General features: G+C 39.0%; 8 protein-coding genes across 11 annotated transcripts; 3 read left to right on the forward strand and 5 right to left on the reverse strand.

Annotated features, from left to right (window-relative positions):
- Positions 1-1505: 1505 nt before the first annotated feature.
- Positions 1506-12058, reverse strand: LOC147231940 (uncharacterized). The gene is made up of 16 exons (XM_086151159.1): positions 11922-12058; positions 11484-11527; positions 10870-10934; positions 10642-10781; positions 10420-10480; positions 10125-10338; positions 9753-9833; positions 8886-9032; positions 8130-8770; positions 7245-7736; positions 6580-7006; positions 6366-6430; positions 5024-5173; positions 4231-4391; positions 4004-4094; positions 1506-3383 (listed from the first exon to the last, which is right to left on the reverse strand). Exons 1-16 carry the CDS (start codon positions 11943-11945, stop codon positions 3301-3303), a joined length of 2886 nt encoding a protein of 961 aa, XP_086007285.1. The 5' UTR covers positions 11946-12058; the 3' UTR covers positions 1506-3300.
- A 1455-nt stretch (positions 12059-13513) lies between these two features.
- LOC147231941 (uncharacterized) lies at positions 13514-15519 on the reverse strand. Its single transcript, XM_086151633.1, has 7 exons — positions 15420-15519; positions 15143-15287; positions 14935-15048; positions 14695-14839; positions 14034-14182; positions 13790-13929; positions 13514-13665 (listed from the first exon to the last, which is right to left on the reverse strand). The coding sequence occupies exons 1-7, from the start codon at positions 15517-15519 to the stop codon at positions 13514-13516; spliced, it is 945 nt and encodes a 314-aa protein (XP_086007759.1).
- A 2509-nt stretch (positions 15520-18028) lies between these two features.
- On the reverse strand, positions 18029-18436 carry LOC147231942 (nanos homolog 2-like). Its single transcript, XM_086151634.1, has one exon. The coding sequence runs from the start codon at positions 18434-18436 to the stop codon at positions 18029-18031; it is 408 nt and encodes a 135-aa protein (XP_086007760.1).
- A 9681-nt stretch (positions 18437-28117) lies between these two features.
- On the forward strand, positions 28118-36744 carry kpna1 (karyopherin alpha 1 (importin alpha 5)). 2 transcript variants are annotated; one of them, XM_086151160.1, is made up of 14 exons: positions 28118-28179; positions 29023-29156; positions 30319-30432; positions 30697-30796; positions 31028-31122; positions 31308-31439; positions 31678-31766; positions 31895-31994; positions 32175-32338; positions 32859-32937; positions 33033-33158; positions 33256-33383; positions 33732-33907; positions 34784-36744. In XM_086151160.1, the coding sequence occupies exons 2-14, from the start codon at positions 29031-29033 to the stop codon at positions 34969-34971; spliced, it is 1617 nt and encodes a 538-aa protein (XP_086007286.1). In that variant the 5' UTR covers positions 28118-28179; positions 29023-29030; the 3' UTR covers positions 34972-36744. The 2 variants fall into 2 exon arrangements, with proteins under 2 accessions (XP_086007286.1, XP_086007287.1); XM_086151161.1 differs by lacking the exon at positions 28118-28179 and adding an exon at positions 28861-28940.
- Positions 36745-37588: 844 nt separating this feature from the next.
- On the reverse strand, positions 37589-40480 carry fam162a (family with sequence similarity 162 member A). Its single transcript, XM_086151162.1, has 5 exons — positions 40324-40480; positions 39535-39627; positions 39191-39305; positions 38675-38783; positions 37589-38486 (listed from the first exon to the last, which is right to left on the reverse strand). The coding sequence occupies exons 1-5, from the start codon at positions 40364-40366 to the stop codon at positions 38370-38372; spliced, it is 477 nt and encodes a 158-aa protein (XP_086007288.1). The 5' UTR covers positions 40367-40480; the 3' UTR covers positions 37589-38369.
- Positions 40481-40851: 371 nt separating this feature from the next.
- On the forward strand, positions 40852-45676 carry mix23 (mitochondrial matrix import factor 23). Of its 2 annotated transcripts, none has more exons than XM_086151163.1 (5): positions 40852-40942; positions 42118-42243; positions 42612-42758; positions 43266-43325; positions 43401-45676. In XM_086151163.1, exons 1-5 carry the CDS (start codon positions 40892-40894, stop codon positions 43449-43451), a joined length of 435 nt encoding a protein of 144 aa, XP_086007289.1. In that variant the 5' UTR covers positions 40852-40891; the 3' UTR covers positions 43452-45676. The 2 variants fall into 2 exon arrangements, with proteins under 2 accessions (XP_086007289.1, XP_086007290.1); XM_086151164.1 differs by lacking the exon at positions 40852-40942 and adding an exon at positions 41629-41925.
- Positions 45677-46874: 1198 nt separating this feature from the next.
- Positions 46875-47840, reverse strand: LOC147231946 (cystatin-B-like). Its single transcript, XM_086151166.1, has 3 exons — positions 47679-47840; positions 47497-47598; positions 46875-47175 (listed from the first exon to the last, which is right to left on the reverse strand). Exons 1-3 carry the CDS (start codon positions 47742-47744, stop codon positions 47047-47049), a joined length of 297 nt encoding a protein of 98 aa, XP_086007292.1. The 5' UTR covers positions 47745-47840; the 3' UTR covers positions 46875-47046.
- A 250-nt stretch (positions 47841-48090) lies between these two features.
- drd3 (dopamine receptor D3) lies at positions 48091-80469 on the forward strand. Of its 2 annotated transcripts, XM_086151167.1 has the most exons (12): positions 48091-48514; positions 49438-51020; positions 52877-52996; positions 56268-56491; positions 57011-57178; positions 58786-59112; positions 63482-63594; positions 70553-70689; positions 72954-73147; positions 75566-75631; positions 77355-77745; positions 79329-80469. In XM_086151167.1, the coding sequence occupies exons 6-12, from the start codon at positions 58822-58824 to the stop codon at positions 79523-79525; spliced, it is 1389 nt and encodes a 462-aa protein (XP_086007293.1). In that variant the 5' UTR covers positions 48091-48514; positions 49438-51020; positions 52877-52996; positions 56268-56491; positions 57011-57178; positions 58786-58821; the 3' UTR covers positions 79526-80469. The 2 variants fall into 2 exon arrangements, with proteins under 2 accessions (XP_086007293.1, XP_086007294.1); XM_086151168.1 differs by lacking the exons at positions 48091-48514; positions 49438-51020; positions 52877-52996; positions 56268-56491 and adding an exon at positions 53166-53238.
- The last annotated feature ends 27148 nt before the right edge of the window (positions 80470-107617 follow it).

Genomic DNA, 107617 nt, shown 5'->3' on the forward strand with positions numbered 1-107617 from the left:
AAATTGTATCTTAAGATACAGATTGACATGAATCCAACATTTTGTGATGAATGGATGAATTGTTTATAAATGCCAGTGCAAGAGTCACTTTACTAACTGTGCCTTCAAAATTAAAACATGAATACATGCCACCCGTGTGTTATTTGACTAGCTTAGTATTTAATGCACAATAAGAAGGCATATTTGTATATTGCACTAAGCCCAGTTTGATATAATACCACAAATGTTTTATATCAGCTTGTGGATCTTTGGCCAGGAAAACACTAGAAGACCCCTGGTCTATATGTTTTTCCAACTGAAAACATATTTTTTTGGTGAATTCTTCTTGAAATCTTCTTGTCTGGCAACTCTGAACAGTGGAAGGGGGCCTCACACGCAACCGCTCACAAACACCATTCATAAACACCATACTGGGATTAATATCAAGATGGATTTGTACACACAGACTAGACCCATCTGCACCCTCCAAACATCCACCACCAAAATCAGCCCCCTGGTAACATCCACCTGAGCCGCAGTTCATGTGATCAAACAGACTTCAGTCCTTTGTTTTGCTTTACCGTTTTAAATTCCAATCCAGGCAATCTCTCTAAGTTGCTCTTTTGTCCCAACAAACGACACCCCCCATTAGTATAACAACGCTCCCTTACACCTACTTTGTGCAGATCAACTCTTCCATTTAAACAAGCCATGATAACCTTGACCCGGCCAAAAACCTGGCAGTTACATTGAGAAACTCCCCATAGGTCATTAGAACTTAAGAAGTCCCCTGGATGAAAGGTGAAATGTCTGCAAGTGAAAAAATTCAAGTCCAGTTGTCGAGACAAGATTTCAACAAGAATTCACCATGACCTGGATGACTGAGAACCTCCACAGATATTTTTTGGGTAATTTATCATTTTAATTCATATCATCCAAGATGGAATTTGTACATTTATTCACACCAAGATAATATTACCTATTAACACAGTCATTGTGACTGACTGGCAGTTAAGTACAATTACTGAATCAATAACAGGAAGTTCAGTGTTTTGATTTATAAAGGTATGTTTAAGGGCGTGACTGTTCACACTTGTTAAAAAATTCAATATTTTTGGCTGACTTACAGGAGATCTGTGGATATAGTCCATATTTACTCCAAATTTAGCTGTTTGCTCTGTAACATAAAACGTATGACCTTTTTATCTTAATAGATGGACTTGAGATTTTCTGGCCAGTTGTTAATGATGAATTACTTGTAAAGGAAAAAAGGGATGACTGTATCTAGAACAATACTTCCCAAATGTTGTGTTGATGTGTTAAAAATGAACAAGAATTAATTTGTTGACAATTATACTTTATGAGAGGTTATTGCTTACTTATTACGCCGCCAAAATATGATATACCTGGAGACTTTGGAAATCTATGAATCATTCACTCTATAAATCATTTAATGCCTGTTACATGTTGTCTGTTTAGCACCATTAACAAAAGCAAATTCGATGTATTTATAAAATTACCTGGTGAATAAAGCAATTCTGATTCTAATGCTACTCAGCACTGCAGAAGTTGTATTAAATCAACAAATAAGTAAGGGAAATTAAGTATATATGCACATACACATTTATTCAGAGTATATACATACAAACCCCAGAGATGGTGGCACAAGCGTTTAAGCCAAGGCATTGCGCAAACGCTGTGATAAAGGCAGCCTACTCAGTCATAGACCTGGTTTGTAATTAAAGACCTGGGAGGCCATTCCAGCATGTACTCTGGTTGATGCAGCATCTGCTTCTCTAAATGAGACCGTCCCCCAGGGTGAGTCAGGCTGCTCTTTCACAATCCACAACCATTCTTTGTATCACATCCAAGTCATAAATTGTGACTGGCTGAAACAACAGCATCCAATTTGTCTCTCACATAAAACAGAACCATTAATGAGGACTGCCTTGTACAATATTAACTAACAAAATCACAGCTAGGTGTCAAGGTTTACTCAACTATCAGCCAGAAACCCCATGGTTCTTGTTCAAGAAAACGTGTCATCAACTATTGAGAGAAAAGCTAACACCTTGCATGCAGACACATAATTCAGTTCTCATGAAGTAGGTCACTAAATGTTTCATGAAGGAACACAAGGTATGACTTCATGCCCACTGGAGAATGTGTGCCATCATCGGAGGGTTGCAGTTTTTGGTGACTGAACTTGGGTTTGCTTTATAAAATTCACCACAGTTGACACATTAGTACCACAATACTTAAGAAAATATCAGTGAGACGTTCAGACTGATATGCCTACACCGGCAATCATGTGAACAATGTTAACTGTGATTTAAAAGATAACAGATCATGATTGTGAAAGGCATACATTTATTTCAAGGGCTAACTCAAGCACATCATTCTTTTGTAAACACTTTCAGTATGGCGCTGTCAGCCTAGGGAGATGATTTATTGTCTATGTTGACTTCTCAGTAGCCCATGAATGCCCAGATCTCCAGCCATTCAGTCAACTCAAATAATTTCTGCTACAACTTGACTGCTAATGGAAAGCCTTAAGAGGCACCTTGGTACAAAATATACACATAAAATGATAAGTTAACTGTAATAAAACCTTTCTGGCATCAATTTCCCATCGTAACAAAAATCTCTAATTGTAAGTGCATCATTTAAAACTAATTCTGGATGATTGATTAATGTTAATTTCATACTATCGGAGATATTGCATTGAATTATTTAGGTTTCTGTTAGCTAATGTTGAATAAATACAGATATATTTCAATAGAACAATTGGCAATCAAAATATTCTTTTAAAAGTTTACAATCCTGTCTTAATGACCCCATTACATTTAAACAAATGGAAGAAAGTGTGTTACCTTGAACAGGTAATTACAGTAATTTACATACAGGTACAAAAGCATTTTATTGCATTGATCTAAGCAAATTCTGGAAAACATCCACAAAAATTTAGCAATTTTTTTCAAGTGAAATATATGATGGGGGCCTGGCAGGATTCCATCTAGAATGCGGGCATTTGTGTAGAACTGTGGTGAATGCACAAAGATATAATCAGTTTTCCACCTGTTTGCTGTGAATGACTTTAGAGAGAAAAAAATACAACAGTACATAGTACAAAAAAACAAAGACTGAATATAAAATAGATTTGTCACTAATGATTTTTTTGTTTTCGTTTTGGACAAACTATTACAAAAACAAGTTAGCTTTCTTGAAAAAAAATTAAGTCTTCTTATTCTAAAGCCTTGTTTTCAGAAAGGTCATGAGTTAAAAAAAATGGATCCTTCTGCCATCATAGAGGAGGAAAATTTAGTCCGGGCTTTCCGCTTGTATCCTGGTGAAGCACATCATGGAAGGCGTGACGGTCAGGTTTTGAACGCTGAAGGCTTGACCTGTACAAACACAAACACTCATATGAAACAACATGCTAACCATATATGAGGAAATGGCTGGGTATTCGACATCTTAACTAGAAAACAAATTAACCCTCATATTATGTTGAGGGTCAATTTGACCCATTTCACCCGATGGGTCAAATTGACCCTCAACATAATATGAGGGTTAAAGTTTTCTCAAAGACAAAAAAAAAAACTTTAAAATATGATTAAATGTCATTTTTATAAAAAGCAACAGCACAGGGCTTTTTGTGGCTACTGTCTATCATTTTAACATTTTAAGTTGAACAGCAAAAGGGCCTCCTTTATGTCTCATCCAAGCTCTATGACTGTTGCGGGTGTAAAACGACTGCAAGATCTGATAACTGAACACCTCATTAATTAATCCTGATGCTGCTTGTCGTTAAATTGACAAGTGATGATGATATCTGAATTAGTTCATAAGTACTAATATCCCATGAGCAAGCAGAACCACACAATAATAAACATATTATAGCTTATTCTTGGCAAAAAGACATAATTCATTTACTGATATGATTTCTGACAAATTTTTCAAACTGAATGACCAGAACACACCACTTTCTACTATAATACCCTAACTGACTGCATATTCTTACCACATGTCACGATGAAGGATTGGCCTGGACAGTAAATATATTCTTGCCCGTCGATCTTCGCCCTCACCGAGCTTGTTACTATGTTAAAAACCTGGAGGCACATAAATTATAATTAGCCTATCATGATGTACTTTACAATGAACACTGTAAAAAAACAACTTTGGTCTATGAGATATGTGTATTGGTATATAAATGTTCACAAAAACACGGGCAAACAAGACTCAAACCGTTGTCGCATTGTGATCCACCCAGAGAGGTTTCTTCATGTGGGAGCCCAGCAGTAACTTCCCATTAGAGATTGATCCACAGGAAAGGTCCTCCGTAATTCCAATCGCTCTGCCTTTGTAGAAGAACCATTCAAAAGTGTCCGCGGTGATCTCTGTTGCCTCTATAAGGAAATACAATTGATTGCCTCTTTTGTCTTTTACAATAGTCATGGAAAGAAAAAGTAGCCTATCAGCTCAGAGGAAATTCATTAGTTCATAAATGAAGCTGATTTTGTCCCACCTGCTTCAAAGAACAAATCAATAATTATAATAAATATATATAGAGACGCTTTTCATCAAAGGGCTATAGAAATGAGAAGTATGAGTAGGACATGACGAAATAAGTCCACCGTTCCTTCATGCAGTCTATTCTGCTATTATATAGACATGGGGGAGTTAGAGATTGTTATTAAGAAAAGTATTCCTTTAACAAAAGTATGGAAACTTTGCCTGACTTTTAAGAGCTAAGGCAACTTATGTAAACTAATAGAAAAACAGAAAATAGCAAAAGTAAAATATTCTTTCAGAAGCCTTCAAACAAGATGAGGTATAATGTGCTGAGGGTGAATTTTTTAAATTGTAAAGAAATCAGTCTGGCTTCCTCTAACTTCAATACAATGCCTGCCTGGCCAGTCACAAATAGATATATTGTTGAAGTCTGGTTTGGCTGCACCTCAACTTAAATAATCAAAGTACAAATACAGTGTGTGCTATTGACGCAGTATATATTTCCCCAAATATTATATAATCTTACTGGTTACACCGGTGGTCCAGAGCTGCTTGAGCCACTCAGTCATACTGGCCTTATCCTTCGGCTGTAGCCTCAGGGGTTTGAGAGGAGGACCACACAGATCTGATACACAGAGTTCACTGCCCATAACTGAGGACAGCGGTGGATCTGGAACTGAGGGAGATTTCACACTTCAGACATCATTGCATGAACACAATCAACAATCACATATCTGTGTTAGTGTATCAATTATCAAGTGTTTTTATGTAGTGTTTTACATTGCAAATGGATATACCATATCTATTTAGTTGTGATCATACAATTACATGAAAAGTGACTAAAGTGACTATCGATGAACACATTTTATCAATGTGCAGTTGTTTTTTTAAGTTATCATTCCTGTCTGATCCCTGGCTGCGGTGTATGTTTATTTGTGTGATTACATACGTCTCAGATAACTGTTTCTCCTTCTAAATGTCACAGATTAGTCATCCAATGACAAATACTACCCTTTCATTTGAATACACTCACACCTAAACTGAAAACAGGGTTCATCTACAAGAAATGACTACCTTATACATGGCAACATCTATCCAGTACTGTGATTGTATGGTTTTATTGAGCAAGCAATATCAAAGAGATGCTGGGAATGATAAACATAATGATCATTAAGCAATATAAGATCCTAGTGTCCAATTACAAACATGCTGCAGTATTTATAATTCCCATGAAACGTGAGGGGAGAGCAGTGTTAATATTTCAGTTTGGCTGCCCAGTTTTTGCAGGTATTTTGCACAACATCGGAGATTTAATATTGAAGAATGCCCTGAAAAATTTCACTACCCCGGCACCAATTAAGCGCCGATCACCTGGGTGAGGAAAATGGTTGAAAACATGTTCGTCTATATCTCTGACTAGGAAGAATATTAAATACACACAATTTCTTGAGGGGAAAAAAAACTATTTGCCACTAAGATTTAGTTTAAGTTAATTGAAAGCAACATAAAAATTGGATAAATGTATTGTAGGTTTTGAAACCACAAGGATGAGCTCTTACAATACATGCTGATTTCAGGCTGCTTCCCAAGTATACTTCGCAGCTAATTAAACTAGGGATATGCTATCGCACTGTGACTGTGAGTTATGCTTCGCATGAATTTTTTATCTATTTTTTAGGTACTCCACAAGTTTGTTTTGCTTTTGTATAGGGGGGTATTTCTCGAAACATGAAAATAATAGTAAATTTTTGATAATTCATACTGTTGAAAAAGCAAGACGGACATGGTCTAGATGCGACCTCATGTGAATTTTATTATTAACGTGCAAGGCAGATGAAGATAAAAAGCTATAAAAGAGGCAAACCTACCTATGTCTTCATCCAGTTCCATATCAATCATGGATGATGGCCCACTTTGGATGACAGTTACCTGCCTGAATACAAAATGAATAAGACAACAAAGATAAGTTGTGCAAAAATAAGAGAAAATGATAAGTATTCATTTCTTTACATGTTCTAAGAACTTGCAGTTGCACTTGAATTTGGATTAAGCATCCATTCAAATTTTATCTTGGTTGCTTACATATTTTTACTGTCTGCATCAGGGTCATGTGCAGAGTCCTCAGTGGGATGCAAAGGGAGGTCCCTAATGTCAAACTCAGCAGGACTTCCAGGGACTGAAGCAAAAATGTTCTTGAAAGCTGAAAGCTTAGAACAGATAGTTTTTACGCTATTCGGCGGTTTGCTTCTGATAGAAGGCACTGGAGCTCCCCCCACTGCTTGTAATGAGGGATCAGGGTTGTCTCTGTTGGAAGTCCTGTGTGGGTTTCTAGATGTGCGGCGTTTAGATTGGGTTTTTAATTCCACATGAGGTTGTTTTCTCCTGGGCCTTGGCTGTTGAGGGGGCACAGAGACAAACTTCGGCTCCCCAGACACGGTGTCATTTTTCTGTGATTCCCTGAATTTCCTCGATTTTTGTTGCTCTGGACCCAACTGTTGCACTGTGCATCCTTTGGAAGAAATAATCATGCTATAAAAAGGTTTTCTCATAGCCATAAAAACACAATTGTGAAATATAAAATCATTTCAAATCAGCATTGTGTAGTATCAACACATGCTGATGTGTAGTTTTGAAAAACTCATGGCTCTTTTGTTTGTTTTAAAGTATGAAATGAAAAACATCTTTAATGTTTTCTCATTTTATACTTTCATGCCACAGATTCCGTAATGAGAAACTCCTTCCCTTACCTGAGGTGTGGCTGTGGTCTCTCTGTGGTGACAATGAATGGCTGGACAGTACAGGATCTAGTTCTGGATCCTCAAGATCACGCCACTCTTCCTGATCCTCTGTTGGTTGTCCTACATTATCCTCCTGTTTTTCAACTCTTTTAGGCCTCTTCTTTGAGTTAGCTCTTCTGGTCGTTTCTTTTTTGGTCATGTTAGTTTTCTTTTCCTTGGCTATATTTGGATGACAGTTGCTCCTATTCCTTACCTTTAAACCTGCCTCAATGACCTTTGGGTGGTTTTGCTCTGACGTCTCAAGTACAGGCAGCTTCTGTCTTCCTGCTGTATTGTCTGTAATCACTGGGTTACACAGCCACCATTGCTGAGGTGGAAGTCTCTTCCTTTTCCCAGGCACCACACCATCATAAATCCACTCCTGGGGTTCTGACTGTCTTTTCTGTTTTGCCTTTGCCAAACTCTTAGCTAATGGCTTTTTGGTGTTCACATGATGTTCATCTGAGGAAATGCGAAAAAGGGGACTTTAGTCTCATAACATTTAATTTCAACCTTCATCATGAATGAAATAGGAATTCACATAAACTCTGTATGTTTGTAAGTATGTGAGTTTGTAAACCCTGTAAGTATGTTTTCTTGTGGATTCTCTCTAATACACAAGTGTTTGTATTGTCATTTGAGGTGTTCTAATGTGTGCCTTGACTGGTTTGGCATATTCTTCTTTCAGTGATTCCATGTGATTTGCTTAGACAGTGAAACCTGTAACTATTTTTTATTTGCTAGATCTAAAACCTTTCTTTTCTCTTCACAATTATACATGTTGGCAAAGACATGTAGAAAGTTGGCTAATACAGTGTCATATAAGAGATCATATCAACCATAATAACACATTACCTGGAAAAAAAACACTGTCTTCCACAGGGTCGCTCTGGACATACTCCTGTCTTTGTTCAGCCACAACTTTCACTGTGTCATCTTTCTGTTTTGGTTTACTTGTGAATTTTGTTGACTTAGCTTTGCTTGGCTTGGCATGTTCCTCACTGTGCTTTGCAGGTACAGACCCCTTCTTCTTAGATACCCTCTGGGTTTTTGTATTTTTTTGCGTTTCATCATCAGTCAAGTCACTCGATTTCAGATTTACCTTCTTGGGCTTTGTTTTTTTTGGCTGGGCCTGTTTGTCTTGTTGAACAGGAGGAAGGTCCCCAGATATGAATGTGTTTTCATCCAAGTAGTTTTCAGTCTGGACCACTTCATTCTGCATCTTTTTCTTTTTCATCTTCATTTTCTGCTCAACTGTCTGACTTTTTTCCTTGACACTTGCCGGATGCGCCCCTTGTGTTTTTTTGTGTGTCTCCAACAGGGGCTCTTCTATACCCTTATCTGTTGAGCTTTCTTTCTCACTGCTGGAAGATTTACTCGTCGCTCTTGAATTCTTTCTGGGGATAAATATACGAAAACTTGCATCGTCCTCAAGAATCTGAAAATTATCCTCTGGATCAGGCTGCGGAGAGCTAATTTTTACAGATGCTCTTTTTCTGAGTAAAGAAAAAATGTGAGAATAATCAGTTATTTCTTGTTTTATTGCTGTCATATTAGAGGTACAACATAAGGAAACATTAATGAAAACATTCGTTTTTGTCTTCAACTTACATAGCAGGCGTGACCGGGACAAAGTCCCTAATCTTCTTGATAGAACCTGTCAGATCCTTACACCCATCATTGGAGGGGTCCTTGAGTTGCTTTCTGACAACATTTTCAAGAGGCTGGTGTTGAGGATTGTTTTTTAAGAGCAAGCACCTTGACATGACAAAAAAAAAGAATGATATATTTGATTTCAGACATTCCTTCAAAAAAATTACGCCTGCTAAAATGTGGATTGTCTTGTATTGGACAACAAAAAATGTGGTTTAACATTTAATGAACTACGCAGATGTGGTTTAATTTCATGTGCTAGGAATATCTTGATCCTACTCATAGATTTCTGAATTATGTTCCAAACTCTCATCTTATTACTTATTCTTCCACAGGCTTGAAAATTGTTGGCTCCCATGTTGCTTTAAAATACATGAGATGGCCTTTCATAACAACCTCAATAAGATACCAAAGAAATAAGAAGAAAGTAGAACAATTACACAGATATATATGATGGTATGATGAGAGGGGGGTTGAGATTCTAAATGGCCCTGCTCAATTTGGTGTGCTGCATGTCAGGCAGAGAACAATATGACAGAAAGAAGCCAAATGGTATTAAGACACTTAACCAGAAGAGAAAGACATGATCACCCAACACCCACCCCTCAAGCAAAAAAGCCAGAGACCAGAGGGAGACAAGTGGGGCAGGACATTGAGGGAATACTTATACTGTTAAAGTTTCTTTATTGATTTATTGTTCTGTCACTGGGACAAAGACTGTATTTCCATCTTGTGTAATTGGCAGCATAAAAATGGCTAGCATCTGTAGTGGTGGTTCGAAAGTGATAACAATAAAAGAAAAAAATAAAAATGTGTTTTTCTTACCTTGGTGTCTGTTTTGGTTCCTCCAAACACCCCGTCTGAACTGTCTTGGGTGTGTTCTTAAAGTATGGAGTACTATCTTTCCTAATTGAGAGAAGAGACAGTAAAATAAATAAATAGACAAAATAAATGTTTGTAATGTGTAAAACTGAACCCATATCATGGGAAAGGCACATAAATGACAGTAAGGTGTGATGTAATTAAACAAGATAATGCAATAATGTAGATTTTCATTATACATTATCAACATGGGCGCGGTATCCATTCTCTTGCACATAAGTACTGAATCCGATAGTTTGGGTAAATAATACAGCTGTGAAAAACTAACAACGATAGACAAAGTATTTAGAAATTAAATGTAAAAAATATACATACTTCTTTGAAATGTGACCATTGCAGTTGAGTTTTTGGATGGGTGGACACTCTGGCTTTGCTTCTTCCACTTCTCTGTCTTCACAATCAAAGAGACTTTGAAACACCCCTGCTTCACTTTCAATGTCCCCTCTCTGTACATCACCTACATCCAACATCTTCTTTATAGGACTGGATGTCTTCACTGGTATGTCTTGGTATAAAGGAGCTATGAGGTCTGAGGCAACATGTACATGCAGGTACTTTAAAATTGCAAACAAATCATCAACTCAATATGCTGTCGGAGAAATGCTCTTACCAACATCCAATTTAGCAATGGGGGACATTGTTGAACATTGTAGAGTAATGTTTTTAGCAACCTTAAGGGGCAGAGGGAAATAGATTTATTTCAAACCAGGTCCAAATTACACAAAAAGATATAAAGGAAATATATGGGGTTGTATGTAAGCACCAACTGCAATGTGAAAAAAATCCTTTAGATCACTTTTGAGAATATTTTTGCCTATGAATGGTGGATTACCCTTTGGGATACTTGAATGTTTTCAGCGGGAGATCCTTTCAGTGGGACTGGTGAACCCTCATAATATCCCTGTTTTTTCTGCTGTGCAAGCACTGGGGGTGAGTTGCCTATATCGTCATTTGGTAATGAATCTGAAAAAACTGAAAAAGTACATACATTATAAAAATCTAATCATAAAAATATCCTGATCAAACTACTAAAACTTAGAAATTAATCAGATGCACTCACCCAAGTCATCAAACATCTTATCAACATCACCCAATGATAGGTCTTCTGCCTGATGCTTGGATATACTGTAAAAACAAACGTCAAACGGACAGAAGATATAAGTTTGTTTGTTTGTGTGTGCGTGTTTGTGTGTGCGTGTGTCAAATATTCTAATAACGATTTTGATAAGGATTAACAATGACCTGGGTGACTGACAACCACCACAGACATTTTAATATACATCATTCTCAGCCAAACAATGCGAACATCCCAAAAGGCTCTGCAGTACATTAATTGTAAACATTACTAGAATTACACCACAGAAAATTCACTAAGTGTACAAATAACCTATGGATGAAATAAATTGCAGTAGAAACATGACACTGCTCCTCCTCAATAAATTAGAGATAAAACATGATTGAAATCTATAGCAATAAATGCTTGCTTGTGACAATAAATAGGTCACTGTAAACAAGCACCTAAAAACATTGATATGCAACTTATGTTTAAGGTTGAGAACTGTATGTATGAAAGTTTAGTCATCGAAAAGAATCGGAAGTAAATAAGAGCACAATCAGCTTCAAACTTATAACTTTGTCCTCTTTATTTACTATGATTCTTTGAACGCCACTTACGTTTCCGTGTTTGAGGGGTAGCAGAGCTTCCTCTTCGGTCTCCTCTGTAAACAAACAAAAGCAAAATGACAAGCTGTTTGCGTCTCAAGACACTATTTTAACGTTGCGTTAATAGTTATCAAAATGAAAACACAAATAATTCCCTAACTTTTGTAAAAGATGTTAAATTCGACAAAATATTTTGTACGCCCAGTATGAAATGCAACGGTCCTCGGAATTTTGATGTTAGATAGTCGCACTCCGTGTTGCAATCTAATTCCTTGAAATTTACTTCTTAAGATAGATTGTACAAATTGAGACTAATATTTGTCGTATTTATTGTAGCCCGAATACGATAGCTGAAATGTTTCAAGAGTTAGAGGACGGTTCATTCATACCGATTGTATGTATGAACGAAGGGTGAGGAGGACACGTACATGCTCCAAAACATTGACTTACCAATGCTGGATAAAGGTTCTCCATTCTAATGGATGTGCTGGCTCTATCTCCTTTTTGCTGTAGCTGTTTATGTTTGAGCAGTATGTATATTAACCATAAGAAATATAGTAAACTGCCTTTTCCTCCAGCTGATACCGTTGAAGTTAGCAAAACAATGGTACATAACCCGCGCAATACTGGGGATATTTTGCCCTATATTTTGCCTCTTAGGAAGCAAAATTGCCGATTTTTAAGACTTTTAGACATAGTATTTGTTTTGAAAGTTAAATTAATCACTGATACATTATGTAAATATATTTTCTATCGATTTTAATAGTCTCTTAATTGCAATAAATACGTTTACTAATAGCTTTTGTTGCCTGAAAGACATTAAACGGGGTTAAATACTAAAAATATGGGAAACCGTTCTTCTTCTACGTTTCATTTTCCAGTAACCTTTTTTTAACCTCACACTGCTGCCCCCCACGGACGTCGTTTTCGTGATAAAAGTATTTCATGCTAAAGAAGATCACGCATACTTACATATATATATATACACATGTGTGTGTGTGTGTGTGTGTGTGTGTGTGTGTGTGTGTGTGTGTGTGTGTGTGTGTGTGTGTGTGTGTGTGTGTGTGTTAAAGACTTTGAGAAGGGAAGGAACACTATAGACTCAGTTGTGTCAGTAGGATTTTATTTGAAAAGAGTAATTCAACATAGACCGAGTGGTTTCATTGTAAATTTGTTGACCCTACTAACTAAGTAAAAATCATCTATAAAATGTTGGTAATATGATGATAATGCAGTCAGACATAAAAGAAGAGTTATAATTACATTATCTTGGGTGACTTCTATTATATACTTATATCACTGTGAATATCAATATAAGAAATGGCAAGAAAAAATATAGCTACATATCAAAGTAAAAAAGACAATTATGACCACCAAGTGATGTAAAGAACAGCCACAAATTTCATGTGTTACATTTTTATGTAAATATACTGCCATCTGTTGTTTTATGTAGGTTTATTATGGTATTACAGCAATCTTCCATGTTTTGTCTTTTAGAGTAGCTTTTAGAGTAGCTCTGCATATTTGCAATGTGCAGAGCAAGTGCATAATGCTGAAATGTACATAGTATAGTATAATATAGTATAGTATAATATATCTTCTTCTTTCGGCTTTTCCCTTCAGGGGTCGCCAAAGCGAATAAACTTTCACCATCTAACCCAATTCTCTGTATCCTCCTCTCTTACACCAACTACCTTCATACTATATACTATATACTACTATTGTCATATTGTTTGACAACAACTCAAACATATCACTTAAGGTAAAAAGTTGGGCCATTAAAGTGTCCTACAAGGTTTTTCAGTTTTCCTGGTTAATAATCAGGCTCTAACCAGAATGTTACAAAAGCATCATAAACAGTCCACAGTTCAGTCTGCCAAGGTTGAACACTTTTGTGGCTTTCAGAGTGTACATAATTTAGTTTTATTGTGCAATAACACTGACCATCATAGGAATGGATGACGACTGCATTAAATACCAGAAAAAAAACATTAATATGAAGTAACAAGTATAATCTGCAGTGTTGCTTCAAATGACAATGCTTAGAAGCGTACATTTTTTTGATTCTCTGTGATCTCCATCTGTTCCAATGAATGTATTTCCAAGCCCGTGTAGAGTGGCTGTCTGAAGTGTTTCCACACCACCAAAACAACTCTTGCTAAAAACACCATTGATGCTACACCCAACAGTGCAGCTAGGAGAAAAATGCTTTATTAGTGCTATATTTACTTCCAATTTCTCCTAATCTGGCATGTTTCAAGATACATTGGTCTGCTGAAAGGCCATCATAACAATGATTGAGTTTTCATGTGTCTTACCAATAAAGATGCCACTTCGGCTGGGTGATTCTACATCATAGTTTTTGTCCAGGTTTCCAGCCAATGCCCAGATCACAACAGGGTATGTGATGAGGACATACCTTACATATTTGTCAAGGACAGAGTTCTCCAAAATAAACCTGAAAAAGTTTACCATACATTACTTTAGATTTGAATTTAAAATGTATCTTGGCTTTTGCACACAATTTTCAAAAAATAGATTGCTAAGCAAATTTCACATTACCAGACAAAAAGCGCAACAGCTAAGGCAGAGTATGCAACAGTGGCCGCATCCGTCTGTGACATTTTTGCTTCATAACTCAGAACAATTGCCAGGTTGATTAGACAAGCAATGGTCGTCCATGTTGTGTAAATCATTATGCCATTTTGAACCTGCCAAAGCACAATAGTATTACTGTAAAGAGGGTCTTTGCACAAAACATTCATATTCATTTTAAAGCAGTTACAGCAATTACTTTGAACGTTTGTGCATTTAAAAGCCCCTTTGATGGGGCCTTTTGACTTCAGAAGTGAGGGCACTCATTTCTGAAATCAAAACTGTTGCTTTCACACCTCAACAGGTCAATGACCAGATTTTTTTCAAAACAGGAGGAGCAAAAAAACAGGCATGTTGAAATAAAAACAAATGGTATTAACAGACTAAATTCAGTCTTTCTACACTGTTAAAAGGGAAAACTCGGACATCTACCGTGGTGTGTGATGGGTAACAAGTTGTTTCTTCATGCTGAGAAGATTTTGGGTTGAAAATACTACCAAGCTGCATTATTTCAGAGCTTAAGTGGAGGCGGGTCAAAATTGACCCTTGAGACCACTGCTGTATGCAAGATGCTCAGACCGCGCAATGGTTAAACCTTACACGTAGAAATACAGCATTTTGTACTTACCATAACACGAAGGAGCCACAACTCCATCTTTTGGTATTTATTGAGCCACAGTCCATAAAAGTGGAGCCCATGGCAGATGAAGTATACCATAGAGTAGTTTGTGATGACGACCAAGATTAGAAAAACTAGTGCAGCAATCATCAGTCTTTATCAAAGGGAGAAAGAATGCAGAAAAAAATATCATACAGTTTAAGGTTTCTCAATGACAGAATGGTTACTAAAAACTGAGTCAGAATTTACCCTTTGTCCCAAACAAGCAGCCAGGCAATATTAAAACAAAGATTAAGGCACCAGAAAAAGAAGAATTCATAGGGTAAGACTGCAGGGCTGCAGTAAATATATCCATTGTCATTTCTGCAAGAATATAAAAAAATGTAATTTATTATGTCTGAAATTAGTTTAAAATGTTTTTAAAAAACAGTGCACTATACAATAAACTGGTCTGTACTTTCTGCAAAGAGTGGTGAGGATGTAGATGATCATTCCTGTCAGCCAGATGTAGATCACACTCCAGATGTTAAAGGTCCATCCTGAAGGTGTGATTTGGGTGTCAAATTCAGCGGATACGTTACCAGTTGTCGTATCATAAGGACCTATGACATAAAACATTCCAGTAATGAGAAGAGTGTCAAAAGCAATTCATATTTTTGTTTTCTTAATACTGCATTGCCCATTGACAATGCTATCTAATGTAATGTAATGTAACTAATGTGATTTTTACTCACCAAGTCCAACTACAGACAAGCCATTAAACACCAGACTTACTGCAAAGAAGACAACAGACAATACAATGGCAGCAAGTCGTCCGCCAGCATGGGCTCCCATTTTAGCCAGCTGAGAAAAAGTGACATGATCATTGAAATCAAGAATAGAAAATGCATCAGGCTCCTTTTGACATAAAACAAAATATATTTTGGTGGGGGACACTTATACACAAAATTCTCTTCAAAGAGATATATTGTTTATTTATTATTCAAGCAATATTTCAATTTCCTTCCACAGTGTACGTTATCACTTTTCAACACAATAGGTTTTTATTCAAAAAAGTAAACCACATAAAATCATTGTCATGAATTACCAAGTAACTCTTTTCCCAACCACTTGTGTAACAATGCATCTGGGACAGTGTAAAGAGAATTAAAACACATTGGAAGCTCACAAAAACACAATAACAGTGTCCATGTTATTAGACCTCAAAAAAGTCTTACCTTTCTACTCTCCCGACATAACCTGTGCCATGAATGCACAGAAGACAGTGAGCAAAAACAGAAACAAGGAGTGGTCTGTGATAATCATGTATTTTTTTGTGAGCGAGTTTTACAACCAGTCCACGCCTCACATGCACTTTTTATCTTAAATACTCCTAGCTGTGGCAAAGTCCACCATACATTGTATAGAATGTACAAACATTTGTTTTTCTTTAAATACATGAGGCTCATGATGTAATGCCATTGTGCATACAGCATTTAGTGGTAACTAACCTAGAACGAGTGACCTTGCTCTTCATTTGAATGCTAATCAGGACACACCAAATACATTTCTTAATAAAACATCTGATGCTCTTTTATTTCACGCTGTATTCATAACGAATTCATTAAAGCACAGCATTAAAGAGTCATCCAACATTAAGGTCCAGATTCATGATACAAGAGACAAACGAATTTCATGTGTCACACAAGAGGGGGATCCGACCAGATCCTGATTCCACATTAGAAATACTTGTAAATACATTTTGGCACGCACAGTTGAGATTATGGCATGGTGAAAGGACAACGTGCAGAGCTGTTGCTGAGATGGTGCTTCCTCATCAGTGAAAACAGCAGGTTGTGTAAGCTGCTGTTTATTACATGTCTGAGCGTGTATTTATATACACTGTGTGTTATCAACTTTTACAACCCACCTACACTGGCAAACAGAAATCCGCTGATATGATATAATATGTTTCTCAGCTTTAACTGGGGTCCATAATCTAAGAAAATAAACAATTAGATGAATACTTACACACAATCTCCATTAACACACATAATATCTGTGTGTGTGTGTGTGTGTGTGTGTGTGTGTGTGTGTGTGTGTGTGTGTGTGTGTGTGTGTGTGTGTGTCTATATGGCTCTATGGTCTCTGCAAACTCGTTCACTAGTTGAGTGTGGGCCCGGCACACAGAGCAGAGTTTAAAGTTGAAATTTTAGGTCTTCTGAGTTGTGCTCATTTGTAGATTAGACATTTTTTGGGTGAAGATTTGCATAATTTTAGTTTTGAAGGCATCACCTTTGTACACACACACTAAAGTTGGCTTCAGAAATTATAAAGGGAAAGAGTTGATGTTGTTGGATTCGGGTGAACTTGAATGACCCTAACTATATTTACAGCGTATTGTACCAAAATCACAAGGTGGAATAATATACTTCATTTTTATTTATCATATAACCATTCCATCTGTAAAACATACTTGTTAGTGTTGATGTTCAATTTTCAGATTTTTTTAGAGACCTGTAATTGTAATGCAGTTTCTATATAGCAATGATTTTTTTGAGTATTTCATAGCTTCATTGTGACTGCACCTGTTTTGATGAACCTACAATTTAAGGAGAACTCTTGGTATTTACTTTTAAAAACTGATCTCTTTTTGCTGCCAATCTTGAGACCCTTCTAGCATCTTACCGATGGCTCCTGTGACATTTGTTTATGGACCCTTTTAACCCTCTCAGGCTCAAATTAAGTTGTAGTTGCAGGAAAAATCTGATATTTGGCTGTCGCAAATCTGCAACATCTGCCTGGAGAAGGTTAACGAGGGCTAGCTTGCCAACTTACTGATGCACAACGTCTGATTTATTTTTGTATTGCATTGTATATATTGTGCACTCTTTGTTTACTTTTATCAATATCCATTTATATTCTTTATATTGTAGTCACGCATATTGCGGGTTATGTTGATGCTTGTATCTTATCTTATCTTATCTTATCTTATCTTATCTTATAACCCTCCGACTGAGTCAAAAGCAGGAATGAGACGCAGTCGTAAGTGACACACACGAACACACACACATTGTTACACGAGGAAATAAAATTACGCAATACGAAGACATTAATTTATCTTGTAAATCAACATACAAATATTTACTCGTGAAGAGCAGTTTTTATAAACAAAAAAGTGCAATAGGGTTTTTTTTCCCCTTTGTCATTCACGTCAGTGTTTCAAAACTTTTCGTGGTATGTTTGGCGATAAGTCGCCGAGTCCCTGACAGTTGTTTACAAATAACCATTAAGTAAATCACTAAAGCATCCCTCTGCCAATTCCTAAGTAGGGAAAACGGCGACAGCTGAACCTTTAGATCACTTAGGCGCGCCGGTTTTTATCCAGCGGGCAGTGCCGGCGTGTATGCGCGCGGTCCCCGGTGGCCTGGCAGAAGGAGCAGGTGTATCTCCTCAGGATGGGGCACAACACCTTCCCATCCTTCGTCTTCAGTCTGTGTGATCGGAATACTTCCGCGGACTCCCCGTTTCGCTTGCAGAGACCACAGTAGTTCGGGGACTTGCTGACGGGCGATCCGGTCCCCGCACGGTCCCTCTGCCGGAAGGAGGTGGAGAAGGGCGGGCGCACCAGCCGCTTGTCCCCAGGGGAGTGGCCGCGGACCGGGTCGGGGCGGCGGCACAGCTCCCGCAGGAGTTCGGCCAGACCCAGGTAGTCGCGCCACATGTCAAAAAAATCCCCCTCGGCGAAACAGTGTCTTTGCGCAAAGGCCATCGTTGGTGTTATGTTTCTCGGTTTGTGTACAAGAAGGGTCAGTATGCCAGTTGAGCGTGTATGTTCTTTAATGGCAAAAGCATTCACCAGGGGGTTGATACAGGTTAATAACAGTCAACGTAGTGTGCGTAAAGCATCACATGACATATGACCAATCATAGTGGAGAAAACGTATCCAAATAATGCAGATATTGTAGACATATTCCCACAGAATATTACATCCCCCTTCTTTTAAAAAAAAAGAAACAATATATCTTTTGTGGTAGAGCCAAATGATCAAATGTATGGGATCTGAATATAGTAGAATACAATAAATTGGACCTGTATACTGAACACTTTAAGATAAACATAAACATTGATCATTAACACTGACATGAAATATTATGCATAGGCATATGTTAGGGATCGAATGCAGACTCAGGGCGACATTGGCCCGTGTCTCCCCAAGCTGGCCTTGGGGGGGGCACAGAGCAGTGTCTCCCTGTGCCGGTCCCAAGCCCGGATAAATGCAGAGGGTTGCTTCAGGAAGGGCATCCGGCGTAAAACTTTTGACAAAACTGAACATGCAAGTCAATCATAACCATATCATACCAGATCGGTCGTGGACCGGATTAACAACGACCGCCATTGGTACTGATGGCCTACAGGGTACAAGCGGAAATTGGGCTACTGTGGGTCGAAAAACAAGAACAAGAAGAAGAGGAGTGCGTGTTCGGAAGCTGAAAGAGAGGAGGAAAGGAAGGAGCCTGGGACTGATAGTAGGGACTTTGACTATCGGGACTATGATAGGAAAAGGTAGAGAGTTGGTTGACATGATGCAGAGAAGGAAAGTGGATGTACTGTGTGTCCAGGAGACCAGGTGGAAAGGTAGTAAGGCTAGACGCTTGAGAGCATGCTTTAAGTTGTACTATTGTGGTACCGACAAGAAGAGAAATGGAGTAGGAGTTATCTTGAAGGAGGAGTTTGTTCGGAGCGTCCTAGAGGTGGAAAGAATGTCAGATAGACTTCTGAGTCTGAAACTGGAAATCGAAGGTGTGATGCTCAATGTTGTTACTGGCTATGCCCTGCAGGTGGGATATGAATTTGAAGAGAAGGAGAAGTTCTGGAATGAGTTAGATAAAGTGATGCAGAACATTCCCAGAAATGAGAGAGTGGTAATTGGTGCAGCCTTCAATGGACATGTAGGTGAAGGCAATAGAGGGGATGAAGAAGTGATGGAATGCAGAGGAACAGATGGTGGTAGATTTTGCCAAAAGGATGGAAATGGCTGTAGTGAACACCTTCTTCCAGAAAAAACAGGAGCATAGGGTAACTTCTGAGAGAGTGAGAAGACGCCTAAAGAATGGAGACAAAGTGTGATGGTGCCTATTTTTAAGAATAAAGGGAATGTGCAGAATTGCGGCAACTATAGAGGGATAAAGTTGATGAGCCATACAATGAAGTAATGGGAATATTTCAGGAATACCATGCCTTGCAAAGGATGCTTTGAGTTTGTGAATGATTGTTGATGAAGTGATGTTGCGCAATTTGTCTAACTCAAAGTACCTGCTGTAGTAATCAACTGTAACAATGTAGTTGTCATTGTTCTAGGTGAAAAGATCAACAGCCACTGTTTGCCATGGCCTTTTAGGGATTGTGTGGCTGATCATGGGCTCCTTGATGTTTGATGGTCTGTGCTCCAAACACACTGGGCATTTCGCAACCACGTCTTCTATTTGTATATTTATACTGGGCCCAAACAGTATGTCACGAGCTCTTTGCTTGCACTTTTCTGTACCCATGTGGCTCATGTGAATTTTGGACAACATTTCAGGGCGAAGTGACTCTGGCATTATTATTTTTTCCCCTTTAAAAAGAATGTTGTTAATTTGAGATAGTTTGTCACGATAGGGCACTGTTTCTTCTCCTCACACCATCGATCCTGAATTTTCCTTTTCAGAGGTGTAAGTTGAGGGTCTTATTCAGTTTCTGTTTGTATTTGTCTCAGTTTTGAGTTAATCCATTCAGTCGGTTCTGTGACTTTTGTTATGATTTCACGTTTTTCCATTTTCATGAGTTTATCTTTGAGGTGTTCACGCACAGCAATGGGAACACGCCTTGGTGGGTGAATTACTGGCATTGCATTAGGGTCAATATGGATGGTGCACTCACCAGGAAAAAGACCTATTCCTGTGAAAACGTCAGAAAACTCATCCAGTACTGACATGCTTGGCGAATCTGAAACAGATTGTATCAGTTTAATCAGCTTGAAATCAAGACATGCTTTTAGTCCCAACACCGGTGGCGCTGCTGTGTCAACAACATGGATTTTCAGTAGCCGTTTATTGTCTTTGTATTGGCATTCGACATTAACTTTGCCTTTCATAGATACCTGTTCACGTCCATAACCATAGAGAGGGCGGGACGACATTTGCAGTGTGTGATGTATTCCTAGCTTTCTGAAAGTGCGTGTAGGAATTACGTTAGCTGAGGCACCAGTGTCTAACTTGAATTTGACTCTGCTCTTATTTAGACCAACAAGGATGTCTGCAAAAACTTGTTAGTTGTCATTTTCCTGAGTCACCACATCAATGAACAAGTCGTCATCATCTGAGTATTTGTCAGGCTTTGTTTCAATTACTGTGTGCACTGCTTTTTTTCTGCTTTGAACGACATACTTTTGCAAAATGGTTCCATTTGTTACACAACTTGCACTGTTTGCCTTTTGCTGGACATGTATCTCTGGCTTGTGTGCTCGATTGCCACAGTATTCACATGAGTTGGGGAACTTTTTATCTCCATCCAACTTGAAGCTAGCTGCGCCGCCATGACTTCGTGAGTTGTGCTGTTTCCATGGCACTGCTTTTTTCGGTTGCCGGTATGCGCGGCTTGCCCACTGTTGCCGCTTGCGAACTCCTTCATTTGGCTCTGTGCTACTTCGTGAGAACGCATAATGTCTATTGCTTTGTCTAATGTCAAATCAGATCCGACACTGAGCAATTGTTCTCTTACTCTGGGCGAGTGGGTGCCGAAAACAACAAGGTCTCTTATTATTTCGTCGCTGTTAGCGTAGCTACAGTCTTTTGCTAGCAGTTTGAGATCCGTTACTTACTGTTCTAACGGCTCGCTCTGTCCCTGCACTTTTTCGTGGAATTTGTAGCGTGCAGAAATAATGTTTGTCTTTGACATAACACACTCTTCATAATGGTCGTAGCAAGCTCGTAATGTCTTACGTTCACCATCCGTCAGTGCCCATGTGTTGTAAATATCTCTGCCTTTTTCTCCGACCCAAAGAAGTAGATAGCTGCACTTTTCATTTTCCCGTTTTCTTCAACGGTCCAGACAACATGAGTTCGACGTGGAGCTTAAACTTACGCCATGCCTCTGGCAAGTTTGTAGCATCCCAGTCCATGTGGGGCGAGAGCACTCCAGACATATCCATTTCTTTGGAGTTTCCTTTTACTCTGACACCATGTTGTTTCTCGGTTTGAGAAATGTACGGTGTGTACAAGAACGGTCAGTATAACAGTCAAGCGTGTATGTGCTTTAATGACAGAAGCGTCTTCAGGCGGTTGATACAGGTGAACAGTTAACGTAGTGTGCGTAAAGCATCACATGACATATGACCAATCATAGTGGAGAAAACGTATCCAAATAATACAGATATTGTAGACATATTCCTACAAAATATTACAGTTGGGTAGGTTTGTGTCATCAGCCCCTTAGACGTCCCATTTTTAAAGATGTCCAAAGAGACGTTTTTCTATGCAACAGTGTCTGCAGGACAATCCGAGGTGTGTGTTCTTGGCAGACGGATGAAACAGATGAAAAGAAGAAAAAACTTTTTCAGTCGCCTAGATGTCTGCCCTTCATCTCAGAAGTGATGAACATGTTGTTTAGAGATGGAATTTCAGACAATTTTACAAGGGACACTTGGAGGGCATATGGGTTAGCGTGGCATCTGAATGCAGAACCAACATGTACTAATATATAAAATAAAAAATACAATTAAGAGGTAAAAAAATAAAGTAAAAATTAAATAAAAAATAAAGTGAAGAATAAGTTAAGTAAACTCATTGGTAAATAAACTGTACATCAGTGTAAATGGCTATACATCTATAAATAACTGTACATCTGCATCAAGAACAAAAGAAAATTGTACATGTGTGCGAGGTGTTCTGCATTTACATAATCAACATAACACACAGAGGGAGGGAGGGATGGTGGGTCTGAAGCTGCTGGGAGTTGAGGAGTTGGACGGCTTTGGGGATAAAGGTTGCCCTCCCCAGCAGCGAAGTCTACCACCTGAGGGGAGGCACTCAAAAGCCGGGGACGGGATTTGGGATGGATTCTTAACGGATGGCTGTCCTTGTGGATTTTTACATTGTGGATTTCCATCCATTCATCCTCTACCGCATATCGTGCCTTCAGGGTGAGATGCCCAGCGAGATAACTGCTGGATTGGTCACCAGTCAATTGCAGGGCCACATACAAAGACAGACATAATTTTCCCAATTAACACTTTGGGACTGTGGGAGGAAACCAGAGGACCTTGAGAATACCTATGCAGACACAGAATTTCTTGTCGGAATTGAACCAATTTTTTTGATACTTTGATGCCGAAGTACTAACTACTGCACCACCGTGCCGCCTGGTTGTGGATATAAACACATACATATCTGTTTCAATCCCATATGTGCTGTATTTTCTCCCAATGCAGGTAAATCAAATAAAAGCTCAGATTATGGGAGAAACAGCTTGCAAGTGGTGACACTGCCCATTTCTCCTCTCTGAGCAAACGCTGAAATGAGACCATACAAAGACAAGATTGTGGGATTGTTGTGGGAATTTGGGAGACAATTTCAGGTCATTACAAACTCGAGACAGAATTTGTGGTTTTTCAATCACCATTCACAGTCAACGCTTGACTGTAATGTGCCCGCCAACATGCTACTTGAAATTATTGATTTGCAGAGTGATTAAGAATTTAAGATCAAATTTACCGATCTTGGCTTGGAAACATTTTTTCAGTATCTCCTTCAAGGCTACCCTAAATTAACAGCACTCCCTGCAAAAATGTTGCATTTGGGACAACCTACCTTTGTGAGCAATTTTTTCAGTAATGAACATTAATAAAGCAAAGCTGCGCACAAAGATCACTTAAGCCGTTAACTGACAATCTGATATTGTCTGCTACTCAGGACATAATGCACTTGTAGAGAATAAAAGATGCCAAGTTTCAGGAGCAAATACAAAGAATTATTCCTGTAAAATGCTGCATAAACATTGTTTGCACTATGAAAAAAAACAGCATTAGCTCAATGAAAATATGCTGCAGTAAGTACTGTATAATTCTTTGTTAGTTAAAAGATTCACTACAGAAGAGTTTGTTTGAGTGGAACGCATTTTCTAATGCATGCCATCCATGTTGTGTATATCATGTTTTGTGTATATTTTTACATTCTATATATAAACAAGGCGAGTGAAAAGTTTACCTCTTAATTGTCTGTACAAAATAGCTGTTACTTAAGATTTAAAGGCGTGCAGAGTTCATTTAGGTTTTCGGAATAGCGTTCCAGATGCTGTCATTTTTTTTTCATATGAGTTTGATTTTTTTCCAGGACTATGTCTTGAAGTTACGCATACCTGTGACTAAATATTTTGTGCCATCATACAATCACTTAGATCAGTTGTAATGCATAATGCACAAAAATAAATGTTAAACTGAGGCAACTGAGTCATAGCGTTGAAATTGCATTAACCTTTCTTCATGAATCTCAGGTTGTTTGTGATGTTTTTTAAAGGAACAGTGCATTACTTATAAAGATTTTTTATAATTTACCTGTCATTCTTTATACTACAACAAAGGAAAAATTTGAACTTTGTGTTACTTCTAGATTATTATGCTATGATTTATTGGTTGAGCCCCCTTGACATCAAATTAGGCCGTCTGTGGCCCCTGGACCAAAATGATTTCAACACCCCTGGGTTAGATGGAGGAGTTTGATTCGCTGTGATGACCCCTAAAGGGAATTGCTGAAAGGAAAAGAAAATTACATCTTACACTCGACTTGCACTTTCAGACATCAAATGTGAATCAGAAGACACTCTTCACAGTTTTGTCAGTCAGAGCTGGCTTTTGTCGACTCACCCTGACATTCTCACGCTTGGTCTTTAGTTCACTTGGCAGCTGCAAACGGAAAACAAGGAGAGGAGAACAAGCCAGAGTGTAGAGACGCAGCAGACCTTAGATGACAGAAATGAATATGTGTGGGAAGCCATGGGAATAGTATACTATAGCAGGTTTCATCAGTAAGTGCATTGACACCATTGTACCTAAACCCCCCATCTGCACTTACCCAAATCAAACACAATAGATCAGACTATAGATTCGTACTAAACTTGAAAGTGTAAAGTCCTGCTTTCAACTCTTGGGACCTTTACACTTGCAGAGCAGCCAAATACAACCTCCGACAGTCCATCAGGCATGCAAAGGGGATCTACAGGGAAAAGGTGGAATCCTCATACCCCAGCCATGGCATGTGACATCTGGATTATGCTGCATCACAGCTGAATATGTTCTTTGCCTGTTTTGATGCAGACAACATTGCACAGCCACTGTGAATAGAGGACCCCATACTCACCCTAGTAATGGTCGTAGTGAGACAGACCTTCAAGAGAGTAACGTCCCACAAAGTACCAGAGCCTGATGGCATCCTAGGACAAGCTCTGACAGCATGTGCTGACCAACTTACTGGAGGATGTTTACAAAAAGTAAAGTGGTCCCTACCATTTTCAAGGCCCCCATCATTGTCCCAGCTCCAAAAACAGCAGCAGTCGCCTACCTTGGTGACTTTTGCCCTTTAGCACTGGCATCAGTTATCACAACGCCCTGCAGTATATCCAGCTAAAAACTTTTCTGCTCGCTTCCATCTGGCAGATGGTACCAAGACCTGACTGCATGCACCAAATGACTGAAAGACAGCTTTTATCATCAGACTGTCAGGCTCCTTAACTCGTCTTAAACTGTTTAAGAAACTGCACTAGCCTCATATTACCGCACAAAAATCCATGCACACACACTTTAAGACTGTAAATGTTTACATTGTCAGTTTTAGCTCATGACCTTGCATGTGTAACTAGACAAACTATTTTAATCTATCTGAATTTGAATATCTTTACTGTTTTTTGATTCTTGTATTTATTGTTATTCTGTGTTGTGAATAGGGATTTGAGTGGTTCTCAAAAATATTTAATGGTATGGTGGACTGCGTTATCCTGCATATGAAAAATAGAACCTGTAAACTAATTTATTCACATTTAGTCTTTATTCTGTTTCATTACCTTGTGTAAACTCAGATCAGCACTAATTGTTTAGATATGGACATCATAAGAACCATGCTAGTGGGAGACCAAAGGCTAAATAAATAATGGTGAAGTACCTTTATTTTCAGATTCAGTTATACATACTGCACAACATTAGTGAAATTTGACCGCTGCATTTAACCCATCGTGGATGAACCATGAATCAAGGGGGCCCACATTTTTCATCTTTACTAAGAAATTAATAAAACTATTCTATTTTTTTTCCACATCTATATCCATGGGTGGTTTTGCATACACATTAAACCCATCTTGTTCAATACACTGTGTTGTGTAAAAAATCCTGTAATAGATCAGCATTCTGTCAAGTCTTTTTTTATTATTAAGCTCAGTCACAACACAACAAATCAAACACAACTTTCAAATGGAGAGACATTGACTTTGATTCTGTAACGAAATAAGTGTTTGTCTACTGGCTGCACACCTGTTTATGCATGGAGATGCAGAATCAAAGCATTTTTTTCTGATTGTCAGCAACAACCTCAACAGGCCCTCATGTCTCACCTCAAATGTATCTTTTACACAAACACACACACACACACACACACACACACACACACACACACACACACACACACACACACACACACACACACACACACAAACTGCAATGTTTGCATAGAAGATCAAAGCTGAACCAAGTATTAGTCTATTGGCTCATTGGCTATTGGCCTGAGCGTGACCTGGTGCCAGACCGTCTGTTTCACTTCACATGTGTCACTAACAGTGATGGAATTCCGGCTCTTTTTAGAGAACCGGCTCTTTCGGCTCGGCTCACTAAAAAGAGCCGGCTATTACGGTTCCCAAACGGCTCTTCAGATTATTTTGTTGCTTTAATCAATATATTACCAATAATAATGTAACATTATACACAAAATTAATTAATAATTAATTTAAAAAAATGTATTATACTACTATATTATACAATTTCTATACTATTTTTCACTCTACAGTGAACTTTTAACTAATTAAACTTTTAACTTTTTATACCAGGCAACTTAAAAGTTAAGCAACACAGGATCCCTGAAAAAAACACGAAATATAAATCAAAATATTTACAGATCTACAAAAAATAAATTAATAAATCCAAATTTTTTTTTTAGCTTTTTATACACTCAACAAATTTAAAGTCAAACAACAACACAGAATCCCTGAAAAAAATGTGAAACAACGAAATACAAATTAAAAATATTAATTCGTCAGTGCTATAAATAAACTATAAGATACAAGAACTTTTAACTTATTACAATTCAACTTTTAACCAATTTAGACTGAAACAACACAGAACCCCTGAAAAAACACGCAAAAATATAAATTACAATGTGTAACACAAAAAGAAAAAGATGAGCAGTCTCTACTGAAGATTGGCATCTAGAAACACCAAGCGCTTCAGCTTTGAGGGACTGACGCCCCTCCCCCCTCTGCTCAGACCACTAAGCAGCGCAGACACGGAGACGATGCCACGCATATTGACCAATCACGTGCACCCTCAACAGAAAAAAAGCGAGCGAGAGAGAGAGAGAGAGAGAGAGAGAGAGAGAGAGAGAGAGAGAGAGAGAGAGAGAGAGAGAGAGAGAGAGAGAGAGAGAGAGAGAGAGAAAAAAAGCCGGCTCCTGATTGGTGGGGAACCGGCTCCCGTCGTTCGCTTCAGAGAGTCGGCTCATAGAACCGTTACGTTCGCGAACGACACATCACTAGTCTGTTAATTTATTTAAATCTTTGAACACACTTTTATTTGGTCTGTTCGTTTGTATTATGTAACAGTAAATATCATTTGCTTCGGTTCAGTCATGTACAGAGGGGGGATAGTGAATATATATGTAGACGGATGCTGAAATTAGAGCTGCCAGACAGGAGGTCTAGAGGAAGACCAAAGAGAAGATTTATGAACGCTGTGAGATAGGATATGAGGGTAGTTGGTGAGAGAGAGGAGAATACAGAGAATAGGGTTAGATGAAGGAGGTTGATTCGCTGTGGCGACCCCTGAAGAGAAAAGCCGAAAGGAAATGAAGAGTGATATTTCCTCTTCGTGTCAAACTGCACCATGAAAATTTCACTTATCCTTTACAACCAGTGCTACGGAACAGTAGCATAAACTTTCAAGTGTTTCCAACACTGTTTTGCAACACTGATTTAGTTGAAAAAATGTTTTATTATTGCAGCACAAAGTTTTATCAGTGTACAACATACCGTCTTGAATGGGTTTTGTTGCAGCGATCACCGGTTGCTTTCGATTACCCAGAAAAAAAAGTGTGGCGGGTGAGGTGGAGTGTAAATAACAAGAGGTGACATTTAACATCACGCATGCGCATTGTAATACCGGCGACGGCTGTAGGAACGGTGGCCTAACGAATAAGGGATTAGAGAGCCCGATTAAACAGGTTAGATCATATTTATTATTACAGTAAGGAACAGCTTTGTATTCTTTTTACTCTCAGAATGCTATTTCATCACCAGGGTCTAAAAAGTAGTTTTTCGCTTCGATGTTTTCCCGTGAGCTAGTGTTAACGTTGCGTTTCAGCGCTAACGTTAGCTTCTTAAGCTAGCAGCCTTTAGCGAGATAATAGCTGTCGATAGTAGATGGACTGAAATGACACTTGTAAACCGACTTTATAAACACTACAATTTGCTTTCCAGTGCTTTCATTCGATTTGGAATTAGTAATATGATTAAAGATGGCCATATGAAGGATACACTACCTCGTAGAGTCGATACAATTAAAGCTAACCCGCTAAGTTAGCTGCTATCCTGAGATGCCCTCATTAGTTGAACTGTGTTTTGTGAGAGAAATTTGCCCTATTCATCAATGTTAGCTTTAGATGAAGGCTCAGTTAATTAATATGCGGGTTTGTCCTGAACATTTGTTTAATGTTACATAAGCTGTGAATTGTTTTTTGGGTCCTTCTGGCAAACTGTTATATGCACCTATTAGCCAAGGCTGACAGCTTAAACGCAGCATACTATCAAGTTTAAAGCAACCGTCTTGATATGAATGCCCCCCGAATAAGGATTTCTACAAGTCTTACTCAATGTTTGAATAACGGCGATGTAATTTTTCGTTTATAAATATAAATGTATTACAGTGGTCATTTTGAGACCTGTAGTTTGTGATCCATGTAGTTTAGCTTGCAACCTTCTATAGGTACGTTTTCTCCAATCTATAATATATAGTCTTGTCAACACTGTGCAGGTTAATGTATATGCATACCTTTGCATCTTTCAAGGCTGCACAATGAGTCAGGGTAAGGACAATGCACGACTCAAGAGCTACAAGAACAAGTCCCTCAACACAGATGAAATGAGAAGACGGAGGGAAGAGGAGGGTCTACAGCTGCGCAAACAGAAGAAGGATGAACAGGTGAGACTGATGATATACTCAAAGGTAGAGATGGTATTATCATGGTTCTTTTGAAAGGAAAACTTGGGGTAAACTGATGGAATTTTTCATGACTCTGTAGATCACCTTTAGATGTAATCCCAGAATAATACTAATTTGGGGTGATCTCTATCTGTTTATAAATGCCAAGTGTCAGGGTATACCTTTGATAATGCTTAAGCTCTGATTCACAGCTTCCTTGCCTGTAAACAAGGTGAAGCTCAAGTGATACTTCAAATATCACATAGGTCTATATTTTTAAAGACATATTGTTTATGGGAAATAGCAATATATGTCTTAAGCGTCAACAGTAGATTTTAAATACTAGAGTTTTTAAGCATTCAGCTTATATTGGTTGTTTCTTTTACATTAATATTCATGGGGGGGCGTGAGAGACAAAAGACAAAAAAACTGTAATGTGAACTTTAAATTCATTGGCCGTTGCCACCTGACTGTATATTAACAAACATCAGTCTATAACTGATGGCACATCATTCAGAATCTCTGTATCTGATTTCTAAATAGATACCTTAAATTTAAAAATTTCATATTGCATGCCATATAACAGTGTTTGCAGATTAGAACTACAATACAGTCGGATGAAGCTGTCATTTTCTCTCAGAAATTTCAAATTTTAATTTGGGGAACTTTGGATAGAGTTTCCAATTCCCTTTTCCACAAATCAAGATCGTTAATATCTGTATCACAATTGCCAACACAAAAACAAATGTTCAGCGTGACAGCCAGACAATCTTAGTATTGATATGTTAATCGTTCCTATCATTAAAGAATATACGTGTTATTTTTACATGGCATATTAAGCGTTTCACAATGTTTTTTCTGATGAATCTAAGTATCTCTTGAATAATTCCGACAAGTTAAGACACTTGAAGAAGCAATAGTTATTGGATCAGGATCTTGACCATTGTCGTTTGAATATGATTCACATCTGATCAGGTTACTCTTTACTGGAATAGAAATATTAGTATATCTTCCCTGTAACTGCTGAATAAGAAGAACCTTCAGTGTTGTATAATGATTCTTCTTGATGGAAAATTCATGACATATCCATGAGATACAACTTAGCCGATATTTGAATTCATTAGTCAACATATCATTGTTTATTATCATGTTTGCATTGCAGCTGTTCAAGAGGAGGAATGTTGTTACAGTTGAGGATGATAGCATCTTGGAAGATGATGGAATGGCTGATAGTGGCTACCTGGAGTCCCAGGTGAACAACATGGACCCACTCATGGTGAGAAAAAATTGGTATTAAGATTCTGTTGCCTGCAGAGATACTTTGTCCATGTATCATATTGTTATGCAGAGTCAATCTTAGTCTATCTGTCTTTTCTATTTGATCTCCAGTTATCTTTTGAATAACTTGCGCGCAATGTTAATAAAATTTAAAATTTTTATTAGATTGATAACATTTATTATCTTTAGTACCTCACCTGGCCACATGCGACTTTGTGTCATATTGATTTTCAATTGTGGTACCTCTGTCTGTGCCTTGTAGGGTGGAGTGATCTCTGAAGACATGACTCAAATGATCTTCTCTAGTTCTCCTGAGCAGCAACTAATAGGCACCCAGCGCTTTAGGAAACTACTCTCGAAAGGTAAGCCAATTTTTGATGGGGATAAGGGGTTTACACACAGGCAGTTTTCATCCAGTCAAACAAATTCTTGCGACAGCTAATTTTTGCTGCCATTGAAAGTTGGATAATCTTTTTACTAGAAATTTAGATAACATCTTGTTATTGTGTTTTATTCATTTGACACATTTTTGAACAGTTCCCTTAAATGCAGTGTAGGTTATTAAGTATGGTTGTGTTCTGTGTCTGACACAGAACCCAACCCACCCATTGATGAAGTCATTGCCACTTCGGGAGTAGTGGAGCGCTTTGTTGAGTTCCTGAAGAGGAGAGAAAATTGTACATTGCAGGTACCTTTCCTGTTGCCATTAAGTGTGCTGAGTGTTCATGAAATTTGTCTTTGAGATTTTTTTTCTCGGTGCGTTTGTCTGTGATAGATGGTATATAATATAGCATATATTTAACATTTCAGAATTAATGTATAGTGCACATGACCAAATGAGCGGACAGATGAGTCATTTTTATTTTGTTGCAGTTTGAGGCTGCATGGGTGTTGACCAACATTGCATCAGGTACATCCCACCAGACACGAGTGGTCATCCAGGCTGGAGCCGTTCCTATTTTCATAGAGATGCTGAGCTCAGATTTTGAAGATGTGCAAGAGCAAGTAAGGAGGATGCAGCCTTTCCCTGTGTCATTTCTTATTTCTAAACTGCTTCATCTGCTTGTAAATAGCAGAACACATTTGGATCTAGTTTTCTGGAGATGGATTAAAATATTAATATGATTTACCATTTGCTTTTTGAGGAGGTGGAAATTATTTTGGTTGTTTGTTTTTAATTATTTTCAATTCATTGTACATTTGCAGAGTCTCTAATAAACATTCTACCTGCTTTGCCTTTTAGGCAGTGTGGGCACTGGGCAACATTGCAGGAGATAGCACAGAATGCAGAGACTTTGTCATAGACTGCAATATTCTCCCATCCCTGGTACAGTAAGTAGAAACACACTATTGGTTGTTGAAGACAGTAAGAATCAACATTACTTCTGTGAGTGCCCATACTGTACATGCTCCTTTTCAGCTTGTAGAGTAGAACTTTCATTATGAAACCAATCTTGCAGGTTATTGGCAAAACAGAATCGTCTCACAATGATGAGGAACGCAGTATGGGCTCTCTCAAACCTCTGCAGAGGAAAGAACCCTCCTCCTGACTTTGCAAAGGTAATTTGTCAAAATTAAACAAAACAGACCACATGATACAATTCAAACTGCTTCAATATATCAAATCTCACCTCCCAATGTAACTTCCTGTATAGAATTGTTTAATCTGAGAGACAAATTTGTCCCTCTCAAAACCACCCTTTCCTCTGACATCCGGCATCTCATTGTCTCATTGTGCAGGTGTCCCCATGTCTCAGTGTGCTTTCTTGGCTGCTGTTTGTCAATGACACAGACATCATGGCAGATGCATGCTGGGCACTGTCTTATCTATCTGATGGACCCAATGACAAAATCCAGGCTGTTATTGACTCAGGAGTCTGTCGCAGACTTGTGGAGTTACTGATGTAAGTCAACACAAAGGCATATTGGTTTATGAAACTTTATAGGCCCAGCTTTTACAAAGCAGAGTGAAGGTGCAGTCCACCAATAACAACCGTGATACCAATATTTCAAATTCTTCCTTCATGCTGTATCATTACACTGGGTGAATGCCCAGATGTTGGTTGGTGATGAATATTGTCTTGACATTGTGTTAGCATAATTGTTGTAACAGCTCTGTGTGAAATCTCATCTTCAGCAGCGATTGTAATCTCACATTTTAGACTCCTTTTAAAGCCTATCTGTTCAAGACTCATTTAGAGCCGAGTCAGGAGATGGAATATTACACTTCATGGGCCACATATAGTTTTGAAGTAATACCATTAAGTATCTAGCACAACAATTTTTTAAACATTTTTTTTTTTATTGAAACACCTTCAAGTGTGGAAACTTAATTCTTATCGTAGTTTGTCAAACAAATTAGTTGTTTAAAGCTTCTAGGAAAAAGTATGAGTGAATGTAAACCACTGGGGTGTTTTGTTTTAGGCACTCTGATTACAAGGTGGTGTCCCCTGCACTGCGGGCTGTTGGTAACATAGTCACAGGTGATGATTTACAGACCCAGGTAATGGAAACGTGCAAGTATCTATCATGTAATTTTACCTGTGCCAAATGTTATTAAATGTGTCTAAATATGGTGTAATTGGTGTTGTGGTGTAGGTGATTCTAAACTGTTCGGCCCTGCAGTCCCTTCTTCACCTCCTGAGCAGCCCCAAAGAGTCTATTAAAAAGGAGGCTTGCTGGACGATCTCCAACATCACTGCAGGGAATCGAGCACAAATTCAGGTGTGTGTGTTTTACCATGTATCATTAGTTGACCTAAAAATGTGTCAGGTTGACTTGCACTGTTCCTTCTTTAATCAGTATTTATCCCTCTTGGTAGATGGTGATGAATGCAGGTCTCCTGCCTCCGCTTATTACTATTCTGCAAGTAGCAGAGTTTCGCACAAGGAAAGAGGCTGCCTGGGCTATTACCAATGCCACCTCAGGGGGATCTGCTGAGCAGATCAGGTTAATACTATTTGATATCGTGTAAACGCAGATGTTTAGTTCAGGTTATACTCATCACACATTTAATAACTATTGCAGCCAAAGCATTTGAATCACTATATAGAATATATTTTGCAAAGACAGAAACAAATGTCTTTATTTTATCTGAAGTAATAAATCAATTTAGAGCTTTTAACCAAACAATTTAACCAAACCATATAATTTGGGCTGTATATTGAGAATGTTGTTTACCATTCAGAAAAGTTCAACAACATAAAACAATAACCTGATACTTACGCAGCTTATTTAGCCCCAGAAAATTGTTTGCAAAAATATTTGCATACTTAATTGTTTGTTGCCCCCCCACAGGCACCTCGTGGAACTTGGCTGCATAAAACCATTGTGTGACCTGCTCACCCTCATGGACTCAAAAATAGTACAGGTTGCTCTAAATGGCCTGGAAAACATCCTGCGACTTGGTGAACTGGAGGCCAAAAGGGGGGGTGGCATCAACCCCTATTGTGCACTCATAGAGGAGGCATATGGTAACTGCACACATTCTCAATCTTAAACCACTCAATTTAGTCCATAAACAAAATACATGGGAAAATGCATTCCCATGTTCTGAATGATCCATACATTCGTATTCATTAGATAGATCAAAACAGGCCATTGCTTGCTGATTAGTCATGGCTCTAAGTATAACTATGGCTGCAAACAATAGACTATACCTATATGGCAGTTGTTTGGAGGCTGATTCTGCCTGTTAAATGTTCTCCTGAGTTTCCCACATAGGGAATGCTGCCATCTTAAACCATGCCACACCCTGGCATGCACATTATGTTCCCATAGTATATTTCTATGGTAATGTGAACGTTTTCATGTGTAAAAACATTTTTCTGACAAGGGGAAAAAATCTGCGATTGGTGTATTGTTTGAATTCTCCGTCCACTGCAAAAATAACCAAAAAATAAATGAAAAGGAAAAGCAGTTGCAATAATTAATTGTGTGTTGCTGCATCACATTTAAATTCTAGGATGAGCCATTGAATTCCTGAATAAGTGTTACATTGTCATTGGGGTTTTGCTCAGTTGCTAAATACATTTTCAAGTAGGCCATTAAATGAATAAAGTGGATAAATAAAAACGTAATAGATTAGGGAATTTAACATCAAAAGTGACTGTAGGACAAACAAAAATGCTGTCATTTTTGTCTCTGAGTTTGAATTGTAACACATTCTTGACATTTTTTAACCACTTTTTTAATTATCAAAATATTATTGTGTAACTTATTACCTGTTTGCCATATTGAAGCCGTAGAGGACTCCGGATTCAAGATAAGCTTTGATAAAATTATAAATTCCTCTATGGACTAAAAGTTGGAGTATTATAAATCCCTAATGTCTACCATTTTCTTCTCAGGTCTGGACAAGCTTGAGTTCCTGCAAGGCCATGAGAACCAGGATATCTACCAGAAGGCTTATGACTTAATCGAGCGCTTCTTCAACACTGAGGACGAGGATCCATCTTTGGCTCCAGCTGTCGACCTGCAGCAGCAACAGTTCCTCTTCCAGCAGTGCGAGGCCCCAATGGAAGGCTTTCAACTATAATGCTAAATCCTGTGCTCCACCTTCATCCTCAGCTCTGCTCATTCTTCTCACTCTGCCAGCTGCCGTGATCAAGGGCGACAAACCCAGTGCCCAGACGTTCCTTTCTCATTGTCAGAGAGATCAATTCAATCATTATCATGATTATAATGTAAAATTACAGGAGCACGTGTGCATACATCCAGCGTGGGTCAGGTTTTACAGTCTTGTCAGCCAGTTTGTGAAGGTTTCACTCATCATTCTGTCTTGCGCTGAGCTCACCTCTGCGTTTCGATTCTCCTAGTTCCTGAATCTGTCACAGGCTCAATCCTCAGCAACTCTCTGCTCCCCAAAAGGTATCCAGCAGGTTGTACCTGTAATTTGCTCCACAGCATACGTTTTGGATTCCCCCTCAGCTCATCCCGAACAAGAAGCCTGCGTTTTCATAATCCTGCAATTGTGGGCCCCCAGCTCTCTAGGACAGCAGCACAGCTTGTGTGATTGAAGTGGTCCTGATTCACAAGACAGATTTTATTTTTCAACCTACCTTGCCCCACACACAAAGAATGATCTAACCTAAACGCTGGATGACGGTGAGACACAAACCATTTTGAAATGGTCATTGGACTGAACTGCCCACAGCAGGGCCATGCGGCCAGTCCCAACCCAAGGACTAAACTGACCTCTACGAATGGCACTTAAAACGACTCAAAAATGGAGGTGAGGTCCCTCGCCTGCTTGTCATTGGATGTGACTACAGATGGACAAATTAGGAACCTGACTGTCGCTCGGGGTGGAGCTTGTCAGATGACAAACCCAGCTGCTTTTGTTCCCTCCTGGATCTCATATCATGCATTCCTTTATCCAGTAATGGGACTTTCCACCTGCTCAGGCTCCATCCTGAAGCGTTTGACTGCCTCCTGCCTCTGGTGTGATGTGAATAATCCCGTAGGAAAATGGGAAATTGCAGTCTTCCCTCGCACTGAGACAATTGGACAGACTTGGACATGACAAAACAGACTATTTAACCCTGGAAACTGTCCAGCAGCAGACCAGTGGGGAATTTTTTTATTATCTTACCATAATTTCATTTCTTTGCAGCACTTTAGTTCAGGACTGATGCCTGCTTATTGAGAATATACAGTAGTTCTTACATTAACTATTTAACTGGTCTATAACATGGCTCTGCCCTTCTCAGGAAGTGAGGTGTAAAGAGGTGTGGTCTGTATCCTCTGACCCTTTTGGTATGACAAGGATTACAATGTACTTGAGATTACCCCTCCAACAACGGACTCAAGCATTTTATGGACTTCAAGCTGTTAGCACATTAATTAGAATCAGACCACACTGCCTCAGCAAAGCTACAAGAACTTTGACAGCTCGAACAATTGGCGATGTCGCTGTGAGCACTCAAACTCTGCTCTCCAACCTATTTTCAGGTAGTATTTTCTAATTTGAGCATGCCAAACATTTGACACAATCAGCTTTGGGTCCGAAGGGTTCTTTTGTTTTCTTTCGTTGTTTGGGTTTAGCATCTTTCGTGTTACTGATGGTGCCATAATCCTCACTCAACACCAATCCTTCCACATAATTTTAACCATAATCCAGATTAAACTTGAAAATACAGGTGATCACCTTAGTTAGCTAAACTGAATGTTTACCAAGTTATCTTTACATTGCTTACTTTTGTCAGAATCTCTTGAGATGGCCAGCTCTACATGTTCATTACTGTTTGTTGTATTGAGTTTGTGCAACTATCCCGTTATGCCATTTGCATAAAAGCCGTTTCATGAACCACGACATCAGTTTCCTTGTAGTTAACACTGGGTATTCACCAACACGCTAAAGAGGTAACTGGAGGATTTCTGTGCAATTCAACAACTCCTCATTTTGTAGGTAAATCAAATTCTTTGATAATTTTTTTTGTAAACACATGCTTATTAAAATTTTCAAGTCAGTGTCACTGACCGTACAAAAATCCAGTACATCAGAGGCCTCTACATTCAAAGTTCTTGCTTCTCGTGGAGTATAGAGAGGCCTTTATTTTTCAGACCAAGAAGCAAGTAATTTTCAATTCAGCATGTTGCTAAAAGACAAGTCAAACTTTTGTCTACCAATGGTGCTGATTGAATTCAATTATTTTGGTACAACTAATGTCTATCATTTTTACAAATGAATTCCCACTTACCCATGCTTTGAAGAGAAACCATGACTAAACATCCACTAAAAGTATAATACATTTTAAAATGTATGTATATGGAGTCTAGACTAACTTTGTTTTGAATGCAACTTTATTTTAGTAAATGAAGTAATGTGTTCGTTCCATCCCTTTTATTCCCCAAAATAATCTTAGTTGGCCCTCTAAAATCGGACAAACATAATGGGGGGAGGGGGGCTTTGTGTACCTGCTGTGACTAATTTTTTGTCCACTTCGGCTATGATGGCATCACACCATGTTCATAGTGGCCAGCTCGGACAATAAACAATACAGACTGAAGTTGACAGCAAACCTCAAGTGCATTTCAATTTCTTACATACAAACACCCCTATATAGAAAATATGAGGACCAATTCAGTTTTTTGAGACTTTAGTCTCCAATGGGCCAAATATGGAGACGCATGTCCAGATAAAAAAAAATGCCTTTTTTAGATTCCACTAATTGTCCTGTTTATTTTTTAATTTGTTTTTTTAACTGTATTAACTGTACATAGTTCATCACAATAGGATTACAGGAGAGGTTGAGCGTTATAGCAGACACAAACGGTTTTATTTAGGTCAGAGAACTACCATCAGTTAATTGAAACAATTACCCATTATTTATAGAAACGCTATATACAAACAAAGATGTCTGGTTGCTCAAAGATGTCTAATTACAAGAAAACAAGGACAATTGACCATTGTGATTTTTTAACAAACAAACAGTAAAAATCCTTGAGTGAAGTCTACTTTCGCTACAAATTCTCCGGGGAGGATCTACAAGACAGTTATGGTGGACGACTCGAACTCAAAGTACAGTAATTATTTCCTATTGGAAATCAAAACTTTACTGGAAGCCATAGTTTTGATGTCTGAAATTGAGACCTACATTTGGTTCGACTATGATGTGGGTTTTGGTGATAGTTTTTGCAACCAACAGATACTGCTGTGACAATAGTGTAACTCCTTGAAAAACATAGCTACTTTATAACCTTAATTTATAAAAAGGATAAAACACTGCTTTGGGTTTCAGTATTTACAGAACCTGTTGTTCAATTGTTAATATGAAACTGCTGGTTACCGACATGATGATGTGAACTGTTCCAAAATCTTTGTTTGTTCTACATTCTAGGCTGAGAAGAAATCTCTGACGTTAAGGGGAAAAAAAAGGACATAATGAGTCAGATGTTTTGGGGAATTTCATGATTGCATTTGAAGCAACAGTCCTAGGTTGCCTTGCCAGACAGGGAAAGAGCGGCTTCCCTTTCTTTTTGTAGTTCCTCTCTCCATTTAGCTTTCTTCTCCATGTTTTGACTTGTTAGGGACTCGTTCCTGCTAACAGCCTGCAACAAAAATGCAAAATCATGTTTTGGTTCAACCTTAAATGCAACAGTAAATAACATTTCTTTTCAGTTGGAACAACAATCTGTGGGGGACACAAACTGCTCTAGGTAAACAAATCAATGACTTCCCAAGCCCCACCAAAGAAGACAATGGAGGTAATGGAATAGACTGATCTATTGTCACCTACCCGTTTGCCCAGGATGACCATCAACAGACAGGCCCCTATTGTGGCAGCCATCATTACATAACAGGCTTTCACTCTGATTCTGTTTCTGGCAGCATCAATCATTTCAAACCTGAAGCATGTACAAAACACCAACATACACAGAACTTAGATAACTGCAGGCACTGTAAAAACAAGACATACGTATGAGCTAAATTAAAACTATTATTTCATATTGCAATTATACAGTTACATCTTTCATTAGTCAAGTATTCCGCATCACTGCATCAAATTAGAGATAACTGATTGTTGGTATCTGGTGATTGTTGTTCCTGGCTAAGGAGGTCTGCAGTTTGTTTCAGTGTCCGTGTGGGCCTTTATCAAAGTCAAGATCAGATGTGATCCCCACCCTGATGTTAGGAAGCACAGTAATTACCCTGTAAATCAGCTGTTTCTGGAAGGTTACTTAACTAAATCAAACAGGGGGCTGGTGAATCCGCAATGTGCCACAAAGCATATAAACAGGAAGGGGGTACTTACGACACAAGCTCTGGAATCTGGTCTGTATTTTTGAACCGTCCTGACCAGACCAAAACCTTCTTGTCCATGTTTGAGGGTCTGTAACCTGGTATTCTGAAACCACCGCGGGGAGATGCTGAATGGAAAAAATAGGGCAGTGATTAGGATAGAGAAGAGAAATCTTTGAGACCCCCCTCGCACTGCAACCTGATGTCCGGTATTACTTTTTTTCCTTTGGGTCTTGGTTGACAACTGACACACCTACTTAACGTTTAATTTACTGAAAAGGTTTGCAGCAGGTATAGAAAATGGTGTAATCGATGACAATTTGCATTATTTCCTTGTTTCACTATCGTCACAGTTACCCTGTTCCGGAAGAGGCTCTGCTTTAACTTCTTGTGGCTTATTACTCATCCCTCTGTGGCTCCATGTCTCACTGACGTGTCTGCCCCTCTGACCTGTGATGGTGTAAAAAAAGGTACAATGAAGTCCTAATTGGTGTATAAAGTGAGATTCTGTGGTGGCACATGTCCATTACTTCCATGAAAGGTTAGAGGTGATGATTTATCAAATCAGCTAGACTTCTTTTGAGGCTTAAAAAACTTACAGTTCCTGATTTTGAACAGCTGGATTTTAGACGAAATCCCTCCGTGCGTATGATTTAAACACAATATACTGATTCACATCGAGGTGGTGGAAGAAAATGTCTGACGCTGAAAATGACACGCTTATAAAACAATAACCGAAAACGATGAGATGATATCCGTGCCATAAAAAAATGATAGAATACAACAAGACTGTCATGAAACAGTTTCCCGGTCCAAAATAAAGTTATTTACAGAAGGTGTTTTATGAGCTGATTTGGTCCAGGCACACAAACCAAATGAAATTTCGACACACCCCTCAAGCTAAGCCTTAGTAGTCGATTAAGATGAAATAGATTTGAAAAAGGGGACATGTCGTCCCAATTAGCACAAAGAAATGCCAGTGAATGGGAAACTTTTAGAAGCTGCTCTTTTTGTAATGTTTCCCCTCTACATAGGACTGCTGTTGTTTTGACCATGCGTTTACGGTAATACTGGCGAGTGACGCAACAAGGCAACCAAATCATAGAAACCGAAAGAAACGTAGAAATTAAAGTAGTTAATACGCACCTAGGAAGTTGCCTATCGAGAGGCGCGATCTGAGGAAATTCATGCTTTATTGTCTTTCAGTAATTAAGGTATTCAATCGGTGAAATCATAGAAGAGCGAGGTTTCACTTCAGTTTCCGCCAGCTGTTGAAAGTCAACTAGCATAACGCTGGCAGGAACTCCTCTAAGAACCCCGCCTCCTCAGTACAGGGGTCTCCTCAGCGTGCCAGATTAAAAAGATAGGTACAGCGATCGCGCCTGTGTTTGTGTAAAAAAAAAAAATCGTGGTTATCGATAAAGGGAGGGTTTGGGTCGCGTTATGACGGGATTTTAGTTTGAAAAAAGGAAGATGTAAATTGAATAGTGCCGATGACAGCACAGTGGGTGACTTGATTCAATGATCACTAATTACATAATTTTTAAAATGACCTAGGGAGAACATATTTTGTTAGCTGTGTTTAATATCTAAAAACACATTTGTTTAAATTGATAATTGTCATTCTAAAATACAACAGAAGTTAGATTTTAACAAAGGCACTCTCTTGAACAGCTGCGTCCTCCGGTGGCTGCTGAGGTCCGTGCGATCCAGCATGGCGGCGCCCGATGGAACTTTAAACTGTGAGGACTTCTCAATGTTTCAGGTAATTTGGCCAGGGTTTTGGTAAATTAATTTCTGACCTTTAATTTCCTGGCAGCTGAGGCTGTCGAGGTATCGTTGTGCTTCATATGCAATGCCGTAAATGACCGATCCTCCTGTTACGTGCAGCGGGTTTCGGCTGAAACAAGTGGGGAAGAGATTGATCAGAAGGACTAAGTCCTTAACGGCGTGTCACGAGTCTTCAGTTTTTCCTCTGTAGCAACTTAAACAATTGTTCACATCCATCCAAAGACAACGTGAGATGACACTTTCAATGCAGCAAAATGTATCAAAGTCAGTGTACATGTTTATTTGATTTTTTTATGTATATATTTTTTTTTTCCCACCATGAGTTGTATACTTTTGGCAAGTCGTGGTACAGATTTTCACGGTCCCAACACATTGTTCCGTGTGTGTTCTATTTGAAATCTTTCGTATATTTTATTTGTTTTAATTGGATATTAAAAAAAAAAAAGAACGTCAATTACAACAAACAAGGTTTATTCACAGTTTCTTGCCTATAAATCAATAGCAGGAAATAACCAAGAAAATAAATAAACTTTAAGCAGTTGCTTATTAATCTATATTAATTATCCCAAGAACTCAGAAAAAAAACTTTAAAAATAAAAAGGTATTGTTATTAGATTTGAACGGTCATATGAGTGGTGCGATTTCATATATATATATTTTTTTTTCATCAAAGACAAGCACTCAGCAGAATATCTTCACTTGAATGCTGTCTCGGACTCCACACTTAGCTGCAGATGAGATGAGAGAGAGAGAGATGAGAACAACTTTATTTATCCCGAAGGAAATTGTTGTGCCAGAGTTTCAAGCAAAAATATTACAAAAAATATAGCAAAAAATATTACATAATAGTAGGAAGGAGGGAGAATAAGAATGTCTTAAGAAGGTCTTAAGTACAAAGATTTGAAGATTCCCTGCAGCTGAGGGAAGAGGAATTAAAAAAAAGTCTGATAGCCTCAGGTAGGAAAGACCTCCTGTGGCGTTCAGTGGAGATCACTATGGTGCAGCTCCATCAAAATGGACATTTAACTTATTCTGTTAAGAATGCAATGGCAAAAAAGTTGAACTGGGTTCTGTGCTCTTCCAGTGTCTCAATTCCTTGAGTTGAAATAGTCTTTTTATTTGTGAGTAATCATCTAGTGTGTTTCTCAGGAGGTGCTGAAGGTGATGCGAACGATAGATGACCGCATTGTTCACAGCCTGAACACCACTGTGCCCACTGTCTCCTTCTCAGGCAAAGTGGATGCCACTCAAACATGCAAACAGCTCTATGAATCAGTGAGTGTGATCCCCTTGACTGAATAAGTGTGTGGAAGTTTTGAGACAATTCCTCATCAATTCCTGTCTCCTTCACTGTAATGACCTTATAACATATATGTGGCGTATATTTCCTCTTGTAAATCACGTTGATCGTTTCCGCCTATAGTTTACCACATTTAATACACATATCCATCTGTATTAACCCAATCTGTAAATCGCCTCTATATTATTGTCAGAATACACCCTGTCATACTGTTCATTTATTTATTATATCTGCACTTCTGGTTAGATGCTAAACTGCATCTTGTTGCCCTGTACTTGTACATATGTAATAACAATACAGTTGAATTCAATGTAATCTTCTCTATTGGCTCCGTATCACACAGATGATGGAGGCCCACCTGAGCCGAGACAAAGCCATCAAGGGGTGTATAGCTCAAACATCTGAAGCAGTGGGTAAACTGCGTGAAGAGAGAGTGAAGGACAGTGACAACCTGGCACTCATCAAACAGCTCAGAAAGGAGCAGACCAAAGTAATTCTTGTTTCTCAGGCTGCATTTACTCCAGGGTTGTTGATGACAAAATTGTCTACAAAATTGTCAGTATCAGATTCACTATGCCTGCTGTATATTAAAATAGAATAATTTCTGATCCCTGCATTTATACTTGCTTGGCAATCCTATGACTTGCATATCAACACCTGGGTTTGGCAATGTACTCCCCCTAATAAAAACACAAAAGCTGCCAAATTGATTTCTAGTTTACTCACATATAACTGCAGCAGCAATTGCTTAGTGAATTTCCAGTAGAAGAGGTTGTTGTGCTTTTTAAAACTGGAAAAGACATCTTCTATTACACTTTTGTGAGTGGCAAAGGTCCATTATATGGGCATTTTTTTAAGAAACAAAAATTTGTAGTTTTGACGCTTTCATGACATTTGCACTTATATCGCTTTCAGATTTGATATTCTGGAATCTGATCCTTAAGTGTCTGTTTACAATGTCAAAAACAATTGCTTATTCTCTCTTCATTTTCTCCAGTTAAAGCTTATGCAGTCTGAGTTAAATGTTGAAGAAGTTGTCAATGACAGAAGTCTGAAGGTATGTTAAGTCTCCACTTGAAACCAACGATTCCACATCTGCCATTTAATAACCTGTTCTTAATTCCTGTTGTAGGTTTTTATTGAAAGGTGCCGAATTCACTATGTGCCCCCAAAGGTGAAGTGAGGAGTTGATGTGTGAAAAGGAGCTACTTTACTCAAGGGTTGAATCAGGACTGGAGCTGAAGAAGCGACCCACTGCATCCTCACCGCAGGGGGGTTGCTGTCCACTCTGACCTCTGAATAGTAATGGACCATTATGATTATTGTCACTACCGCTATCAACAATGTTCGTCTTTGATGAGAAACGTTGTACACGAAAGATTTTTTTTCTTTTTTTTAAAACAATGAAATGTTTTCAAGTGAAGCTTGTCGTCTTTGATTTAATGTCTTTCTATTTGTTACATAAGACTTCAGGTAGTGTCAGGAATATTTCTCACACCAGTTTTAACAAATTCAAAAGTGCTTATACAATCTCTCCGCTGCTTTTAGCCTCTTTTCAATAGTAAAAAGCAAAAAGATTTGTCGCTGATTTGTGTTGTTGTTACCTTGAACGGAAGCTGTGTATTTCAAAATTGAAAGATTTTCATACACATTCAGAAAAATAAGAAAATAGCAGATGCAAGAAGTAGTTGATTCAGCTTGCAGCATTCCAATATTACATTACTTGATGTGTAAATGTATGCTACTTTTGAGATCAAAAACTGCCTATGATTGCACTGAACGTCAGCGGTTTCATGCAACAAATGTTGGAACTCTGGTTTTGGTGAGTATGTCTTTTGTAGATTCCTATGCAAATACATGCATACCATAAACCAGGCATTAATTATTATTTATTTAGGAATCAACATACTGCATAAATAGAGAATAAAGACACATATGGCTTTTAGATGTTGTCAGTTTGAAATGTAATTCATCTGATATTAGAACTATGTGCAGCGGTGTGATTGTTACATTTTTATTAGCTCATGGTCAAGGGGTTTAACTTAGTTGTAGATGTGATTTCAGACCTAAAATATTCAAATGTATAATTCCAAATATACAAGTGCTCCCCCACCTAACCTTACTTTTATTCCAATAAGTAGCGGGATAAATAAATAAATCAGCAGAGGAAAATATGAAATAGCCCTATCTTTACAAGAGGTGTTTTCAAGATTGACATCCGAGAGCAAAAAGCAATCCTTTCTTTTCCAAGAGCGGTGCAGTTTCCCCGTTGATCACTTGAGGAAGCCAAACACCACCAGTGTTGGACTGAAGAGTTGTTGCAGATTTTTATGTTTGAAAAGATAAAAAGACACTTCCTCCTCTGTAGATTCGTTGAGTCAGAGACATCGTTTGCAATAATTAACCACGCAGTTAAATATTTATAAAGAACAAAAGTCTGTAAATAGTTATGAGGTATTAATTTTGTTCAAGCAGAGTTGTAGGTGAAGATGACAAAATTAATAAAAAGTAGATAAAATCAAGTGATCGTATAAGCTAGTGAAGATTTTCTATGTACCTGTATATGTTCATTTAATTTTGTACTCATTTTAAATAGTTATGACATATTTATTTTTTTAGAGTTGGATAATTATGTACCTATTTCATAAATGAGTGAAGATTTGCTAGGTATATGTTCAGACTGATATTTCATTTTGTACTAACTTTTTCATTTGACTTTTTTTCTACTTACTGTCCTTGGAAACTGTGATGAGTCATTTAACTTTGATTGGTTGTTTGTTTAGTTGCTAACATTGAATTCAGAGCTAAATATAGCAGTTGTCCCTCCAATATGCCTACTCAGGAATTTAACAGTTTATTGTAGTGGCAAGCAGTGATCAGAATTTTATATTTAAATTAGGTCAGTGTTGAAACTACCTTTTGTTCTCCCAGTTGACGCCAAAAGCAAACTACTGTCATCGCATTCACGGGAGAGAGATCCGTGCAGAAAACACGATTCAGTGAGAATCACTGATGTGCAACTGCATGTTTTTTCCATTGTCAAAAAAACTAAAATAGGAGTCACATGCCTCAAAGCCAGGGTCTATTATTATTTAATATCATGTAACCAAACTTATTTTAAGAATTGTGATACACAATGGTTCAGTTAATTTCAAATCCAGTCATAGATGTGACAAGCATTACTTTTATATGTATGGTTTGGAGTCAAATATCCGCTTTTTTTAAAAAAAAAGCAAAACACCCACCACATTTGAACTTGATTCTTCAGAATATTGCCCAACATTTTTCTGACACATAGTCATGCTAAACAACAAACACATGAGCCATGTGTGTTATAACACCCATGACCAAAAGCTAAAAAAAAAACAGTGATCACAGGTTACATACTGGATTTATGATACAAGGTCACATGTGGCACAGGACTATGTGACTGTGTCACATATGGAAGTGTACTTTTATGCATATTTATATCTCTGAATTGTGCCATTGAGCGTTTGATAAGGTTTGATAAGCTGTAAAGAGATGTAACTGAGCATTGCGTTTTGACTAGTATTTGTTACTCAACAACCCCTCCCCAGAAAAATTGAATTACAACAGTCAGAGTTCAGCCTGTGTATCGGCCAGAATGAAAGGAAAGGTGCAAAAGACAGTGGTGAGGCCAGTGACTGATGCTGTGTGCTTCAGAGACAGTTGCATTAAGGAAGACAGGAAGCAGAGCTGGAAATAGCAGAGATGAAGATGTTAAAGTTCTCTTTGAGAGTGACAAGGATATACAAGATCGGGAATGACTCCATGAGCACATTAAATGTTTTGGAGAGGTCAGAGAGACCAGACTGAGATGGTTTGGTCATGTACAGAGGAGGGATAGTGAATAAAGTGGTAAAAGGATGCCGAGGTTGGATCTGCAAGGCAGGAGGCCTAGAGGACGACCAAAGAGAAGATTTATGGATGTAAAACAAAAACATTTCACTGACCAGCAAAATTGCAATAGTGTTGTTCAACACACTATCTTTTTTTTTGGTTAAAATTTTTCAAACCCATGGAGGCTGCATCGAAAATTTTCTCAAATTAATGTATTTTGTCAATTTAAAAGAAATGCTATTTCTGGGGCCAAATATGTTGCTATGTATGCGTTGGTGTGTGAGTGAAAGAGGAATGCTAATGAGACACGAAACATTACCAGTGGTCAATATGGATGCTGCCAATTGAATAGGGAATGAGATTCTATTTTGAGTTCTTACAATCTTGAATCTGACTAAAAAGGAATCACTGCCTCACCAGTCATGGACATCACCGCACATCACTGAGTGTCAGCAAATTTGATGGATTTTCCACCCATGCATGCATTTCTTGGTTGAAGAGTCTTAGTCATTGTAACAGTGAGCCAGTGTTCCACTTCACTTTATGTGCTTGTTCCACATTACATGTGCTGACAACCCCACCCTGCCACTCCCTGGGTGTGAAGTTGAGCTATTGAAAGTTAGTTACAAACCCCTTGATCAATATGTGCACAAGCTCATCAATCAGGATACAAAAATGTTATTGTTCAACTGTTGAATTGTTCTTTCTCTGAGCCTAAGACAAACAGCACTGAAAAAAAACATGCCTTTCCAGACCTTCAAGAGTTTTGCTTTATTGAAGGATTCATCATGTAAAAAAATCTTGATGAGCTATGTAAAACATGATGGTGTTACAGGGTTCAGCAGAAGTTTATTTCTTTCTTTTATAATAAAATAGACTTCAACTGTAGCCTGTGGATTGCTTGCCCTGTGATCTCTTTAGAAGTATTCGATAGGATCACACGCACCCTTGGAAGGCCGATAGTCAGTCAAGGTCATGGGTTCATTACTACATCTCAATGGTTCATAAACACGGATGTGAATATGATCATCTCCTCCTACGTGTACCTGCAAAAGATTAAAAAAAAGCCATGTTTTAAGGAGATCTTTTGCAAATGTTTTTATCTCTACCATCTTGTAAAAATGTCACAGACACATTTCATGGTAAACTGCAGGATGTTTGAACAAACCTCTGACATTGCATTTCTCAAAAATGACAAGAAATTGTCACTGACTAGCAATCAGCCAAAGGTCGCTATCTGGAGTTGGTACTGGCTTCAGGTGCAAAATTGACTAAAATTGTGGTGCTTGCATTGTGGGATTGTGGGCAAAAGCCAGTTTCAGTCATCGACTGGGTCCCCATCTATGCCAACCCCAGAAAATAAATACCTTGATGAAGTAGTTGGTCCCGGCCACCACCTGAGTCTTATAACGCTTGGCGATGAAAATGTCGTATTGCTTTCCTGACTTCTTCTCAACATGTTGCTTCATCTGGTTTGCATCGGATGACAAGGAAGATAAGATAATAGACTCAAACATCACTAGTCTGCATGAAAATATTCTCTACTCACGTTGTCACATATAGTTTGGATTTGCTCGTTGGGCTCTTTCTCTTGGGTAGTCCCACCACACATCATCTTGGCAACTTGAAGATGTGAAAACAAAGGGTGAAAGGGAGAAGATCGTTCAATCCGACTTTCTGACGGCGAGTGATGCGAGTTGGTATACTTCCCCGAGTGGGGACGTGTAAACATGTGACGCTCCAAATTGGTCCGTACCATCAGCGTAGGGGTGCGGCTCACCTACGAAAAATCATAATGCAGATTTCGGATTACGCTATTTGTTGAGGAAAATTAAATATTTAATGTAAAGTCCTGTATATGTATGCTGAATGTCAAAAATTAAAGCGGGGTTGATATGAAGTATTTTTTAAAATGTTGCCTTCTTCCAAACACACACGCAAAGTAACGTAGATTAGGCGAGGGTGTGAGGGTTCCAAGTCAGTCCCGGAAGTTGAAACACTGGTTTTTTTTTTGTTGTTCCAGCAGGAGTTAGGGATGGGCCATACAAATATTTTCCTTTTACATAACAAACCATTTCTTAATGTTGAAAAATCGACCAATGGGTAAAATGAAGTTTATTTATATTATTTGATATTTTATATGTAGATACTTGTATACTTTTTTTTCTTTTTTTTTTACTTATAATAACATTCGAGAAAAATGAATCATCACATTTCAAGTAAATGACATCCTGTTTTCAACTCAGTTGCGTATTTGGACGTATTTGACACCCTTCTTTAAAAGTGTCAGGTGTGTTGCTTAGGGTTGAAACCAGACTGGAGCTGAAAAAGAGACCTGCTGCATCCTGACAGCATTGTACGGAAGGATAGAAAGACACTTCCTCGGTAAGTCAAACAGAGGGATCTTTTGCAATAAATAACCACGCACAAACTTCTGATGAAATATTTATACAGTACAAACATCTGTAAATATTCATGACATATTCATTTTGTTAGAACAGAGATAGATAAATATGAACTTATTTTATAAATCAGTGAAGATTTGTTATGTATATGTTCAAACTGATATTTCATTTTGTACTCATTTTTTCATTTGACTTTTTTCAGCTTACTTTCCTTGGATACTATGATGAGTGATTTAAATTTAATTGGTTGATTGCTTTGTAGCTGACATTGACGTCAGATCAACATATAGCAGTTATTCCTGAAATGCAGATTCAGGTATTTAATGATTTATTGTAGTGGCAAGCAATTATCAGAATGATTGGGTTATTGCAACTCAAAAATACTTTAAATGGATATCCTCTGTTTGGCAATCATTATAATATTCAATATACATAATGAAAATATAGCAAATAAAGTAGGCAAAGTGTAAGTGCTCTGTCCATGTTTGTTGTCATTAAAAAGATGAGATTTCTCTCTTTAAACCCTAACTCAACTGAGCCTGATTGGAGCCACACTTTTCATTTTGCAGTACACGGCAGATAATAAAAATAGAAACACAGTGATTTTTGTATTCATGAAATAGCAGCGCTAATGACTGCATGCTTTTGAGAACTACATATTATAACTATAGGACGTTATGGGTAGTTTCCTAGTTCCTAGTTCCCACTAGGGGAAGGCAAGGTGGAGTTATCTCACCAAGCTTTAGAAGATACCACTACCAGTCATAGTATTCAAGGTTGAAAGAAATATCTGATCGGCCCAGTGCTTTCTACTCTCGTCCATATTCATCTGCTTTTGTGTATTTTTCATGCTTATTCTGATTCTCATCCCCTCTGATTTGGGGTCTGCCATATGTCTTCCAGGCATCTCTCCACCATTCCAGGAGTGTCACCTCAGTTCCAAGTACACTCATCTCCTGCTTGGGTCATCTCAAACACAAACTTCAACGTTCTCTCTAGAACTCTGTGAAATCCTCTCCAGCTTCTGACTGTTTTGCTCATGGTGCAGTTCAAAACTAGATAATTTCCTGGGTAGTTTGTTATGATTAGTTGAAAACTAAAAACTAAAGCTGAAAAGGGAAATTTGCTGAGGAAAATAAACTCACCTTTCAGTTGTGTGATCCACCTACTAGAAATAGCAAGGTTAAGTGAAATAAAATAAATAATAATACATTGGATTTATATGCCTTTTTTTCGGACCATTCAAAGATGCTTTACAAGTCATACTGAAAACCAGAATATTAAATGAATAAATAAAATAAAGTAGAAATCATGTTAGATTTTAGAGACATGCTTAAACAATTGCAAACAGGGTGAAAAGCACAAAAGTAACACCTGCAGTGAGCCTGAAAATGTATTAAGGAGAGAAAGAATGATTTAAAGGAGAAAGAATCTGGCCATGAAATTGATTTGCTGTACAATCTACCAAGTCAAGGTTTGCAGGATGACCCCCCCCCCCCCCCCCCCCCCCCGGGCGAAGCACAACCAACCGGGTGGCAGTTGCATATCCCAAACTGGGCTGATTCCACAGCAAAGGAAAAGAGCTTGACAAGGTCACAAACACTGTCTGTAAGCAAAATGCAGCATAGTATCATCAACAGTATGTGTCATCTCGGAGGCATTTTCTCTGACCTATCTATCTGTAGAGATCCCAATTTTAATTTGTATTGGCACCCATGATGACTGAAGAGGAAGCAATTGAAAGTATTTATATGATACAAATACTACCCTTCCCAACCTATTAGCTATTTGGAGTTGATAGAGCTGACCACCTGACTATCATGCCACTTCCAACACAGTTGAGGTGGTCGCCTCCCTGGGACAGTGAATGTGGTTGTCTTTGAGCAACTGTTGGCTACCCCGTAAAAATACTTTGATTCAACATTCTTTGTCTGCCAATGTTCAGCTCTCCATCAAGGGGATTTTTTTTCAAAGTTTAGTAGCAACCTGTCAAACTGACATTACTTTTTGTTAAGAAGTGATTCAAATTTATATTTCATCATATGTATGTATAGGCCTCCCCCCTGTTACGGTTCTTTAAGTACAAATTAGGTGTATCAACTTCACTTTACATGTGTGCTCTGAGAAGACCATGATTCAGATAAACCAAACAAACATGAACTGCCCGCCTCAAGTCCGGATGAATATTTATGACGGCCCAGTTTAAATGATCAGTGGTGAGTGACTGTCACCTCCACTCCCTGGTAGTAGAGAAGTGAGGGTGATGTGGATCTAATAGAAGGTGCACTTTGGCCTCTTCCTCCTCCTCTACACCCCCACCATGCTCCCCTGCTGCACTGGATTGCACTGCTGCGCCCGAGCTGTCAGTATGCTGTTCCATGTGGTGTCACAAAGATTCTGGCAAGTTGTCATGGTGTTGCAACAATCCTCCCATGCGATCTCCACATCTTAAGATGGGCTTTAACAGAAAAGGTTGAAATATTCAGGTAGGATGCCAGTATGACAGATGCAGACTTAAAAGGGGTCCCTTCATGGACACTGTCTTTACGTCCCATGTTGACTGTACGTGGACTCATGCCTACAGCATGAACAATGTAAAGTATGGTGTGATTCAGATTGATTTAGCATCTGTGACTTTAGACTGAAAGCACTGCCCAGTTATTGATTTGTCTGCACAGTGTCTTGAGAAACAATACATTTCACCACAAGCTGAAAAAATATGGATCTTTAACGATCTTTAATCTTTACGGCTCTTTTCTCTAACAGTATCCCCCGAGTATAAGGTTGCTGGATAGATCTGCTCATACAAAAACAAATTTGTAGGCTTTACTTTTGAATGCCAGCACAGATATGTGAACATCTGCCATAGAACATGACCAAGGTAACCACGTGCTCCGCCAAGGCTCCATCTCTGTATGACCTACAGGCAGAAATTAAGCAAGGTGTAAAACTATGAAATAATTAGACAACTTTGTAGATTTTGGAAGGTGACTTTTACCAGGGAACCATAACCAAAACACTTGCCGGGTGCCCTGAATGGTGGCACAAACTCAAAAACACAATTCACGAAAGTATGAACACACATAAATGTGAGCGATACATGTTTGCTAAACGTTTTCAGTGTGAGGAAGTAACAGATCAGATGTATAATGCCGAGGGTCTTTGTCATACGTTTTTTGGCATGGACATTGTACCTGGATGAGATGTTGGAGGAGAGAGTCGATTATAAGATTGACTTTTACACTAGAGTTAAAATATCTTTGCTGACTTAAAGTCGCAAGTTTCTTCAGCTGACCCTGAATAGTGTGTGGTCAGTTGAAGTTTTCCCTCCTGGCTTCCCAGCACAGAGCCTCTGTTTTTTAGGGTTGTTGAGTTCCAGCGAGATTTCAGAAAATGTCAAAGCCCAACTGTTTCCTGATATTAGAAAAGAGCATGAATGTCATTTTGGTGAGTCACCTCACCATGAAGTAGCAATAGCAATAGCAATAATACTAATTATGGGCATGTAATTGTAGACATATGAATGCATGAGTGAAATGGTTATATGTCTCAAGCTCACCATGTTTAACCGTGTTAACCATTTTTCTTGTCAAATGACAGGGAAAAGGCTCCAGCCCCCCTACGACCCTGCCGGAGAAGTGGTATAGAGAATGAATGAATGAATGATAATACCCTTTACTTAACCAGGAAAATCAACTGATGGCCAGTTCTCATTTATAAGGCCAGAGGCAGCAAGGACAACATAAAACATACATTTATATGGCAGTGCATAGAGTTTTGACCGTCAAATATAAACATCATATATAGAATGTAGAATTGCATCTACAGTGCACTGATTTTGATTCCAAATAATGAAAAGCTATTTGTGTTGGTATAAGCACCTTTAATCAACGTCCAAATTAAGATCAAGGGTATCCTGCTGGCACACTATAATTGAGGGTCCGTGACACTAACAACAGAGATCATTATTGTCTGTCAGGACTCTGCCGCAAAGCCAGCTGGCTAATATCATCAATGTAATACACTTGTAAACAGTATCTTTGTTAGACAGAGTAGCATCTGTCCATCTAAACGTACAGTGGTTTGACACTAACACAATAATGCAAGGTGGGATTCATGAATAAATAAAATGAAATTGGCTCCTGCCAGAGAATTTCTTTGTGTCAGCAGATTTAGCACCGAGGGCCAACAATACCAGTGACATGCCGAGTCCTTTGCCAGTACATCCAGCCAATATGGCTAGCATTATCATCTCAATTTATTTAATTATTATTTTGGAGGTAGTTATTGCTCAGGCTTCAATCTAACGCTGATTTGTGATGTTTTGTGTCTTCCCCAGCAGCAGTGGTCAACCATGTCCAGCTGAAGGACAAACTGTCGAGGAGTGACATCCAGCTATTTGATATGAGAACTCCTGAAGAATTCCACGGGGGACACATCCCAGAAGCTGTCAACATCCCATGTAAGTATTTTCACTTCTGCAAGACATACAATATGAAGTGATTTTCCTTGAATTCTTACTTAATTTATTATGGTATAGTGGGCTGTCTGGAGGAGGCTCTGAAGCTGCCCCCTGAGATCTTCCAGCAGAAATTTGAAGTGACCGCTCATGGGAAATACAACAACAAACCTGTTTTTTTACCGCAGGATTGGCAACAGGAGCGCCGTTGCTCTCGCCATTGCTCATCCAGTGGGATTCAGAGGGTAAATACCGACAGGGGCAGCTGTTTACGCTCACATCACACAAATATTCCGCTGGCTGTCACCAGATTTTGAAGTCTTTTTCATGCTCAGGAACAATGAGCCCTGATTTTGCTCACTTATAGCCTCAGTACGCTTATAAAAACATTTAAACAAAATAGACAGGTGACGCATGGTGAATAATCTGGCCCTCAAACTCTATCATTAAACATCACAGCTATTATCCATACGGTTTTCTTTATATATTATAATATATATTATATATTATGGTTTTCAATATATTTTATCTTTTTAATTCACCAAATGGTTTATTTCAAGGAGTTTTTTTTGTCTAATTTTCTTGTCTTTTATTAATGTAGCTATAATAATCTTTTGCCTTCCTGCACATTTTTGTCATGTTTTCAGGTAATAGCAATCTAACATGAACATACGTAAGGCACAGTGGTCAGCCCCACTCAGGAAGGTCTTTGGTTCGGTATCCAAAAATACACAGTATATTGACTGGCAACTAGTCCATGGTCAACCCCACCTCTCACCCAATAACTGCTGGGATAGGCTCAACCCCCAATTTCTGTATTATAGATACAGAATGAACGAATGCACATGTGAATGAATGGTTAGGCATAAGGTCAAAAACTAAATTTTCAAAAAATGAGATTGCCATGCCTATTGATGTCAGGACACCAATCATAGGTCATATAGAAATACATTTAAAGAAACCATGAATTGGGTTACCATAGACACAGACAAACAGTGCAAGTGAGCGGTCAAGGAGCAGCAAATAGCACGTTGATCTTTTTCTTTTTAAATATTCATCTAAGTAACAGCTTGCTCCAGGACCCGATGTTGCTGCCTTTGCACTCTGCATGGCTTTTCAGTTCGATAACAAAGAAGTCAAAGCTCCTCTGTTGTGCTCCTTTTCCAGACATTATAAAGGAGGGTATGCCGAGTGAGTGGAGAAAGAGGGCAATTGATCCTGCACATCTATCTTTTTGATGAAAATACCATCAAAAAGTACTCTATTTCATTGTTTTGACCCTGTCAGACCCTTAGTTACCAGACCAACATTACTGTAGATGGTCTTTAACTTCTTTGTGAGCATCTTAAATGGGTCTCAAGACATGGTTGCTGGACCAGTGAGTGCAAATATACTCATAAATAAAGCTTCTACTTCTTCTTCTTCTCCTTTCAGCTTTTCCCTTCAGGGGTCACCACAGCAAAGCTAATCCCAGCCTTCTCCATCTAAGCATATTCTCTGTATATCCTCTCTCACTACATCCATAAATCTTCTCTTTGGTCTTCCTTGAGACCTCCTGCCTGGCAGCTTCAATTCCAGCATCCATCTACCAACATATTCACTATCCTCTTCTTTATATGACCGTCTGGCTTCTCTGACCTTCTCTCCAAAACATCTAACATGTGGTGTTCCTCTGATAAATTTAATGTGCTTTTCTGGAGATTTTTCAAGTCCCCTCCAGTCGCATTTAATTTTTTTCATCTACCTTGAATAAACATGAGGTTTAAAATAATAGCCCCGCCATAAATCATGTCAATATGGAGAAGATTTGGATCAGTTTTCACACATAGAGGTGTCGCCTTAATGGGTATTTTTTGGAGATTGTAACTGATCATCCAGTCACTTTCTCGATTGGATTAGATTCACCTTCACTGCCTTTGCATTGAGTAAAGATACAAAGTCAATGAAAGACAATGGTTATTAAACCACAGTATCATTGATAGCTGAATGTAAAAAGTAAGAGGTGCAGCATGATCATTGTTTTGGAGAAGATACATATATCCTGCAGATGAGTATTTAAACATGCAAACATGCGTACGTACATACATACGTAGTGTTGCATATATATAGTGTTGGGGTTGGCGGCTTATCTTCAAGTCTCGACTACTTATTTTTACTGTACATGGACTGAAGTTTGAGTTGGAGCCCAATAGTGTGCACAATTGGTGATGAAGTAATAATGAATTGTTTATCCTGTAAAAATGAGGACTGACACATGATGAGTGACTCTAGGTTTGAAAGTCCTTCTTTAAGCAGTTAGTGTATGCAGTGTTGTGTGCTGTGATGGTGTACTTTACAGTTGGATATTTAAGGTTCACTTTTTAAGGTGATGTGATTGTTGGGTTTGATGCTAAAGGCAGTTTGAACATTGGTTATTGTTTAAAACCCCTCTATCTCCTTATCTGTAGGGCGTCATTGAAAAGGATCCAAGCAGTTAAATTCACCAGCCTTTAGATGGCAGCAAAATCTCAACCATGTTTGAAAATGTCCATTTCCATCTACTCACAACTGTGCTCGAGATCATGATAGTGTTGGTCTCAGACCCAGCAGTCATACTATTACTCCAGAGGGATCCTGTGGCTAACAATCTGTGGGACGCTGACAGGGGTCTGGTCCGCACCAGGATATGAAGCAAGATAAACATCTCAATGAAGGCCCCACCTTTGCAAATCCTGACCCCCCCATTGGAGCGATTAGCAAAAATGGTCAAAGGGTCAGCAGGTGTGTGTCCATGTTTGTGTTTGTATGTGAGACTCAGTGGTCTTTACAGTCCACAGGAAGTGTGCATCCTTGTGCACTGCACATACACACACACATACACACAGAAAGAGTTTCAGCTTTCTGACTGACCAATGGCAGATTATATTAGGATTCTCTCTGTGCTTCGAGCCGCTGCACAGCACATTTGCCAGCGTGAGGTTCTCAAGACAAAGGAGGGGTTACATTTCCCTTGACCAACAAGGACACTTTCCTTAGTTTCAATGCAAACTAACACGGAATAAAATGGCCAGTCTGGGTTGCTGGTCAGCTCCATCCGCTGCATATGACAGCCCAATTGCTTAAGAACAAACTTTAATTGAGAATTTCTGGTCGAATGGCATGACTAAGCTTACTGTAAGTAGATAACTTAAGTAGAATTCTTGAAACAGAAACGTTGTTTCAGTTTCAATTGTAAAATTTATACCTTGCTGAAGTAATACCTGCAACCGAGATGTCAATTTCCCTTTTTTTACAGCTCCCAGCGAATAGATGCGACTCCTCGCCTCGGTTGAAGTAATTTTTAGAGGGAAAAAAAATGCCGACCGCCTTGGAAATACTTCACATCGGTCCAGATCTCATTTGGTGTGCATTGTGGGAGCTCCTGCAGGGTTTTCTAGTCTTATCTTAAAATGCCATGTAGTGGATAAGAAAACAAAGCACATTGGCTGGGAATTGGAGATAGGAAGACACAAGCTGCAGGTACTTATTATCTCTACCGAGGTTTTATTTGTTGCATTTTCTGTTGGTGCACGGGGACCAGAGGGTGCCAGGTAATTTGTCAGACCACACTATTTTTCTTCTTCATCATCACAGACCCACACTGACCCAATTCACGGTCAGTAGGCTTCGGGTTCTACACCCTAGGTGTATAATGAGGCCAACTATTTTTATTCAAATGCCACTTCTGGCGAGTGCGACCCAGACTGGTCCAGGGTCATCCCGAGGAAGAACTGCAACATCTTAATCCACTATGCCGTTTAATCACGGGAGATGACCCGATTGATTTATCCGCTTTTTTCTGTCTGATCGTTGGTCACCTTGCCATCTCCCGGCGCATCATCTGCGCGCAAAGGAAGGATAACTTGACGTGTTCGCCCTGTGCGCGCAAGTGCACGGAGGGGAAAAAAAAAGGAAAAAAAAACTGAGCGGGAGTTGCTGATCGTTAATGTGCAGAGCAAAGAGGAGCTTCGCGAAAATGAAATAAGTGGGTGCACGCAGACTCGTCTGCGCGCTTTTCCACGTCCACAGTCGCCGGGCGGGCGCGCCATGGCACCGGGCGACTCAGCGGCCGTGCAGGACGCGGACACCGGACAAGTTTTACCTCTGCTCGGATGATGCCTTCCTTCACCGGGATCTGATGAATTCCTCACTTGGAAACTGTCAAAGGTACGTTCACCTTCTGGGTTATGCAGAAATATTATATCATATCATATTATATCATATCATATCATCTTAATCATCCCTGTTTATACTGTCAATTGTGCATTGGGTTGTATTTCCACGGTCTGATCACATCTTCACGTCATTTGTGCCCTTTTGCAATATTTTGACCCCAATCTTTTCCCCCAGCAATTGTGAAACCCGATGCAATGTTCTGGGTAAATGAAATATACCAGGGAAATTGAATGGATATTCCCTGGGAAATGGGATGATGTTTTTCCAGGTGACATTATCGGTCATAATTTTTGAGTCCTCGTTAACTCAAAGTGACTTGATCCGTTACTAATGATGGGTCTCGCAATTACAGAACCAAGTTATTACGAGTTCCCACAGTAAAATAAGTAGCACCTTGCATCCTTGTGGACTCTGAGCATTTGCAGAAATGAGAAGGCGGCAAGACGTGTGTCGGTGTGAAATATAAACATACACTCACACACATGCACGCATACATATACATGTGCAATCTGTCAGAGAACAGACACCAGACTGAAATAAGAGGGAAATTGGTTTTACTAAGCATTTGCTCAATGATGTTTTAAAAAAAGAATCCAATGAGTTAAGTGTCCTCATGTAGTATAAACATTAATGTTTATATTTGTGTGTGTGTGTGTGTGTGTGTGTGTGTGTGCGCTTGGTTGTCTGAACTCTAACCTATAATGTTTTATGATTTGTCTGTCATGTCCAGTTTTGTACAAACCCGGCTCCCACTGCCCTCCCATTAGGAGACTTGTGATCAGTATCAGGGTATCAATCCCTTCCTCCCTTCTTATAGATAATCATATGATACAAGGGCTATGACAGAGTTATAGACTGAGGAAATCTTTAAAAGCCTGCTGGGTTCGAGCCAGATGTCAATATGATCCCGACCCCTATTTTTGTCAGGGAGCAGAGGTGGAGCCGTAGAAGACGAGTGTGTTTGTTGACCCACTAGATGCATGTGATTGGAGGCACCGATGTCGGAGCTGAGCCAGATAGGGGTGTCGGGCAATAAATGAAAGCGAGGATCGAGTGCAAGGAGCAGACCCGGGGACGAGGGCCAATCAGACCTCTCCATTGTGGCATCATGAATTCACCCCCCTGCCTGCTGAGCTGGCATTACTATTGGTTGTTTGAAGGCCTAACGCCACGTCTTTATTAATGTCTTTCCAGACTGTAGATAATGGGTTAAAAGCAATTCATAAGAAAAGCTTGGCATTGAAGAGCCTGAGTGGAATGGTCTTTATATTTCACTGCTGACTTTTCGCCATGCAGCGGAGTCTCAAAGGGGATATCATTTGTGTCAGAGAGAGTGGGAAAATAGAATGCACAGCACTGCATTGCAAAACATATCATTCTCGGAGTGCAGTTGAATCACCTGTTCATCTAATGTTGCTAAGTGCAAAAATGGATTTCCTTGGAGGACTCTTGGCTGAAATGATGCTGTTACCGTCAAGACGGCAAATACCTTAATTTCACTTTTCGAAAAGAGTGTTTTTTGCGTGACATGCTGGACCACAGAATTTAGAGTGCCGAGTGAGAAAACAATTGTTTAACCGTCTCTTCTCCTTTGACAGGTCTGCCAAACACCTCTCCTCCCATGTGACCCCGGCATGGCAATGTTTATCAGCGCAGAACAGCTCTGGAACGAGTCGGAGCACCTTGGATGGGACGAGCGAAACGAGAGTGCAGAGGAAACGGCGCAGGATGAAGGGGAACGCAACTACTACGCCATGCTGTACTCACTCCTCATCTTGGCAATCGTGTTTGGAAACGTGCTGGTGTGCCTCGCCGTCCTGAGGGAGCGCTCCCTGCAGACCACCACCAATTACCTGGTGGTCAGCCTGGCGGTGGCGGACCTGCTGGTGGCCTCATTGGTCATGCCCTGGGCCGTTTACCTGGAGGTGAGGGTCTCCAATTTCTCTATAAACATATATCAGTAATAGCAAACACCTGGAACACAATTACACAAGCAGCTGCTTTTCTGAAAATTTTACACCATACTCATAGAATTCTCATGAAAAATACCATTTGGGAGGCAGCTGTTCTTGAATTTCAAATTTGTTTTCCTTGTCTTTGGCTGGTATATTTGGCTGGTGTTAACAAATCCCGGTGTAATCTTTGAGAACATTTCCATTGCACGAGACAGAATGCTTTTCATTCCAGTGGTTTAGGATAATCTTCGATGTTTCTGGATATAAAGTCACATCAACAGTGAGTTTGATCGGGTTTAGTTAAAGTCACTGCTGGGAAATGATACCTTTTTACAATTTTTCATGCAGCGTTTCTTTGCAAAACACGGCAATGAAAAGACATAGTCCTCTAAATCATTCATGGATATATATATATTTATTATATGAATATATGTGTGTAATTCTGTGAAGTATAAAATCTTGTCTGTAATTACACCACTGGGTTGCTCTCGAATTGGACCCGCTGAAAAGCAGTCTTAGAAACAGTGATCTGGGATAGAGACCCTGACTAAAAATGTCATATTGAAGAAAGGATGCGGTAGAACTATAGAAGAGATGGTAAATATTTTACTGCTCAGCGGGGATTCATGGGATGGCTATCGAGAAGAGAGTACTAGTGAAAGTTTGTAAGAGTCTGTTCAGGTTAAAAAAAAAGAGGGGGAAATTGTAGGAGGGTCATTTGGAGCTTATTAGGTTGTGACAACAATATGGATGATAGAAGGACAGTTATGATGATGGAGGGAGATTCTCTGGAGTTTCATCATTTATATAAATTATACATAATTGCTGAAGGACATATTGAATATTAACACATTATTACCTAATCTGCTTCGAGTAAGTGGGTGAAATTTAAATTACAACAAGCCCAGTAAATGTATTGTTGTCCAACAATTATCCCAAGCTGGTATTCATGATTGCTGGAAATACACATTTCCACATTCACGCCATTGTAATGTATGTCTGCAGATGGTCAATGCCCTCAGCTTTCACTCGCTGTACAGTACCTCCATTAATTGCATTGGCTCAGCCTTGGAGCCAGAGTGGGTTGTTCAGGAGCAGCTATGGGCCACACCAAGTTGAAAAATCATACACTCAGATTCCACTTGTGTTGAACAAGCAACCTCCACACTGTTTAAAGTTTGCTCACCTTGTGCGGAATGTGCACTTTCTCGCTGTGTGTGTGAGAATCAACCACTGCTCAACCAAGAAAAACATGTTCAGTGAGCAAATGAAAGATGATTATGCCCCCCTGAAAGGTAAATTGAGATACCCTGGGACTTCAACGGGATTCACTCAGGAGTTTATCTTCCATGTAAGCGGTCATGCTGAAAGTGCAAGTGCCTCTCATTAAAAATTCAATGAAGAAATTCAAAATTCCGTGAGGTTTTCATTCATTAAAAGATAGTGTGATGGAAAAAATGTCTTGCATTCATTAATGTGAAGGTCAGTACTATCTTGGGATAAGGCTGTGAAACATCATCTGCAGTTTGAAGACCATCACCTTCCAGCTATAATCTGAAGGAATGGGGGATTAACTTGTTGCGACCGGGCAGTTACTGGTTTACTTCTGCAGGCATATCTGGGAATGAGACTGAGTATCATTCTCCCCTCCTCACAACATAGAAATCATGTTTCCATGAGCAAATCTCCTTATCCCTGGTTGCAAGTCTTGATCTATGACTTGCACTCGACATAAGTGGTTGTACTGGCAGCAATGACCAGGTAATAATTCACTTTATAAAATTAAGAGTAAATAATGTTGCACAGGATGTGGGAGTGCATGAGCTGTTCTACGGGATCTGCAGCTTCATCTCCGCCGACATTGTGTGATTACTGTTTTATTGATAGGAACAGTGCGCAAGACTGTGTGAGCTTCAGCTCTGAGTTACGAATGTCATGAATTCATCCCTTTTTATTCCCGGAGAGCGTACTGCTTTTAGTTGTCACCTCAGAAAACACTGAAAAGTTACCAAAGAAGAAGCAGAACGGAGCACTTCTGTGACCTGATTGATCATAAAAGAAAGAGATAATACAAAGCAATGGAGCAATGCTGGACTTATATGGCTTACCCAGAGTTGTTGTTTATTTTGGTATATTCCTCCAGCCCTAGAGGACGATTCATCCCGGTCCCCTGCCACTTGTGTTCTTCTTGTTAAACATGCATTGTGTACATAGACGCTCAGCCTCAGTCCCCAAAACACTTAGGAGAGAGTAAATAATTGGAGTTCATGAAGAAATTGTCTGGGTTTAGAGTCCAAAGTCCAACTTTAATAACGCAGCTAGTGCGACACAATGTCAAGGATTTAACGCTGACACAACCCCAGCTCTTAAACCAACACTTATATGCAGAAGCATAGTGCCTTTTACTCATGTGACAGAGATCACAGATTTATTCCGGTCTGCTCAAATTAGCTTAAACTGCTGTCAGGTAGTAGCAGTGGAACTTTGGTGTTTCTTTCTCTACATGTGAAACCCACAGTTCCATATACTCTGAAGTGCACATAAGTTCATACACCGGTGAGGTCCGTCTGTCTCGGTTGTCCGATTCCAGCTTCCTCCCCTCATCGCCATGTTCCCCCCCTGCAGGTGGTGAGAAGTGAGGCTGTAGTCAGTTCCTTAATGAATGCGTGGTGTGTTTTTAATCACCGAATATAAAAAAAAAACTCTATACAGATTTTCATTTCAGAGTCCCTAAGCTGTCACTCACATGGAAACCTCTTTGAAATATTCACGCTTGGTAATCTACTCTTTTACATCAAGAATTAAAGTGAGGTTGCAATTAACCAACCTCAGATCACAACTCAGATTTTTTTTTTAGTTACATAAGCACATATTGTTACACAAAACAATAACTCCCAATGCCTACCCTTTTTCCAATTAATATTGTATTTGCTGTCCAAGAGACCCAACAATTGCTGCTCCCGCTGTGTCTCTTCACTGGGACATTTTGCACACTCCACTGCTGTGAGAACATAGATCAGACACAGTGGGCTCAATACGAGGCGCCTGCTGCCCTACTGAGTCACCGCTGTATTCCCACACTGGTCACACAATGTTCAATACTTCAATAAGTGTCTGTTGTGTATGTGTGCGTGCATGCATGAGTGTTTTTGTGTGTGTGTGTGCATGTCCTTGCTGTGTCCAAGTATCATTTATTTATTTATTTTTTCGTGAATGGGTTCGTTTATTTCTTGTCAAGCAAGGAAAAATTATTGCTTTTCTACCTTTGTGTCCATTTCTTTTAGATTGGAGATTAGAGAAATATTGACCCACTTTGTATTGAGCTTCTACAAAATACCCAGCATGCCCAGCCTGCCAAGTCTATTATCAATATCAATCCAGAACAGCTTGAAATGGACTGATATTTAACATAAAGATATGAAAATCTTCAAAAAATGTTTAATTTGATTTTGGTCAACAATACCAACCTTTCATTTTACTGTGACTCTTGTAGCTCTTTAAAAGTTAAAAGTCATGTACAGATAAGTGTGTATTTACACAAAGTGTGTATTTATTTATTTATTCTTATTTTTGTTTCACCACAATATTTAGGGTGTATTTTGTGGTACTGGAACAAAGTTTTAAGGAAGGACCAGGATAATCATACCAAAATTTTATGATAACATTATTAGAGGCTAGTTGTTTCTGCAAACCGACCTCAACGCATACAAGGAATGTCCCCCAACCCACTAAATAAAGGAAACTAACATGGGAAATGAATGTTTCCATTTTTGTACCCACCCTCTGTGTGTGTGTGTGTGTGTGTGTGTGTGTGTGTGTGTGTGTGTGTGTGTGTGTGTGTGTGTGTGTGTGTGTGTGTCTTTGTTCCCACCCTGAATCCAAGTCAGGTAATGGAGTTTCGATCACATTTGTCTTTGTCAGATAGATATTACCAGGCATTAAGTGGTCTGAGTGAAGCCTGGTAATCTGAATAGGTAGATTGGGGTTTTGGAGTTGGCTGGGATGTTTTAGCTGAGGATTAATATCCTTTCCCATGAGGGTAATCAAGCCCTATCTTTGAATGATACCATTGTTTCTACTTTCCTTGCATATACAGTACACAGCTATGTAGGTGGTGCAATATCAACACAGTCATCACTGATTTTGAAAGAATCTTAAGACTCATCTGAAAATGTAGTTGAATAAGTTTTTATCATTAACCAGGAGCGTTTGCCGTAGAATGTGTACCAAACTGCGCCTTTCTGTTGTATTTACACATGTGCCCAGCGTGGACAAGATGCTGGGCAAAAGGGGGAAGAGAGGTCTGTGCTGTGTTTATCCACCTGTCTGTCTTGTGCAGGTGGTTGGCGGCACCTGGCTTTTCAGCCGCTTCTACTGTAACATCTTTGTCACACTGGATGTGATGATGTGCACTGCCAGTATCCTCAACCTGTGCGCTATCAGCATTGACAGGTGAGTGCACGCTCTGTGTGTGTGTGTGTTTGTTTCTGTCTCCACTCCAGTTGTTATGTATGACCTGAGATATTGCCATGACATCCACTTTCAAAAATGTCATCCATTCAACTATTCCTAGTTTTCCAGGTGTCATGTTTTCTTCACCTCACACGATAATTCAAAGGGGGGCGAGGTTGTCTCGATAACTATATCTCTATATCTTGCCCTATTGACACGTCTGTGTATAGACATGTGTGTGTCTGTTGGTTTCAACTCATATGTGTTCATATCTAGTTGTATGAGTTTATGAAGAAACATCGCACTCTGACATTTACTCTAGAGGTACATCTATAGTGGTACTTGCATTATTTATTTGCCTAGTTGTTTTCTTGTGTCATGGTTAATGTTTAATAGCTCCCTCACTTCTTTGAATCCACTCATAGGCATTCAGAGTTCAACTATGTGGTATCACTTCATAAGGAGCAGAGGCGTTGGGGGATTTAGTTGTGTATTGTGTACCGTAAAACTATTGTTTGCCTTTTCTCTGAGGGCTGCTCTTGTGTCATATACCGATTCATCTCCTTTTCAAGGCGGTCCAAAAGCAAACATGAAAAACAAAATACAGAGCTGAACTGAGTTATAAAATATACACACAACAATGATGGAATAAATGCTGGCATACAACTGCACACTGCGCATAAACATTATACGAGACCCCTCTAAATATCTGGATCACCAGCTTGGAAAGGACTTCAAGTGAGGCCAAATTCAATGGCATTTGTTCGATTTTCTTTCATGTTTTTTAAATCTCGTGATTCTTTTTCTACTTTCAAAAGGAATTTGGATGTTCTGTTGACTTGAATATTCAAAAATAAAAGATTCATCATCCGTCCTCTTACTTTAATTAATTAATGGGGACAATGGCCTCCTAACAAGAAATCATTCTGTGCAGTTTAGTTAGTACATCCACCAAAGGGAAATGAGAGCTTGAGAAGAGGACAAAACACAGACAATTAATCATAACAATTACTGTAAACTATCAAAAACAAGGGTGCGTCTATATAATATTTAAGCAGTGCTTGGCAGCAGGTTCATAAAAAGATCTATAATATGCTCACCATTTAGATCATGAAAGTATTCAGTGCGGGGATTGAATATTAAAAGCAATATCAATCCATTTATGTGATGCCCAGAGCATGAGAAGAGGCTGCAGGCATCTCCTTTTTGACCCAATGATTCAATAGTCTGCACTGAAGCAATGTGTAAAAAGATTTAACTGTGCTGTGAAATTAATACACATTAAAAAAGAAAAGCTCCCCCACTTGGTCTTGCTTTCAGTTTTATGTGCAGGCCAGGTGCTCTTTGGTCTCTTAGCATAGCTGCTATTGCCCTGCCAAAAATATAATGACCTTGGAGCTGGAGAATCGCAGAGATGATTTTTTTCCTCCCAGTTATTTGGCCACAACCAAACTATCAGGTGCAGCTTCAAGATTAAGTGCTTCTACTGCTTCTGGGAATGAGCTCAGCATCACCAAAGCCTGATGATGACGTGGGCGGCTAGGGTTAGTCTGCTGGAGATAGCTGCTGCATCTGCACCTGCAGATCGACAGCCATTTGAGTTTGGGATTATTGGCCCACATAATGTTGTTTGCTTTGGAAACTTCCTGCATCACAGACTGAAATGCACAGTAATGCCCCTTTTAGTAGAGGAGTGTGAAATATTACACAGGCAAAATCAATAGAGCCCATGTCAGACAAGTCATGAGAAGAAAGACATGCATTCAAGGGGAGAAGATTGTGGAATATTTCCCGAAATAGCCAGTGATGTTTACATTTAGCTCAAATAAAGCAGATCTACTTTATTTCAAATAGACCGAGGAGTTCAACTCAGCATAGGCAGAAAATCTGTCTTGACACATAACATACTACAGCAGTGCAAACATAGTCGATCAATCAAAACATACACTCATACACAAACACAGAGGATACACAGGGGAGATTGGTGAGCTGACAAAAAGTTTTGATTTTGATTTATTTCAGTGTTGGTAGTTTGTGTCCTTTAATATTTGATACTTTGCTGATAATTCTGTCCACCTCCATCATCGTGTTTTCCACCACAGACAGGGATTGGAAATGACAGGATGCTCTCAATCATGGCTGTGTATTATTGAATGAGTAGATTCTGCTTGACATGGTGTTGGTTGAGTTCCAATGATTTAAGAATCAACGACCCTTTGGAAACCTTTAAACCAAAGACTTTTTTTTTTCCACTCAAAGGCACTAGGAGGGCAAAGAATAACTTTTTCCAGGAGAGGGTGTTCAGGGCTTGCTGAAATTAACCATGTCTTCCTTGAAATTTGTTCATTTCATCTTAAAAGAATTGCTACAGCTGCATAAAAAACACTTTGCTCGCACCAGAATAAAATGTATGTATGTATGTATGAATCTATCTATCTATCTATCTATCTATCTATCTATCTATCTATCTATCTATCTGTCTATCTATCTGTCTATCTGTCTGTCTGTCTGTCTGTCTGTCTGTCTGTCTGTCTGTCTGTCTGTCTGTCTGTCTATCTATCTATCTATCTATCTATCTATCCATCTTCAAAGCTACTAAAACCACAGTTAAAGTCTTTATTGACCATCGCCTTACCCTTTGCTGTGTCCTATGTTTTGATATCATGGATAGTTTGTCAACCTCTGCTCTACATAGAGTTCCATAACCCCCACCAGATCTTAGAACTGCCTAATTAAAACAGTGTCAAACTTTAACTGATGTCTATCATCCAATCAGTGGCATAACAGTGACAGGAAACAGCCCTCGGTAAGCCTTTGTGTGACAGTTGGCTGATGTAGATAGTGCTATGAAGCCTTCATCCAGTGCCGGTTTCACCAATGGCAACATCAGAACTGAAAGTAAATATTGCAGTAATATGAGGACTGGTTGGTAACAGGTACCAAGGGACATCAGAACACCAAAACAGTTAATAGATTATTCATGCTTTGATATGATATAAATATTTGTGTATCTAATCCTCCATCACACTCAAATGAAAATTCCCAGGTCCCGTTTTATGATTCATGTATTTACTTTTTGCATGACAACTCAAATAGTATTGCTTTAGGAAACACTATACATAAAAAGATAAAGTGAAGACAAACAATGAAAAGGATGGAAGTACTTCGATCAGTACACTGAGGATATATTCATATTAAACCCTGATCTCAACTGGCCTTTATTTTGTCCATCTGTCCTTGGCAGTCCTTTTATTTCCTATACTCATTAGGAAACGTTATGTATTTTCCAAATGTGGAAGGCTGTGTTCAGATAGGTTCAGATCTGTACTCTCTGATCTATATTTTTGGGGTTCATGCCTGGCTAGGGTTGTAGTTCTAAATTTATTTAGAATTTATTTGTAGCATATTCACGAAAAAGATGTTTGTTGTTGCTCACTTAGATCCACTCCAGGCAGCAGCAGATGACCTTTGTTTGTTTTTTTTATAGCTGGGGCACTGTTATGATGGAGGCCACGGTGAGGCCAAAAAAGGATATAAATGCATCTAACAGAGCACAAGCAGGTAATTGAGGATGATGATATTATATTTGAGTATATTTATATAAAACTAAAGCCAGAAATGTGCGAGAAAACATCTAAAATTAAACACCCATTTCAAAATTCAAATCTTAGAACTCAGTGACAGACATTTTATCAAGAAATGGAAACAGCACCACAGGGGGATATGACAGATTGAAAGGCTTGATTTTGGTCACAAGAAATGGTGCTAGATTTTTTTTTTTGGTATTTACAAACTTCATGTTTCTGAAAAAGTGAAACCACTCAGCCTCACCGTACTTAGCTGAACCTATTTTTCTGAAAATAGATTGTCTTTTTCATTGTATTGTCCCGTATTGCAAAAATGTCAAACCAGGTCAGAGTGGGTCTGCTGTGAAGTTGCTTCACACTACACACCAAAAATAAAACTGTCATCTAATATCAAGTATTGCCCCTTTGACCATGCAAAATATATCATTCATTTACTGCAGATGAACATAAGTATGCACTGAGTTATAAAAAAGGATTATACAGACAATTTAAAAAATATCTATGCATAAAAAGAGATTTAGGATGACATGAAATTCAGGGTTTGTTTGTATAATTTATCTTGCAAGGATGCCCCACCTCATTGGGAGCTCTTGGTAAAGCCAATTTACTTTTCCTCCCAAAAATGTTGATCTCGGTGTGACAGTAACTTCTTCCTCGTAAGTGCGCCTTCGTAACAACTCTGTGGGAGTAATGATGCTTCGCCACCTGTCAAAGGGCACGAGAGTTGACTTTGTGATTGGTTTGTTTATGTTTTTGCCAAAGCCCACCCGACACGCACCAATTACTTGGGCCTCCTTAAGCCCTTGCTTTGACTGCCGTGTTAATTAGCCTGCCGAGGGGTTGTAGTCGCAACAAGGCGAATGATTGCTCCCTATCAATGTCCACGGGTTGAAAAACATGTGCACTTACCACAAGAGCAAAAAGCCTGACTCATTAATATGGCAGTAAGAAAAGATAAAGCACCCACAAGCCTCTAAAAATGCCAGTAGAATCATGAGGATTGTGAAGAATCACAGTTGCAGTCAGCTCCATCGGCCACAAAGAAAGTGAAGGAAGTAAGAGGAGGAATTATTAGAGGGGATTGTGATCATGTTATGTTTCAGGGGAGACTGAATATTTAGGATCTGTTCTGCTCAAACTCACAAGTTGTCCACTGCAATACCAGAAGCCACTGATGGGATGAACAGAGGAAAAACTTACTACTTTTCCCTCAGAGAATGTTATGAATAAATCTTGATTTTTCTTGAGGTTGTCTTCAAAACAATCTGTTGCAATGACAGAAGTCTGAAAATGTGAAAAATTGTCACTCTTTTAGAGATGCCTGTCAAATATGTCACCAAAACAAACCATGTAATCCAACTGGGATTGTTAATTGATGCTTTTCTAATTTCCTTTTCCTTATTATATCAAGTTTTTGTCTTTTCATGATTTATGACTCTATTTTAGAATTTTTTATAACCCTTTTTTCCTTTCCTTCCCAAGCTTCACTCAATAAAAATGCAATTTTTGATAGCAAGCTCATAAAATTGGACATCAAGTAGTTTTCCCATATACAGGACTGTCTCAGAAAACTAGAATATTGTGATAAAGTTCTTTATTTTCTGTAATGCAGTTACAAAAACAAAAATGTCATACATTCTGGATTCATTACAAATCAACTGAAATATTGCAAGCCTTTCATTATTTTAATATTATTGATTATGGCTTACATCTTAAGAAAACTCAAAAATCCTATCTCAAAATATTAGCATAGCATGAAAAAGTAATTTTTGTTTTTTTAATTGCATTACAGAAGATAAAGAACTTTATCACAATATTCTAATTTTCTGAGACAGTCCTGTATAAGGGAATGGCAGCAAGTCACTCATATATCACCTGCACATTTGTAAACCCTGGCAGAAATACATTTATTTTTTTAACCCCAACCGTGATTCCTTTCAATGCTTTTATGCCTGGAACTAAAAAGGTTCATAACCGTGGTGGCGATATGTGATCAAACATTATATTTTTATCGCCTATCCCGAGGCCATGTGCATCAATGTGTGAGATTGTGGAGAAATCATTAGCTATCCAGTGCAAATGGTTCTAAAAGCAATGCAAAGCCTATCAAAGCAGCCTGGGATTGTTTGCCTTGTTCTTTGCTGTCGCTGAATTGAAGATGCTAAAAAAATCTCTTTAAATGAAAATGCCATTTACCTTTTTTCATGTTCAAGTAAATCAAGTCCAGAATTTCTCAGATGTTTGACAAACTTTTGCATTATCAAACCCTTTCTCACCTGGAGAGGAGGTCTGACTGCCAGGGCTTTTTTTTGACTTTGCAGCCACACTATGTATCTGACTGATAATTTAACACAGTGCTTTTCATATCTTCAGTTGTATATGATTACCTGCCTGCTTGAATATATGTTATCCAACAGTGTTGTGTAAAATGTGTATTAGATATAACTTGTTTTTTTTTTCAAAGGAACTTGTAATTTGGTGCCCTACAGCTCTCTTAATGGATTATGAAAGACAGAGTGAGGTGCTAAATTGAAGTAAAACACCTGAAGCAGTCGGTATCACTGATAGCATTTCCTCAGAGGCAGGAAGTCTTTGTTTATGAGCCCAGACTGAGCATGCACTCCCACATTTCTATGATAAGAGGGAATGTTTGTTGTCTGCTTGCTAAAGAAAAATGAAATAAGGTAATATTAAAAACACTAAAAAGCAGGTTTGAGTCCGACCCCAAGGTGAGAACCGTCTCTGTGAAATTTCTTTTACCTCTAGACAAATTATGAGCGTCGGAATCCCGTCCCCCAGCTAGCTGAAAAGGGCCATTTAAAGTAACGTTTGATCAATAAGCCATGATCATTGTTTTTTACTGGCTTTCGTTTTAATCTCTGCTTTTATTCAGTATGACAGCAGTGTGGCAGAAGGGTAGAGGGTACAACATAGGGAGGAGTGTATTTTTAGTGAATGTGTGTGTTTTGCTCTGGGTTTACCCCATATTGTGCCCAGGGAAGAACAAGAGTAATTAGTCTGATGAGGGTAAATAGTCTTGGCAGTTAGCTGGCTCTGAACAGCATAACATCACATTTTGGGTTGGTATCCAGGATAATTACCGGTCCTTATGAAACATTGTAGTTTTCTTGGACTCATCATACACTCATATCTAATGTGAGGATTAACTCTTAAAACAAATTTAACCAGTGTCTAAAGTGATTTTTTTTTCTCCCTTGTTATCAATGTATTTCTTTGCCAATGTTCATTTCTTGGCCCATTTATCCCATGTTTTATTGTACTGTGTCAGCACTTTTCTTTTCTTAAAATCCACAGATTGATTCATATATTTGGGATAATGGATAAAATCAACTTCAAACATGTGTCTGCAGATACACAGCCGTGGTGATGCCCGTCTTGTACAACACCACCCATCGCTCCAGGAAGAGAGTTTTTGCAATGATCGCCATGGTGTGGGTCCTGGCTTTTGCCGTCTCGTGTCCGCTGCTGTTTGGCTTCAACACCACAGGTCAGATCAACACAACTGTCACATTATCTCGCTGTCCATATGCAAGAGCCATGAAATTTAAGAGTCAAAGGGTGGTTGCATGGCAGGAGAATATTTTTATGTTATCTTTATATTCAGGGTCAATATGAGGTAAGCATGGAGTTTAAAGTCAACCATGTCTAGAGGAAATGGGATTTTAAAGGTTTGGTCCACCGATTTATAGGTTCTGAGTCATTTTTCTTATCATAGGCAGCAGCGCAACATTCAGCATATGAAAAGGCTGATCTGTAGTTTGTTCCTGACTTTATATGATGTGGGGAAAAAGCACCACTGATTGTATTATTTGTTTATCTCGGCTGGAGTTCGAACTTTCAAAAAGGCGTGACAAACTGACCATGTTGAGATTGAGAGAGATGTGACTTTACCAGGGAGTGACTAATGCCTCATTTGCATAAATATGTCATGATCGTATATGAGGCAAGACAAACTGCAAAACCCGCTCTGTGTATTACTTTTAATATTTAAGCAAATAGACTAGTTAAAGCACTGTTTGCATATGAGTTAATTATGATGATGTTTGACACAAAACTAGCAAATGTTGCTCCTTCTAAATCATATTTAAATTTTCAGTACTGTTAACATTAATAATGTATGAGTTCATAATTATCTATCTTTACCAAGTTTGGAACACCACCACTAACCCCATATTTAAGCAAATATGATGTTGATATCTATCACAAAGCATATGAATAGCTTAAAAAACTTACTTTGTGTTGGGTATGCATTAATATTTTGCCCACAGCTTGCAGAACAGCTTTAGATTTACTGTACAATCTAAAAAATGTTTCAAGAGATTTAATATTGTGGTGAAAAAAGGTTTTGTTTTTTCCCCCAACAATCTATCAAGAAAGAAATATATCAATGAAATACCTTCTTTTTAAAATTTAAGTTATGGGATACATTTTATTTTATTTTATTTTATTTTATTTTATTTTATTTTATTTTATTCATTTATTTATTTATATTTGTGTTTTTTATGTACTAATAAAAATATTTTTTTGTCAAATGTGGTTATTGTAATTGGTAAATGTTGGTGAACATCTCTTATTTCCTTGTTCGTAATGAATCACAACATAGGTGCCATATGAAGATGAGTTTCGATTTTAACAGCAATGCTCCACTCAGGTCATTTTCCGCCACTCTCCATGTAGTTTGAAGTTCTGCATCAGAAAATCAGTCAAATTTGAATAATGTATCACTCAATGTATCCGTAACAACCAAGAGCAGCTAATGAAGCGGTTCCTCAATTGACTTTCAGGTAAGATCGGCATGATGTTGTATACTTTTGATTTACTCTACATGCAATTGGAAAATAAACTATATTCACTGATGACAGAATCCTATGCAATATCACCAGGACTTGTTTTAATCACAAACCCATAGTGGTGTAGATGCATGGCTGAACCCTGCAGCATAAATCAGAGACAATGTTGAGGCAGTCAACATGGTTGAGCCCATTTACAGTCGATGCAAAACAATGGTTGATGATTGCCGGTTCCCTGCTGTTTTGTAAACAAGCGACCGAGCATCATCAGCGCAATGCCAAACCAGCAGGTTCACGTCAGGTCCTGCTCTTTCGACGTATCTGAAGAAACATATTAGACAGAGAGCAGCCTGACACTATATCACTATATTAACAATTACTGTACAAGCATCCTACTAAATGGTAAAATAATCGGAGTGTAGAAACGGATGTGCTGAAGAGGCTGAAAATAGATCCTATCTGTCTCTCCAGGTTTCTGTCTTGCTTTTGAGGTGTGTGTTATTGATTTAGAGGAACAACTGGGGAGAAGAAAATCATTTCAAATCGCTCATACTACTGACATGCAATTTGCATTTCACAGCTGTGGTCAAAGCCCATTTTTTATCTTTAATTTAAAGCCCTGTTAGTTTACCTGACAGATAACTCACTCGGGAGCTTTAATTGAAAAAATTAAGCAATTACCATTAATATCATTATGAAGCCAAATGGCTCTCTACTTCAAAATTTATAGTGGAATTACACCGGTAGTGGTGGGATTGGCTGTGAGCCTGTCTGTACTAAATTACGCACTTCTGTGTATGTGTGCGCCACAGAATAAAAAGGAGGGCAACCCCCAAGGTTGTAGAGGACAGAGTGTGCACCGGGGGTTCACAGATGACAATAAAATATGGCCATTGCCTCTTTTGTTATTCTATGATTTTCAAACACTTTGCATCCTTTCTTTTTCCTTCATTTTACACAGATGACCCGATGGTGTGCTCTATCTCCAACCCCGATTTTGTGATCTACTCCTCAGTGGTGTCCTTTTACCTCCCGTTTATTGTCACCCTTCTGGTCTACATCCGCATCTATGTCTTCCTGAGGATGAGGCGAAAGAGAATCACCTTTGGCCAGGCCAGTGGGAAAGTCCGTCCAGGCTCAACTCCACCATCTGTGGTGAGGCTTCTTATAAAATACGCTCTATAAATAATAAATACATCTAATAGAGGAGAAAACAAGAAAAAGTAATAAATGATAGGTTAATAAATAATAATAAGTCAATAAATGCGTGGTAATATTTCTGAGTCGATGTATTCTACAATTTGGCCTTTGACCTCAGAGAGGAGACCTGCAGGGGGCCTTAATCCAAAGTAAAATATGAATAAGTTATAGACAACTGTATGGATTATTGAGAACCCATCGAGAATTTAATGACCACCCCCATATTTAATAAGTTACAAACAGTGGTAATTGCAGGCCTGTCGGCCACTTCAAAAACTGAGAAACTCTTGACCTTTGCTTAACGGGTTGAATACCAATTACTCGACCGCCAGAAAGTTTCTACCCCCATGCCATTCAAACGTTGTTGTCATTAGTGTTTAATAATTTCTAAATGATGCATGTAGTGCAGAGGAGGGTCTTTTGGTTACAAATTGGTCTTTATAAAGGCTGTTGTGTTAGATATGAGCAGCTGAATCTACCAGAACACTGTTGTCCGCTGCTGTTAACCTCCATTGAAAAAACATGATTTTCTCAGTTTCTTTTTAATATGACTCAGAATGTTGGTATTACTTTATCTCCTTAGTTATTGCTTTGTCAGTAATTTTTTTCAACCGGCCATACATCATGCAAATGAATAATAACAAGTCTCCCTTGGACCAGACCTTAACTACCGCACAACCTCCCATTTTATTACCATAAGAAAAGGTGTGCGGTATCTAAAATGAAATGCACCATATAATCGAGCAGATGTGCATGTTGGAGAGAAAAGGAGAGATATAATGCAAGATATTTTTCTTACATGACTGAATTCTACAAGTTAATTGAAGGGGATGACATTTGCATCTTGAGAAAATTGCTTCCCAAGATGTGAAGGGAAACAGTCATTATGATACAAGATGACCTATAACAATAAATGTAATTTTAACAACCCTCTGTAATCAATTATGCTCCTTAAATGGTGAATTAATTAAACAAAGAATCCTCTGAGTCAGTTATCGTTGCCTTTGTGTTTTTTTATGAAGTGAATAAAAGTATGGAAGTATGAAAATGGTTGGGGAATTGTCCGATGTTGTTGTCGCTGAAGTTCGATCCATCCTCAGAACTTTTATGTCAGTGTGAAATTACAGCTACAGTAATTTCAAGTCTCTGGTTTCTTGTGATTCGCAGGACATGGGTTTGATATCCCCGGAGTGGATCTATGTTATGAATGTGATGGGATTCGGGTGCACTGCGGGGTCCATATATAAACAGCCATGATGGAGTGTAATATCCCTGCGGAAGTGAGACGGTGCAGTTTATAATTTGTTGAGGTTTAGCTGCAGGGCCAGTGCACAGTTTGAATGAGAGCGGGGCAGCAGTTCACAAATGTGAAGACAATTTATAGGGCATGATTATTAAAAACACGACAGCAGGTTATGCTGCTGACAGCCTTAGAATAAAAAGATAAACTAATTAGAATGTGGTCAATATCACTATTTCACAGTTCTATTAGAAATATCTTAATATAGCACAATAGTTATCTAATTGAGTATTATTTTATTGTATTTATAAACCCACAAGGTTAGAACACGATTTCCATGAATCTAATTTCCTCACTGGCAGAGACAAACAATTACAAAAGACTACTTCATATTTTTCCTCGAGCAGTTGTCAGATCTTTGATCGTATCCATCACTATTTGTCTCAGTTAAATCTATCACACAAGTGATGGTTTTATCTTCCTAATATCCTGAGGCGATGAGGCATCGGGTCATCTGCTGTTGCTCTGTAGAAACCCTATTTTTAATGTATTGTGTTAAAAAAAGACGTTCTTAGATAACTCAGTCGAGTGACTTGACCGACCCATGCTGACCCAGAGGCTCCCCGTGTCATGTGGTGTGATTCATTGTTCTCGACCCCCCCTCCCCCTTCATTACACACAAATTCACAGCCACGTCCTCCTTTTAGCAGCAGGTTAGAGATAATTGCTTGTGTTTTGGGCTGCAGTTCGAAAAGTCATCCATGAATGGAGACACCCATTGTAAGATTCAAGCCCTGGGGTAGTTCAGGCTGAAAGATGTATAATGGAAAAATGCTTTGAATAACATAATAGAGTCTCTGTCTGAGCCAAGTGATTCCAGTTGAAAATAAGATCTTGTGTTTTTGCCTTGTGTCAAACGGGGTCGTCACTGTAGCAGCGGTGAGCCCCAATTGAATTATGCAGTGGCACCGTGATGACAATCAGATATCCATACTGCTATCAATTTTTTTTCCAGGTATGAGCTGTAAAAATGATACCATCTGATTGTCAAAAAAAACTGCAGAAAAATGTGTAGCTCTGTATACTGATTGGTTGGTTAGCATCTATCTAAAACGTCCCTCTGATCCCCACAGGAGACATGCCTACAAGAGGAGACTCCCAAGGCTAAACAGGACCTCTCACCAATAAGGATTAAAGTGGTAGGTGTTTTAAAGTCAAAAGTCAACACTCGCATGAGATTATTTTTTTTCTCCTTTTTCCAGCTGCCTTGTTTTGTTGTATACAGAGAATCCTCATGCTTGAATAACTTAGATTGATTGTGTTGGTGAACAAGGCAAGGTCTGTTTTTAGCTTTGCATGTGGGTCTTTCTTTGTGTATATTTATGCACGCTTCAGTTTCTATTTCACTTTGTGATCAAAGCTTTGGGGTTTGAGGAAGATTGCTGTATCATATTTCTGGACCGTGGCTTCATGCACGGTGGTCACTCATCACCTGATCAAAGTCTGTGGCTAATACACTGCAGCACCTGCATAATTTACAGATGATGGAGCGAAGAATAAAAGTGTGTTTTATTTGCCAGGGAGAAAGATGTGTTGTTGAAAACCTTTTCTTTGTGGTTGTGTTCAGAAAAGAAATCAGTACGTAATCATCAGTGCGTAATTTGAAAAAATGTTTAATCTTTTATTGCTGCAAAGTGCAAAAGGCTCTTTGCAACCATGCCTGCTGAAAAGTGATAATGCTTCATGTTATGTTAATCCAATCAATAGGCAAAATGACTGAAAGTTTCCATTGTTATGTAGCTTGAAGTCATTTCAGTCTCATATCATTTTATTTCATGTGGCTTATATTTAATAACCTGGTTTGGAGATGTATGGGAAGCGTCAATCACGGCGTAGCACTTTGGAAAATCGGCTGAATTTTTCCAAGGTGCACCACTGTGGACGCTATCAATTTATTATTCACATTAACTTGAAGCCAAGATAAGATAATTGCAATCATGACACTGGAAATTGAGTTTCTATGAACACAGAGATTGATAAAGATATTAATTAAATAATTATGAAATCTAGTACAAATATCTAAACATTCAGGCTGCGTTGATTTTTTTATTTTATTTTATTTTTTTGCCACACGGGGGCAGAACAGCTTTGACTCATCATTGGCTTTAAATTTGTGGAAAAGAAGTTAAGGAGCAATTAGCTATTTTCACATCTGGCGGATGCAAAACAACACTAATTTCAAACCATGTCTCTGGCCACCTGAGAAATATAAGTCCAATATTACCTCCCCTCGTTATCTCTTCACCTTCGCCAACTCCTGGGGGAAATATACAGCTCTTTAGTTGCTAAATGCTCCATTATGGGCACCCATCGCTTTCTGTCCATCTGTTCTTCAGAGGAAAGTGTGGTTGATGTATAAATAGCTTTCTGCTGAGAAATCTTGCCTGATACAGATAAAAAAAATGAGGCTTTAAGAGCTGTGAATTAGAACTGTAAAACAGAAGAATGGATTAAGAGGGGAAAAAAAAGTTTTTTTGGAGCAGAGAATGCCCTAAAAGTATCAGTGCTTTCAAGTCTTTCTTTTTTAAAATGACTAACTATCACCAGGTGGTGACCAGTAGTTTGATTTATGGAATTGTTCAATTGTTGTAATCGGCAGCGAAGCTTACCTATGTAAAGTGTGACCTTCACGTCCGCCTTCAAATGCCGTGTTGATATACACATAAGTGAATCTATCCAGATATTTACAGGAACTATTATTGTCTTGACCATTTTCATCAGTTTTAAAAATGCAAGCAAGAGGTGGGGGTCACATTTTAAACTTTCCGGATGTTCTGCATTGACTACATCGCAGCCAGTGCGTGACAAATGTGCTCAGCGTATGACAAATTCCATATGACCATGTGTTATTTCTTCTGACAGCAGAGTGTCGAGCCCTCAGGTCCTTCCAAGCCTAACCTGCTGTCGGGATGCCTGTGGCACAAACGCCCAAAGACAGGACCTGTGGAGAACTCCGTGCTGCCCCCGGTGGACACGCAGAACTACTGCAGCATCAGCCCTGCCACCTGCGGCCGCACTGAGCTGGACCTGGACCAGCAGCAGGGATCGGATGAGGATGAGGAGGAGGAGGTTGGGGAGATTACCCAGAATGCACAGCCCCCAGTCAGGATGAGCTGTGAGGTTAAGGAGCTATCCAATGGACAAACACACACATCTCTGCGGCCTCTTCCGCACTCGTACATCAACAGTTCCCGATTCAGGAGCATGCACGCCAGGGAGAAGAAGGCTACCCAGATGCTGGCCATTGTACTCGGTGAGTAGAGACTATCTTAATGGAGATGAGATGGGAGATAAGATGAGATAAAAATACAAATGTCACACTTGCTACACATGTATAACAGTCTATTTGGGGGGGGATTCCATACATGAATGATTTTGTTATTTTGCTTCATTTGCTTTTTATGACAATATTTTAAACCACACGTGCTGATTGACTTTGCAGAACACCTGCTTAGTGTGCTCAGCGAACACACCAGGACATTTATTTTCTTAGCATGTCTTAACATCACATTTAAAAAAGCTATGATGTCAAGAATTATATGACAGCTTTTTGTGCACACGTTACGTGTGTCCTCACACAGCTACCCCAAGCTCCAATTATCTGTGACGTTGCCACAACCGTGTTCCACTTGCAGAGGAAAAAGTGTAATCAGAAATGCCTGATTATATTTCCATGCTGTCAGTGAACAGCTTTGCACACATAGGAAGTGATCTCAGAGCAGCTCATCTCACACCTGCTGTTCAGGCAGGCAGCAACTGCCTACCTGTGATATGTGGATCCAATTTAAGATTTTTTATCCATAGGGTGTGAAATTTATTGTCAGGCTGGCTATTGCTAGGCATTGTAGAGACCCGCATGTATGAATGCCACTAGAGATGCAAGATAGAAAAAATATGCTAAAAAACATCCCAGTTCAAGGTGCATCCATGCAAAGGTGTAGATCAGCACTGTTGTGGCCAACTGATATGGAGGAATGTAATTAAATATCACTTACTGAAAGCCGTGAAATAGAAGAAACAACCACTAATGGGTTTGGGTTAAAATGTAGTAACCACATGATTACTAGTGATGGGGAGGTCGAGAAAAATTAGAGGAATATGAGATGTTATGTGGACAAGCAAGAGAACCAGGAAAACTGACCCTGTTGGTGGCGAGCAAGACATACATGCATACATATATATTCAAAACACTCACACACACACACAGGCATATTAATGCAAATCCTCGACCTGCTGAGAAATGTGCCCTGGAACATGGGCTATAATGACACACTGACTAATATAGGCCAAAAAGCAAGAATAACAGGAGGGAGGCAAAGTGCATGGTGAACAGGCTAATTACAAACCTCTTACACAAGAGTAATTTGTGCTTTTAGCAATTTCAGCAGTTTCTTTTTTTCGGTGGCAGAGGTCGATATAGTTTAGAATCTCAAAATTTACTGATCGGGAACATCGGGCTAGTTGACAAATGCAAACTTTCACTGTCTTGCTTGACGGTGAAAAGAAATGTCAAAAAAAATGCCGTTCAATACGTTGAATGTGATCATCACAGTGTACGCCATGCATAGAAATCTGCAGTTTTAAAGGTCGACTGTAAATTCTATTTCTATGCATATTGATTAACATGACATATCAATTTTTTTCTCTTGTCATGGCTGTCCTTCTCAAAATGTAACTTTTCTCACGCTCTCCTACCACTTCAAACTCCTCTTTCCTTGCTTTGCATCACTGATTTCTCCACCCACTCAACGTTTTGGTTTTACTTTGTTCAACATGCTATTCCACTTACACCCTCTATTCCCTCCTGCCCTTTGTCTCTGATCTTGCCTGCTCTAGGGGTGTTTCTCATCTGCTGGCTGCCTTTCTTTGTGACTCATATTCTGAACACCCACTGCAGCACATGCTACGTGCCTCCTGGGCTTTACAGCGCTTTCACCTGGCTGGGGTATGTCAACAGTGCTCTCAATCCTGTTATATACACCACCTTCAATATCGAGTTCAGGAGGGCCTTCATCAAGATCCTCACATGCTGAAGAGGACGACGTGACGGGAAATTGAAAAGGAGATGAGGCAACGCATGTGTGCTACAACTCTGACATGTTACATTAAGTGAACCGTGGACGTTCACCGTTCATTCTGGGGACAAGCGAGCCATTTTTTATGACACGGGGCAAGAATTACATAAAAACTGGAGAGAGAAGTATCACTGTGGTGTGGAATCAATGCAACCAAAAGACAGTTTTTACAACTCTACGACAAGGACTATATTATATTTCTCAACAGGGCTCTTTGTCAACAGTATGAACATTATTCCTATTTGAATAAGACATCACAATCCCAGTCTTACTAATAGCACAAAGTTTGGCATTCTTTTAGTGTACAACGCACATACTCCTCCTTGGCACGGCTCCTCGGTTCAGGACGTTCCGGTCGATGTCAGTTTGGAAGCTAGTTAGAGCCGAGATGAAGCTCAGAGCCAGATAGATTGATCACACATCATTTCTGTCCTGAGGTCTTCTGCCATCTCGCTGCGTCGGCTTACTGATGCTATTCACCCCCCCAACCCTCCCTTTTTTTTCAGTACAAGCGCCATCAGTTACTCACCAGTGCATGCAAAAGTGATTCAAGGGCATCCACTTGGATTGTACTGGAAGGATTCTGTTGGTCCATGCAAGGACTAAGGGTTTGAAGACAGTCTTACGTATAAAGTATATTGATGTAAAGGCATTGTCCTTAATGTAATTTCATTAGCAAAAAAGTAATGTGACACTTTACTGTAATGCACATTGGAAAAAAAATTCAGTCAGTGTTTTTCCAGGACCTGCCCTTTTCGTTTTACATCTACCGGATGTTGTCACATACACTGACAAAGATGGGAGCTCGAGATCTAAATGAGTTAAGCCCGATTATAATCTTTGTGGTGGGCAGGTCTATCTTGGACATGTGTGTTGTAAATAAAGAAGATGAACCATTTCCCAAACGAGGTTTTCTAAACATACGGTGGTAAAAAAGCAGACGTGGGCCTCTCTGTGCGAAAGCCACTCACGATGACAGAAACCATCACATTTGGTGAATGAAAACGTGAACGAGATTTCTGCCGAGAACACAACAGAAAGCCATCTGGGGAAAATTGGAGATTTAGAGATGGTTTTTGAAAAGTGGAGCAACACTGACAGTAGGATGAGTCTGGAGAGAAAAGCACAGAGAGAGAGATAAGGGATGAGGGGAAGCTGAGTTGAAAAGAGTAGAACCAAAAAAGCAAAAACTGGCCGCAAAAAGCGAAAGGATCATAATACACTGTAGGGAAGAAAAGATGGCCAGGTGGCTTAAAGAAGAGATGGTGCAGGGAGTTGTCTTTCTGAGCAAACATTTTAAGCACCCTCATTTCGCTAAGAGGCATCAACACCTGCTCCCCTGCCACTTAGAGCCATTGCATCGACTCTGCCTGGCGCTATTGGGGCTACTTAGGATGGTGACACATCAGATGTATGTGCATGCTCAGATTTACGAACGCGCATTGTGATGTGAATCGTGATCGTCACAGGGAAAATGTCAATATCGATCTGTGAAGTTTATCGAGGTTTCCCTCTCCAAAAATAAGCTGCAGTTGAAATCAATATTTTGCATGAATCTTCAGTGGACACGTAATCAAGATAGTGGTATTATCATATCCTATAACACAGAGAGGCCAGGATTCATTTGAGTCTTCTTTGAATGATCACAAATAAAATGTTTTCATCTCTTTTTATGTGCACCTTAAGACCACATACAGCCATTTGTAGATCAAAAACATGCATTATGAAAAAAAAAGAAATGTGAACCTGTTTGTCCGAAGGAAGCTCTAAAGCTGCAGTGTTTGTTACACGCAGAATCATTATAAAGGATATATAATAGAGCCATTTAAATGAAAAAAAAAAAAAAAAAAATGAACTGGATATTATAATGTGTGCCTAATAGGGTTTTTCTCTGAAAAGAAAGACAATCTCATCAAATCGTTATGCTACTTACTCCCTCTCCTGCTTCATGATTTCTACAACATATGAATGCTCATATATCTAGCTGTTAACTGTTGGATCAAGATTGGCTTCCTATTTTTATCACATATCTAGCTTACGGGCCTCCCTCCGCCTAAGATCTGATGAACACAAAGAAAATGTAAATGCTCTTATAAACAGTGGCTAAAACAAGCGCAAATATTTGCACTCATCTTAACCAATAACAGGGCTTAAATTATTCTTAATAAAAACATGGGACTTCATTTGTTACCCCTGCAGTATGAATGTGTCCATCCAATTTCATGGCAGCCTGATTTTCACATCAAAAGACATTGTGTGTGTGTTTAACTGACATTTTGTTCCATATGTGGTTAAAGCTCATTGAAAGCCCGGGAGATGACTGAAGAGAGGAAAGGGTGACAAAATGTGAAGCAAATCAAAAAAGAATATTTGGCACTGAGTTTCAGTGTGTCACATTATAAGACAGCTTGTGTGAAATGTGTTTAATAATACTTGTCAGGCAAAGAAGAACTGAGCATTGTATTCAAAGGTTTCTTCAGTGCTGATGAACAGTCTGTCGGAGAGCAGCTGAACGAATGTCAGCATGAACCTCCCAAAAAGCTTTGCCATCAACCATTTGTGGTTTTAGTGCCTATCCCACAAAACCCCACAGGACAACTTTATGTCAGCAAACACGATCCTGGAAAATTTGCAAGAGCTTTTTTCCTGTTTCCTACAGATGGGCGGCATTGGTGAAGACAGAAGAACCAACAGGTGAGTACAATAACGGGAAGAGAGACAAATAATTACACAGAAAGCGGATTAAAGATTAAAAATAAGAAGACAAACGGAAACAAAAGTGCATTTCAGTTTATAAAAAGAAAAACCTTGGGAATATTGAAGGGGGCATAATCAGTCCGGTAATAGCATCCGTTAGTATTCTAGTGAGGAAATGAAATTACTTGCCTTTGGCGAGAAACATATTTAGAGATTTTAGTCGGAGCTTGATGCAGCTCACCGTATAATATCAGTTATCAAGGCCAAACATTTTCAAAGATCTGAACTTTTGTTTATTACACTAATAATGAACAATGACCTTTGGGTAATACAATTTATATTCAATCACAGATGATAAACTATCTCTATTCCGCACATAACAACTCATAATACACTATATTCATAATAGCAGGGGCTGGGAAAAAATATACCATATTTTTTCTGAAAGCCACAGACTGACTCAAAAATAGCAAATTCTTCTGATTTTGATTATTCAAACAGATCTTAATTGGCATGGTTTGACTGTTTGCTGACAGATCCTAACAGCAGACAACTGAAGAGGCCATCAGGTGGCAAGGAATGCATGCTTTACATCCAGTATAAAAAAAAGTAAATTTATGAGGGTTTTATTTGGTTTGTTTTTTGGATTTTTTTTGTTCATTAACTCAGCTGCTACCTCTAGCATCACCAAGATGTTTTCACGAGCCCCTCTAACCACGTTCCTCCATGACTCTTTGATTCAAATACGTTGTTAGAGATGAATAATTCATTGACCTGAGACTCAACTGTGACAGGACTAGAGCAGAACCCAACCGATTACAGAAAACATCGATTCGTGTTCTCAGGGGGTCAGAGGTCGTGTCTCGCACTACAGGATGCAAAAACATCTACAACTGTGTCTAACCTAGTTCTAGAAATCAAACATCCACTCAAAGCCTCTGACGGACATTTGTAATTGCAAACTATACCTTCAAATTTTCTCATAATGCTGAAGCCCAAGCCCACTGCTACCATCTCTGCCAACTCAGACAAAACCCTGCCAAACTCTACATCCATCATCCCTACTTACATATTCTGGCAGTCAGCAAAAGATAAAATCCCGCTCTTGTACGTGAAAGGGCAACGGTAGAGACTGTCAGTGACTTAAATTCAAACTTTTGCCAATTTTAGTAGATGGCTGCACCCCAGGCCTCCTTCTGCACTTTCAGCGTTACCATGTCCCATCATGAGCCTCTTCCAACAAAAACTTAACTTGTGACTGTCCCAGCAATTTGTTTGAGGTTCACAACGCAGTTTTCAGTTGTCAATTTGCTGTGGATTGTAACTCCACATTGTCTGCCCCCACGGGCAGGTTTTAACTCCTTTTCAAAGAACTACAGATAGCTCTTGCCCAACGTCCCCCTTAAACCTCCAATAAATCCTGCACGCCTCTGCTAGCCACTTGCAGGTTAATGTTTACTCCACGATCTGCAGTCCCTCCGTTATAATTTTGGAGATAGCTATTTCTCCTGCCAGCCTTCCAGCCACCCCTTTTGTCGGCGGGTTGAAATAAAAATAAAAAGTGTGAATCTGTACCTGCAGCCTCTTAAAGCAATTTGATTAAGCTAAACTGCCTGCACTGAGCAATGCCAATAACCTATGGCTAAAAGGCCAGGTGCAGACCATCCTCAGAGGAATCCCATTGCCTCTACATTCCAAATGTATTGGCACCAAAAGGATTTGGCTCTGTATTAATATGTTGTTCTTATTCGCAAGTGCCTTTTTGGATACAATGATATTTTTGTTTCTTTCAAATCAGTTGATTTTTGCAGCATAATTCTATCTGGCTTTAAAATACAAAGACAAATATGACGCCAGTGCAGTTATCGGGAAAGACAAATGTATGAATTAGGTTTGAACCTTCCCGAGCTTAACAAAGAAAAAGCACCGTAGATTAAAGTGTGTAGCTTAAACAGCCAAAGTATCATGAAACTCACCAATTTGACATTATTATATTTATGATTACTCATATTCACACAGCTGTGCTAAAAATAGGCAATCCACCTACGTCTTATTCGTCTTTAACACTATTTTATACAGCTGAAAAGGTCCCCACAAGACGTTGAAGTAAAAACGCTTGTTATTCTCATCGCTTCACATAATGGCCTCGTGAAATTTTATTCATGTTATTTCAGCTTCTGTCTCTGGTAGGGTTGAATAGATAAATAATAGAACATAAAAATAGAACACATCCAAACTATGTGATCTCAAAGACGTTATGTCCTCGAAGGCACTGATTGGACCTGGCTTCACCTGCCACTTCACCACATGGGTCCATAAATGAATGTGTGTAGGGATGGATGAATACATGTGTGATTTTGGGGATTATACTAATTCAAGCATGTCCAAAGTCCGGCCCGCGGGCCAAATGCGTCCGGTGTTAAATTTACACCGGTCCGCAGCCTCTTTCATAAAATGAATAATAAAATCTAATTCGGTCCGGCAGCCTGTTTTTCTATTTTGTATTTTTGTCTGAGTTTCAAATTGAAAAAAATAAAAACACTGCATTTTCATAAGGAGTAATAAAAGGATTCATATGGCCCTCAACGTCTTGTACTTCTGAATAATATCACTGTTAGTGTTATTTTCAAGTTCACGTGTTTTGCAATTAGAAGATCATAGTGAACATATAATAATGGATAATATATTATTTTTCAAATGAACCTAGATATGTAATCTATGTATAATCTGTCTGATTTTTTTTCCAGACAGACTTTTTCCTCATTGAATAAAAATTATGTGCACTTTGTTTGAGAGGTTAGATAAATAAGGAGTAAAAAGTATGAAATTGAAAAAGATGCTTAAATTACCCATTAAAATTACCTAAAATACCTATCATATTAGTGATATTCAAATATGAAAGACATGGTAATTTTGGTAAAAACTTTAAATTGAATTATGTATTAAGACATGAAAAGTATGCCATTTGCAAAAAAAAAAATCATGAAGTAGATTATTTGCATTAATGTAAATCAGCGACGTGTGGTGAGGTTCATGGCTTGTGAGGCATTCACGTCATCACAGTCAGATTTACAAACATATGAACCCTACAGAGTAGCTTATTCATCATTTTATTGGCAGCAGTTGACGTGTTTTGTTTGAAATATCATATCAGCATTCTCTACATATAACAAACTGTAGCATAGAAAAAAAGCACATGTCAAAAAACGTTATTATCTCTTACCTTTATTTATAAATGCGCCGCTCCTTCTGAAGCATCGATAACTTGCTTGTAGAAGCCTCCGTTTCTTTCTTCAGTTTTGAAAGTCTCTCTGTCTCTGTGGAAATCACTGCCAGTGAAGACAGTCGTCCTCGATTGGTCCCTCACCGTTTGTGAGCTATATAGCCCGATGAGATCGGCAAAAAAATAGTTGGATGGCTGCACTTGACTTGCTAACTGTTTACCGTAGCTTGCTATTGCTAATTCTATTATTCTGTTGCCGAGTAGTAAGAAGGATCCCTGGGATCAGCGTTGCCCCCTACCATGAGGCCCCGTCACTGCGTGCCTCACCTAATGTCTCTTCGCAGTCGTTTTATAATTACGAGAAATACAAGAAACCCGTTACAGTTGTTGACAAAAAACATTAGGTTCATCAGCTAAACTATGGAAATTTAGTTCATATATTAACAGCATTTTTTTAATAGTGACATCCACAGAGACAGCGATACGGTCTCAGTGCATAGCAGCCCAGCTCAGTTAGCAGAATCATTGCGCAAGCCATAGTAGGCTTAGCTGGCTGCCGCATCACTGCAGTTCTCTTCTTCATATTCAAACGGCAAATGTGAAATTTTTTTTGCATTTCTGAAAAGAAATAACTGAAAATGGTGAAGCTATGTGGACAATAACTTTATAGTACAAATCACTGAATAAATATAACCACTTAATTTATTCTTTTCATTTTGCATTTTCTTCTTTCCATGATGACAGGTGAGGCCCGGACTCCCCTGCCTCTACTGACTGCTCGTTACTGATGTAAATGGTTCAAAGAATGTCGGGCCCTCACACATTTTCACCTCACCAAATATGGCCCTCTTTTCAAAAGGTTTGGACACCCCTGTACTAATTGCTATATGACATGCTTGAAATGGATGTGTGCAAGCACAAACAGATTATTTTACTCATGCCCATGCAACAGTATGCATGATTGAGCATGTGTCAGGAACTATTGGTGAGCGAGGAGTTTAAAAATGCAAGAGGAATGACAGATGTGGGGGCGTAATGCTGGTAGGAGAAGGAAGGAAACAGTTGCTTGCTTGAGTGATCGTTCCAGTTATGATGGAAGGACTGTCCGTGACTGTCACGAAACCACTTGTTCATGTCAATAAAAGTAAGTAGACATTGAGGATGTTCTGATGCCATGTGAATGAAGGAAATGTAGGAAATGTAACTAAGAAAAGTGGTCTGGTGTTAAGTGTTAAAGTTCCACCGGGCATCTCCGATTTAACTCCCCAATTAAAACCAACAAAGAGATAAAGATTTTGGTGCTTCCCAGCCGAGCTTACAACTATCTACACCTTAGCCTTTTCTAATTCCAACTCATGTTAACATAACACACAAGTTAATATAGCAGCCCCATTCAACCCAGACCAGTGCCTGCCCGCCAATCCTACAGGCAGGTCCTGTATATACCAGAAACACCCCACAAGCTGTCAGAGCTGGTCACCTTCAAGGAAAGTTGCGTTGGGACAGATGCCGTGGTTGAATGTTGTTGACCACATTACCATTATGGCTCTCAGTGCAGCTGAGTGATGAGGTAGTGACCGTCCATTTCTGCAAAAGGTGTTTCGCTGCAGGCTGACATTTTTATACCTGGCATCTAATTTCAATGAATCAATTCTGTTCATGATGATTTAAATTAGTAATTAATAGTATCTATTTTTCTCCTTTTTCTCAGCAATGTCTTTTCTACTGGGTGGTTAAAATGTCTTTCGTGTTCATATTAGAAACACACACGTATGATTGTATGTCTGTGGAGGATCTCAGTCAACCAGCTCATGGAGAATTCTTGTCAAAATCCTCTTGTCTTGGCAAGTGGACAGGAGTTTCTTCGCTTGAAGACATTTCACCCCTCATCCGAGAAGTTTTTACAGTTCTAATGACCTATGGGGAGTTTCCGAATATAACTGAGTGTAGTAATTTGTCAAAATATGAATGAATAAATTATAGTTAAATAACAATCGGCACTTATTTGATGTTGTGTACGCCCGACAGTCAATGACAGGGTCACATAGAGAGACAGCACAACCATTCATGCACACCCACTGACAAAAAAACAAACCAAGCACATACAAGACACAGCACTTTTGTAAAATAAAAAAATTAGCACTATCATCCCATGGTTTTGATGAGTGCAGCACTACAATAGTGCAGACCACCTTGTCTGCGGATTTATAGAATGTCACGGTCTAGGGAAAACAATGAGAAGAGACTTCTAAAAGATAATTAAACAAATGGATATGAATTGATAGATGGTTGACACATGAATTCATTACAGAGCAGGGGATGACAATGGCGTTTACCATTACTTTATGAATGCCCCTGTCATGGTCTGACATATCACTGAGGAGGCAAAAATTAGTGGTTCATCTGTGGGTGTGGTAACAGATGTCATAGACAGCCACAATGTTTGTCAGGGATTTTATAAAGATTGATAAAAATGTTGATTTGACCTGTTTTATTATACATCTGCAGGGGCAGTCACTTTGTCTCTCTCTCCTTGACTAACGCCTCCCACTTCCTTTTCCCTCCCACGCATATGTCAAGGTAGCACGATGGTCGTGTCACGGAGCCTCTTCTGTTCACTGGGCTTTTTCTGTTCATTTGAAGATAATTAGAGGCTCAAGGGTGGTGTGCGAAGAGGAAACCCATTTTGGAGGGGAACTGGAATAGATTTCGATCCATCTCTTCGCGCAGCCCAAGCAAATCAAAGTTGATGGCATGAGTGTGTCATGCGTGCATTGCATAGATGATGTCAAGGAGGCTAAATATGCTCGTACAGCTACATTACAGGGACTCACTTCTCATTTGGTGACAAAATTAAAATAGCATGGTGCTTCCAATTAGCATATCTTAGTGGAGAGACTGTCACCAGAAGAGAATCAGAAAAATGTTAAACTATCCAAAATTATTTTCTGTAGGTCAGATAATATTTTCTGGTTATCATGTACTGGTTGTTCTGGTCTCTGTTGGTGTCCCTTGAAAGATAAGCCCTGGGAATGTGCAGTCACGCACTCACTTTAGAGACCAGGTGACAAAACTAGAGGGCAGCAAAGTCATGTGACATCTTGACATGTCACATGTCACGTGGGAGAAGGGATCATCTATAGTACCATAAAAATTGCTGTTTTCCATCCCAGTCATGAGCATAGTCTTATCATTAAATTAATCATTCTTGCTTCAAGAAAAATCCCAAATATTCCCCATTTAACAGCCAACTTTTTTTTTCTATTGTTGGTTTTGTACGAAACATATTCCGGTAAAACATGTTGATTCAGAGCATTTTCATGTGCCATCGAAAGATTATTGTCTTTTTAAAAAAACGTTTCTTGACACTAAGATCATAATCTAATATTCTAAGATAGCGCAATTTATTGTTATTGTTTGATTAATTATTGTTTACAATTCACTGAACAATATAAGTTGCTTTTTAACAATGAAATGCATTTATTTTCTCTACATCTATTTGTGTGTATATGTTTATGCATTTTGTTTATTCACTTATAATGTCTTTTATTGCAAAGAGAACCTCTCAAAATGCAAGATAAGGTCAAACCCAAGGTCATGGTTAACATCCGGGGAGCGGCTACAGACCAATGTGAAGCCTTCCAAACTGCGTGTACAAGCCACGTTTCACATACAAAGGTTCTCTGGGTGACAGTGAACACCTCCGGTTTTTAATGAATGCAGAGTGAGGCCATCGACCAAGTTCAAGCTTATTAAGTCAACCACTTACAGAGAGTCAAAAAAAGTAATGGAGTCAATCCCACATTCACACACACACACAGGCACATACAGGTACAAGTACACATGCCTGCACATGCACACACAGATGAAAAATATGGGTAATCACTGCAAACCTAATGGGTTTCAGCAAAGGGGGTTTTAGCGAAAGACTTCTTTTTTTTTATAATTTGATCCTTTAGATGTTACAGGCCTTCCTTCTGGGAAATTGGTCTGTAAATAATCGCCTTCCTAAGCATGGACTTTTTTCTAAAATAGTTCTCTTGACTTTAGAACAGACGTGAGGAAGAAGAACAAACATCATATTCATTGTTACTCCATCCATAAACCTCCTCCCTGGTCTTCCTCTGACTCTTGCCTGACAGTTGCAACCTCAACATCCTTCTACATAAATCTTCATTATCCATCCCCTGTTCATGTTCAAATCATTTCAATCTGACTTTATCTCCAGAACATCTAACACGTGCTGTCCCTCTGATGGACTTATTCCTTATCCTACCCATCCTCCTCATTCCCAAAGAGAACCTCAACGTCTTCTTCTCTGCTTCCTCCAGCTCTGCCTCCTGTCTTTTCCTGAGTGTCTCAAAACCAGACAACATTGCTGTTCTCAGCTGTCTTCTACACCTTTCCTTTAATTCTGTCCGTTACTCTTTCATCACACCTGACACTTTTCTCCCCCTGTTCCAACCTGCTTGGACATGCTTCTTCACCTCTTCTCAACACTTTCCATTGCTCTGGACTGTTGACCTTAAGTACTAAAAATCCTCCACCTTCCTTATCTCCACTCCATGTAGCCTCATGGTTCCGCTTGGGTCCCTCTCATTCACACATGTATTCCGTCTTGCTGCAGCTGACCATCATTCCCCTCCTTTGGAGGGCATACCTCCACCTCTCTAAAATTTTATCCAGCTGCTCACTGCTCTCATTACAGATCACATTGCCATTTGGAAATGTCCATGGAGATTCCTGTCTGACCTCATCTGTCAGCCTGTCCATCACCAATTCAAACAAGAAGGTGCTCAGGGCTAATCCCTGATGCCGTTCCACCTCCACCTCGAACTCTTCTGTCATACCCACAGCACACCTCACCACTGTCTCACACCTTGCATACATGTCCTGCACCAGTCTAACTATTTCTCTGTGAATCCAGATGTCATACGCACTATAGCTCCTCTCTTGGCATCTGTTATAAACTTTCTCTAGATCTAAAAAGGCACAATGTGCTAATCTTTTCCTTAATAAAAGATTTATTTAAAGACGTGACCATGAATGTCACTATTTTTTAATTTTTTCCTTTAAACAGCATGTGTTTCTTCATGAAAAGGTTGAGTCTTTGCTTATTGGTGCTGTATCTGGTACCTTTGGAGTTCTGTTCTTGCTGTTAATTCTCATCAGCCTCCTTTGACTCTTTAAATGGTATAATCATAATTTAAAATGTTTTCACCAGCTCATATTCAGGACCCACTTGAGACAGCAAATCTAATTACGGCTTCAACAGTTGAGATTTTTTATTTCATTTCACTGCCATCACTAGTTTGGGCGCGTCACATTAGGGTAGACCTGCCAATTATATTCACGTCGCGGGCCAAGAAGGAATAGGTTTGAAAAAGATAGCGTCTGAAAAAATTTAGAGAACAGAGATAAATCAAGACACTAAAGCTGTTTAATGCTAGCAAAGGTGAAATAGGAGAAAATTCTGAAACTCTGAAAGTTCTTTTCACATCAGCTCTTTAAATCGCGTTGTCTAACAAAGCTTGGCGGCTTTAGAAGGCCTTTTGTCTCAATTCCACTTGGAAGATGAGTGCCTTGTTTGTCTCTGCTTCCACAATGGGGTTCCCATTCAAACTCATTGCTTCCTGTCCATCAGAAACATTGACAATGGTTCCTCTGTTTAGACTGGCAGTGAAAATCTTTGGTTTTTACATGGGCCTATAGAACAAGTAATTTGGAGTTCCAGGTATTCTATACTGGTTTGGTGTGCGACCCTAATTAGTTTCTGTGTCATGTTGCATTGATCCACCAGCCCAGCTGCACCCATCTAAGCGTGAAAGCAAAACGTGATCGGACTTGTGTGTATTTTTTTTTACCCTATTTTTATCTCCAGCAGCAGTTTGAGTATTTCCGTGACAGCATGCAAATCTCCTCATCCTCCCGCAAAGGCAACGCTGTGTTGCAAATAAACCCTTTATGGATCCTCCCTCCCATCTCATTCATGTATCCCCAGCAGCATTTATCTCGTTCCTGTGATAAGGAGCTAACAAGAAGAGCTACAGAGGCCTCAAGAAGAGAATGCGCTTTGCATGTTTCGTGACTAACATTCATAAGCAGCACTGAGGATTTGAGAAAACAATTATGTTGATCACATAATATTAGGCATATTTACTTGGCTACTGATACACAAAGTCAGGTAAAAAAGTTTGGAAAATATATTTTTTTCAAAGGACCTTTCCAGGTGAATGTCTCCATTGAAAAACCCTTGAAAATAAAATGCAGTCTACAGGCAATTTATTTTCCTATAAATTATGGAGTAACAGTAAACCATTGGCAGATGGTTTATACTGTATATCTCCTTGTTTATTTGAGCAAACAAGCAAACGGTGAACAACAAAATCCCAACCATAGTTCATGTGTTTGATGAAACCAAACTAAAGGCCAATGGACTGACTGATTAACCTTTGCAGGCAAAATGTAGCACATATGCTATCACATTCTCACAGACACTGAAGGGGTTTTGTGTCAACAGCACTCCCCCTCCTCAGGGTGAGTGCCTTGTTTTTGGAGTTTCTTTAGATCTTCTCCGTGGAGATTAAAGGGCAAACGCTGCCGTTGCCTTGAATATTACCATCACAATGCCGTTATGTGATTACTATCAGCTTGCTCTGAACCGTGGAGCAACACCTGAGTTTAATGAGCAGAGGCCAGGCAGGAGACAAGATAGATGCGGTCCAGCCCGACCGTACGAATTGGGATTAATCTAAGGAACAATCCACTCTTCTATCTCTACTATCACAGCTAAACGGACAAGATCCTGCATGTATTAGAAATAGATTTTATTCTACAATAAATTTTGGAAATAAAATGAACAGCAGTGCAAACTGTATCTATGCTATTTTTTTAAGCTAAAGATAAGCTGTGCACCTCAAATAAAGGCACATGTTCAATTATTTATCAGGGGTTTGCATGCATAAGTAATACAGTCTATGCAGGCTCACACCTTTCACACTATGGCTTTACAACACCTGGGCTCCTCACATTCTGTCAGTCTGCAATTATAGACCCCCTCCCCCAACTATCTCAGCTGAAATGGTGACTTTTCGTGGAAGAGGTTTGTGTGTGCTCTGGTGGAACAGTGTGTGAAGGCACAGTTACAGAAGTCAGCAAATCATCAACCACTATATTTTCTACAAAACCAGGGCAAAGTCAACAGTTTTATACAAAAGCATATGATGTATGCAGGACTTTTCATTCTTTTAGTTGCACTGCAGGTGTACCAGCTATGATGTGAACAGGATAGTGTAAAATGAAAAACATAAAAAAGCCTGTTTTTGAGACTTTGAGCAAAAAATTGACTTGTGATTCTGACACAAATAAATTTAGATTTTAATTATTTCATTTACCAAGAGGTGTGTGTGTGTGTGTGTGTTTGTATGAGAATGTGCACAATTAAGGCAATATACAGTCAGAACCATCTGAATTGATCCCCAAATAGCAAAAATCTTGCTTTTCCTCAATTGCAAGAAGGAAATGGTTTTTCTCTCGTTCACTGCATTAAATTAAATCTTTTCCTCAAGCAAATGTGGTGATGTCATCAGTGACTTCACTTCAGATTCATTAACACCATTATTTTTCTGTTGCTTTTTTTATTTACTTTTTAGACATTTTCTCAGTACAATGCAGGACCTGTCTGTGATGTTTTTATGCTATACATTAAAAAAGGTGAGTATTAGAGGGCAGACAGGCAGAGCAAATTTGAAAATTTGGTTTTTATATTGTGGCTTTAAATGGGGATTAAAGAAAAACCCTATTGCCCTTTTTCTTTTTTTTTACAAATATGCATGTTTTGTGCTTGGAACTTGTGTTATTATTTATGCATATTAACTTTAAAATCAGAATATAATGCTATGCTTGAAGCATAGCATTATATGCACAGTCGCATGATGTAAATGTAACATATTTTACTCAAAATGTGTTCAAATACTCAATTTCCCCTACAACAGTGATCATTCTACATCACTTGACCAATCAAATTAAATAGAAATTTACACTGCAGGTGTACCAGTTATGATGTGAACAGGATAGTATCAAATGAAAAACATGAAAAAGCCTGTTTATGAGACATTGAGCAAAAAAATTGACTTGTGATTCTGACACAAATAAATTTAGTTTTTAATGATTTCACTACCAAGAAAATTTGAATATCGTCTCCTGTGAGAAAGTTATACATATTAGAATTTCCACATGGCTGTCTATCACTTTTGTTAATTTTTCTTTTGTTTGGTTTCTTTAAATAAATCTCAGCAGTACCAACAAGCGAATGGAAGCAGTTACTTAAATCAGTTACACACTCCAGCGGCGTCTCCTCAACCTCACCGCTACACAGACCCTTAGCACCTATCACTAATGTCTTGGAGGGCAATTTATGAATCAGTGAATGGACAATCGACATTTACCAGTCCTGTGTTTGTCATGTGCTTTCAGGTTAATGGTGTTAAATTTGGTAGCTCTATGACAAGATGATTTATTGTATTTTCCACCTGAAAACCCATGTAACCGCTAAGGTGAATCTCGCTTGTGCCGTGCATCTGCTTTCTTTCTGCGATACACTATTTGCCGTCTGGCTTTGGCTTCATACTTAATGGATGGATATAGATGGGGCTACTTTGGATTGATTTTCTCTTGTATTGTGAGAGAAGATGGCCTGCTTATCCTAAATTGGAATTTTAAAATGTACTCTGGAGTAATATGTGATACTAAAGTTTAACATTTCCTTAATTAATGCATTTCCTGTTATTCCACTGGCAATCCATCAATGTCTGTTTCCTATGTTCTTTTACTGAGACAGTGTATTTTTCTTACCTATTGCTTACATGTCCCTCACACCTTCCTATTATTTTATATTGTACTTTTCCTCACCACTGTAATCCACTCCCATTCTCCAGGCTTCAGGCTGCGACTGCTTGTTCGTCCCGCGAAACTTGTTAATTAAATCTGCAGATTGAAAAACCCCGGGGAACAATGCTTAATCGATGAGCACAAATAGATGACTTTGACTTCACACAATTTCTGCCATTATAGAGCCCAATACTTGTCCCACTTGGAACAGGTTTGTGTGTGTGTGTGTGTGTGTGTGTTTGTATGAGATATGCACAATTAAGGCAATCTAAATACAGTCAGAACCATCTCAATCGATCCTTAAATACCAACAAGCTTGCTTTTCCTCAATGACAAGAAGGAAATGGTTTCTCTCCAGTTCACCGCATTAAAGTCAATCTTTTTAAGACCTTTTTAAAGTCATTAGAAATTGCAATTCAACAATCCTCTCTAGGCAGTGGCAGACAGGTTTAAGGACACCAGCGAACAAAAGATACCTGTATCTAAGGCAGTATGAAAATTATAGTGCTGAAACAGTTGCAAACATTGGTCCAAATAAAATCTCTGTGGTCTAATACATTAAGATACAGTATGTGAATACTTTTCTCCCTCAAGATCATTCATCAACCCTTGTTTATTCCAACGGATTTTAACACCAAAATGGCAGCAGAGAAAAAAAAAATCATCCAAAACTTTGCTGCTTTGTCAGAAAAGGGCTATCAGTCAGATATAAATGTGATCCAGACTCCATTTCAACCCATATATAGTTTTGTCATTGCACATCCACCTCTGTTATTTCCACAGTAGTCGATTTCTATATCTATCTATTTGTATATTTGGACGAGTCAGAGGCCCGGCTAGATACAAAAGAGAGCGTATGGGCATGAGCAGATGGAGAAACAAGCGCTAATGGTTTCGAAAAATTATTTACAAATCAGCAGAATTACAAAAACTGATGTTGTTTCCACGTGAAATCAACAAATCTGTGTTCAACTGTTCACGTTGAAGATGAGGCATTGCTGCAAATAGTATTGCAAGTAGTATTGTCAAGTAATGTACTGGCTCGCTCAGACATGGTGAAGCAGTCAGTGAAATTGGTGGGGGGGACTCAAGACTTGTCTTTCTTGTATGGGGTATTAAAATCCGAAATTCTAAGATGTGTTTCCAAAACAAGAAAAACAAACTGTGCCCCGCTGACATTTTACCCTCATTAGATCAAACCCAACCAAAGGGGAGAATCCAATCCAACACCATGGCGACACTTCGGTTGATTGGGACCAAAACAAACGAACTATGTGAGTGAATGCATCCCTGAGAGAGTTGTTTATCACATTTAGTGCATTGGATGGGACCTTAGAGGGTATTTTATCACATTTTGTCTGTAGAAAGGGACCTAAAAGGGCACTTTATCACATTATCTGGAGCATTTGTCTATTTGGCTGTTTATGTTTTATCTTCACTTTTATTTAGAAGAAGAAGAAGAAGATCCCGAAACTTTCCCGTGCCCATCACGTCACAGACTAATCCCATGTAAAAACTGACACATTGTTGATTCTGGTCAATGTGACAAAATCTGACATTTTTAGTTATCAAAGTTGAAACCTGTAAATTTTGTCTCTGGTTAGTTGACCTGCTGCTTTGAACAGTGGGAAAGAAAATTGCCTTTGAAAATCAAATTTCACAAATTTTAAGCGGGGATCGTATCACCCTTCGGGGGTTGTTTTATGACAATCATCTTAAGATCCACAGACAGCGTTTCTGAATGCCACAGCAGTTAATTTCACAATTTTCAGCCTGTATCCCCCCCGGGCTTCCTTTCCCTTAGTTTCGCCCCCCATCCTTTGCTGTTCTTGTCAGCTAAATCAAGAGAGACTGCTTCTGCTGCAGACTTAATGAGTACCTGATGTGCAGCTGAGGAGGTTTCGTTGAACCAGCGGTTGACATTGCACTCCTGAAGAGAAAGCGCCGTCACCGGCGATTCACTGGCAGCAAAAAAAGAGGCAAAGTGCAAATTCAGTTAAGGCTGCGTGTAACAATAACCGTGTGCAAATAAAGACAGATTTGTCTGAAAGAAGCAAAGCTTGGGTACACAACAGACCCATACACATGCATGATAAATAGACACAGGTTTCCAGACAGATGCAGGAGTTATCCCACTCCTCCCAGCTGTTCTTTTGCCCCTGCAGTGGGCTCTGTCTGACCTCTACTGATTCGACCCCAGCCCAACACAGCTGGCAGCAAACACACTTGCATGAGAAATGTGCAGCAGAGACGTGTAGGAAACGTGGTCCAGAACGATCACAGACACAAAATCTACTCTTAAAATAGCCAGGACTCCTAAAGCAAATGTGGTGATGTCATCAGTGACTTCACCCTCAGATTCATTAACACCATTATTTTTCTGTTGCTTTTTTTGTTTACTTTTCTGACGTTTTCTCGCTGCAATGCAGTTATCATTAAGTAGAGGACCTGTCTGTAATGTTTTTATGCTATACATTTAAAAGGGTGAATATTAGAGGGCAGACACACAGAGCAACTTTGAAAATTTGGTTTATATATGGTGGCCTCAACTGGGGATTAAAGAAAAACACCTATTGCCCTTTTTTTAATAACTATGCATGTTTTGTGCTGGGAACTTGAGTTATTATTAATGCATATTAACTTTAAAATCATAATGTAATGCTATGCTTTTAGCATAGCATTACATGGACATCAGCACAGTCACATGATGTAATTGTAGCATATTTTACTCAAAATGTGTTAAAATACTCAATTTCCCCTCCAACAATGATCATTTGAAAATATTTTTAGCTTACTTCTACATCACTTAACAAATAAAATTAAATAGAAATCTAAATAAAGACACTGAAATTTAGCACTTGAAAAGACATCACCAATAATTCTGATCAAAATTATAGAATGGTTGAATAAAAGGAATATATTATGATGTCAGTGGTAGTAGTACTAAAACTGAATATTATATTGTCATTAATTAATACAACATATTGCAAATGCAAAGCTGCAAGATCAAAATGTATATGACAAAGACGTACATACCACATATCAGAAACCCTTATATATCATAATGCATTATAATATCAGAACATTTGAATAGTGATATATTTCAGAGGGAAAACCTTCAAACCAAAGAATGAAGCACCAACTGACTATATAAGTGTTTTACGTTATTTCTTTTTTCATGAATCACTGATATGTTGTTCAGGTTCATATCAAAAGGGGTCATCAGGTGTCATGACCACACTTGGTGATAGAAACAGTGAATGAAAACATTCTTTTAAATCTCTCATCTACTTGGATTCAGTTTGTAAACTACAGTTAAATGTTGGCAGATTGTATAATCAGAGAGGGCAGCTTCAACCCCCCCTGGTTTATGTACAAGGTAAAGTGATTACTAGATGGAGGAAAATTCACAGGGTGGCAAGACAAATTTTTTTTATAATTTGCTATATGATATACAAAATCCAATCCTCTGTAGACTTCTCTTGTTTTCTATTCAGTAAATGTTACTAATATTCAGCAGAGAACTAGCTGGGAAAACTGAAAGGAAGATCAATGGCCATGAAAGAAGAAGAGACATTAAACAGGCAGACATGACATCATCAGTGTCTCGTGCACAAATCTGAGGATCTAAAATGTGTTGGAATTGAAGAGATAATAAAAAAGCAATGTGAAAAGAATTGCTTTTTGATGCGTCACTGTCATCTGTTGTGTACAGTAAATAAAAAAAATGACATTTTTCTATACACATGGATCATAGATCTAGTAGGTCACATTCATGTTTGAAAGATTTTCTGCCATGCCTGCGGGTTTGTGTTGATTTATGGTCTATGCAAAAATCTGATTTCCATAGTTGAAGTCATGATTATTTTCGAGAAAACTTTTTGGATTATACCAATTTATTATGTTACTGTTTCAGATCGTAGGTGAGGTTTCATACAGCGTGAGTGTGCCACTGCACCCATTGTTGAAGTTCACCTTTTTCTTTTTCCTGCCAGCTCTCTGAGTCAGGATTGAATTAATTTTTACAAGGATGAATACCAGATGGCTGGGGAGTTTGAGGCAAAATGTGGTGAATTATGAGAGACACAAGTTTCTCATAAGATAAGATAAGATAAGATAAGATAAGATAAGATACAACAAAAGTTGCTTAAGCTGGTGGTCACCGTTCCAGCTACAGCAGCATCAGTGGATCTGTCATCCTCAGCACCGAAAAGACTCAAAATATACAGTCAGAACAGGACCGATCAAGAACGACTGTCTTCACTGGCAATGATTTCCATTGAGACAGAAAGACTTTTGAAATTAAAGAAAGAAATGGAAGACTTCTACAGATAAGTCATCGATGCTTCAGAAGGAGCGACGCATGGACTTTATTTATAAGTAAAGGTAAGAGATAATAACGTTTTTTTTCACGTGTTTTTTTCTATGCTGCAGTTTGTATATGTAAAGAATGCTGATATGATATTTTAAACAAAACACGTCAACAGCAGCCAATAAAATGGTGAATAAGCTACTCTGTAAGGTTCATATATTTGTAAATCTGACTGTGATGACATCAGTGCCTCGCCAGCCATGAACCTCACTGCACGTCACTGATAGATTCTATTCAAACATGACTGAAAACTTTGAACTACAGTATCTGGTTGGATGTGTTGGATGTGTTCCCTAGCAACAACACTTTATTACATACCAAGAGAACGAGAACTGGATTATCCAACTAAAAAAAAATAATGTTTTCCTGAAACTCTTGGCAATCATTTTAAAATTACTGTTTAAATTAAGCTTGGAAAATTACTGATTCCTATTGTTTAAGAATGTTTACATGTGTTTTATTTCCAAATATACCAACAGGGCTTCTCATTCAGATACCAAATGAAATGCCAATTTTTGCTCCTTTGTATAGCTGGAGGACACACGAAAAGTTGCAACAGTCTGAAGCCACCACATCTACCATTTTACTGCTGTTCCAGACACTGTGCAACGAGTTTGTAATTTATAGGTATAATTCATAGGTATAATATGAGCATTTTTCTCTGTACACTTCTTAAAACTACTTCCGTGTGCTAAAAGCAGCCAATTCTTTCTGCATAATAAAAACCTTCACTCCTCTTCAGTGAATTATCAGATGCATAACTCCTATAAATATTTAAGAAAAAACTTAAACTTTGTCAGCCTGCTCGAATACCCCGAACGAACAAAAGTTTTACAAACAGATGACTTTCTTCAAACCCGTATACATAAATGCATGAGTAACTCATATAGTGCCGCAAGCATTACATCTACGTTGTAATGATACTTAAGCCAGGAGGAATATCGCTGATTGGACTTGTGTATACTGTCGGCCCATCCTATGCATTTCAAATTAATGCAACCTTGTAGAAGGATGCGCTTGAATGTAAACATTTCAGCTTACATTCGTACATCCTCATCGAGCCAGATGATCACACCGTGGTGTCTGTCTGAATGTCCCGGGGCTCAGAGCAAAGAACTGGACGGTTTTGTGTCACTGACAGGCCTTTCATATACAGACAGATGTCAGATAAGTTTCACAGTTTTAAACGTGTGCTTCAGCTCTGTCATTCATAAAATCACATGTATCCTTTGGTGGAGCAACAAGGTATGAGCTCTCAGAGTGTGTGTGTGTGTGTGTGTGTGTGTGTGTGTGTGATGGGGGGAGGGGAAGATCAAGCCGAGGTCTTCCAGTCTGCCCATTTATTTTAATCAAGACACAAGAAAATTGCCTTTAGACTTTAGAGTATCTATTACAAGTGACTGCACCTGCTCATTTTCCAGTCCACATGCCACAAGTAAATTACACACACACACACACACACACACATACACAATTATTCAAGCCTCAACACAACCTCAACACTACCTCGATATTCGGATGATAGATATTAGACATCGTAAGGACTTTTGAATTTTGATTAGAGAAATTTTAATCTAGTGAACACTTATCTCAGTTGAAACATGAATATATGATATACTCAAGTAGCGGACGATATCTCATTATATATAATCATTATTTCAGCCACAATTGATGTCCGTGAAATAGAAATCATTGAATAAAATGCCATCTTTAACCCTTTTAAAATTCCTTAGATAACATGATAAAGTAATGTGATTATTTCAAAATACATATTTTTGTTTATTTTCGACCTATTTTAACCTAAAGGTTATCGTCACGAAGAGGACAGCTGCAAGGCAAGAGAAAATAAAAAAAAATTAAAGTAACGTAGAGTGCATACAGTATCTATGCCTCTGAATAAAACCTTTGCCCATGCTATGTATTTTCCCTCTGATTTTGTCAAGTTTAGTCTTTTACTAGTGAGCACAATGAATCAGACCCGTGGATGAACAATGTGGCCGGACACTGGTCTCATGAGATTACAGTGCCAGCAGTTTCTTCCCGATGTCAGCTTCTGTTGAAAGTGTGACCTTCACATGGGGTCTGAAACTTGAATATTCCCAGTTATTGCTGTACAGACAAAAAAATTAAAAAAAGAAAAAGGAATTCTCCTAATGATGTAATAGTTCAACTTTAGCAGCTTGTAGGAATTCCTGTGACAGTGTCGCTGTATCCAATCAAATAAAGTAAACGTGAAACCCAACCAGACTTCAGTGAGAGGATGTGACTTGTATGTTAATCATGGTTCTCAGCGGAGAGATGAAGGGAAGCTGCCTTATTATGTACAGGATAATAGAGAGTGGGATTGGATCTAAAAAGGTCTTTTAGTCACATTTTGAACTGCTTATGAAAAACGGAAACAGATGCGGTTAGTTGAAGTGATGTGCCATGTGCTGTATCCAAAAGGGATCTCTTTGTGGAAATAACTGATGTAAAAATAGCATAATGCGCAAGTGAGCACAAACTATGGCAGTCAGAACCACATGGTGATCTGAAGCTCAACATGCAAATCTTTCTGATGCTCCCTAAAATTCAGATGAACTACACTTGCTGAAGGCGATCTCCACTTGAAAGAAAAACATGGTTAAGGTCGAAAACGATCTGATTTCTTGCCACGCTCTTAATTTTCACCCATTTTCCTGAACGGCACACTGCTGTTGGCTGTCATTTTCTCTGCCAAGCCCTGGTTTTCCCACATTCTTACATCTTTAGATACACTCTCAGTGTCTGCACCTCCTCCAAATATTAGGATGCTTGGCGGAGTAAACTTTGAAACACACTGTGAAAAAAAAAAACATGCATTGTGTTGAGCTTGCACCTTTAAAAATTAGAAATTGAGCAATTCTGTGTTGTTGAGACTGGCAGGCAAACAAGACAATGCGCAAGCATCAGCTCATTTCATCAGAGTGAGGAGAGGTTTAATCAAGGCCCCGCGTGTTTCCCAGCCTTTACAATCAGAATGCTCTTGATTTCCGTATGATTATCAGTAACATCACCGTCAATGTTTCGCCTTCTCAGAAGTTTGCAAGGGTGAAAAAAATGGGAATAGGGTCTAATCACACAGTCTTTGAGTTCACTTTCTAACTGTGAATGTAATGCAAACTCATTCCTTGGTGGAGAACGAGGACCTTGATCACAGTTGCACAGCTTTTGAAAGCAGAAAGCAAAAGGTAAAAGAGACTCAAATGAGGCAATTAAATAACATTATGAATATTCAGATAATATCTCTTTAAAAATTAATTATTTTAATAATTAAAATAGCAAAATATGGGGCAAAACCTTAAAATTCTGGATGAGATGCTTTTTGGAGGGTTACTTGTAATTGATGTTATTATCAAATAAGTAAAAAATATTTGATTAAAATAAGCCATTATGGTTGTAAGATGGAAAACTAATTCTTTTTTGGGACAATTTGGCAAAAAATTAAATTTCTTGCATAACCCTACCCTTTTATTGAAAAACAGAGTTTCTTAATAATCATTTAGTGTGGGCTTTTTTAATTGCCACTAATTACAGTATAGTCCTTTTGAGGGCAGCACAGTTAGCGCTTCGGCATCACAGCATGGAGGACCCTGGTTTGATTCCAACAAGGGGACCTTTCTGTGTGGAGTTAGCATGTTCAATCTGTGTCTGGCTGGGTTTCCTCTCACAGTCCAAAAACATGCGGCAGGTTAATTTGAAAAAATTTGGAATATTGTCCCAAATGAGAGTGAATGCTTGTCCATCTGTATACGTGGCCCTGCGATTCACTGGCGACCAGTTCAGGGTGTACCCTGCCTCTAGCCCGATGACAGCTGGTTTAGGCTCCAGCATCCCCGGCGACCCTGAGTGCAGAATAAGTAGCAGACAACAGATGGATGGATATGTTCCTTTTGAATTTACAAGTCCTAAATTTGGTATTAAAAAATATCACATCATGTGAAGAGGAATTCCTCTGAGGCTTTTTATTGTGTGCCAGCTTTTTATCTCATAGTTATAAACAGCTCTAAGATTGCACTATGAATTTCACTCCGCGGATCTTACCCTCAAGGTTATAGGTTTCTCGCCATTAAGGTGGAGATGAAGCCCTCAATCATCACTCATTGTCTTTGAGGGTTTCCATATTGCCCACACACTTACGCCACTGTGTGTGGAGATACCTATAGCTGGGAAGGCTTACAGCAAATCAGGCAATTTCGGCCACTTCTGTGCCAATTCTGCTAGAAGGGATTATTCTTCAAGCCACAAGAGGAGCTTGAATAGCTCCCTTTTCCACCTCTCCTTCTATTTCTGCAAACAGGCCAGACTTGAAATCATGCTGAATGAGGCATCGCTTCCCCGATTTCGGTACTATCTGATGATGCTTGTCAGCAAAGGTCAAATCTGCGCGGCCTTTTCATCCGTCCGCCGTCCTACTAAACTGAGCGTAACTGACCTTTAGTTCAACTCCTTGCTAACCTCCTTCTTGGCAGAGCAACAAAAATGTAAAGTGTTTAGTTGTAAATGGATACTAAAGAACTAGAAACTGTGCCGGATTAAACTTATATTTCAAAGTGGGATAATCTAGATAGATCCATAGTGCGTAATGAAGGCAAGCTGTCACTGTGAAAAATGGATCAAGATTGCTAACCAAATAACTGAGGTGTTTATGTTTCTGTTTCTAATGTGCTCATTAAAAAGTGCGAAAATAAATACTGGCGTTGCAAAGTGTATGTCAGTCATATTGCATGATCAATTAAAATGCAATCGGATTGCAATTGGATTGTCTACACGGTTCAGTAATGGCCACTGTCTTTTGATAGTTGGCACTTTGATTACTCTAAAAAGTTGCGCGAAAATCTACTACTTTATGAGCAACTAGTTTAAAAAGAAATATTTCAGCAACGACAGAGTTCCAGCAAGAACTAAATTGCTTCTCATTTGGGAAGACGGGCAATGACAAACGGGTGAATTATTGCGAAATTGCATAAATAAATATAATAATATATCACACCAGAATGATTGGTGCACTGGTTTCCACTATTGTCAGTGTTCTGCAAATCAGTATTGAATATTAGGATGAAAAGTAGCAGCTGGACGTGAAAAACATTACTTGTTGGTATTGAAAGCAATTAAGCTCTGCAGTGCTGGAAGCGGATCGCAGGCTCTCAACGATGTGTGACTGCTGAACATGTCATTTATTTCTGACATCAATATTTCTCTTCTGACTCCAAGAGGTCAAACCACTTCTGGTCACAGCCTCGTTAATTTTCAGCCAATACGGTTGCACTACTTTTGTCTTTCTATTAATTTGCTCCTGGCATCAATACTTGAGGTTTTGCGCAGGAAAAAAAAAATGATCACAGATCACAAAAAGACGTGATCACAGAGATCACTGATGGCAGATGCATGGAAGGGGCTGACATCTGGGGCCTTTTGTATTCCCTCTGCGAGTAAATACTTCAAACCGGTGCCATAAATTTCCCAATATCCACACAAAGCCATCAAATACATTTTTTACTAAATGATGAAAGGCAAAATGTTTTTTTTTTTAAATCAAAATATAAAAGTCTAAACAGTCTCCAAACTGGATGAATTCTCAATTCCTTTTTTATTCCCATCATATTACCATAAAATTTTCCTTTTCCCGAAAGTAACCTGAAAGCGAACCATATTGTGTTTTACATGAAGCTCGAATGAAGGCACTAAAATGTCTGCATAAATGAATCAAAGAAGCAGTTGTGACTTTATATGTAGGCCAGTGATTCCCTGGCAACCAGTCCAGGCTTTGACGCATCCAGTGCCATCTGAGACTAAATCCAGCACCTCTGTGACCTGTGCTCAGGATAAGCAGTGCAGATAATGAATGAATAAATGAATGAATGAATTACAGATAAGCCGACCACTCATGGTGTGTACTATATAATATAGGTTAGGGATTTTGGAAGAAATCCTTTAGGCGGCAGCTACCTCCTCCTCACAGGAACACATGGTGCGGACACCTGTGGCTCGCCAAAACATGAAAAAAAAAAGTCTGTCACACAAGCATTGGGCAAAATGAAAGTACTTCTTCCTCCCACTATATACTGCTCGGTCAAAAACGGATATGATTACAAAAGGTCTTCTCCAAAGCATGTCTAGTTGTTGGGAATTAATCACAGCAAAGGCAAAGGTTTGAAGCGATCACACTATAGATTTGAAGTTGAGTTCGTCGGGTCTAGTCGAGACTAATACCCATGTACCTACACCTAATAAAGATAAAGATAATTTATGCGCTGAGGAATGATGGAGCAGAAAGCCAGGAAAATGCCTGTGAAAAATTACCCTATTTACTCCAACTGGGAATAAAGCATTTATTGCCAGGCCACTCAAAATACTTTCCTTTCAAATCCTATTAAATTTACCGGGCACAAGAACATGAGGTTAGGTTCACCAGTCTCTAGCACTAATGTGTTTTGACCTTCTCTGTGTATTTCAGCTTCTTCGTCAACCTACACTTTAACATTATGATGCACAGAGTCACAGACCTGATCAAATATTCATTTGGGGTGTTCAACAGGGAGAGAAGGTCCCGGCTGATTTAGAACATTGTCAACTGATGATTTATGTGTATAAATGAATTCTGAAATGCATCAGGGAGGTAAGGAGGCATTTGGCCTCCTGTTTAGCAAGCAATCTTTTACAGGGGTGAGAATCACGGCTGCTCCTCCCCAAGGGTTAGAGAGCAGAGGGGGTCAGAAGCCAACGAGAGATTTTCCCGCATGCTGCGTTTTACTGTCCAAAGTGTTTCTGACAGGGGAAAAAATAAGGTGGAGAACCAAAGCATCCGTTAAAGCGGCGCTAAATTTTCGCATCAGGTCGAGAGAATGACCCTTCGACACCTTATTGGAACAATTTGAACTTCCACCAGTTCAAAGCATCAAATAGACATTCCTGTTGAGACACTGGATGCTCTGTTTTCATATCATGCCCTAACTGATAAAAACGCTTCACCGACCAACATTTGCTCCACTTCAGTATCCCATAACCAGCTTTATGAGACTAGTTTGGCAGGAACAGCGGCACTCATTCGTTTTCCCGTTGCCCTGCTGCAACAGCAGATACAAATCTGGCTGCGGTTCGTGAGATAAAGCACAAGGCAAACTGCTATAAGAGCAGAGCGAAAGTAAGGAAACTTTGAATTGCACTCTCCATCTGTATAATTGGTTGAAATGAGCTCTAAGGACCACCTGCTGACTGTCATTCAGACCCCTTTTACATGGAAATTGTTTTCCCCATCGCCACCAACAGAGACCCACTGAAACGAGCTTCGGGCCCAGGTTTAGAAAACTTAACTCCTGAATGAAAATGACCTTCAGCAGATTAACAGTCGAGACACTCTCAGTTGAAAATTGCACGGTGTACTAATAGTGATGTATCGGCTCGTTTTGCAGAAGCCATTTGACACAACGTGACTATATAAACACGTGTAATTGATCAAATGAATAATGGTCCTGTTATTGGAGCCTTGTAGCCACTCCATGTGGATGGCATGCACATGGGCATGGTTTCCTGACACACCTAAATGGCACTGAGCCATTATGAATGTTAATTAGGGACATGCTTGCTGTGAAATGATGTCAAAGAGGCATCTGTGAAAAGGGTTAATAACTGCAGAGACTTGTCAACTTCAATGAAACCCTTGTTATTTTGCTATCAACCCCATGAACATTTTCAAAGAAAAGAACCAGGCGGTGTCTTGCAATGCAAATTGGTCAGTCATACTGAAAAATTGCACGGAGCACCTCAAGTCATCTTGAGAATACTTCAGTAGCTTGCAGGACTCAGTTTACGGCGAATAACGCGACTGCTTGTTCAGGCCTGAACATTCATCTGCATTTAGACTAAGACATCTGCATCTGACCAGACTTCTAAGTTACACCTTTACCCAAACAGCGGCTCCGACCCCCTTTTTTCTCCACCCCAGTTTATAATTGTAAAACTGTATGACATTGGAAACTGCAGGCAACCTACAAGTCGTATCGCAGTCAGCCGAGGAAGCCAGGAGTCAACTGTCCTAATCCTTTACTTTCCTTAATCACAACTCCTGCTTGTATGATTCCTATAATACACAGCTGTAAGCGATCAGGGTCCCGTTCACTTACAGGGATTGTTTTCTTGAACAGGAGCTTCAGCACACACACCGCCAGGTATAGGTATAATGCTTTATCTTTCCTGCAATGCACTCAGTTGTTCATCCTTTTCATTAGTTTGAAATCTAAACAACATTAAATGACAAACCTTTTTTTTTCTAAATCATATCAAACTAAATAATCACAGCATCTAGCGGTCAAGACGAACTATATAGAATCTTTACAACACAAATTATGAACCTTGTACAAAACCTACATTACCAGAAGATTTAGACAAATCTCTCTCCGATATATGTCCATGTAGGGCTGCCAAGCTGAATATAAATGGTGGTTATTTGAGGAAAGGAGGACAGTATCCATTCACTCCAGGATTTATTTTCACCAGATAATCTCAGGGATTGACTTTCTCCACACCAACTTCTGTCCACTGCTATACTATTCGAACATGAACTAAATAGTCTAGCGGTCACTGCTTCTATTAGCTTCAACCAAACCCCCCCCCAAGGCATTAATACCATTTTATTATTTTGCCCAACCGATTGCGTACATCCATTATGTAAGAATATATGCGCGGCAGCCAAAAATCCCGATCGCAAACCCCAAACCAGTTACTTGATAATATCCGTGATTTGTGAAAGCAAAGCACAGTGCATCACAATGCTGTTACATAAATCTGTCACACTTGGCTTCTCTCAGTCTTGCCTCAGTCTCTATAGACACCTGCACATTCTGGCAGTCAA

Source organism: Fistularia commersonii, chromosome 8 (assembly GCF_037954325.1).
Source record: "Fistularia commersonii isolate RoL2024-O1a breed Wild chromosome 8, RoL_Fcom_v1.0, whole genome shotgun sequence".
NCBI classification, from domain to species: Eukaryota; Metazoa; Chordata; class Actinopteri; order Syngnathiformes; family Fistulariidae; genus Fistularia; species Fistularia commersonii.

What these genes read in the sequence shown, in the direction of transcription:
- LOC147231940 (XM_086151159.1), bottom strand. Translation starts at nt 11,945, where the DNA reads ATGGAGAACCTTTATCCAGCATTG. An exon ending in ACATTCAAGTATCCCAAAGG is followed by an intron (nt 10,481 to 10,641) that starts GTAATCCACCAT and finishes CTGCCCCTTAAG; the next exon opens with GTTGCTAAAAACATTACTCT. An exon ending in CATTGCTAAATTGGATGTTG is followed by an intron (nt 10,339 to 10,419) that starts GTAAGAGCATTT and finishes ATGTTGCCTCAG; the next exon opens with ACCTCATAGCTCCTTTATAC.
- LOC147231941 (XM_086151633.1), bottom strand. Translation starts at nt 15,519, where the DNA reads ATGGGAGCCCATGCTGGCGGACGACTTGCTGCCATTGTATTGTCTGTT. An exon ending in GCTGTTGCGCTTTTTGTCTG is followed by an intron (nt 13,930 to 14,033) that starts GTAATGTGAAAT and finishes AAACTTTTTCAG; the next exon opens with GTTTATTTTGGAGAACTCTG. An exon ending in CCGAAGTGGCATCTTTATTG is followed by an intron (nt 13,666 to 13,789) that starts GTAAGACACATG and finishes TTTTTCTCCTAG; the next exon opens with CTGCACTGTTGGGTGTAGCA.
- LOC147231942 (XM_086151634.1), bottom strand. Translation starts at nt 18,436, where the DNA reads ATGGCCTTTGCGCAAAGACACTGTTTCGCCGAGGGGGATTTTTTTGAC.
- kpna1 (XM_086151160.1), top strand. Translation starts at nt 29,031, where the DNA reads ATGAGTCAGGGTAAGGACAATGCACGACTCAAGAGCTACAAGAACAAG. An exon ending in ATTCTCCCATCCCTGGTACA is followed by an intron (nt 31,767 to 31,894) that starts GTAAGTAGAAAC and finishes CCAATCTTGCAG; the next exon opens with GTTATTGGCAAAACAGAATC. An exon ending in GGATCTGCTGAGCAGATCAG is followed by an intron (nt 33,384 to 33,731) that starts GTTAATACTATT and finishes GCCCCCCCACAG; the next exon opens with GCACCTCGTGGAACTTGGCT.
- fam162a (XM_086151162.1), bottom strand. Translation starts at nt 40,366, where the DNA reads ATGAATTTCCTCAGATCGCGCCTCTCGATAGGCAACTTCCTAG. An exon ending in AGAGCCTCTTCCGGAACAGG is followed by an intron (nt 39,306 to 39,534) that starts GTAACTGTGACG and finishes TTTTCCATTCAG; the next exon opens with CATCTCCCCGCGGTGGTTTC. An exon ending in CAGATTCCAGAGCTTGTGTC is followed by an intron (nt 38,784 to 39,190) that starts GTAAGTACCCCC and finishes TACATGCTTCAG; the next exon opens with GTTTGAAATGATTGATGCTG.
- mix23 (XM_086151163.1), top strand. Translation starts at nt 40,892, where the DNA reads ATGGCGGCGCCCGATGGAACTTTAAACTGTGAGGACTTCTCAATGTTT. An exon ending in AGGACTTCTCAATGTTTCAG is followed by an intron (nt 40,943 to 42,117) that starts GTAATTTGGCCA and finishes TGTGTTTCTCAG; the next exon opens with GAGGTGCTGAAGGTGATGCG. An exon ending in GCAAACAGCTCTATGAATCA is followed by an intron (nt 42,244 to 42,611) that starts GTGAGTGTGATC and finishes CGTATCACACAG; the next exon opens with ATGATGGAGGCCCACCTGAG.
- LOC147231946 (XM_086151166.1), bottom strand. Translation starts at nt 47,744, where the DNA reads ATGATGTGTGGTGGGACTACCCAAGAGAAAGAGCCCAACGAGCAAATC. An exon ending in TCCAAACTATATGTGACAAC is followed by an intron (nt 47,599 to 47,678) that starts GTGAGTAGAGAA and finishes GATGCAAACCAG; the next exon opens with ATGAAGCAACATGTTGAGAA. An exon ending in GGACCAACTACTTCATCAAG is followed by an intron (nt 47,176 to 47,496) that starts GTATTTATTTTC and finishes AATCTTTTGCAG; the next exon opens with GTACACGTAGGAGGAGATGA.
- drd3 (XM_086151167.1), top strand. Translation starts at nt 58,822, where the DNA reads ATGGCAATGTTTATCAGCGCAGAACAGCTCTGGAACGAGTCGGAGCAC. An exon ending in CCTGGGCCGTTTACCTGGAG is followed by an intron (nt 59,113 to 63,481) that starts GTGAGGGTCTCC and finishes TGTCTTGTGCAG; the next exon opens with GTGGTTGGCGGCACCTGGCT. An exon ending in GTTTGGCTTCAACACCACAG is followed by an intron (nt 70,690 to 72,953) that starts GTCAGATCAACA and finishes CATTTTACACAG; the next exon opens with ATGACCCGATGGTGTGCTCT.